Raw genomic sequence first — 107042 nt, forward strand, 5'->3', positions numbered from 1 at the left:
GCCAAAATTTGGGTTCTAATGCGTTGTGGGAAATTTTTAAGCAGAAGCTCTATCTGCTCATCGATAAATATGTCCCTTTCAAATATATATCAGCTAAACGGCGCAAGGACAAGCCGTGGATAACTTGGGAAGCAAAATACTGATTAAGAAAATGCGTCGCCTGTTAAGCAGGTACTCGGAATCCGATTGTATTTGAGCAATTGCGACGTATTGGAGCAGGTATAAAAATAAAAACAAAGCTTCGAAAGAGAGGTATCTGAATGTGTTGAGCCTTAAACTTCAGAGGAATCAAAAAGAACTGTGGAGATTTTTTAAAATCAACGGTCGTGAATCTGTCGGCATTCCGGCATTGATTACTGACGCTGCACATATATTACTGACGATTATAAAAAGGCCTAGTCTCTTTGTTTCAATCAGTATTTTAGGTCGGTTTTCGCGGAGAATGTGTGTCATGGACTCAGACAAGGGTGCTTTTGTACAGGAATCGATGCCAGAAATAAATATTACATACAACGGTGTGTTAAACTTGCTCAGTAACATTAAGGCCTCTTCGCCCAGCGGGCTCGACTAGTTCCTTGTCATCTGTTGAAAGTCAGTACTGAAATGATTGCCCATTACTTGGCTATTCTCAACTCGATGTCGTTAGCAGAGGTGGGCAACCTCATGAGGTTTTCGACCTCATGAGGTCAACCTCAACCTCAAAATGACCTCAACCTCACGGAGTGAGTTGAGGTTGAGGTGAGGTCGGCAACACCTGAAATATTTTTGAGTGAGGTCAGCAAATGAGACCTCAACCTCATGCGTGAGTTTGAGGTTGAGTGAGGTCGTAACTTAGTGAGGTCGGCTTGTGAGGTCGAAATTATTGTTTCCCACAGCGATAAAATAGCCGAAAAAACACCTTTCATAATGCCTGTCGTGTACACTCTTTTGGCAGAACAGTTTGCGTCTGTGCGTTTGCGTTTGACACGAAAAAAAAGGAGGGGGGAAGGGGGGGGGGGGGGCGTAAAGCGCAGCGCGGCAAACAAGTGGGGTTGGACGACGGCTGCAGACTCGAGAGAAGGTGAAACAAGATCCCGCCACCATTCCGAGCGAGTTTGGGAAGTGAAGAAAGTCTGCGCAAACTCGAAGGATTTCCAGACCTACGTGGGTTTGTCGACTTCTCGGAAAAAAAAAAGCTAGAATAGTAGAAAAGAGGGAAGCGCAAGATCCAGCAACCAAGGAATTGCTTGGGGAGGATGGCACGAGAGAGGAGGTTTCAGAGAGGCATATGAAAAGAACAAGGATGCAGAAGAGACGAGAGATAAATGGCTTGACGAGAAGTCACCCCACGAAGACTGTATTTTAGTAAATAAAATCTGCTTTTGCTATTGTATATGGTACGAGTTAAAACGAAAGAAAGCAATAGGACGGTAGATCGTAGTTGTATCAGTGCAATCCACTCTTTCATTATTATTATTATTATTATTATTATTGTTATTATTATTATTATTATTATTATTATTATTATTATTATTATTATTATTATTAGTCACTAGACATTAAATTAACCCTTACATAAAAATATAAATTTCATGTGCCCTTCTCGAAGAATCATTGAAGAACAGACAGGTGACTGACGACTGCTTGCAGTCATTCTCATACCCTACGTGAGCTTGCGCCTTTTTCATTTACAAGTTTGTTTATCGAGGGCCTCCCCTCCGTTTTACAGCTTGCAGCCAAAGTGGCGGGCGCGCCTTTTGTTCGTAAGCTGGCTTCGGCTCTTTCGGCTCCGCAGCCGGTGTCCGATCTCAACTAGCGGACAAAGCGCGGACCCGGGAACCCCTCGGCATTTCTTGGAAAGTAAGCCACTGCACATACGCGCGCCTCTGGGAGTTTGTGAGTTTTAGGTATTTTTAAGTGCGTTTCTGTCAACGGGGCCGAGAGTTACAAGGACAGTGGCAGTGTGGGCGAGAGAGCGAGTTGTGTGTGCGGTGCTCGAGCGTGTGAATGCGCGAGTGAAGATCTGCGTCTCCTCTTCTCTAGTTTTTCAGTACACTTGCACCACCCCTATTTTTCCTCACTTTTTGTTTTCGTTTTGTGTGGTCACTTACCAGTGCCCCCTGTCGCGTTTGTGCACCCGCGTTTACTCACAACCGGCCGCTTTTCTGCGGTACGGCCAGTCGTCACCCTTCCCCCCTCCCTCCTCCTAAGAAAAAAAAAACAAAAAAATCAGAAAAGACAATTCTCAGATTCTTCCTCTCGCAACATTCTTTTCTTTTTTTTTTTGCTTCTTTAGCTTTTGGTTGTGCGCTATACCTCCGACTGGCGTATTCCTGTTAGTCTAAAGAAATATAAAGACAGGCCCTTCTCGCTTCTCGGAACGCCGCGGCGGCTGCGCGGACTTCTGTCGCTTGTCGACCATACAGGCATCTCATCGTTTCGCAGGAGGGAAACGCTAGTCAGTGTTCAAACCCTGCTCTTCCTCCCTGTAGACGCGTTGCCACCCTGCTCACCACCCGCTAGTCTTCTTCTCTTGACGGATATTGTGCAGTCGAAGAAAAACGAAACAACTCCCGTAGCATGGGTTAAGTGTTCGCGCTTCCTTCTCCCAGTGGGCGTGGTTCTCTCGTCCCGACTAGAAGCTGGTGTCTCAGCCCCACGTTCTCATCGACAGCAATCGTTCCTGGAACGTCTGCTTGGAAGTCGCCCCCAAACGGCGTCGGTGAGCCGCCCGAAATCGGCAAAAAAAAAAAAAAAGGCAGCATCTAAACGACATGCTGTGTTCTTCGCCATTTACCGTGGCCGTCTTTTTCAAGCGAAGACACGCAGCCATGCCGTGGTCGGCGACTTGCTGTAATTTATGACGGAAGTTTCCGCCCTTTCCAGCTGAGGTCTGCCCTTCTTCTTCGAGGTCTATCGCATTGTTGCGTTCGGCGTCGAGGGTGCATGACATGGTTGCGGTTATGGCAGGTGTGGTTATGGCAAATATAGCGAAAAAATCTAAATATACCGACGATGATGTGTGCGCGCGCAGTTGTCGAATTGACGAAGACATCGAAGGCTATTTCCGTTACAATAGCCACGCAAAAGAAACGAAAAGCACTGTAAACTTGGAATGCATTCACTGCGACAAGAAACTGTGTGGACAAGGAAACCAGCTTTTGAGCTTCTCTCGGCATCTCAAGGTAATGTGCGAATTATCCCTAATCCAACGTATTATTTCTTTAACTTACATCAATGATAAAAGGAATGTTTTGGGGCTGCAAATTCACCGTTAGTTATTATAAGTAGAAAAGAGGGTAAACTTTCCAATAATTTGCTATACAGCACAACCCACTCGTCAGGATTATCGAAAGTAGCGCAATGTCAAAAGTCAAGCACGCTTTACCTTTTCGTAACTAAGCGTCTCTGCATATGGCAACATTTTGTTCTGTCTGCCTCTTGTGATAAGTCCCACGTCAGAAGTCAGCTTGATAAAGAATGTTATGGTACTACAACTTCCATATATACGCAAGTGGTCGATCTACTTTTTTTTTGTAACAGAGACGTTACACTGAAGAAACATTAGATTGTTTGTGATTTTGTCATCCGATTCGATTTCAAATCGCAGGAAAATGTCTTCACCAAGAAATTGACTTGATTGTCATGAGGAAACACTATTTGACGGTCAGAGATATGTGCGACGTTTCACTGCAGACCTTCGGGAGTTCGCATCCAGCAGCACCAAGGACACATAAGCATTACAACGGGAATTAGGTCGAAAGGCACCATATCAAAACAAATAAAAATAAAATTTGAAGAGTTGAAACTGACCAATTATACTGCCGTTATTAGGTCAGCCTGCTATGAATCAGTAGCCCCGCTGGCAAATGTTCATTTAAATTTTTTTACTTTACAAGTAAGCCTCATCATATTCAATGTTGTTTAAAATTTATGTCGTCATTCTGGCGTGTCACCGCACAGGACTTGTGCCATGACGTTTTATAGTTAGTGTTCTCAAGTGAAAAACCATTTTTTTTTTTAAATTTTTTTGAGGTCGAGCGACCGACCTCAAACTCACAGTTTGAGTTTGAGGTGAGGTTGAGTGAGGTCGGTGGTGGCATCAGAAAAATTGAGGTGAGGTCACCTGGTCAAACCTCAACCTCAAAGCGTGAGGTTGAGGTTGAGTGAGGTCAGGAAACTTTTATTGAGGTTGAGGTGAGGTCGCACTTTTTGAGGTCAAATGCCCACCTCTGGTCGTTAGATACAGGAATGATACCCCAGAAATGAAAAAATGCTAGCATAATGCCCACTCATAGGAGGGGTTCAAAAAACATAGTGGCTAATTACAGGCAATTTCCCTTATAAGTTTCAGTTGCAAAACTCTCGAGCGCATAATCTACAGCGCAATGATGAAACATTTAGAACGTAATCAATTCTTCACTGAAGCCCAGCATGGGGTTAGATCAGGTTACTCGTGCATTAAACAACTTCTAGAATTTAGTCATGAAATTGTTTCATCATGTGACCTTGGTGTAAAAACGGGTTGTATGTTTTTAGAAAAGCATTTGATTTGGTTCCTCATGTCTTGCTACTGTAGAAATTGTATTTGCTTAACATACCTAACTCTCTCCTTAACTGGCTTCAATGTTATCTACGGAGTTGCGAACAACGTGTACTAATTGATAGATTGCAGTCTGATTATCTTGCTTTAACTGCGGGGGTTCCGCGGGGGTCTATTTAAGGCATCTTCTGTTTTTATTGTATATTGATGATATTGAGAATGATATAACATCTAAAATGCGTTTATATGCAGACGAATGTGTCATCTACCACCATGCGAACAATTCTTCAGATTCATGTCATTTGCATAGTAACTTGGAACTTATACAGAAATGGTGTTCGAAGTGCAAAATGTCATTAAACGCAATAAAGTGTCAGTTTATTTCCTTTACACACAAGCGTCGTCCTTTTTTGGCTGAATATAAATTATATTCAGTTGTTCTATCCAGAATATCTGACTATGAATACCTTGACGTTTACTTCTCTTCCAACCTTACATGGAATAAGCACGTTGAGAGCGTTTCTTGCAAAGCTTGCAGAATGTTAGATTTCGTATAATGATATTTTAAACGGCACCTTTAGTATAATTATTTTTTATACGGCACCTTTAAACGTTTGAGAGCTTCTACATTTCACTTATGTTCGGCCAGTATTGGAGTATGCCTGTGTCATTTGGAACATTAAATTTCACCGACATGCTGGAACGTGTGCAGAACTGTGCTGCTCGATTTGTTTTCCAGAACAATGACCATAACAGTAGTGTTACGAGCATTAACCTAACGCTGGGATGGGTGAATTTATCTACACGAAGCGAAAACTTTTAATTAAAGATGCTAAATAAAATTTACTACGAATAAATAAAAATAAACAAAAACGTTAATTTGCTTGAACCGCATTTTCAATGAAGTAGACTTGATCGCGGTTGGAAAATTGCAGAAATTCAATGCAAAACTAACGCTTTTCAAAACGCATTTTTTTTCCACAAACAAATCACGAATGGAATCGGATCCAGTGTAGGTCTGAGTCAATGTTCCGTACCCTTTAGAAGCGCGCATTGGTCCTCATTCTGTACTCGTCTGTCACGACCTGTTATATTAATTTTGTTGCGTGTGTGTGTGCATTCTTTTCTTGTGTTTTCTGGCCTACAGATTTGTTTATTCTTCATCCTCCCCCTGCAATAATGCCTACTGGCGCTACAGGTAATTTCAATAAATAAATGAACAATTTCTTGCTACAAGAATGTTTGAGGTGCATTTGTAATCATCAGACAATGAAAGATGTCCAGTTTGCATGATTCATAAAATGCTTCTTCGAAACCTCGCAGCTGTGATGTACTCCGTAGCCAGGAGGAAAGGTAACATAAAGCCATTGAAGGACGTTTTTGCCAAGCTATCAGCAAGTTCATTTAAAGTCACACTGCTGTGACCTGGTGCTCTTAGCTTGTGTTCAAGTCTCAAATGTCGAGGGAGCAGTAAGAATTGCCAGTCTCTCGCTCTGTGCTCTGAGTGTCATCGTATTCATCAACTTTCATTCATGCGCAGTAAACCGCTATTGCACTGCCCTCTTGACGTACTTGTTAAGCGGCCTCAAAATTTGAGTGCACTACTTCTAAGGCCACCACTCACCGATCTCCCAGACATTTTTCTGAAGCCTCCTTTGTTTTAAACACAAATCGCCGAACAGAAACCCGAGTAAAAGTAAATTGTTCTCTGTGTTACACATTGGCCTTGTCTGTAAATAAACGCCATTATTTAGGCTTTGGCGTACTTAACAAGAAGGCATGCGCTCAAATACCTTCCACGGAGCCGTCTGCGCAGTCACAATCACAATCGAGTCTCAAATGCTGTAGCGAGTGCACATTTCATAACGCTAGGGTTAGTTCTTGTGTGTATTCCTTAGAGTTATAAGTTCCTGCGCAATTCTAGCCCCTGAACGCGGTTACACACGTCAGCAAAGTTTTGTACGGGGCTAGTTGGTCGTGGATTTTAACTTAGTAGTTCGGTAACGTAACCGGGACGACACAGGAGACAAGCGCGTCTTGGGACGTCCCTGATCTATGTTATTAGTGCACTTATGCGTTCTGTTATAAAGAGATAGTTTTCAACCAGTTATAACGGATATATCTCTCAATGCCCGACATGTTAAGGTCATGAGATCACTTGCAATATATTGTATTATTTGAATATGCTCTATCTGGCTCCACGCTAGCTCAGCTAAATGACCGTTTGAATATCTCGCAATGGTAACGTCTCAGCAAAACAGTTCAGAGACAGCTGAGCGTCATTCCGTGATAACCAGGGTGTCTTATTAATCTTGGCAAGGTACCTTTTAGATGTTCAGAAGACAAATGTAGGTTCTTTGCGCGGTATCCTTTCCAGAGGCGAATACTCTAGCGTTCAAAAACACACCAAGATTATGCGTATGCGAAAGATACCTACCCACGTATTTTTACAGCAGAAATTGTAGAACAAAATAATCTAGCTCGGCAGCATTAAAATGAAATGCCGTGCTGAGAAAATTCAAGCCCTTTCTTGGTAATATCATTCCCAAATATTTGCGTTTCAGCTTAGAACGACGTTAAGGTGCGTGCACAAATATGGTAGTCCTTAGTTCAGAGACGATGCGAACTTGAAGAAACGTTCCAATTCTTCGGAACCATCGCCCTTCGAGGGGAACGACCGGGTCGACCCACTTTCCAGTGCGGCCCCTGGCGGCCGTCTGTGCACCTCGCGACATTGAAGTTCAGCGCAGCACCGCCAGGGGAGGCTGTCCCTTCTAAAGGCGCGAAGCTAATGCCGCCCATTTCTCAGCCACCGGTCTGTGAGTGTCGTCGGCTATATCCCAGTGCGGCGACGCGCGTGGATTATCGGCGCGTGCCGGTTGCCCGGCGACAACGTCGACGACGGCCCGTTCGCCTCGTGGCGGTGAGTGAAGCGCTTCTGCCGCCGACGCCCTTGCGTGGCCTGGTGCGCGCGCCGAACCACTCGCGCGGTACGTCGCACGAGACATGATCGCTCGCGATGCGCTGAGAGAGTTATGCAAATTCCTCAGAGAGGCGGGCCCATTCATGAACTAATGCTGAGCATTGCTCTCAAATTCAGGCAGTTAAGGCACGTCGGTGATCATAACAACGCGAATATTCGCTACTGCAGCGCTCTTCGCTCCACTTTATTACGGATCGCGAAGCATGGACCAGTTTCAGTTGTTTCAATCGGTAATAATATGTTATTACTACTATTTCTTCTTAGTTTAGGCTGCAACGGTGAATGGAAACGCGGAGCTCTGGATTGGTGGCCCATTAGCTTCGACTACCACACCAGATCGTTAATTACGCATGGCGTGCACGCGAGGGGATGCTCGTCGAAGCTTGTGCCATGCTGAGTGCTTTGACATCGACATCTTGTCACGCATAACTTTGCTGCATAATGACACGGGAAGTCGTCAGCTCCCTTTTTTGCCACCTTTTAAAAAAGCAATTCTGTCGGATTGTAGCTGTGCCAGGCTAATCAGTGCGCAGTTGAAATCCCTGCAGATACGTATAGCGATATGCCCGCCGCCGTGCAAGACGGGTCATGAGTAGCAAGGGAGGTAAAATTAATGGAATATAAAACTGCAAGTGAGTATTCTGCACTTTTATTTTCTTGTATCCACGAATATCGAAGAGCACGAATTTTGTGCGGCATGCCAGTCTCAGTTCGACAACATTTATAGGTGTCCTGTGCGGCAAGGCAACTTTTTTTTTTTTTTTTTTGTTCCAAGTGGTCATCTGCCGATCATGTAGTTGTCGTTGCACATGTTCAACTTGAATGCAGAAATCTCAATCGGCGTAGTTTCGGTGCCCTTGCACACGGAATGTCCCCGAGTAAAGGGCAGACAACAGTGGATGCGCTGCATGTAGTGATAATATTATAAAGCAACCAGCTCTAACGAGTACTTCGTAGAGTGTAGTGCAGCCGTCATTTCATTTTTTCCGTGGCAATGCATTGTGAAGTTCTGGCTGTAAGGAAGCAGTTTGGGAGAGTTGGAGACATAATCTCACCATAGGCGATAAACCAGGGCGACGATGACGTGCATTGAAATAGCGAAGCGAGCAATACAAGGCACAAAACATCAAGTGCATAACGCGCGATTTTGTACCCAAGTGATGACGCTGACTGCAAGGTACCAAATTTTTGTTCTAAAAAAAAAAAGCCGTTTTTGTCGCTCTATTTGGTCATATTAGTGTTTCTGCAATTCAGAGCCTCGTGTACTGGCGGGGAAAGTATAGTCGTTACTTCGCCCGCCGCGGTGTCGCAATAGTTTATGAATTGTACCTAAGAATGCGGGATCGAATACCAGACGCGGTGGCCACTTTTCTGTTCTGCCGAAAAGCAGCACCCGTATGCTGCGCGATGTCAGTGCACGTTAAAAAACCAGGCTGGTCAAAATTTACGCCTGCAAAACGGTGTCTTTCATAGCCTGCGAGTCGCTTTGGGGTGTTAAACCCTATGAAAGCAAAGCCAAACCTATACTCTTCGCTTTATTCAAACTCGTGACCTAAACCCGACAGCGAATTGGTGATCATCGCTTCCCTGTGACTGGTAATGCAGCCTTGCCTCCAGATCAATTCCAAGACTTGCGTTGGCGTCATTGTATTTTGCTAGCCAGAACAGCCGTCGGTATAAAGAGGCCTGTATTTTTTTGTTTTTAGACTGGAAGATCACCGTTTTCGAGGAATGGATTGTCATTGTCGTTAGAACGCGACATTCTGTTCGTGCAGATCAACTTTATCTTCAGTACGTCTTCAAAAATGAAAGGGCAGATGTATATGTTTAATGATTTGCATTCCCGCCGGCTTCCTTTGCATTTACGTGCAAGGACATGCATACGCGGCATATTTTCTTCCTTGTGGCGCCGACGCGCGTGGTCAATAGAGACGCTGTATATAGTGAATGGCTGACGATAAATTTACAGCGTCGGGTATCAGTTAACGGGAATGGCATTGCAAGTAGGCACGTGCCTTATACTCTGTAATTCCGTGTTTGCCTTTTTCCTCCTTTGCTACACCCTAAATATTTCGTTCGAAATCTCATTTCTGTTTGAGAGCGGCCTTCCGTCTCGACTGGGTTCCGTGCTTACCAACGGAAATCTGAAGAGGCAATCGGGAACCTAAACATTATATCGTTGTCGGGCAGTGAAGCTGCAGGCTAACGGCGTTTATTGAGTTTGTCCATTCGCGTGTTTTCTATCTGCTATATCAGGGTTACAAATACAGTGGTAAGAGACGGCGAGGGCTTTCAGTTTTATTTAGGAGCGTTTCCGATACGCATTTAACTCTGAAAGTGATAAGGCGAAAACGTCTTACCAAGATACTTTGTTGGGCGAGTTGGTACACATCCATTGTTAATATAAACAGCTTATAATATAAACAGTTAATATAAAGGCTTCGTTTTAGTCCTGTCTTGTGTCTTCCTGTTCGCGCTGTTTATATTAACAATGAAAGACGAAAACGGATGCCGACAAAGTTGAAAACTGCCACCGCGGACGCCCTGCAGTGTAGCGGTAAACATCGTAGTAAATAAACAGTTGTTAGTAAAAAAGAGGATTTTTTTTTCTACTAAAAAAACTTATTTCCTCGAAGCTCAGTTTCATTGATGTCGCCGTGGAGTCACTGTGCTCGAGCGCAGCTCTCGTGTTCGTGTTTCGAAGGCATTTGAAAATCATGAGCGTTACGCCAGTGCTCCGTCTACTCGAACGACATTTGAACCCAGTGCATTTGAAGCGAGCTCACAAATGCAATTTGATTTAATGCAATTTTAAATGCTTTTGTCGTTCAGTTAACATATTTTGTGTTCGGACCTATATTAAGGTCCTCACCGCCACGGGGGCTCAGTAGTTGGGGCGCTGTATTATTGTGCCAGGACAACCCAGCCCCACTTCTGTTGAGAAGCTCCTTTATATTGTGCCAAGTCATTACACGTTAAAGCCCAGGTGATCGAAATTATCCAGTTCCCTTCGCGCGGGAGGTGATCTCGGAAGCCATGGTCCAGCTTAGCCTGGGGCTCTCTAGGATGTCAAGCCCCATAAACTATGCTTAACCAACCAGACCTAAAAGAACTTAGACTAACTTTACAAAATATTCCCCACTCGTTTATGCTGAACTTGATATTAGGTAGGAGCGCTTTATTTTTCGGGTTAGTTGTATATACTGTTTTCTTTAAGTCAGTTAAGTTTATATTGCTATGAACAAGAATGAATTGACGAGGGCACGTGCACTCGCGTTAGGCCCACAGCCATTATTAAAAACATGTCATCGCCATATCGGTCATGCTCTCTGTTTACTGTCGTTTCGCCACACTGTAATGATAAGTCACATGTCAGGATTGTTAAACCACAGGTTTAAATTGCGCTTTATAGAATAAATGCCTAAACCTGAAAAGAAAACGTTCACTTCATTGCCGTATATATATGAGTAGCAGCAGTTAAAGCAATGTCGGAGATATCAATGTTCAAAGAAAAATGAAAAAGGACTGAATATAGATTCCAAATTTCTTTTATCCAAGATTAGATTGGATGCCTTGCAGCTGCGTATACAGTAATCTAACAGCAATTTGAATTAAGCAATAAATTTTACAAATTATTTAAGCGCTGCCCCACGTAGGACATAGTTCCTTAATTCTTAGCGTAAAATTGTCTGCCTAACTGAATCAAATGATTTCCTAAAATATAGGAAAATTCCCACGCTTAAGAGTTGTTTCCCAAAGTTGCAAAGGTGTTTTCTTTTATTATTTCCAAGCCAAACTTAGCCGATATTCATAATGGGAGTTCGAACTGTCATTTACAGATATGTTTGAGTTGAATAAACTCCTAAAACTTCTTATGAACAACCGGCTATGCAGTTTACGAAAACGTGTGCTAGCGCCGATATTGGCCTATAATAATAATAATAATAATAATAATAATAATAATAATAATAATAATAATAATAATAATAATAATAATAATAATAATAATAATAATAATAATAATAATAATAATAATAATAGGTTCACAGGAAAGGAAAGCCGCATCACACTTGTTCCGTGGACACCTTGACCGCGCCGTAAGGGAAGGGAGGAAAGTGGGAGTGAAAGTGAAAGGGGAGAAAGAGGAGCCGTAGTGGAGAGCTACGTTCGACCACCTGGAGATTTTTAACGTTCACTTAAATTCATTTTCAGTATCCCTTAAATTTAATATTAACACGAGTCATTTTCATTAGGTGAGGCAACATGGCAGTAGCAAGCATTCTGTTACAGGTATGGGTAAGTGCACCAGCACTGTAGGAAATAGCGGCCTCGAAGAAAAGGGCGCTTATATCATCGTTCCCGGGAGAACGCGTGCCTTTTCACTTCCGGCTGTATTTTCGCGCGAAGACAAAGGAGAACGGATGAAGCATTCCGTCTGCATGCTTCCTCTGCGTCGTCTCGCGGAGGTGAACAGACTCATCGGAAACGAACTTGCTCATTCGTCCTCACTCAACACTTCGCGGCTGACGCATTACACTATAGGAAGGGAGCTGTAAACTAAATGTGGCAGCACAGCAGTTCATGCGTAACCCACTCTATGGCCTCATTCTCCCTGGCAATGATGTACTACTTGTGTACGAGAAGCTAACACTTTGGGACCACGCACGCTAGGGGCAAACATGGAGCTTCTCACTGCCCGCGTAGACGGTGCGACTCCTCATGAGCTTTTGTCATGATGTCGTGAATTTGCGAACGCCCAAAAATTTTCAATGGCCCCGCCGGGGTGGCGCAGTGGTTTCGGCGCTAAAGTACTGTGCCCAAGGATGCGGGATCGAACACCTACCTGCCCACCCACCCACCCTACCTACCTACCTACCCTACGTACCTACTCTACCCGCATCCTTGGGCACAGTACTTTATCGCCGTAACCACTGCGCCACCCCGGCGGGGCCATTGACAATTTTAATTCCTTCGAAGTCATAAAATGCCCTAATGGCATCGGAATTTGCCGCAATAAAAATGAGAGCAAAGACAGTTCAGAAATTTTCAAAGCGGAACGCCAACTCAAAGGTATTTTAAATGCTTCTTTTCTTATTCAACGTTTCCAACTATATATACTGTCCAATTAGGAAACTTAAAAGCTGCAGGCTCGCCTTCGATGTAAGTGGCCTTTCATCTCGATTTGCTGTGCAGCCACTACAGACATCTTCCTTTGCTTTCACATACGGCTCAGCTACACCTTGATTTCGCAATCTCTGCATGCCTACCGATGTTTCGTATTATTAAAATTTTCAATGGCCCCGCCGGGGTGGCGCAGTGGTTACGGCGCTAAAGTACTGCTCCCAAGGATGCGGGATCGAATCCCCGCAGCGGCGGCCGCTTTTCTATGGAGGCGAAAAGCAAGGCGCCCGTGTACTGTGCGATGTCAGTGCACGTGACCACCCCAAGTGGTCGAAATTGCCGCAGCTCTCACCTGCGGCGTTAAACCCCATAAACCAAACCAGTTTTTTCGCCACTTTTCTCGGATTGCATAAGTGGAATCTTCCGAATGCTGCGTGATTCTGGCAAATAATATCTTCAATGTAGTTAGAGTATGTTACAGCACTCATCAGGCCCGTATAACCCAATAATGGGTTTAGGACTCGGCATGCGAAGGAACACAGCGGAAAAGAATATTCTTTATTTCAGAATACAGTACATAAATGCGAATCAACATCAAAAAGACCGCCTCTTCCTGGCAGCGGAAGTAAATGAACGACACAAACGCGACTTAAATATCTAATATTTCTTTAAACAAAACTAAGTATATTTTTACCAAAGTAGCAGAAAATATTTATCCGGCAAGTCGTTAAAGCTATTGGGCGAGTACGTACATGCACCGTCTTGCTACGCCGTATCTAGGCAACACCACCTAGACTATAGGCGGTGTTGATCTAGGGTTTGATCGAGAGATCTTCTTCTCTACAGATAACCAAGCGTGCGCTAAATTGTTTAGTGATTTATGGGATTTACTGTCCCAAAGCGATTCAGGCTACTAGAGATGCTGTAGTGGAAGACGCCGGAAATTTCGACCACATCCGGTTCTTTAATCCGAACTGGCATAACACAGCTTGCGGCGGGGGCTAGCCAGCCATCGATTTTTATATGTTGTAGGCTGTCATTGCACCCGCCACTGCTTTGGTTGTGGATGACGGCTGTTGTTGCGGCGCGCGTCTTTCGACTCTCCCTCTTCCTTTTCTTTCTTCTCTATATTCTCTTCTATCTGCACGAGGCAGCGGAGGTGGCTCTGTAGCCGAGCCACCTCCGCTGCCTCGTGCGGACGGAAGAGAAAATAAAGAGAAAGAAAAAAAATAGAGGCGTGCAGATAGAAGAGATATGCTTTAGTAAAACAAGCTTTTGGGCGAGTTGGTAGCTTACATTCGACATAGCCGCAGCGAAAAACACACAATCACAGAAGGAAGACACGTACACAAGGACCAACGCTGCACTCACAACTGGTTTATTTCCGAGAAGAACGCGAAATATATTGCTTAGTACGCGCATGCGCGCAACAGGTATAACGAGAGAGATAGATAAAAAAAAAAAAAAACACATGTGCCAATGCCAAACGAAAACGAAGCTTGCACAGGAGAATACATTTCATCTGGCGCAGAAAAGCTCGTATTCGGACTTGCACAAAACGATAGAAGCCACACTTATACAGTTGCCCCCCTTTTTTCTTATATAATACGACTCTAGCAGCTCACGTGCTGTTTGATTACTGCTTTTGCCTAGAATCTTTGCACTATCGAAAAGCGGCTTACAATGCATGCATGCCCTACAGTGCTCAACCAGGTGCACATTCTCATTATTCTTTAAATTTAGGGCATGCTCCCTTAGCCGGTCGTTGACACAACGCCCAGTTTGGCCGACATAGGCTTTTCCACACGAGAGCGGGATCTCGTAAACCACTCCAGAATTACAGTGCACGTATGGCCTGGCATGCTTTTTCTCGCAGCCATTTCTTCTGGTTTCAGTGCCCGAGATACGAGGGCATAAGCGGGCCAGCTTCACCGGAGCTGAGAATACCAGAGGCACCCCGAACCTGCTCGCAACTTTCTTCAGATTGTGCGACACTTTATGCAAGTAGGGGGCAACTTCCGGTCGCATAGCCCTTTTGTCCTCTCTTGGCTTCAGGTTCGTAGTGCGGGTGTTGATCTTCTTGAGGAGGGTTTCGGAAACAGCTGCCACGACCGACGAAGGGTAGCCTGACGCCACAAATCTTGCCAATTGGTTATCAAAGCTGGTCTGCATCTCATGTTCGCACGATTTCTCTAGCGCTGATTCTAGGCACAAATTCACAATACTTCTTTTTATCATCTTTGAATGGGCCGAATCATAGGGTAGGAGTTGCTTCATCACACGGGGGGCGTATGCCCAGCACAGATGGTCACCGCGAAACTTAATCCGGACATCTAAAAACTGCAGTTCATTCTTAACAGGTGTTTCATATGTGAACGTCAGTCCCTTCCCATGCTTTTTAAAAGCATCTAAAATTCTATTAACTATAGCGCTAAAGTGTAAAGGGCTCCGCTTGTCCAAAAGGACTAAAAATCATCAACGTATCTGTACACTTTCGTGACTTCGTCCGGGTTAAAACAGAGGCTAAAATCTGGTCAATGCTAGCTAAAAAAATATCGCTTAAAATGGGCGCTACACATGACCCAATGCATATTCCATTAGTTTGCAAGAAGTGCTGGTTGTTAAAAGTGATAAAAGTACCTTTAAGGTAAAACTCTAAAAGGGTTAAAAAATTATCAACAGACATGCCAGCGCAATTCTGAAGAGGGACGACACCACTCTTAATGCACTGCTTCAGTGATGTGAACAGTTCCTGGTGTGGAATCGAATAAAACAAATCTTCTACGTCAACAGAAAATGCGAAGCCAGTGTTACAGTTAGTCTTTAAAAAATCAATCACCTCCTTAGAATTCTTGATAAGGAATGGGTCACTAACGTTCAGTTGTTTCAAAGTTGTGAGTGCAGCGTTGGTCCTCCTTGTGTACGTGTCTTCCTTCTGTGATTGTGTTTTTTTCGCTGCGGCTATGTCGAAAGATAGAAGAGAATATAGAGAAGAAAGAAAAGGAAGAGGGAGATAAACACGCGCGCCGCAACAACAGCCGTCGTCCACCACCGAAACGGTGTCGTGTGCAATGACGGCCTACAACAGATAAATATTCTGTGGCAGGCTAGCCCCCGCCGCAAGCGGCGGTGACCTACCTGCCCAAGCAGCCACAACAACAACAGGCTCATCTTCAGTTGCAAATATGAACGTGCAGCAAAAATTCGGACGAGGTATAGCGATTGTTGCTTGTGATTTATGCGTTCGCTCATGGGAAAGAACGATCTGCATAAAGCTTAGGAAGAGATGGATAACGAAAAGTATGCATTAAATAATGATCACGTCATATAAATTTTGAAAACGCTCGATTGCTTAACTCTTGATTCATTTTAGCGGAGAAACCATACGAGTGAATGAAAATATGCCTTTGCAACCTTGCACAAACAGATCCTCGTGATATGAGTATAACGAACTCGTATATTATTGTAGATTGGACCTTTATGTCCTGCCATGGGAAGATGCAGGACCTATTAGCACCTCTCACATCTCCTAAAATTTATCCTATATGCGATCTGCAGCAGTTACAGGGGCCTGTTAAGGAAACCACGGAACCTATATCGTATCCTGGGTACCCTTCTACTAGTCCTGAATACTTCTTTATGAGTCCTTTAAGCCAAAAATCGGCACCTGCATACTCTTGCTTTATTTCACCTAGGGCCTATAAAATCGCATGTAGGTTTTTTTAATAGGGATCATTAACTATCATCATGTATCAGTAACTAAACTACCGGTCACTGTAGACCAGAACCGCACCGATATCCAGAGCAATATCGCGGGCACATCTTGTGTACACTTTCCGCGGACGCCACTCATTAGCTGTTAAATGATTTCGCCTTAAAACAGTAAATTAGCTTATAGCAAAGAAAAGGCGCCGTATCTGTCACATTTTCTCCATGAACACCTGACCCGCGCCCTGCCAACACCACCTCGTCTTGATGGTGTTGCCTAAAGGAAGGTGAGGAATTAAATCTTAAGGAGGAGGAGGAGGAAAAAACTTTATTAAACGAGCGAGTTTGGACCCTTCAAGGGCTCAGGGCCACCGCACGGCCCTCACATTACGCGCATGTGTCCAGGTCACATAGGGCCATGGCACTGGCACCCCGGTCCACACAGCGAAGTTGTATGTCCAGGTCCTGCGACGTAAGGAGGGCTTCCCATTCCTCCCATGATCCGATGGCGAGCTGTCCCTGCGGGGGAGGATCGGCAGGGCAGCCGAAATGAATGTGGTCCAAGGTGGCGTGCAACTCTCCACAGAGAGTGCACTCAGGGGAAACTGGTCGGTAGTGGGATAGGCGTTGAAGGATGAGTAGCGTTCGTGTTTGAAGACGCCTCCAGAGGATTTGTTGGGAGTGAGACAGCTGGAAGTGGGGAGGGGGGTAGAGTCGACGGGCAAGGCGTGCTTGCTGTGTGAGCTCAGAAAATGTATGTGCCCGCTCCCTCGAGAAATCCCGGCATGGGTCGCCATTTGCCCGGCTAATAAGTCCTCGGGCTATGTTATCGGCGGCCTCATTTCCGGGATTGCCAGAGTGAGCCGGCACTCATATAAGCTCAATACGCCTCTCAGAATTCAGGATGCACATTCTCAATATTTGCCACGCGGGAGGATGGACGCGTCCGCTGTTTTGGAGTCGCTAAGTATGTAAGCCGCATCTGTTTGGGCGATTGCTAAGGCTATAGCCACTTCCTCTGCTTCTTCTGAGTTACAGGGAGGGTCTATGAAGTGAGTGGGTGGGGGGGTTGCTGGATTGTAGGCCACAGCTACCGAACGGTCTGAACCACATGCGGCGTCCACCCAGCGGACATCCTCTGCAGTCCCATAGTGTTTATGGAGAGCTTTGGCTCGTGCGACGCAGCGGGATTGATGGTGTTTTGGGTGGACGTTCTTAGGAAGAGGTTTGAGGATAAGCGCTGAATGCACGGCCTGAGGGAGAGGGTTTAACTCTTCAGCATGTGCGGGTATGCTAATGCCGAGAGTGTCCAGTATATGTCGTCCTGTTTGCGTGCGAGCCAACCGAAGGTACTGTGTGTACCGATGTGCCTCTATAAGTTCTTGTATATTGTTGTGCATTCCTAGTTTTAAGAGCCTGTGCGTGCTAGTGGTCTTCGGTAGGTTGAGCGCTGCTTTGGTAGCCATGCGGATTAAGGCGTTGATTTTATCTTTGTCTGCACAGGAGAGGTTCAGGTAAGGAGAGGTGTAAAGAATGAAGTGATGTCATAGTGGAGGGCTACGGTGCTATTTGGGCCACCTAGGCATCTTTAACGGGCCTCGCCGTGGCGGGCCAGTGGTAAGGCGCCCGAAAACTAGCGGTTTACCCGTATTCGAACCGGTCGGCCACCGGCAACGCTTCAATGGAGGTGAAATGGAGACGTCTGTGTGCTGTGCGATGTCAGTGCACGTTGTTCTTGTTGCAGCTGTTGAAGAAGGAAAAGAAAATGTACTGGCCTGCTACTGAATCTGTACCTGAGCCACCTCCGCTGCCTCATGCGGACAAGAAAATAGAGGAGAAAGAGAAGAAGGAAAGAGAAAGACGCGCGTTGCAACAGCCGTCGTCCGCAACGGAAGCGGTGGCGGGTTGTTGTTGTTGTGGCTGTAGGAAGAAGGAAAAGAAAATGCACGGGCCTGCTACTGGCTCTGTAGTTGAGCCACTTCCGCTGTCTCGTGCAGACAGAAGAGAAAATAGAGGAGAGAAAAGGAGAAGGGAAAGAAAGACGCATGCCGCAACAACAGCCGTCGTCCACCACCTAAGCGGTGGCGGGTGCAATGACGGTCTACAACAGATAATACTCGACGACAGGCTAGCCCTCGCTGCAAGCGGCGATGACCAACCTGTCCTGGCCCCATCAGGGGAGAGATACCTACGGTGGCGGGTGCAATGCCATCCTACAACCAGTCAAACTGCCGGATGGCAGGCTGTTGTTGTGGCTGTAGGAAAAAAAGAAAAGAGGAAGGTGGGAATGAAAGTGGAAAGAGAAAGAGGAGCCGTAATGGAGGGCTACGGAGTAATTTCGACCACCTGGGGATCTTTAACGTGCGCTGACATCGCACAGCACACGGACGAAGTGGCGTCCGTGGGCTGTGCGATGTCAGCGCACGTTAAAGATCCCCATGTGGTCGAAATTACTCCGTAGCCCTCCATTACGGCTCCTCTTTCTCTTTCCACTTTCATTCCCACCTTCCTCCCTTCCCTTACGGCGCGGTTAGGGTGTCCACAGAGCAAGTGTGACAGTTACTGTGCCTTTCCCTTCCTGTGAACCAAATTAAATGCACGGCGTAAGAGAAAATAGACAAAAAAATAGAAATGCGCGCGCCGCAACAACAGCCGTCGTCCACCACCACCGAAGCGGAGGCGGGTGCAATGACGGCCTGCAACAGATAAATATCAGTGACAGGCTAGCCCCCGCTGCAATCGGCGGTGACCTATCTGTTGGCCCAGCCCCATCAGGTCAAGAATCAGCCACCCTTCACCACCTCCTCTGGCAGGCTGAAGCCTATCATTCCCAGCCCTGTAAGGCCAGCAACACACACCTCCTCCCCACGTTAAACATCACCAGGTACCAGTGGCGTCACTAGGGTCACCCGCACCCGGTGCGGAGGCACAGCGCTGCACCTCCCCCCCCCCCCCCTCTGCCCCCCTCTGTCCCCGCGATTTAGGCACCGGATCGCAACTACCTCCTCTGTCCTCATGGTTTGCGTTGAAGTTCGCGTTGCACCCAATCATGCTGTGCGAGCGGCATTTTTTTTTTTTTTGTCTTTAACATACTCGTGCCCCACGACTGATAATTCAGTAAAACATCACATTAAAAGCACATATATCCGAAAAAGGCGGAATCATTTGCACATTTAAGTTGCAAGTACCAGACCATAAGAACAAAGTGGCCCCTGAACTACGCAATGTGTAAGCATTAAGCGTGGAATCACTGTAGCCGTATGCGCACCATTATTATGAGGATGTGAAGTGGTAAATGCTACAATGACTATGACGGAGTAGCAGTGCAACTTTGCATACATATTAAGAGACTATCAAAAAGAATCAGCGAAAAAACGTGATAACCCGTATAAAAGCGCCTTCCTGTGTCCTCCTTGGGTTAGGGCTTATTACACTGGTTACACGAATTCAGCGCAGGAATAAATTTCCAACGTACAATAAACAACTGCACTTATGCCGGTAATAATGGCTCAGTGGAAAGGAATGGTGAACACAAACAATGCCAGACTGTGCACGTTATCACGCGCGCAGGAATATGCATAGGAATGACAAGTGAAAACTAGAGAGGCAAATCTATAACTCAAGGACAACTGGAACGCACAGCAAATAACTAGTCATGAAACAGACAAGCCGTTAATCAGCACATTTAATGGACATGCCAGAAAACATGACACTTGCAAAAGTCACAAGGAGCAAATAATTATGTCTGCCGCATACACAAAATTTAAAAAGCTTACATGTATCCCTCGAATGCATTCGTTAAACAATCAAGAACCGACCGATATAAAAAAAAAGTTGAACACTTAAGGCCAGTTTTCTTCATGTAAATTATAACAAAATTATCACTGTGTTTTTAAAAGCTGACATTCACGCAAAGTGTGCAAGGCAAAAGTTCAATCACGAACTGACCTATATAAGTAAAATTTTGGTAATGCGAATCCGGTTGATACGAATTTTGGGATGATACAAATTAGCAAAATTCCCGGTCGGTACGCACTGTGTACAATGTGCAAAATTCCGGATGTTCCGGTCACTCTCCAGCGCCACTACGAACACGAACGCTTGAACTGTGACCGCAACCTTGAGCACTACGCAGTCGCCAGCCGCGCTTTATGTACGCATCAGGAGTAGTTTGCGGTGATGCGTGGTCCGCACATCGCAGACTTCGCGAGTAGTCTGCGGCGCCGCTCGACCGGCCCGTCGCCATATTTTGTCGTGCTAAGCCTATATAGTGACTCTAGTCGTGCTGTACGCACCACGAGAAGTCCGCGGAGGCACGTGGCGCGCACGACGCCGACGTCGCTATTGCCTGTGACGCTGTGCGCGCCGCGAGTGGCGGGCTGTGACCGCGCGACCGTAATAACCCTTCTCGGACGTACACAGCTCTGCGAAACTGGCCTTCCCATGATTCTGCAAACTTATTCTCTTTCGTTTTGATAATACCAATGTTCGGGTTATAGGATTTCTTTCGCGACCCCTGTGGGATTCGTATAACCGAGATTCTACTGTTACAAAATGTTTGAGCACTTAAAACCACTTTTATTCATGGAAGTTGTAACAAAAAAAAATCATGGTTATATTAAAAGCAGATATTCGCTGAGTGTAAAGAAAAATCGAAACTCAAATCAAAATTTTGCTTTCCTGGCTTCCGGGACTGCGAAGCTGCTGATCACTTGATTAAAATCGGTGCTTTTTGCCAGGTGACTTTCAATCGATAATAATGCCAGACCTGATAGCCTAAACTGACCCATTGTAGATCTCCAATGGTTTTTTTATTAGTTCCAGCTTAGAAAACTTTTCTCACACGATGCCACAGGCACACATACCGTGAGCCACATAATCTACAGCCCTAATGACAGGTTGTCTACAAAATCCCACTCCATCGTGAATGTCAAGAAGTCCAATGCTGCCCAACTGTTGGCGACTTCGAGGGCAATTCCGCCTGCTTTGAGATATCTCATCCTAGGAATTTCGATGAGGCGGTGGTGGTGGAAACGTTCATTGGAGAGCGGTGTCAGACAGTCCGTCATAGAATTCGGTAAGTTTCGGAATAGAAACTTTGAGCTTTTCCTCACCTGAATAAAGGTTTGCTTCAACAGGTCGAAACAGAGTTGCCACATCTCGAATCGCTTTTGGATCTTGTGCAGAGCTCGACGTAAAATCTATCAATGCACTCCAGTATCGTCCTCTTATTTTCTTCCTGCAAAGAAAGTCCCGAATCTCTGGCTTGTTCACCTGCCATTCTCTTCCTTAACCTGACACGCCTCTCAAGTGCAATTTCAAGTTCATTGCATTTCATGAGCTCCTGCTCAACAGCATTTTCCACTAGGCGACCATGTTCCTTTTGGAGAAAAAGCTTTAGAGCCTCCAACTTTTCTACTACTTTGTCAAGGGATAGTTCTTTTGTCTGCAATACAGTTGCACAGCATTGACTTCGCCAAGAGCTGAACACCATAGGTGCATATAACGTAGGTGCCCTCCTTGTCATTTTTTTTTTTTTTTTGTTCTAGTCAGCGTGTAATGATCAGGTTTGCCATCCCCTGGGCAACATGTATTCGGTGCCTTTCGGCGTTTTGAAAGCGTGAGGCGGATGCGTGACTGGGCCCAGGAGCGAGAAAGGTGCAGGAGATAAATGAATAAGACAAAATACAAAAGACTACTGGAGAGATGCTGCCAGTGGTCCTAGCCTGGGAAAGGAGAGTGAGGTGCACATAAACAAGACGAGGCGATGCGGCGGCGCAGCCGCCGTCGGGTGTCGTCTAATACGCTCCGGCGCAGGGTACACGCACGTACATATGCCCGGTCCAACGTTAAAATGGCGTGCAGTCTCTAGCATAAAATAAGGAATGTGTGTTCAAGCGCTCCTCACAAGAGAATAATTCGTTCTACGAGGAGATCACACTTGTCATTCAGCGTCTCCACCAATGCGCGCCTTTTCGTGTCTTTACAAAAAATTTATTTCGCCCCCCCCCCCCCCCCCCCATCGCTTCCCCCAGCTAACTGCTGCACCACCTTGAGCGTTGCACCCGGTGCGGACCGCACCCCCCGCACCCACCTCGCGACGCCACTACCAGGTAGTCGAAATAACTCCCTTGCACTACACCTTTTCCTCTTTCCGCTTAGTCTTCCACCTTCTTCCCTTCCCGTAGACGTAGTTCAGGTGAAGATATAGCGCCTTTCCTTTCCTGTGAACCAGTTGTTATTTATTATCATTTTAACGTCCACTCACATCGCGCAGAACACGGAAGCTTCCCTGTTTCGCCTCTATCGGAGCGTAGACGCCGGCGGTAACACGAGGAGGAGGAGGAAACTTTATTGAGGAGAAATTGGACTATTGTCTCTTCATGAGAGGACACTTCTCCTCGAGCCGCCCCAGGGGTGGTCGCATTCGAACCCGGGTACTCCGATTCGAACCCGACCGCCAGCGGTTAAGCCAGGTGGTCGATATTCCTGAGCAATAGTAATAATTGGTTCACAGGAAGGGAAAGGCGCAGTATCTGTCACACTTGCTCTATGGACACTTGAACCGCGCCGTAAAGAAAGGGAGGAAGATGGGAGTGAAAGGGGGGAAAGAGAGAAAGAGGAGTCGTAGTGGAGGGCTACGGAGTAATTTCGACCACCTGGGGATCTTTAACGTGCGCTGACATCGCACAGCACATGGACGCCTCTTCATTTCGCCTCCATCCGGTGCAAAAATATTGTATTCTTACACCGTGTTCCTGAGCCCTTTAATATCGCAGCACTCTCTGTCCTCTTTCCCTCTCACCTTCCTCCCTTTCCTTAGGGCGCGGTCAGGTGTTCACCCAGAAGTGTTACAGATACTGCGTCTTTCCAGAAACTGGCAGTTTCGTACATAATGCTTTGTTTGTGAGCCCCCGCCGGGGTGGCACAGTGGTAAGACGCCCGACTACTGTCCGGAGTACCCGGGTTCGAACCCGACCTCGGCGGCTGCGTTTCGATGGAGGCGAAACGAAGAGGCGTCCGTGTGCTGTGCGATGTCAGCGCACGTTAAAGATTTCCAGGTGGCCGAAATTACGCCGTAGCCCTCCACTACCGGCTCCTCTTTCTCTCTTTCCACCTTCACTCCCACCTTCCTCCCTTCCCTTACGGCGAGGTTCGGTGTCCACAGAAAACAAGTGAGACAGTTACAGCGCCTTTCCCTTCCAGTGAGCCAATTAATTAATTAATGCTTTGTTTGTGATCGTTACTGCATAAAAGAAATCACTTGGAGTTCACTGTACAAACGGCATTGGGAACACCCGAAAGGTGGTAGAAATTCGAGGAGCACTCCACTTCAGCATCTCTCATATCCTGAGTTGCTTTCAGACGTTAATTCTTATAAGCCAAATCGAACCAGACATACTTTTAGAGACAGATTTTCCAGCTACAACATAGCCTATTAGTGTTATCGCATTAATAAAATGAACATTGAAACCAGCTTTGTGGCAACAGAGCTATCGCTCAACATTCGGTGTAGTAGCATTGACCCCTCCCTCCAGGTTTTTTTTTTTTCCTTATTTTGTGCTTGAACTGGCCTAAATACTTGGGGTGCTTCAAGGTGCACTGAGATCACATACCACACGGGCGCCTTGTTTTTCGCCTTCATCGAAAAGAGGGGCAGCTAGTGGGCACATTCCTGTGCTTATTGCTATACTAACAATGTTTGTGATAAGAGTTTTGAGAGTTTTAATAAACTGAAGAAGAAACAGCTTTTACAGTCCGTGTAATAAGAGGGCAGTTTTAAAGGTGCTATTGCGTCTACTTTTAACGCCATGCTTAAACGTCGTTCTAATTTTAATGCCTGCGTTGCCAACCTTTATGCAACGGGTTGTCATAATCGGTCTGATAAGAAAGTGTGATGGTGTAACACATCTCCATAGCCTGAACAAGATGGAGTTACCATCACGGACTGACGGTTGATAGTGACAGGCGTCCCTGCGTGTTTCACGTTAGGAGCGTCCCGTGGTTTTGTCACCATGGCGCCTTCAACGCCGTGGAATCCTTCGAAGACTTTGGTCTTCGACATAGTCGTCCCTGCGGGGCCCAGTCCCGAGACCGTCGTCGACGCGGCGGCCTCGATAGTGGGTTTACCCGAATTTTACTGCGTCCAGCATATGGGCGCCCAGTCTTTTCAAGTTACAGTGAGGAGCATGGCATATCCATGTCACTAATCGTTGACGCCGGCTGCCTCGTCATCGGCAGCGAGCGTGTACCAATCGTCCCTGTTGGGCCTCAAGTTACCACCGTGGCCGGCCTTTTCCTGCCGTCTTACGTTTCAAATGAAACGCTCGTCCAGGTCCCGAGCCAGCATTGTAAAGTCCTGTCCGTCACTGTGGGCCAGATAAGCTCCCTCAAGGGTGTTCTCACTGGGACACGGTATGTGCGGATGGACATGTCTGCGTCGTCACCAGTACCCAACTATCTACGCGTTGCTGGGCATCGCGTAACCTTTGACTATAAAGGTATGCAGCGTGTTTGCCGGCGATGTGGCTCCTCGGATCACTTTCGGGCGCAGTCTTCAGCGCCTTTTTGTGGACGCTGTGGTATCCACAGTCATCAAGGCGAAGGCTGCACTCTGCCCTACCGACGCTGCAGTGATGACCACCCGATGGTGACGTGCCCGTTGCGCCGTTCCTACTCGGACGCAGCGGCAAGTGCGTTTCCTCCGCTTACACCCATGAAGCCTACAGTGCCAGCCCCATCTGCCAAGCCAGTTGAGTCGGCTAAAGGCAAGGAGGAAGTGCAAATGGACTCTGTAGAGGGTACGACACCAAAAACGTTCACGAATTCGTCTTCTGGTACAATGCCGGAAGGAACGGCCAGCAGTGATGACATGCTGTTGGACAAGCATACGACTGGTCCATCCCAGCCTGAGATTGCTTGCGCGACGGCGGCTGACGTCGTGGTGGCCCCTAGATCGTCGTGTGAGCCTACTGCTATCGAGGCAGCTCCTGCCGCATTGTCACCGGAGCCTCCGTGCAAGGCTAAAGATCGCGGCGTCCAGTCCAAGCATGGAGTTCGCGGAAAGAAGGTGCAGTCGGCATCTAAGGCTTTGACTCCACCAAAAACCCGCGCTGCACTCGGAACACAGGCTAGTCGTATTATGAAGCTGGCGGCGACGCCGGCCACTGCTGGCGTTTCTAAGATTCGTGGAGCCTTGCAAAAGCAAACGGGACGCGAGAAGAAGCTGCCGGCATTACGAAAGGATTTAAAGGAGTCATCTGAGGTTGTGAGCCAAAAACAGTATGTGGACGATTCCAGCCGCTCTTTCAGCCTTGGTGTCGGTCGGACACTCCCCGTCGCTTTCACCGCTCAGTGAATGTGATATGGACATCGAGCTCCAGCGAGAAAGGAATAAGCGCTGTGTTTCATCACCGACCTTAGGGTCGGATGCGGCACAAGAAGGTCGCCCGGAGGAACACCCTCTTAAGATGTCCCGTCCTTCTTCAGGAGGGCCGGGAAACTCCGCCTAATGTGAGTGCAAAGCAGTTTCGTGGAGCCACCTCAGGGCGCGCATCTGCCTTAATGGCGTTCAAAATTGACACCCAATATGGCATTAGGACTGAAAATTATTTCTTTAAACTCTCAGGGGTTTTGTAATATGCGAAAACAGACAGAAATAGTAGATTTCGCTTTCAGAACGAACTCTGATATCTAGTGCTCTTCAGGAAACAAATTTTACTACTCGTTCTGATGTGTTGGCCTTTAAGCGCGATTTTCATTTGGAGTGCTTCTTTTCTTTCGCCACTTCGCGCTCGTGTGGCGTAGGAATTGTGGTGCTAAATAGATCCCTTTTGCGCGATCATCACTTGACTTATAACGGGTTTACTGTGAGGTTGCGCATCTTGTGCATTTATGCTCCGGCGGACTCCAGCCTTAGTAATAACTTCTTTAAAGGGTTGGATGTTTACTTTTTAGACGGCCGCCATGTAATAACAGTGGGCGATTTTAATTGTATCATAGACACATGTTGATGTTCAAGGCCCTGGTCGAGGGCGACCGACTTGGAACGCACGTGAGCTGCAGCGCCTGGTTCAGCATTTTGCGCTTCTTGATGCCCACTAACTTATGCATGGGTCGCGTTTCTGCTGGACATGGCGTCGTGGTTCATCTGCGAGCAGGCTAGACCGCGCATATGTGCCACAGTCCCTTTCAAAGTATGTGTCGGCTATGGATGTTGTGACCTTGCCTCAGACGCCCATTCATATTTCTTACCACGGGCCAGTCATGTTCAGCCTTTCCTTTCCTAGCGCTGGCTCATTTCGTCCGTGGCGTTTTGATGCGCGCGTACTACACGATTGGCGTTCGCGTGAGAGCTTGTCGCGAGATTTACGCGTCTCGCTTTCTGACAGTGCTGAAAATGAATGGGACACGCTCAAATCAATTTGGCGCATGCACAGTTCGGTAGAGGGTCGTGCACTACGTCGTCGAGTGTCTCAGGAGCTGGTAGACACGGCTGCAAAGATCCGCATCGCACACAGAGTGGGTTGGCATACCCCTCTGAGGCGCGCCTGGTGCGAGGAGTTACATAGCCGATATCAGTGCCTTATTGGAGCCTCGTCCCTTTCGGCGGCGGCCTGGCGTGGAAGGCGTAGTCCATCTGCACATCCTGAGGTGCTTCGATTTGCGCGAAGAACTTACATCCATAGCTTAGCATTGAGCGGAGCGCCCCACTCTGCGTCCTATCAAACTAGGGATTGTATGGGTTTCTTGACGCACTTCAAACTAATGGCGTGTTCAGATGCTACGATTGATGTAGGAGCTGTAGTGACGCATCAAATGTTAGCTGGGTTGCCGCTGGTGATCCCGGAGATGCATGATGTGCTTTGTGCTCTTCCTTCTTTAGAAGAGGTAAAGACAGCTTTAGAGTCAATGAAACGCGGGTCAGCGCCTGGGCCTGATGGGCTTCCTATGAAATTTTATTTGGGTTTCTGGGACGTTGTCGACCCAGCACTGACCAATGTCCTTCGACAGTGCTTTGAGCATTTAGATTTTCCGGCCAGTTTTCGAAAAGGGAGAATAATTTTGATCCCAAAACGTGATCCTGGGTCATCTCGTCCAGAAGAGTGAAGGCCGATCACCCTTCTAAACGTAGACTACAAAGCTCTCGCAGCCATCGTGGTTCGGGGCTTGAGGGGTGTGATGGCCTCCCTTATTGGTTGTCATCAGGTGTGCTCAGTTCCTGGCAGGGAAATAATAGGTTGTCGTATGCCACTCGAGACATTATTGATTACACACAAAGACGCCTAGCTAGTGGTATCTTTAGATCATGAAAAAGCTTTTGGCCAGCTAGAACATGGCTACATATTCGGCGTTCTGGATGCTTTTCAGTTTCCGCAAAATTTAATATATTTAATTAAAAGCATGTATGATGGCATTCAAAGCACACTGGCGATGGATAGGTGGGAAAGTGCCCCTTTCCCTGTGACCCGCGGTGTCAGGCAAGGTTGTCCCCTCTCGCCTCTTTTGTTTGCTCTCAGCTTAGAGCCTTATTTGAGGGAAATAATTACAGACCAAAGTATCCGTGGCCTCTCTCTCCCAGGCTGTCAGACGCTGCGTGCAACTGCTTACGCGGATGATATTACGTTGTATCTACGTGATGAAGCGAGCCTGCTGCGCTGCCTTCATTTTTTTTTTACAGATACGGCAAGGTGTCTGGGGCTGCTCTCAATTTTGAAAAAAAGTAAATATCTTTTAATTGGCAGGCCAGAAGCGCGCCTTAATGGTGCCCTACCAATTACGCACAGTGACACCATCCGCATACTTGGCATTGATTATGAGGCACGTGGGATAGCAGCTTCGGTGTGGACTACCGTCTTAAACGAGGTGCGCAGCCAGTGCCTTTGAACTACCCATGTTGGAGAAACGCTACCCTGTCCACACTGTTTTCTGCGGGCGAATATGGTACCTCGCACATGTAGCGCATCCACCTCTCAGAATTTTACGTTCTCTTCAGTCTCTTGTAAGTTCATTTTTTGGGCAGGTCGCACAGAACTAGTATGCCGTGCGGCACTCGGCCAGCCACGTTCGAAGGGTGGGTATGCCTTCCCTTCTTTGTCTGTCTGCTATCGGCTGCTGGCTCTACGCTACCTTCTTCGTTTGCTGCAGGGTGATGAGAGCCCAGCACGGGTGCTTGCTTTCTATTTTTTGGCACACGTGTGAGGGAGCTTGTCCCAGACATGCCACTCAACAGGGGCTCTCAGGCTTTCCGGATGCCTGTTATTTTATTCGTGTATATATACACGAAATGCCACTATAGTGGCATTTCGTCGCCTTGCCCGCCCTGTGAGCCCTGACTTAGACGTCTCAGCGAACAGAGTAGTGGAGTCAATGGGAACGTTACTACTTCCGCTGGTGCCTGCGGAACGTAGGCGAAGGGCGGACTCCACTTGTTGGTTACCACTCACAGCGTCGTTTCTGCCAGGGCATTCACGTGACTTTATGTGGCTTTTGGAGTGGAGGGTTTTGCCTGCACGATATCGGCTGCAACAATGGGGCATTGTGCGGACAGCGAAGTGCCCCAACTACCCACTTTAGGAATCCAATCGTCACATGGCCCAGCAATGCGTCGTTGCTCGTGTATTTTGGAGGGCAGTTCATGCCGGTTTCAGAAGTCCAGGTATTAACTGATTTCAGATAAATGGTAGATGTCCTCGCGGTCGCTTTGCACGATTGCTGATTGTAGCTGGCGCTTTCGCGTTATGGCGCAATCGTTGTGAGGCTGTCGCATCGAGCCGGCGCCGACGTGCGCTTTTCCCTATCCTGGCGCGTCAGCGAAAGGAGATCGTAAGCGTTCTGGCTGAGGAACTTTTCTACCTTGGGGAGCGAGAGTTCCTTCGTCAGTGGTCTTGCCCTTTTGTTTCCCTGTCGGATGGACTTGTCCGGGTGGTTTTTAACCCACCTTGGTGCCTGTAATATAATGTAAATATTTATGTTCACATCGCAACCCACAAGTGCAATACATACTGTACATGCGATTGCTGTATATGCTTATATCCATTTTATCTGGCAAATTATCCTACACTGTTTATACCTTCATGTATATTGCCATTCATTGTTGTATATGTCATCATGACGAACTGCCAAATTTTATTCTGAATGTAAATACTGATTTGTGATGTATTTGTTCCTTAGGATGTATCTTATGTGCACTTTCATTTGTTGTTAATCATGTGTATTTCCTGTTTTGGTCATTTGTCGCCGCTCATGTGAATGTCTAATGTGAACATCTAATGTTAAATTCTCTTTGCACAACAAAACGCATTTTGGCGTTGAAACTGGTGAACCATAAAGAATGAGTAAGAGAGGAGGCTCCCATAGACCTCAGCGGCCCAATCAACTCTAGCGCGCCTAGCGCTGAGTGAGAACAACTGGCCCGTACTTTCGGATGCTCCCGGTTTCACTGGCGCGAGTTTCAAATTACTTGCCGCCCAGTGGACTTTAGTGCACCCAAGGTGCGTGGAAACAACTGGCACACACTTGTTTGGGTTTCACTGGCCAGAATTTCGAATTGCCTACGCTTTACCCACGTTTGTCTGTGGCCTGAGGTAGATAGAATGTCTCATTTATCCCTTCTGCGAACTTCGTCGTCCAGAAATTATTTTTGAATGTAAGGTGTGCAGAAACGTGTACTTATAATAGGCAGACATGGATTCATAAATCAACAAAGGTTCTTTTGGCGCGATTGTCGCCTCTTTTGAGTAATTAGTCGTTCAGCATGCAATATTTAATAAAGAGACGGAGTGTCGAGGAACCTTTTTATTTTAGGGCAAGATAAAAAATGGGAACAAAATTTGGGCACTAACCAAGACCAGCATGGTGGAGAAAGGCTCGATAGAAAGGCAAACACCTCATTAGAAATAACAGAGAACACAAGACAAAAAGTTAACACATCGCTAGTGCTTGCAGAAAAAAAAAAAGTAAGACAAGTTGAGCATGCTCAAAAGTACAGGTAATGCGTTGCAGTTGGTCCAGATATTAAAACATAGACGGGGCTCCAAAGTCGCCAGCCTGTTTCCCTCTTTTATGCAAAATTTCGTCACAAGGCTGAATATTTTGTGACCTGCTAATCGTGAGCAGTCCAAATATTATGAAGAGAAAGGAACTGTATTCCTCACTGCCCTGCTGTTCGATTCTTGTGCGTTCTGCCGTTGTTCCGGCACCACGACACAGGGCAGCAGCTGCTGCAGGAAGGGCCGCCTGACGGCATGGCAGAATGGTCTTAAAAATGTCTATACACGCACGTGTTATTATAAATTACCAAACCACATTCACAAGTCATAACTATGTTAAAAATTGTTTTGAATGCAGTAGAAAGTGCTCCGCCATACAGAAACGCTGGCACAACGACACACGTATTCGGATTTGACTGATTTGACTGTAAATACGAGTTGACAACAGGCGCAGATAATGTACCTGAAATATACCAATATGACCCCTTTCGGGATTTTAAATAAGCGCTCATTCAGCGCCGGCGCAAGAAAAAGGCTTGCGGTGTGTTATACCACGAGCAAAACAATCTGCCCGCAATTGTCAGAGTAACAAACGGACTCAGGGTTTCATAAATGCGCATGACTTTGCCCTTAAGCTGCACCGCGAAATAAGCGCATGCTTATACATTTGTGCTCTAGGCCCTCATGCCCTCTCATTCCATCCTCGTACTTTTGTAACGAAACTTGCATGGACGCCGGGCTTTAAATTCCGTACTGCGCCTTATGGAAACAACCTGCTGCCATGTAGACTCGGTGTTTTCAAGCAGAAAAACGTGACTCACCTGTTGAACACCAAGCGAAAAGTCGTTTGGTGCACCACATCCATGCCGAGCTGATAGAGCAGACCACTTGCAGTCTTGCACGTTTCTTCAATAAATTACATCTTTATATTTATGTTAAAATAGTGGCCTTAAAACATAGCGTAATTATTTGACAACAAGAAAGTTGTACACTTGAATTTAAAAACATTTCTCCCCGTTGTGCCCTGTGGCGTTGGGTGAGAATACTAGATACCTGCGTAGTTGTGATATACTACCCAAACTACAATAAATGCGGCGAAAGAGCGGCGTACGACCGCATTCTCTGGAACTGCTCAAATGATCCGCCTGCGGCGGAATCAATACAGCTCCCTTCGCCCGAATGTTTGGAAGCCGTGCTGTTCAGCTCGGACCTGAAGATCCGACAACAGGCCATCGAGCGGGCTAATGAGGTCGCCGCCAGCCATGGACTAACGGCCATCTAGTACGTCCCCCTTGTAGCTGCTTGAGCGACGAAATAAAGTTTAGCAATCCAGTCCAGTCCTGAGGCCAGTTTCACCCGAGTGTTCTCTCTATATTTTAAGGCGAAAGCCTTTAATGGCTTATACTGTCGTCGACGAAAGCTGTCCGCACGAGCGTGACACCTGATTGGTCGACAGAGAAGTGACGTCACCAGCCGCCAAATTCGATGCGACCAAACAAAAGTCTCACCTTGTCTAGCGTTCCTGCCATCTGCATTCCCACACAACGCGTGCCAAGAAACGCTACGCGACAGGAGCGACGGTGTACCGTCCAAACGCATACTTGTCGGAGAAAGTGTGACAGATACTGCGTCTTCCCTTTCCTGTAAACCAATTATAATTATATGTAACACTGCAACGGACGCCGATAAAAGACAAAAAAATGAGAGGCAAATGATAGGAGAGGAAGGGTAGGCTTTCGTCATTCTCCTCTTAAGACACATCTGAGAAGAGACCCTCTAATCAGCGCCATCTAAAAACTCTAGATAGCGCTGCTCTAACATTTTTTTCTCTATGCGCCCTGTGTGGAACACAACCAGCGTTCCGTTGAAAGCATCAAGGTTCACCGGCGTTCTAAAATTGGTTTACAGGAAAGGAAAGGAACAGTATCTGTCACTCGCGAAATCCCGCTAACACATCTCGCAGACAACAGAGCAACGCTCGACTTGCGCATTTCTCCAGTGCAGGCTGTGCAGTGATATCAGAAAATTTTTATTGTCATATGCGCACCTTCTCGTTTTGCGCGCCTTTACGTCTTTTTTTCTTAAGCGAATGTTGTTCACTGTTAGCCACGTTTGTTTATTTCCTATTCATCACCTCTTCAGTAGCCCCTTCTGCATTGTTTGTCCTGAGTTAGGCATTTGAAATTGTTAGAATTGTCGGGTTCTTGCCTCCATATGACCTTTCCTTGTGTTGCGAGACGTACCTCTTTCTTCGATGTAAATTGTCTATGTCACTTCAAAGCCAAGTTATTATGCCACTTTACTGTCAAATACGTTGTGTATGTCTACGTGCCGGAAATATCCCCTTGCAAACTCTATTTAAATGTATGGGAGTGGTTTTGTCGTTTGCCAAACTTCATTTTAGAGGAGCATTCGATATATGAAACTGCGAACCTTGCCCGTCTCAGGGTCGCGCTTCTCCTAATGACGCCCCCACGTTCACTTTTCACGCACGGAATCGGAAAGGCTGAGCAAACCTGCTGGCATCGCTAGCACTGTGAAACCGCTTGACAATGCCCATTTAAAGCAGCCTTCGGCCTCGCGTGCTTGTTTTCATCGCCAGACTAACGTCATGCTGGGAGGCCGGAGTCCAGACCACCGACTGTCGTGCGATATAGCCTGCACTGCTTCCCAAAGCTTGCGTGACTTTCGTGTGGCCTGTTTCTATGCTCACAATCAGCTCTCACGTGATCAGCGGTGGCTTCTTCCAAAACACCGTCCGCGGCAGCCCCAATGGCACTTGGGGCATGTGGAGCGAGATACGAGTAGCGCGGACTGCGACGTTCCAATCTGTCTCTACGAAATATTTGTAGCGCGCCCGCATCAACGGAACAGCACGTCGAAATGCGCCGCTGTTTCTAAAAGCCTTGCGCGAGGTGGCGCTCGACGCACGATAAAAAAAAGTGAAAAAATATCCCTAAAAACACATCCTCCCGGCAACAGCGTACATAAAAGGAGCACGATTTCGGAGGCGTGCCTTATTAAGCACGCAGTCTGGATCTGTTTTATCATCGGATAACTACCTGCATCTCAAGTATTCCTGGAATAGGAAATCATGTCAATCAAGGCTGACTGAGGTCTCTCTAACCAGGCTACGCTGTCGTATTCTGCCCCTAAATTTCTATATGCACAGGTCTGGTTTGGCGCTTTCTCCCGTCTGCGCATTCTGCGGAGAACTGGAAACAATGGATCATTTCTTGATATTTTGCCGCCGTTTTACCATGATGAGAATACGGTATTTAAAGAAGCCGTTACAACAGCTGGGTCTTAATTTGAGCAGCCAGATTTTATTATCGTTCGGTGCCATCATGCTTGGGTACAACCACAGGCCTGTTTTTAACGCCATTCAAAACTTCTTAATAGAAACAAAACGTCTACCTTGCTAATATGCTTTGAATTTTTAATCTGTACATATAAATCTTAGTATTCTCCTACTACGTGCGTTAGCATTTACTTTTTTTTATATTGGTTTTTCATATTTACATTTCCTTCTCTATTCCCTAGCATTTATTTCTATTTATTTTTGCGATGTAGTTACACATCTCAAAATCTAATATCTCTGCACCCCAATTCTTGGCCTATCCCCCTGTGTGGGTATGTGCCATCAAATTTGAGGAGAACGACAACTACAGGGATAGATGGAATTCCGATCAAGCTGATTAATTTAACTTGGTCCAAGAAGTAAGGAAACGTTGTTAAAAGCTTTGGAAACAGTCATAACAAATAAACAAATTCCGGACAGCTGGCGGCAGAGTAAAATGAATTTGATTCATAGAGAGAAAGGATAAAGGATGCACATGAAATCCCACAGGCCGATTACCATAACATCTGTTATGTACAGGTTGGCCATGCAGGCGGTGAAATTAAAGGTGCAAGCATGGGTAGAAAGTAACAAGATACTCGGAGAACTTCAGAACGGCTTTAGAAATGGTAGGCGCTTAGATGATAGCCTGTTCGTGCTTACCCAATGCATCGAAATATCTAGAGTGGAGAACTGACCTTTGTATTTGGCCTTCCTAGACATAAACGGGCGTACGACAACGTCAACAGGGAACTGCTGTGGAACATATTAAAAGAAGAGGGTATCGGTTATGAGATAACAGAGTTCCTACAGGAAATATACCGGTTTAACAAAGTAGAAATTACATGGGAAGGGATAAGAAGTGCGCAAGCTGTCAAGGTATGCAAAGGATTAAGACAAGGTTGTCCGCTATCACCGCTGCTGTTCATGCTTTATATGATAAATATTGAACGGGGCATACAAGAACGTAACCTAGGTTTTAACCTTTCATATAGATATAGGCGAAACGGCGGTAGAGAAGCGCCTCCCCGGTTTGATGTATGCAGACGATATTGTGCTGCTAGCAGAACGTCAGGAAGAATTGCAAACTCTGGTTAAGTATTGCGGAGACGAAGGGGACGCTCTGGGCTTCAGTTTTAGCGCACTTAAGTCAGGTCTGTTGTTTTTCAACGGCCCAACTGATCAGGGTCTAAAATGCAAGGCCATGAAATAGCCAGAGTAGCAGAATATAAATATCTCGGGGTATGGGTAAACGAAGGATTGACATACATTGAAAAGCATGAACAATCACTTAAGGCAAATGGGCGAAAAAATGCCGGGATAATGAAGCATAGGGCATGGTGGGATACAACAGGTATGAGGTTTTGAGGGGTACTTGGAAAGGCATTATGGTGCCCGGGCTTACTTCGGAAATGCAGTTTGGTTCCTAAAATCAGAGGTACTGTCGACATTAGAAATAAATCAGAGAGCTATTGGACGATTAGCACTGGGTGCCCACGGCAAAACCACAAATGAGGCGGTACAGGGAGATATGGGCTGGGCATCTTTCAAAGTACGGGAAGCTCAGAGTAAAATATTATATGAGGAGCGCATGAGGAAATAGCACAGTAACAGATGGGCAGCTAAAGTATTTAAATACCTGTACTTAAAAAGCGTTGACTCACAGTGGAGGAAAAGAACTAGGAAATTAACCAGTAAGTATGCTAGTCACAAGGACTGAGAAATAAAGAGCATTAAGCAACAGGTGAAAACCACAGAAGGTGAAAATTGGATAAATTCGATGGGAAAAGAAACAGTGTGTGGAATTATACCGAAAGTGGAAAATTCAGATCAGGAAGGAAGCTTTCTTTGATAACCCAAGAGGCAATGCCCTACTTTTTGAAGCTAGATCAGGGTGCCTTAGAACACGCAGCTACAAAAAGAAATTTAACAATGAAGATGACGCATGTGCTGTATGTGGTAACTCCAGTGAAACAATTGACCATATTATACTCGAATGTATTAGTGTTCATCCGGAAGTCGATGCATGCGCAGTCACTGTTTCTGAAGCTCTTTCAGAGATAGCAGTGGCCGGGTGAATGAACCTGCGGTGGAAGCTAGCAAAAGGCGATTGGAAGATTGATGGCCTAAAAGCAGAAAAGTGGCGTAATGTTAGTTATGTAGAAAGAAAAATTCAATAAATAGAATGATGGTATAGTTAACCAATCTAAAATAATAATTAAGATATAGGGGGGAGAGAATGAGCATGATAGCAACTGCTACCACCCCGTTTTAAAGGAGACGCTCCTATATTCCATCCATCCATCGATACACCCACGGCTAGCAGTCGAGTGCCATAATGCCGGTGGGCAGTATACATAACTGCCGGAAGCGTGGGCACACTTCTTCTGGATTGCAGGGGCACTTATTTATAATTGTGAAGCAATTTAGTTGTTGTGAAATAATAATGTAATCATGATAACTGATTAGAAACGCTGCGGCGCCCGTATACGTCACCTGTACACACTGTCGCGCAGACAACAGCTGTGGCCGCTGCGTTCCCTCGTCACCGGCGTCACTCCTAAATGAACCGGGTTCCTAAATAAAGATCTTTTCGAACCGGGCCGTCAGCGTTGAGCGTGTGTCACTCCCGTAACGCCGGCCGGCAAGGCAGCAGTACAAAGTCCGGGAGTCTCTATCAAGCTCACGCAGATTGATGCGCTACTAGCCACTAAGCTTAGTTCTACCAACATTTTTACAATATTTATACCCGACCTTGAGTTGATATATTGACAGTGCGCGGCTGGCTGGGATTGGAAGCGCTGCAGCCGCTGTTTCAGTACTAGTGTATTGATGAACACATAGCCTGCACGCACATTGCATCGACGGTTAAGCTATAGCTGCATGCGTAGCTTCCCGAAATTGCATGTTTCCGTAAGGCTCAGTGGCAACTATACGGAGAATCTGTGGGTAATACGGATGACACACACACGGAAGAATATACAGTTAAATTGACTGCATTTAACAATACTCACATCATACGAAAACATTTGAAATCTTTGCGCGATGACTATGGAACCCATACTCAAAACAAATTGGGCGTACTTGATTGCAATACAGACTTTCTTGTTCACGTAAATCTATGTAAATTGCAATGGAGACCTCGTGGCCTCCTCGCATTCGAGAGGGGCTAGATTCGATCTGCAGTGTCGCTGGTACTTGTTCGCTTTCTAATAGGTACAAGACTTGCCCTGCCCTCGTACCCTGCCCTGCGTTCATATGCCAGAGAAAAGGGTATCAAACAAGACCTTTTTGCAGACGTACGGGCCAATGATTCGTTCTGCCGTCAGACAATAATAATAATAATTGGTTCAAAGGAAGGGAAAGGAGTGGTATCTGTCACACTTGTCTCTATGAGCACCTGAACCGCGCCGTGAAAGTGGAAAGAGAAAGTGGAGCCGTAGTGGAGGTTGAGTGGAGGGCTACGGCCTGGGGATCTTTGACGAGCGCTGACATCGCACAGCACACGGACGCCTCTTCGTTTCGCCTCCATCAAAACGCAGCCGCCGCAGTCGGGAACTTCCAATCCACCTTTTGTGGTACAGGCCATCTGGGACTCTTTTTGTTCCTTCGCAGGGCCTGTTCAATGTGACGAAATTTGTGGATGCAGGCTCCATTAAGCCTTGCACAGTGTGAATCCGGGCACACGGCCGGCGATAGCATGTATACCCATTCCAGAAAACCAGTTAGTAAGCGCTCAGCAGTGGGAGTCGAACCTACCACCTCCTAAAGCGTTTCCCAAGTGGGAACTTGGTTTTGGGGGTTTAACGTCCCAAAGCAACTCAGGCTATGAGAGACGCCGTATTGGAGGACTCCGGAAATTTCGACTACCTGGGGTTCTTAAACGTGCACTGACATCGCACTGCACACGGGCGCCTTGCTTTTCGCCTCCATCGAAAAGCGGCCGCCGAAAGTTATTATTATTATTATTATTATTATTATTATTATTATTAATATTATTATTATTATTATTATTATTATTATTATTATTATTATTATTATTATTATTATTATTATTATTATTATTATTATTATTATTATTATTATTATTATTATTATTATTATTATTATTATTATTATTATTATTATTATTATAACGGTATGGCACCCGCATCTACTTCATGACGTGACGAGTTCGACTCCCGCTACCGACCTTTTACGCACCGTTTTCTCAAATTTGTTCAAACTCATTTTTGGTCATACTGAGAGGGTTGTGTGTCGCTTTGTTTCCTCTGAATCAACGCACCAACAAGGCACCCTTCCTTATTCTGCAGCGCGGCGATGGAGATGGCGTGGCCGCTGCTGCTCCTTCCGCCGCTCCTGCAGTTAGCGGCCGGTGGCGAGCCGTGCGGCGGCATCCGCGACAAAGCCGACAAGGGCATCCTTCGGCCCCCGCGTCCGCTGTCCAGCTCCCCGTCGTCGTCGGTGAACTGCACGTGGACGCTGCGTGCGCCGCCTGGGCAGCGTCTCCTGGTTCGGCTGGACAGCGTCCAGCTGCCGCCATTACGGCGCGCCGCACTGCGGCTAAGCGTGGACGGTCGTGTGAGCGATATCACTCGTGACTGCGTGCACTGCCTAGACACCGCCCCAGCGCTGGCAGGAGAGACGGTGCAGGTGCATTTTGTCTCCAGGTGAGCGGCTCTCCACCTCCACTAACGTATTGAGTAACAGTACGCGCTCCCTTCAAAGATATTCCGAAAAAGTCGGAGTCATTATGACGCGCGCTATTAATAATATCAGGGTTTGAATACAAAGCGTTGAGCAGGTTTGTAATGAGCGAATTATTACTCTCTTATTGCAGATCCATATCAATTTCATGTGCGTAGTCCAGTGCTTTCCATAAAAAAAAAATTTCAGGCCGGTCCCCACAAGGTTTTCAGTTGTTCATAACACCGTTCGTACTACGCTCAATTCTTCCGGAGGGCGGACCTTGCGCATGCTAGGTATACAGGTGCGGAAATAAACGGAGCATGCTATTTTGCTATAATTAGATTCACACCTTCTCAGTCGGACACAACAGAACTTCATGTCTCCTTGAGAAAACTCAGTTACGTCTTATATGAGCCTGCACATACCACAGTTGCCAGTTTCAGTTAGGCAACCCGCGAAAAATATTAGAAGGCAATGGGATGCTGCTTTATTTTTCTCCGCACCTATACATAATTAGGTCATACGAAAGACATGTGCATTTGTGGGAATCAATATATGGATCGTTGAGCTTGTAGGAAACCGTTTATAGATCGTGTGGGTAGGGCACACGATGTACAGAAAAGTGCCTTTCCTTTCATTAAAACAATTTCTCTCTCTCTCTCTCTCTCTCGCCATCAGCATATGGGGCCGACTCGTCGTTGCGGGCTCGTTTGCACTCATAGCAAGCAAACATTCCTCTTTTCTTCGCTTTCTTTGGTCCTCTATTTCTTTGCAAACCATTGTAAATAGAAAAATCTCTTATGCATAACTTAGACATAACCGCTCCCCGTCAGAATGAGCTGGCATGCATTTTTCTGAAAACTGATCGTTTCTGCAGGTTTGCGCAATGCTAAACCGTGTATTATAGCAACGCTAAGGCTTTCGTAGTTCTCGAATGCATGTAGTGCAGTGTTCTCGCTATATTTGGTTTTGGGGTTTAGTGTCTCAAATTAACTGAGGCTATGAGAGTACACGTGGGATTTTAAACCTGTGCTGACATCGATCAAATTAGCGAGGTTTGAGGTTCGAAACCCAATGCCGCCGGGAATCTCCGCTTTTCCCTATCTTAGTGTTGTAACCCAGAGAAGGGTAATGTAAAAAAATAAAACGTATGTTCGCTCCATTTCTGACAGGAGTCTTTGAGACACTGAAACACATTAGCAATGGCGCTCTTTGTCGAAGCTGCCCTTGCATAATTAAAGTGAGATAATCACCGTAAACCACCCAAAAAGGGTAATCGATAGTGATCGCAATAACTTATGAATCATAAATCCGTTCTTCAGAAAACGGAAGAACCGGAAGGGGACAATGAAAGGCTCTAAGGGGGAAACTAAAATTAAATTGACTTCACACTGTATTCTAACCTTGGCATTGTGTAGGATGTAGAGGTAATCGAAAAGGCATGATGCAGGGACCCTAAAATGGTAAGGTCTCAACTTAATCGAGGTTTAAGGAGCGAACGGAACAGTTTAGTAGGGAAGAATTTAATCAGCGAATTAGCAGTGAGATGGAATGTAGAAGAATACAGGATCTCTCTGCAAAACAGATATTCAGCTTAACCGAGGAAGATGACCTCAATATAGAATGGAAGAAAGTTAATTTCAGGAGAAGTAGGCAGAAGTAGGTGGCAGGTTAGTTAGGAAGGACACTGAAAAAAATGGAGGATTAAGTCTTCTAAACCTAGATACAGAGTAATAGCTCTATTTGGCTTGGTGTTAAGCTCTCATATGTCAGATGTCACTGGGGTCAGCGCACCCTTAAGCCACTTCAGTGTAAACCAGACTGAAAATATCTGGCTTCAAGGTCAAATCGTTCCACCCGATGCCTTCGGTGCAACCTGGCATAATAGAGATTAACTATGTGAGGAGACAAATATATCATTAAAAAAACGCAAAAGCAGGAAAATCTCCAGTTCAACAGACAAAACAGAACCGGCAGAGCTATTGAAGCATAAACTATTCGACATAAGGAAGCATATATAATAGGAAAGGAATGGAGCAGGCTTTACAGAACTGCAGGAGCCTAAAACAGGTCAAGGGGGAACTAGACATAGGCAAAAATCAGGTGTATGCTGAAAGAGACAAGACGACCAATGTCATTGCTTATATGGATGAGAAAGTCAGACTCATTAGTGTCTTTCTCGTATTGCACTAGTATCCTCGTCATGCATGAATGTTCACTGGTGGCTAATAGGCGAAGAGCAACCGACACAGCAAGAAATTCGGGGGTCACTTCAGCTCCAATTTGACTGTATGGCGCGGTAACTTTAAAGGGTTCCATAAGAGACCTGTGGTCCCCTTTGCATGTCATTTCGAAGACACAGCCTCTTTTTTTTATATTTTCACTTTTAGTGGTCACAAGAAAAGCACCTTCATATAAACAACACGCACGAATGTGTCTCCAATGTTTACTCAGTGTAATAAATCCCATGCTTAAAAAAAGGGCGTCGATTGCCGTGAGGTAGCGCGCCACACTCGCAACCGAAAGGTCCCGGGTTCGACTCCTAGCCCATCTGAAATTGATTCCCTACGCGATTAATTTATTCTACATTTATCTTACATGTCATTATGATGTTTGAGTCATGTACAATCACAGCAGTACAACTATCTGAAGGCATAAAACTAAGCAGGAGACAGGAAGCAGGAGGAGGAGTTTGTCTTCAGAATGCCTTACCAACTAGCCTCTCATCAAACACTTCTATAATACAAACAACTACAAATTACTTCCGCCGATCACTCGTGACATCCTAGGCACGCGGTTGTACTGCGCCGGCTTTCCTGGGGAACGCGGTCTTTGACCCTGCGACGTTAAAATGGCACGCAGCCCAACGGCGGTGCTGGGTGGGGCGTTCATCCGGCTACCGCACGCGCAACCGAGGTGTCTTTAGGAGGCGCTTGCGTATGACACGCGATACTCGTGTGCTGCGCCCTCTTGGGTCTCGTGCCACAAAAACGCGGTCTTTGCGTGCGTCACAGCTCACGCGAGCCGGACGTGCGTAACTCCTTTCACCTTGTCGCTCACGGCTACAGGGTTCTACCTTCTAGAACACAGTACTCACGGTGAATGACGCAGCGACGGCACGTGTGCCAGCACCGCCAGCGAAATTAACAGGATCACTCCGAACCGCAGGGACGCCTAGAAGCTGAAACTCGATGCTCTCGCATATTTGAAGCGTCACGTTCTGATCAGCTGATAATTTCTTAAGCATAGAAATAGCGTTATTGTTGCGCCACTTGAGAACGTGCAGGTTGCCCGCTCACACTGTTTTATAGGTCACAGAGTACAAAAGCCAAAGTGTGCCTGGGGAACGACTGCACGCATTGCAAAATACGCTAGGTCAATGAGATGTCATCTGAAACAATTCATTAAAACTCCGATGGATCAATAAAGGCTTGCCCAAGACTAATCACCAAATTTTACTGAAAACTTGAGTTACAAATTTCATATTATTTAATTGACACTTTGTTCCCATGACTCATGAGGGTATATTTCGTGAACGGAACACTGTTTTACTTCGAATACAATAATTTTGTAAAAATACTTACCTCATGCACAAAACTTCACAAGAGAATAAGAATTTGAAGGAGTATTACATCCAACGAATCTCCTTCTGTTCTATGCAGCCTGGTCTTGCTAGAAAATCTTGCGGAAGGTACTGGATCTGTAGACAGGTTCCTATTCAAATGAAAACTTTTGAGTCCGAAAGCTTTACTGGTCCGGTTAGGCAGTTTTCTGTCGGGGACCGTTGTTGTTGTCTCTCTTAGTCCCAAGAAAATTATATATCACGGCGTCTTCCAGAGACGCAAGCATTGCGCAAGTAGATAGTTAGTCAAGTCGAGCATTATTTTTTTATTTTTATTGTTATTATTTACGAATACCTCAAAAGCCCCATTCAAGGGGTATTACATGAGGGAGTGGTGCCAAAAAGGAAGCCAAAAAAGGTGGTAGCTTGATTCCCCGTGTGTCTGAGCCTAAGCAGAGGTCCCGGGGGCTGGGCTACCCGGCCGGGAACGATGGCGTTGGTAAGTCACAGCCTCCATGCACATGTCCGTTCCCACTTCTGCGTAGAGTTTTGTGGGAAACGGACACGGGAGAAGAAAGAGCGAGGCGTGCTGAGAGGTGTCATCTTGCAGATTCCCTTGAGTCTGGAGTGAGCCGCGGCAACGAGGATTTAAGACCAAGCGCGCAGCATAGATCAGATGCCGCGACGACTGCCGCCGCCAAGGAAATCAAGAGGCGACCAAAGCGGGTGTAAAAAGAGAGGATAAACGTCTGGCACACAGTAATTTGCTTCCTCTCATCGCTGCACAGTTAGAGGTTACGAAAGTGGGCTGGCGTACGTGCACACATAACCACGCACAGGAACAATCTCTCAAAAAGAGCTGTAATGAAATAACCTCGGCCTCGCAAAAATGTAACGCTTTCGCATTCTCACACGTAAGCGTCACAAAATATTGTACGCGCATCACCTTTCCACGCATTGCTCTTGGCGTTCAGGCCTCGCGTTAAATCCACCGCTTCGGGAGTGGATGCATACCTCACGAGAAAATTCTTCTGGTTTTGACTGCAGCCACTTGTAGGGTCGCGGGACTGCACAGCACTATAAGGAATATTGCCACATGCCCTGCTGGAGATGACGAAAATCTTAACAAATATCCCGCATTTTACACTAACAGCGCCTTCCTTATCTTATCTCACATCTGTTCACATCAGACCAGCCTCTATGAAGTTGTGTCAGCTGCAAAATAGACCAAACTTCTGAAAAGGTCGGTCAGTCGTGCTGAGCATCCTAGTGGCTAATACTTTCACGAAGAAACTTTTTTCGGCCATAATGGGAACTTGGAACAGTAAACTAAGCCGATGGGGAGTAGTCCTGATCAAGGCCGAAATGTCGCTGTAGGCAAACTATTGGCAAACCTACCAGGAGTCCTACGATTTCGCTATCAGGCCGAGCCATTTTAGAGGCGCTTCGATCTGACTAGAAATATGACTTCAAGAAGTTAAAACAAGCAGTGTCAAGTACATCCCAGGCTCCTAATCAGTAACGTATGGAAACCGGAACTAAGCTGTGGCTGTTTTGTGGGGGACTTTTATTTAGTTGCTGAATTTTTATTTGATATTTTTTCCCATCGTTGCATATAACAGTGATGCGTAAAATAGTTTCATTTATAGAGACGTATATTTGAACAGTTATTTATGCCCTTCTTTTTTCCCGCGCACCATAACCGAATGGATTAAGCTACAGTTATCACCACTTCTTGAAACTGATACTTTAGAAAAGGTCGTTTATTGACTTGCTGTTTTCCTGCATCTTGCTTTGTACCTGTTTAAGGTTTATGTTCATGTTTTGTACTTTATGTTCTTGCCCTTTGTTTTGCAATTGTTGCCCCACCAACCAGGGCCCTTCACTTGGCCTGCGTATGCTCAAATAAACTAACCAACTAGAATATATTTACTTATTTATTCATTCAATACTGCAGGGCCTTACGGCCCAAGCAGGAGGGATATACAAATAACATCAGTATACATTATGAAGATAGCAAATAATTTCGAAAAGTTGAACTCCAACTTGTAACTCTTACTCGATATTCCTTTTTCAGATATGGCAAAATAGTGCGAGAGAAAATTTATCGCCTAAAGTTTTACAATGCATTATCGCGGTCTGGCAATGCCCCATCCCGCCCCCCCCCCCCTCCACACACACCTTTCTATCAGCGTGTCCCTTATTTTGGTCGTAGGGAACTGTTAACGCTACATAGCCACTTTTCCACCGCCGTTTTCACCTCTTCGTCGCTCCTGAAATGCTTGACACCTGTCGCTGCCTCGAGCCAGCCGAGCTTGGGAAGACACTGGAGCGAGGCCAGGGAAATAAGGCATGCAAATTTCACGTGCTACATGATTGTAACCGTTGAGCGAGCACTATGAAGGCTGGCGTCGTCCTGCTATAGGAAGACACCTGTAGTCAGTGACTTGTTCGTTTGCACCTCATTGGAGGACACGCAACTGAATATGCTGAATTGGTCAGTGTCACTAGCTTTTACATTTGATGTTCCATAATTCCTCGGTCTCCATCCCAAAAATGAATAAGCCTGACTTTTGGGCTACGGGGATGTTTTGGTCCGACACTGTGCGATGTATGTGGTCTCGCGCAGGGTGTCCTTCCAGAAACGTCGTGACACCCTTAAGCTATTTAGTCCACTCGTTCACTTGCTACAGCAACACACAGGAATCGCCACACTGCGATCTCAGTCTCTGATGAAGTTAACTGGGTTACCACCTTCACTGCTAAAAAAATGCATCACAGATTGCTGCTCTGGCGTGGTGTATGTTGCCAATGGGGTCGATATCTTTGCATTCACTCTGCTTTCATCTTTTGCCTCCGAACATTTCACTGCCATGTATTGGGCATTATTTAACCACAGAAATGACTAATGTTAACTACCGACTCAGCTATACAAAGCTTCTGAATTTTATGCCACGTAAGGTTCTCATCTGAAGCACTCTTGTATATTAAAAATAGTTTTAGTCTGAAAACATTAGCATCACAAAACCCATTCTATATCTGTGACTGCTGCAAGATGTCGCTAATTTTTCAGGTACTGGCGACGCATGAAGCAGGTCAATTGCTGCCTGGCCTCCAATGCACCTTCTATACAGCTTATGAAGGGGCAAAAGACTCGATAACAGACACACGCGAGATACGCCCGCCAGACGTGAGGTGTCAACTCTTGCATATACGTTTCGTCTGTTGGTCAGTTCGGTTCTTGTCCGTCATATGAGCTGTAAAGAAAATGCACTTCTAGCTTACGCGTCATAAGACACCCCAGCTTTCAAAGCTTAGTTAGATGAAGGAGAGCGGTATATGGTTCCCGCAGTGCCCTGTCGGGCATCGAGGAGTCCGAGGCCGGCAGCTTCCAGCTTCGCTACCGCGCCTTCGACCCCGACCGGTGCGAGCGGCCGCGGCCTCCGAGCCAGGGCTCCGTGGTTGGCCGAGATTGGCGAGTGGGGCAGGAGGTGCGCTACGCCTGCAACCCTCCGCTGGACCCCGTCGGAGGGGGCGGCAGCATCGCCCGCTGCGAGCGAGGCGACGACGGCGTGCCGCGCTGGAGCCGCCTGGCGCCCCGCTGTGCGCTCAGCGACTGCCGCCGGGGAAGCGTGCGCCGCGAGGCTGGAGCCGGAGCCATCGCCAGTCCCGGGTACGCCGAGCGCCGGCTGCCGGCCAACCGGAGATGTCAATGGGACATCCGAGCACGGCCGGGCTATCAGGTGATTACACTTGACCAATCAATCGTTCAGTCGATCAACAGTTCGGTCAGTTATACAATGAAACAAATCAGTAATTCAATAATGAACTAACTAGTCAATAAATTTATCATCCATTCAGCTATTGAAATGGTTGAGCAATGTATCATTGCATCTACCATTGTCCGGTAGGCATGCGGAGTGGAAACATAGGCTTGCGAAATCATGTTTGGCTAGCCATAATACTCCGTTCCTTGAAAACGTTACTGGGTTGAGAGTGGCGAGCAGACTATGGACATTTTTGGGACTTGTTCTGTCGGAATGGCATGATTTAGGTCGGGGGAAAAAAGAGATGGTTAGCCTTGAAATCACTTCGGAGGACACCACTGCTCTCGGCCGCAGGTATGGGCGGCATTCACGCAGCTACGGCTTCCGCTGCCCGCCGAGCTGTACCTCTTCGACGGCGACGAAAGCAAGCCGTTGGCCAGCAGCGCCGACGGACCACGTGAGGCGCCGGTCAACGTCACCACCGCCTCCAACCGGCTGCTGGTGGTGCTAGTAACGGCCACACAGCATCTCGACGACGCTCTACTGTACATGGAGTACGCAGCGCGGCCAGTCGCCTCATGCCCGGAGCCCATTGCGCCCGAGGGAGGCCGAGTGCTGCACCTGCAAGACCCACCAGCGGCGGTGGGTTCGCGCGTGGCTTTCCAGTGCCACCGCGGCCACGACATGTTCGGGGAAGCCGGGGCCGAGTGTCTGCCGTCGGGCCGGTGGAGCGCGTCACCGCCTGTGTGCGTGGCCGACAGCAAGCAGGTGGGTGGGCAGCGGCTGAAATGTAAATGCCACCGTTAGCAGCGTTAACGGCGACTTGCAGCCTGCTTAGCCATCGCGTATCGTCTTCTCATGACTGCAAGCCCCATGACGGCCCCAAACGCTTGCATAAACCCAACGTGCGAAACTGTAACCACGTCAGAGAAATTATTGTCCTACATAGTACTCGACTTTCCTATACTTTTACATAGTAGTTTAGGGAATAATCTGCTGCTCGAGGTATCAATACCAAAGTTCGATGCATCTCACCGTCTGGTATCATAGCCATACCGGTGGCAGCGGATGCCGGGGTATCATTCAGAACGGCGGGCAAATTGGCGTTTTCAGCGCTGTGGAGACCCGACGCTTGCTGTAGCAGTCCTGCACTGGCATGACTCATTGTCACGGGTCTTGTGCGTATGTATGTGTCAATTCTTGTCAATGCGCGACGAGTTCCCGCCCCCGGCAAATGAGAGGAGGTCTTGTCAACGCAGGCATAACTATACCTCAGCGACTGCACGCCCGTACCACGGCTGGTCAGTGGAATTAGTGATGTGCCCGTACATTTTCGGTGGGCCTTCACGCTTCTCTCTTTTGATCCCTTTCCCCCTAACAGCAGGGGTATAGCAGCGACGGTTCCTCCCCGCCTGAAAAGATAAACCGCCGAGAGAGACCTGCTTTGTTAATGTGTCTCCTTTTTCACGGACCTAGTTTACTGGCCGCTCTTACGTGATGCAAGATTAATCATCATCAGCAGCAGCAGCAGCAGCCTGATTATACCCACTGCAGGGCGAAGGCCTCTCCCATATTTCTCCACTTAACCCGGTTCTGTGCTAGCTGCATCCACTTGACCCCTGCGAACTTCTTAATCTCATCCGCCCACCTAACTTCCTGCCGCCCCCTGCTACGCTTTCCTTCCCTTGGAATCCAGTTTGTTACCCTCAGCGACCATCGGTTATCCTCTCTTCGCACTACATGTCCTGCCCATGTCCATTTCTGCCCATGTCCAAGATTAAAAACTTTGTTAAAGGACGCTTCGTCTCTTGCCGAAACCTTCGAATGCTTTCAACGCTACTCTTGGAGCTTGCGAGCACCTTGCAACACTGGGATCGATTGCGCATGCACTATATGCCTCTTTCTCTCTTCCCCTTTCGCCCCTTCCTTGCGCTTTCCTCTGTAAGGTTTGGTTTGGTTTATGGGATTTAACGTCCCAAAGTGACTCAGGCTATGATAGAGGCCGTAGGTGAGGACAGCAGAAATTTCTACCGCCTGGGGTTCTTAACGTGCACTGACAACGCGCAGCACACGGGCGCCTTAATTTATTTTCGCCTCCATAGAAAAGCGGCCGTCGCGGCCGGGATTCTATCTCGCATGCTTGGGCACAGAGTCGAGGGCCTTAACCACTGCACCACAGCGGCGAGGCCCTCACGAAGGTGTCCGCTGGGAATTAAAACATTTACTACGCATTTATTTTACCCGTAACTAGTTATTTAGCGGCAAGGCTCCATATTTGCATTGGGTGGCAAACTGTGTCGCAGGACGGGGACAGCTCAGGGGAGAACGTCCTTGGTGGTCCGCGCGGGTTCGTGGTAACTGACGAGACCACGGCCACCGTAGCCACGGATGTTGCTATGACTGATCTCGCCATCACTGATGGCACAACCACGGAGCCCTGGACGGCTCCGCCCACGACGGCTCCGCCCACCACAGAGGAGACGATTGCCAGTGCACCACAGCCGACAACGTCTGAAGAGGCTCTGGACCCGTTGCCTCAGAGCAGCACGATGGATCGGGTGAGTGGCGCTGCGCGTTTCAAAATGAGTGGCCAACACTGCTCGCAACTTGGAAGCTACGCTTGACAGCTACTCCGTTGTTTTTGAGGAGATCAGTTGCGGCATTAATCGTATGCATGCTCGCGGTTACTTCATCCTTTCAGTCCTGCAGTTACTCTAGTGCGGTGGGCAAAGAAGGAACGTGGACGAAACAAGAGCGCCAACAGTGACAACGTAGCAGCATTTTCCTGCAGTGGCGATCGTAAAAATGTCGCTCTTCCGCTTATTCACGCTTCCGCACGCAGCGATGTCCAAGGGTTTGCGATTTCCGAAACTTTCGATGCTGTCGAAAGCGGCCCAAATCAAGACAGAGGCTACGGGATTAAACAACGTCGCAAGCGTACTGTTGAGTGGCTTCCGAGCTGACAAAAATATGGCGCCAAAAGTAGAAAAAAAACATTGCGTGATGCTTCCGTATATTTGACGTGAAAAAGAATATGTTTGCTTCCGGGTATACTTATGTTAATGCGCCGTCTCGGTAGAATATGGCGCCCGATACTGCTCCTTGAAATCCGTATGCTGCTATAATAGCCCATGAGCAAAAAGAGAGAGAAAAATATAAGACGGCGCTAGTGAATGCATTGAAAATGAATTCATTCCCGTCCTATAGTTGTGGTTTGCTGGATAAAGTAAGGGCGGAAACTTTTTGCGGACTTCACGACATAAAAGAAAGGAAAATTGAAAAAATTCTTCAGTACATTTTAAGGCATATGGTATCGTACGCGCATAATAACTATTGCTACAAAGCAAAATCATACAATGGAAAAAATACATTTTGCATAAGTAGGTGCAAAACAAGGCAAAAAAAAAAGTAGTAACCTCAACACTAGATAAAAGTAGGGTAATCACACACACTACAAATATCAAAGAATAAAAATGTGAAACACTACTAAAACAAAGTGGCAGAAATAAAGAACACGATTGCATTCGCACCTTTGACGTGAAACACCGCGAATTTACACAGTTTACATTTGAAAAGAAAGCCTCAGCTTGAGCAGTACAGTCGTGAGCTTTACGAAAGGGATCGCGCAAGATAGCCTCGTGGCAGATAGCCTCGTCCAGAACTAGTGAAGCGCGTTGGCAGTGTTGACGATAAAGTGGAGAGCGGTGCGTTTACTACGTCCAACCTTTGCATGGACTGCTAAAAATCATAGCAGTGTCGTGCTGCTGTCAGTTGATGTCGCCACTCGCTTCGCATAAGGCCAGGACAACGACTGGCAGCGAGAAAGAAGTCACGTTGATTTGACGCTTGCCAATAAAAACAGAAACACAAATGAACACGAAAGGCAACGAATACGACGAAGCGTTCAGTGGTTTTATCTGTTTTAACTTATGTGGCCTGCTGATCTTAGTGAGTTAGCACACTTTTGAGTGTATTCGGTGTGCCTTATAATGAATGTATCCGTATTGTAGAGCTATTTTGAGGGGCTACAGCTAAAAGCTAATCGCCGCTTTTTTTTTTTTTTTTTATCGCCGAGCATGAAAATAACATCCCTCCTTTCATCGCAATCAGCCGTCGTCACGATTTATGTCAAGCGAACGGTGATATCAAATGACAGCAGCACAACGCTGCACAGATGCAAACGTTGCTCGAACTGCTGGGGGTACGGCCAGCAGATGGAACAGCACTGCTCTCTCCACTTCAGTTTCAACGTCGCCGTGACGCTTCGCAACTAGTTCTGAACGAGGCTATCTGCCAGGCGCTTGCGTGTTCCCTTTCATAAAGCTTGCGACTGTACAAGGTCATGGCAAAAATTTAAAAGGCTATATGAAGAGCCTTTTTGCCTCTTATTGCTTGCATGTTGTGCGCTCATTTTCGAGGTCACTTTGTTTAAGTTTCATTGGTTATTCTCCCGATGAGCATGAGTTTTCTGCGTAAGCACAGCTGCTATGGAGCACACGCTGCCACGTTAAAGTGTTCTGGGTACGAGAGTAAGCACTTCCTTCTTTGCGTTTGTGCTTGCGGCAGTACAACTGCTTTATGGATCCAGGCAGCAGTTGATCTAAGACGCGGGCCTCCAAATCGGAGCCAGCGAGGTGCGCTTCCGGCGTCGAGCTGAGCAGGCATCTGTAAGCGGATGCCTTACTTCCGGCACTGCGTCTGCCCGCCGGCAGGAGTGCGGAAGGAGCGGTTCAGCTGGGCGTCTCAGCTGAGAGACAGCCGGACGCTGGCGAAATGGCATTCCCTTGTGTGAGGCATCTCGGAGAGGGCGCCTTTTGAATTTCCTGGAAACTACTTTTGTGTTCGTGACCGCACTGTCGCAGGAACAATCCCGCTTTCGACAAAAATTCTCGCGATGCTCCGCGTACGTGCGTAGAAAGTGTCCTGCCAGCATATCCTGTGCCCTTCCTAGCGACTCGGGAGAAATGTATTACTAATTACCGCTATCCCAGCTACTTTGGGCTCAGTTACAGCCCTGTAAACGGCTACAACTCTCGTTCTAAAGTGATAAATTCGCATTTCCTGCGAGCCTCGTTTCCTGTGTTCGCCTTCTGTGTTCGGGAAATTCGGGAAATTTATACAGGTCTCCCCTACAATAAAAGGAACAAGGTTCAATTGGGGAGTTACTCCATAATTATGTGAAAAAAAAACTTTTTTGTTTTCTAGCTTTTGGCGTAAACTGTACTCAAATCAACTCAAACAACCAAAACAAAAAGTCATCTTTCTTTGAAAACTGGTTGCCCCCATTCATACGGGAGATGTGTGCATTTAATGAAACCTGCAATTTCATCGCATGTGTCTGTGCTAGAGGAGTTCAGAATTATGAAAATTCGAGCAAGTTGACTAGAATTCATGTTGTTTTAGCACCAAAGGAACAAGCAGAAGAGGACGCACTTTGCCCTGTCATTTCTCTTCTGCATCTTCCGTTCCTTTGGTGCCACAGCAACTATAGTTAAGAGGCGCGTTCCAGACTGTTCCTGTTCTCCAGGCATTGCGCTGCCATGAGAGCAGAGAGGAAAAGAACGCTACTTCGGTCTCTGCCTCACTGAGAGGTTGCAGTGGCATCCATGATGGGCGGGAAAGAAACTGCAAGGTGTGGCCAGGGTGGCTAGGACTAGCGTTTCCTTATCCCAACTGCATTGCTGACATGAGGGGAGGCTGCAACAGATGCGCTGCACAGTCCTCAGTTTACTGTTTCGTGCACTTTCTCGCATTTATTGTTGCGGCGGTGGCTGCTCCAGTTTCACTTTTTGTGCTCGGCTATAAAAAGATTAGAGGTTCTCTTAGGTGTCTCTTAAGAGGAGAATGGCGAAAGGCTACCCTTCCTCTCCTATCATTTGCCTCTCATCGTTCGCCTTTTATAGGCGTTCGCTGGAGTGCTACATATAATTATAATTGATTTACAGGAAAGCAAGGGCGGAGTATCTGTCTATTTCTCCGGTAAGTGTGTTTGGACGGCACACCATCGCTCCTGTCGCGTGGCATTCTTTTGCTCGCGTTCAAGTGTGGGATTGCATATGGCAGGAACACTAGACAAAAACACGTCTCGTGGAATCTTGCGGAATATGACAGATACCGCGCAAAGATCTCGCGCACAAGATTTCTTTCTATGAGCTCTTTCGCCATTCGGAATGCCTCATCACTGGCACTTGCCTTGTCTCTCAACGAAGTGGTTGTCTTCCGCAATTATGCTTTCAACGATTCTCTGTCCCACCTGTCATTTTCGTAATAGGCGGGATGGTCGCAAATAGGGAGGATGATCCTAGTTTGGAAAGCTCGAAACGTGAACGCGTTTTAATACTGCAGACAAAACCCCCGACAGTCTGCCATTTATTTATCCACATTGTAACTCTCCGATAACATTTCCTCAAAGAACTCTTGTTCGCCTCGTTCGTGGAGCTTCTAACAGGTGCGATTACAGTATCAACTCCTTAAATTCCAAATCGGCGCAGCAAAGAGCCCGCCCGTAGCCTTCCAACTTACCGTTCACCCTGTTTCCTTGCCTGTCACTGAGGGAAAATGCCAATAGGCCTCTGTAGATATATTTTGGCGCTGTAACAGCAAAAGGGGCTTCTCTTATAAGCTAGAAAATAGTCTTCGCCAGAGTCTGTTTGCTTAAGTACGCAAGGCAGATTTTCCTTCACAACTTTGTAAGGCTAAATTGCACCGCCGTTCACTTCCAGCGGGTATCTTGAGGCTGCGATAGCGTCATTAACTTCACAGACTGCTTTTCGCTATTGATATGAAGAGCTAATGCGCCATGGCGCTAATATCTTCAAGAAAGTTTAACTGTAAGAAACTGTTCAGCTGCCACACAAAAGGTCAACGGTGCCTACGTAGCCACCCAATCTATTTTTAGTGCGTGTTAGTATTTGACGAAGTTTATATTCCACGCTGTTCGCTCAGCAGTCTTGTTTTAATCGAGATGGCGAATATTTTTCACAAATGTTCAATTTCCGTGCATGAGCCAACTGCTTCAACACATATTATGTTGACCGTAGTGGAAAATATTATTGCAAACACTAATAGCGCGCGGCTGTGAAGGGGTGATATGTGACGGTAAGGACTTTTCACGTGGTAATGATAATGCCGAATACAACGAAAAAAGAGACTAGGTGTACACTCAAATGAACTCTTTATAGGGGAAACGTGCGCCCTCAACGAACTCAACTCAATGGCGGCGATAGCAGCAACAGTGATCGCTGATCACAGAACTATATGAATTCACGTTGCACTCATCATCGATTAGTTTAAAGTTGGCGAAGAAACATTTAAATTTTAGATAAAGCCGCCAAAAGTGCTTAAAACAATCGTGAACAATGTTGAAGCCGATATAAGTGGCTGCAATCATTCGAGATAAACCTTCAGGCATCTTGTGCTTAAAGAGGAAGGGCTAGATGTATGTATCGGCGATACTGAACGTGAATTAAGCAAGAAACAAAGAGTACTAAGTGACATCTCCGTGCTACAAGCAAGGTAATAAGGACGCATGGCAGCATTTGTTAGTAGCAGCAAATAACGGTTATGGTTATTTGGGGAACTATGGCTTTCAAGGAATCACGTATAGACCGTTTCCACGTGGGCGCCGCCATATTGCCGTTCAGCTGCCGCACCAGCCAACGAAACGAGGAAAGAGCACGCCGCCGATTTCCTCCTTGTCCGTGAACACGTTCTATGCACGGGTTTTATTATTTTGTTTTATATTGTTTTATTGTTTTATTGCGAAAGCAATACTACGCCAGGTTTCGGCCCGTCGCGTAGCCTGTGGCCGCAGTCGCGAATGACCTTGAACAGCCGCGAAGATGACGAAGAAGAAAAAGAAGAACGCTCGGACACCCGCAGCTCTAGTGTTAGAACACTATACCCGCAGCTAATGCTCTCGCTCCATATTCGGTTCAGCAGCGTTGAACCATTTTCATTTTTTTTTTTTTTGCTTATTTCATCCAGTGATTCAAATCCAGACAAACGTGGACTACTAGCCCTAATCTCTTCTCAAAGAGGCGATTGTCGAGCTTTTCTGCGTGCGCACTGTGAAATCGGCGGCTCACAGAGCGAGTACCTCGGTTCTATGGAAAGACTGAATGGCGGCGAGTTTATACGGACAGCGCGCAGGTGACACGCAACATAGGAAAGCAGCTGCGGCGCAACAATAAACCGGTGGTAGGTTGCGCGAAAGCCGCGGCAGCCAGGGGTAAGGGGAATAAAACGGCAGCAAATCCCCCAAAGTAAAAATTTTAATGATATACGAAAAGTTATGAGGATAAATGAAAACCTCTTAAGCCTAACACCATACGTTGACAGCTACAAATTATGACAGATAATCGCTGCAGCTCTACCGACCATAATGCGTAGCACGTGTGTAAAGTGTGGGGAATGTGTTACGAGGAAATTAAAGATAAAAGCAAATGACCTCTGATCATGTAAAACATAAAGAAGGGCCAACTGATTTCATTTTGTTTCGGAGATCACCAAACTCTGAAATTATTTGCTTTAATTATTTGGCTTTCGGGGTGCTTTATCGAGAAGCAGCGTTCCCTGTGTTCTTTCGAAACGAAAAGCGGTTTTCGCTCATGTGGACAGAGAAGTAGCCCACTGTGAAAAAAAAAAAAAAAAAAAAAAAAACAGAGTTGGAGTGCATGATTTTTTTTTTTTATTTCTGGTTGCTAAATAAATAACGTATGAAGTAGCTCTGATTTGAGACAAGCGGTCTAGGGCGCATTAACACCGAGTGCGTGGTTTAACTTGACGCGAAGGTTAGTCGCAAAGGGGCTATGTCAGACAATGATTTTTCCTGCGTAAGACACCGCATGGGCATTATTATACTCAACACTGGATTTTTTAAAGCGAGTACAGTCGCCTTCAGAGCGGGCGCTATCCATTCGAAATGCATCTTAAGAGTAGAGGTCAGAGCGGCCACATATTATTTCAGGAGCCTGGTCCGCTCTGAAATCTAGTAACTTCGTATAAACCGTATCTTAACATTTTTTTTTTTTTTTTTTTAAGTAGAAAAGCTGTGCGCATGTGTGGAAGTTGTCACGGAAGCAGACTAACAACAAGGAGAGTGTGAACGTCATAATTAGTTTTATTGACATTCCCGCTGCAAATTTCTACCTTGCAATAAAACAAAATCTCTTTTTGACAGCTCGCCACGTTGGTGCATTGGCTAGGGCACTTCTGTGCAGCTATTAGGCCTCAGCGTAATTACGAAAGGTCCGTTTACTGTTTCTTGGTCGGCGTGCGCCTTGTGCACACGTTCCTTTTACTACCGTCTGTCTACAGACTGCACTGACTCCCATTGTTTCGGCAAAAGAAGTCCAACCGTCACTCTCCTTCATGAGCACCGTTGTATTCAGTGCCCTTCGTGTTAAGCGCTTCCCGACACGCAGCGAAGAAGAGATTAACTCCTTCTAATCTAGAAAGAAGGAAAAAAATGATGCAACAAAGTGAAAATGGCCAGCGAGGGCCTGATTGGCTAATCGCGAGGGGTCATGCGGGCATCGCGTGAGATTTTTTCTATGGACGCAGAAGCGGACGCCACGGTGCCCGTCGTCGCTTGGCGCCTTCACGCCAGTTGTCGCGTACTTACACGAAACTCAGCTTAATGTTTAATCAGTTCACGCCTGATTTCGTGTTTGTAGTGGGTCAGCATTGAGGATAGGCGAAGTTTAAGATACAAACGTTATAAAATTACATTTCTGCAAAAAAAAAAAAAAAAATGCTCGCATGCATTGGTGCAGTGAGAGTCTTTTCGCGTCACTAAAAAATCCGTGCGTTCTGTCCGGGTTAAAAAATTACGAGGGACTTTAGCGACTAAAGTAGTGAAAGGCGAAAGCCTGAGTGCCGCACTCTGCTACGCAATTGGCACTAATCAGTAAGTAATTGATTAATTAGTCAGTAAATAATCAATTGATTGATTAGTTAGGCATTAGGCATGTAATTAATAATTCCTTGATTATTATTAATTCGTAATTGATCATTGATTGGCATATGGCCATATAAGGCACTCATTCGCGGCATACTGTCGTGGTGCTCTGTGATTGGTCGAGACCTCTATGATGCCTCGGCCAGTCAGAGCCGCCGCAAAATCGGGACACATTTTGTCCACAACAGCATGAGTCATTAAAGGCTTTTTTCCTAAAAATAATAGAGCTTTTGACAGGTCAAGGGTGTACGTAATTTGGAAGTAAGCTAACCTTTCTTTTAAGTGTGAACTCAAAGCTCGCCGGGGAGAAGCGGCGGATGGCTTTCGTTTCCGTCTTGACGCGAGTGCGGAAGAAGAGTGTACGGGACGCGGGAGCTGTCAACAGCTTCGCGGTACTCGAAAACGGTCAGCGTCTTCCTCTCCTCCAGAGATGGGTGACACACAGCGGGGAGCTAGCATCGGCTTGTGTTTTCCTCTTATTTTCTTCGTCGCTCCGTTCCGTCGCATAAACTGCGGGACCCCGCCTGATTTCTGACGTGCTGGTCGACGTATGTGCCAAGCAGTCCCGCAGTCGGTCGACGGAGCACACACAAAGGGGCCGCTGCCTCGCTCTGCGGCTTTCCGGAGCTACGTCGCACCCCAAGCGTCGCCACGGCGTGGAGAGGAGGTTACCGGAGATAACGCTCGGCTCCGTGTCAACGCTGGGGCTTTAAGTTACGGGAGCGCGGTTGCGAGACGTTGAGAGTGGAAGGGCAGCTACAGAGACCCCACCTTTTTTCCTGAGCCACGCGAAAGCAACCGGCCCTTTCAAGTCAGGGGAAATCTGCGGAGATATAAGCGCTGTAGTGCGGCGGCCAACGCAGACACCGAGAAAAACATGCAAACTTGCACACACAGGGTCACAACCACCCTTCATTTTCACTTTTAACCTGCGGGCCGTTCACTTGGTCAGCACCAGGAGACCCAAAATGAGTTCTGCTATCAAAACCAGTTAAGGAACAATGGCAGCCTAGTTCGCATAAGCCTCACTTGCTTGAGAGACCGGAGCCGGTGGAGGGGTGACATATAATTCTTGCCGTGCACTTTGAAGGCAGACTAAGTGTCCCTCGCTTTATTCGTCGCATTATTCTGCCCTCCTCCACTATTGCTTTCGGGTGGCAGGACGCTGTGTGTGGCTGTATGGCAGGCCAGACTGCGTTAACGGCAGGAGACGCTAGCCCACCAGTCATGTCAAAAGTTGGAACTGCGGTTTTTCGGCGTGAGACTCACTGCACTAACTGCCGCACCTGTCACGCTTTTAAATCAGTTTCATGCCATTATATAACATCGGGCTTAATAATACGACGAATCACTGAAGCTGAGAAAATAGCAAACTTGGAAATAGATGCATCATTTCACTCTCCATGTCATGATAAAAAATTTCAGTTTTCCTTTCTATGAATAAGTTCTGCTAGCTTTCTGCGTAATCTTCTAATGCATGCTCTTTTGCCTTCCTCATGCTGTTGCACTTGCATATTCCCGAACTGTAACCTTTAAAGAGCGCCCACGACCACGGATATATCAAGGCGTTTTAAGCGGTTATTTGTCTTTAAACCATCGCAACAGACTACCTAACACGTAAGAAACCACCAAAAAAATTTAAAATTATAAAAAATCTTCCTTTTTTATGCCAAAAGAGCAGCTTTCGCTAAAAGCTTCTGCACATACTACCTAAAAGGCAAGTTTTATGGCAGTCGCAGATTTCAAAGACAATTAAACCAGCATCCTCCTCGGTCGCCGTGACTGTGGTGAGGCCAGATGCCTGCACAGATGCCAGAAGCAAAAGTGCATGACTCAGGGCTGTCAATATTTCAATCAATCAACACACTCGAATTTGTTTATTGACCAAAGTGTCATAGGTGTTTCTGAAAACGATTTAAAATGGAAGAGTAGTAGCTTTCGTACTTCGATCGCACGCGTTCGAAAGTGCAGCACAGCTGATTGCGCCACGTATATCCTTTTTTTTTTTTTTTTGCTAGACTTCCAGAAACCATTTTTACAAAATAGTGCACTGAAATAGCGCAAATGATCAAAGTGGCACCTCTTACTGGTCTGGAACTCGGGGTTAGTTTGTAGCCGGGTCTAACGCCCCGACGACACTCCGGCTATATGAAAGACGCCGTAAGGGCGGGCTCCTGATAATTTCGACCACTGAGGTCGCACGGCACACGAGCACTTTGCTACTAAAACTCTTTACGACATGTCGAAGATTTCGTCTTAGTTAGCCAGTCCAGAAAACACAATCTCAACAAACACCGCAAAGCACAAGACAAGAAAGACAACAGAACCATGTAACACACACTAGTAATTTCTGCTTTTCAACAAAACAAGCTCTGCTGTCTCCCTGAAATACAGCCGTGCCGGCATGTCGTCGGCGACTCGGCATCAAACTCTGAAAAGCCTCAATATTCAGGACTGCTTATCCTGCTCCTACTGTTCTGAGAAATGTTTGTTTTCCGCTAGATGGGGCTACTCACATCGTACAATGCAGCAGAGGATACAAGACAGTAACCTAGGTTTTAACCTGTCATATAGATTAGGTGGAAAGGCGGTAGAGCAGCGCCTCCCCGGTTTGATGTATGCAGACGATATTATGCTGCTAGCTGAGAGTCTGGAAGAATTGCAAACTCTAGTTAAGTATTGCGGAGACGAAGGGGACGCTCTAGGCTCCAGTTTCAGCGCAGTTAAGTCGGGTCTGATGATTTTCAACGGCTCAACTGATCAGGGTCTTAAAATACAAGGCCTTGAAATAACTAGAGTAGCAGAATATAAATATCTGGGGTTATGGGTAAACGAAGGATTGGCATACATTGGAAAGCATGAGCAATCATTTAAGGCCAAAGGGCGAAGGAATGCCGGGATAATGAAACATAGGGCATTGTGGGGATACAATAGGTATGAGGTTTTGAGGGGTATTTGGAAAGGAATTATGGTGCCCGGGCTTACTTTCGGAAATGCGGTCTTCTGCCTAAGTTCAGGTACAGTCGACATTAGCACTAGATGCCCACGGCAAAGCCACGAATGAGGTGGTACAGGCAGACATGGGCTTCTTTCGAAGTACGGGAAGCTCAGAGTAAAATATTATATGAGGAACGCCTGAGAAAATTGGACAGTAACAGATGGGCACCTAAAGTATTTAAATACCTATACCTAAAAAGCGTTGACAGAAATTAAAAATTGGATAAATTCGATGAAAAAGAAACCGAGTGTGGAACTATACCAAAAGTGGAAAAGGCAGATCAGGAAGGAAGCTTTCTTTGATAACTCAAGAGGCAGTGCCCTACTTTTTGAAGCTAGATCAGGGTATCCTAGAACACGCAGCTACAAAAAGAGATTTAACAAGGAAGATGACACATGTGCAGTATGTGGTAAATCCACTGAAACAATTAACCGTATTATACTCGAATGTAATGGTACCCATCCGGAAGTCGATGCAGGCGCAGTCACTCTTCCTGAAGCTCTGGAGTTTAGAGATGCCAGTGGCCCGGTGAATGAACCTGCGGTGGAAGCTAGCAAAAAGCGATTGGAAGATTGCTGGCTTAAAAGCAGAAAAGTGACATAATGTTAGTAATGTAGAAACAATTCAATAAATAGAATAATGGTATAGTTAAGCAATCTAAAATAATAATTAAGATAGAGGGTGGGAAATGAGCATGATAGCAACTGCTATCACCCCATTTCAAAGGGGACGCTCCTATATTCCATCCATCCATCCAGTGCCTACCGTTTGCAGTTCGGAAATAACATTCTGCTTCCGTTCCTGTGTACTTTAGTGGACGCTCATGAAAGTCATGTTGGTTCCATTGGATGAATTAGTTGGAATTAGCACTCGTCCCTGTCGCTGTCTGCATGTCCGCCACGGACTCCATTAGCGCTTCCTGAATGACGCTTGAGCGCCGATTAACCCGACCCATCACCTTTACGGGATCATATCTCTGTATTCGATCGAGTTCAGATCAAACATTCAGTTTTTAGGCAGCGTTTTGGCAGTTCCCATGTTTAACGCAGACCTTACTTTTAAACAGGACCAATATGCAGTAAAGGCCTGTTCACAGTTGCGACTAGGAAAAGTTGTGCGACCGTTTTGACCATAAAGCGACAGTCGCAAATGGCCGTATTGGTCGGAAAGCGACACTCGTGGGCTGCAATCATATGTGCTGCTCGGATTTTCAGCTTTGCGACTGCTGGTCGCAATCCGGTAACCAATCGGTAGCGCAGCTCAAGTGAATGCAAGTTAGTTTTACATCCGGCTTCTCGTTTCTGATGAACAGTCAAGATCTACAGGTGCAGTGCAATGGAAACAAGGACGACAATGCACATGGGAAACTTGACTAGTGCAGACTACCAACTCATTTTTTTTTTAACAAGCCGTATTTTATACTACAAAATCACACATGACCTGTGATCGCGAAACACGAAGCACAATCATTTCCAATTCGACCATCATCTCCAAACCAGGAAGGCCAGAAGCTATATTTTCTCCGGTTTTCCTCCATTTTCTTTTTTTTTTTTCCTTGCACATGTAAGCCTCTAGATTGCCTATGACCTTCCTGGTTTGATAAGATGACTGTCATGTTGTCAATGTTAGTGCTTCCTTTTCCCCGACTACTTGTCTTGTGGGATTCAGAAGTATCAAATTTGGTCTATATTTCGATAAAGATACAGTCGGTATTCTGCGCTAGTCCGGTTTCCCTAGTGTCTTATCGTCCTTGTTTCGTTCGCGCTGCACATCTTCATAATCGGGGTAGAGCTGCAGCAGCTCCCTAATCGGATGCGACAGCCAGTCGCGCGCCCATCACGCCACGCAGGTTTGAATGGACCAAGCTGCATAAAAATGACAGGCATGCGTCTTAAAGCTACGGTCCTTATTTCTGCAGTTTTTCTTACTTCATTCCACATTTGGGCAAGAGAAAGTGCGTCGTGTAGAGACCGCGTCTACAAATACTGTTCATTTCTATTACTTATACCAACTGCCGACATGGGGTTATGCTGCCCCAATCTGAGTCACCGCATTTTCATTCACTCCTTTCTTCGCGAGCACGCTTGCTGAGGCGCTGGCAAAGGGATCGACGCAGAATTCCACGGCGACCCAGCTGTCTCTTTTGCCACTTCGGGCTCATTGCGTGATACTTCTGCCACCGGTACACCCCACTCGCCCATCTATGGCGGTTGCGTCGTCTTCTGACTTAAACCGTGCATCGCGCCATCTGCCCTCACCTGAGGCTTAAGTTACATGCAGCTTTGGGCAGTCCAGAAGGCGAACCGTCGAGCTATGCTTACCACCGTACTGAGGCCGACTCACATGTACTGCAGAGTGAAGACGTCTCTTCCGCCATTCGGCACGCCGTGGTACTTCAACACACGCCTCGAACCCGATCAATTGTCGCGATGACATTAAAGGCTACGTTCTCTAAATAATTTGGCGTCGGCTTTGTGATCGAATAACGACGTGTATGCCTCTGCCAAGTGATAGTTAGCAGGTGACGTGGCCCTCCACTTATTGGTCAGAGCTGTGCGTGACGTCACGAGACTACGTGACGCGGCCGAGTGGGCAGGACAAACCCAGGCAGCTAATTCGAGGTGGGAATCGAACCCGGGACCCTTGGATCCCGAGTCAGACAGGCTACCCCTATAGGCCTTGCAGCCGTCGTCGTACGGCTTGACATCAGTTTCAAATAACGTGGTATAGGTTGCGACATAGTATGTCTGAGATAAGAGGCACACATTGTGGGATAAGAAAATAAGCGAGTGGTAAAGTGTATGTCAGTGAAAAAAGGCGCGTAACATAAGGGGAGCGGCAGACGATAGCCATTCACGCTTTCGCGTGGTTCCCTTAAAGGCGAAGCTTAAGTAACCCTTAATATTGAAGGAGACCAAACCAGACCAGACGAGAATGATTAAGACGCTTAAATATATACTAAAGAGAATTTCTATAGCCAGTGATACAGTGGCTCAATGGAAGGCAACGATAGCAGTGTCCAGTAAGCAGCAAGGTGGTGGAAAGGAAACGGCAGTGCATAAACCTCTATAGAGAAATCTGAGTCCGCTGATGTGGACCACCGAAGACAAGCTCCGTTTGCTCAATAAGAGTTGGTGGCGTACACTTGTCAGGAAATGAAGTAAAGAATTACGTCTCACCTGTACCCCTCCAGAGAAACAATATTATAGATATATCTTGCCAGTTGTCACCTATTGGACAAAAAGAAAGGCTAAGAAAAGCTTCCGAATTAAGCCGATGGAGGCGCAACCATCTGTGGAAAGGATAATGTAGGTACAGCATCATGAGACGATGGTAGTGAGGCTGGCAAGCAGAAGCCAACATGATTCTAAACGAGATCAAGAACAGCAAATGGGAGCGGACATGGGCAGGCCATGTTAGCGAAGGGGCGCAATGATGAACACAAAGTGCGCGGCACAGATGTTGCTGTGCTGGTAACCTTATGCCTGACAGAAGGTAATACCATGGTCGAAGGCAGCCGTTCTTGAGCGATCCTACACAAGACAGTTGAAAATACCTGTATCCTGTAGCATCATGCATTCTTTCCAGCACATTGAAAAAAAAGTATTTGAAGCTAACGCCACCCTGATTAAACATTTTAGCTGTGTGTAGTACGGTGCTCCGCGTACTTTAGTCCGCCCACGTAGTCTTACTTTAGCGCTTTCTCTCTTCTGCTGTGCCACCTCCTTCCCTATTCCCCATCCAAATCATACGCAACTTCCACTTTATGCACTCCTGATAGCGAGGTGTCTTATTATTGATGATTTATGATATGATGACCTTGCTAGTGCCTATATTCGATAATTCTGAGCCTATGGTTGAATACTAAAGTTTTCGATACAAAATTCGACCTGAATGCTCGGTATTCGAAATCTCAAAGGCATTTATCTAGAAACAGTATTCTGGCCTCGACGGCTGCTTTTCGATGGAGGCGAAAAGCAAGGCACCGTGTGCTGTGCGATGTCAGTGCACGTTAAAGAACCCCAGGTGGTCGAAATTTCTGGAGTCCTCCACTACGGCGTCTCTCATAGCCTGAGTCGCTTTGGGACGTTAAACCCCACAAACCAAACCTAAGGTTTTTGCAGTCGTTCGTTCGTATGGTTTCTTTTCAACGTACCTGCTTCGGTATCACATCTTGGTGCGTGCTAAAGCCCTCACTTCTGTCAGACATCCGTGCCGTGCACGCGTGCACACCCACCCGCATTCCGGAACCGGTATGGCGCAAGCCTCGGGCGTGGCATCCAAACCTGCGCCTGTGGCCCGACACCTAGAACTACCCGCGCCGGCTCAAGAGGAGGAGAGGGCCTGCGCCAGGAAGATGGGGACGCGCGCCGCTAGCTCGATGCCGGCCGTGGTGAACCCCCCCCCCCCCCCCCCCCCTCCAACCTCTTCAATACCTCGCGTACACCGCACTTATCCGGGGAGTCGGCAGCGCCTCTCCTTATGTAATAAATGTTTTCCACCACCAGGAGTGTCGACTGGTGGGCTGCGTGCCGTCGCATTGCTACAGTAGTGGTTTATCACAGACACAAAAGCAGGCAGAGAAGTACACGCCCCTTCTAGCGCGAAATTAATTAAATAATTAATTTGTGTTCAAGATAACTTCGCCCTATCGTACTGTTTCAAAAGGTAGTTGCTAAACATCGTTGTTGGCCGTAGGGATGGCAGTGGCGACCATCTTTCGAGTTAACCAGCCGGCTTTTTCAAGGGCAGAAACGAATATTTTTGCACAACAGATTCACAGTTGGCCGTGTGTAGGCGCCGTTGCAAGCGTAGAAAATGAGGTGTCGCTGTGGCACTGTAATTGGCCAGCATCCGTACCAAGTCTCTGTTCGGCTGCCGGTCCCGCCCGCCTGCTCCAGCCGCCCCTCACCGAAATCCTTTCGAGCTCTCCCGCTCGCATTCCGTTGCGTTTCCCACCAAATTCAGCTTGGGGCTGGTTGTCGATTTTCCCGCCTGTGCGTAAAATCATTAAAAAAATTTGAGGGTCTCTTGGATGTCTCTTAACAGGAGAATCATTTACCTCTCATTGTTTGCCGTTTATCGGCGTTCGTTGTAGTGCTACATATAATTGTAATTGGTTTACAGGAAAAGAAAGGCGCTGTATCTGTCACACTTTCTCCGACAAATGTGCGTTCGGCCGGTACTCCATCGCTCCATTTGCGTGGCGTTCCTTGGCGCGCAGATGGCAGGAACGCTAGACATGATGAGACTTCTGATTGGTCGCTTCGAATTTGGCGGCTGGTGACGTCACTTCTATGTCGACCAATCAGGTGTCACGCTCGCGCGGACAGCTTTTGTCGACGACAGTATGAGCCATTAAAGGCTTTCGCCTTAAAATAGGCCGAGTGAAATGTAACGCATGCCATATGGCTCGAATTTCGACGGCAAAGGCAACGGCAAAAACCAGCATCACTTCAACACAGCACTAGACACACACACAAATCCAGATTGAGTGAAACCACGCCATCGTTGTCTGTGAACTTTCCGACAAGCGAGTTCCTTTACGGCCGGCCAAAGAAGCGAGACGCAACTGAGCGGTTCCCCCGCTGCGCTTGAGCCAAGTCTGGAAACCCGACACCGTTTGCGGCAGATGTGCCAGACGCGTTTCTGGCCTGCTCTGCACTCTTGCGACCGAGGTCGGGGCCTTGGTGCTAGCCCCATTTTAATACATAAAGACTGCTCACTTATACCAAGGTTCCGGCGTGCTCTGGACCACTTTCGATTTCCCTTATGTTTATTTCTCCACCAGGAGCCCTGAGAAGTGGGATGCCTTTTCAAACACAGCGAGAGTGTAAGCGCGGCGTGTTTTGAAGCGTCATTTCCGTTGATATTCTAAGAGAGAGGAAATAAAAAAGAAAACTCTTCGAGCTTACATTTTTACCAGCTTCAACAGCGGAGATGTTCAACTTGTATTGCAAAACGCCCACCAAAACGCCCATCACAGGACGGAGATGAACTTGTAGGACCGCAGTGTGGAGTCACCGAACGCAAAAGTAGCGTACCCCTTAGTGGTCAGAGATCATGCGGATGTGTCGATTATAGACACTTCACCTGCATTTTTGAAGCAGTCAAAAAATTTTCAGCAATAAGTGAAATCGTGCAAACTTGCTGGTATAATTTCGCACTTAGTATTTTTAATAAGCAACAAAGGAAAAGTAGAGATCGCCGCTGGCTTAGATGTCCAAAGCGGGCGTTCATCATGCATTCTCTAAAATATGCTGAGAAATCTGCTCTAAAAAAAAAAAGAAAAGAAAAATCCTTTTCGGAGAAGCACAGCTTCCACTTTAAGGAATTCCAGGGAGCAGTATTGCTTTATTTTGGGCGGTACTGTTATGTATTGAATTGCATTTTACTTTCATGTGCTAAAAACGGTGTAAGATGAGGTAAAAGTGGCAGTGAGCAACATGAAAACCCCAGTGACAGCTGTGCGGAACATGCATGCACTAATCTGTTCGTATTGCACATATCGTGGCACGAAATAAACACATTAGCTAGTAAAATGTCACGGTAAAATGCGCACACTGGGTGCGCATTTTAATATATCGCCTTTAGTTAACTGCGATTAACCACAGAAATAAACTCTACAGCGCGTCGTCATATATCGCTGAATAGCGTATGTTAAGTATAACTACACTAACTAATTTCATGCCCCAAATAATTGCCGTCATCTAGTAATTGTGGTTGTAAATTGGTCTTTTGCGCTGTAGCATCAAGTCATGTACTAATCGTTAGCTTATATCGAATACGATGACACTACACTAATTGCCGGTCCTAGTTAATCGTTAATTGATTGACTGTGACTAATAATTGAACTGTAGGCTGCAACATCAGGTTTGGCCGGAGCTGCAAACTCGGGCAGCACTTTTCCGACGGGAATCGAACCGACAGATGGAAAAGAAGCAAGAAACTTCCTCGTTGCCTGTGGATTTCGAACTTAGCAGACCAAAGCAAAGCTACACAATATCAGCCGGTGCTACTGCACATTATTTCGTTTTTAGCTATGCTAATCCTTCGGTCACTTCTTTTTTTTTGCGGGCGCTGAAATGCTAGAGAAAATATGCATTACTTCACCCTCAAGTAAACAGAATTTTGCAGATGTAATCACTGAAATTAACTAATTGCGCAAAATTAAAAGTATCTCTGAATATCCCCACATGATTGGAAACAATATGGTGTTCGTTTGTCCTAGAAGTGCACCACCTTTTCCTAAATCCTGGTAAAATTTCGTTCAACAAACACCCTGTATAAACCTCCCCCCTCCATTCCGCTCTTCTAATCTATCACTTTTGTTCATCTATATTCGGCTCTGAACCACTGAGCATGAAAATTTTATCCACCATGTCTGTACGTGTCATGAATAGGTGGCTCGAGCCTAATATATACCGTTGTAGACACTGACCAAAAATAATAAATAAGGTTCGGTAGTGAGCAACATTATCAGCATTTTTAAAAGCCGTCTGCGTTAAATCCTTCTTTCGTGGTAAGGTTATCTTTAGCTACTCTCTTTGAAAAAATAAAACCAGTCTCGTGCGAACAGAAGTGAACACCAGCGCCCCGCAGCACGCAAACACCGAGCTGCGCGTGAGAAGAGTGCTGGCAGAGCTATCAGAGCGCACAAGCGCGGACCTGCGGCTTCTGGGTGCTCCAGTGGGTGAATGCCGCCGCGACCGTCATTTTACTTTTCAGAAGACAGCCGTCGATAGGCTCGATACCCTCCTGCAGCCACATGCCAGCACAGTGCATTTGTCAAAAGATGTAAATTAATTCACCCCTTCTACTTTTCACTTCTCGCTCATTTGCAAGATATTGGGGGGGAACTTCCGATTTGGTTGGGGGGGTTCGCCGTGACATCCAGTTCAGTATTCGTCAGTCTGCAGCCGACACCACTGCTGGCTGCATGAAAGCCCGTTGTGGCAACAGGCTGGCAGCCAGGGCCCCGTCGTTATTATTCTTTTTTTTTTTCGCACCCTCGTAACACGTACTGTAAGCTCGAGCGGGCCCGTCGGCCGACGACGTGCGTTTCAGCCGAGCGTTGCCCTTCGGGACGGCGGTCTGCCGCGCGTGATGCGCACTCGCGGCGGCGCACTCCTCGCCTGGACAGCGTCAAGCCGGGCCGCCGCTTATCCGGTGTCGCCTTTCGACGCGTCTGGTCCGCGAACGCATTATCGCCTGTCTGGCTGCCTTCTCCCTCGGGGAGCGATGCGCCATCTCCCTGCACGAAAGCAAACGACGCCCTTGTACGTCGTTACCGGAAACTGAGGAGGTCGCACATGCACCCCGCCTTCACTCGCGCGCTGTTGCTCTGCGTGTGTTAAATTGTTCGAACATAGTGCAAGTACAGAACATGATAAAAAGAACAAAAGCGAGGGAGAGAACTTCGATCTTCTCTAACAGTTCGGGGCGTGCAAATTTCATCGAGGCTCCCCCCCCCCCCCCCCCCTATCCGCCCTCCCGCTCGTTTTCGCGCTTAGGTTGAGGAGTTTGAAGAGAACACATTTATTTCCTTTACAATGGGCAAGCTATTTGCAGTCTAATACGCCTGCAATGAAGAACAACAAGATGACAGTGCAACTAATCACCCATAAAACTACTTTTTAAAAAGAAAAAAGAAAGCGGATAGAAGAGTACATATAACCTCTAATGACACCAAATTGTTGAATTATGCTCGAAATATTCATTCTTTTGGCCGCATAGACTTCAACGGCATGCCAAGGCTGACACAAGACTCGGAAGCGCCCGGGCATGTCTGACAACGTAAAACTCTAGCGCATCCTCGGAAATTTCATGCGGGGCAAGCTGATGCTATAGCACGGCACACTAGCAAGTATATTCTAGGCACTATACTGATGAAGAAAACGAGGCTGCGTATGCAGCGAGGCGGCGCTTCATGGTCGGTAGGTGTGACTGTGAAGGGTTAAGAAACCTCTTGTGGGTGTTGGGATAGCGTAGGTGAGTGCAGTGCTGTAAACGTTGCGTCACTGACCTCTCTATTACCTCCGATCTCGTAACTTTTTTAACAAAATGGTATTTTTTTTTTTCATTTCAGTTCTCACACAAACTGCTTTCAACTCTGATTCTCGGCAATCGTCGCGTTGAAATACTCAAGACGTAAATTGAGGCGGGATAAGTTGACTTATGGAGGAGGAGTCCTTCATCACGGCTAATTCCAACCAGTATCAGTGATTCGAATCGCTCTCTGTGTCAGCCAAGGAGAAAGTTGTCGCAAGGCACCCAGTTGTCGCGTTCCTTTCAGAACTAAGGATCTAAATCTAAATCGACAATTTAAAAAGCTCTCCCGCTTCGTGGAGAAAGAAGACCTCTTCCGGATCGCCGAGAGGTATTGCAAGAGTAAGAGCTCAGGCATGTCTGCAGGCTGAGCAGGAAAAGAAAGCCACATGAGGTACCCCGTTATATTCATGTGTATGCTTACGGTTCCACTCTACAAAATTCATCAGCGTCTGCATTTGTGATTACGCACCTGAATTAGCGACGGTCATGTAATCCAGCGCACGAGACAGAATCAATGACTGCTGTGATTTACGCTGTTTATTTGACTCTCCAGTTCATCTGATCGGTGCACGACCCGCGTATGTGGGTAATCTTTAGCGGCTCTCAATGTGCACTGAAATCTCTTGACAGCGCTAGTTCCATACCATGAAAGGCTAGACTGGAATACGAAGGTCTTGAAAGATTTTTCAAGGCCGCTAAAAAGAAGCATATTAGAGTTTTCTAATGGGACACCCTTATTCCTTATTCCTGGAAACAGAACGGAGGATGCTACGGCTAGGCGCGCACTACAATGCTTTCACTTCTGACCTCCTTTTCTCGAAAAGCGCATTGCGCCGCTTTTTGATGTCCATGCGTAGTGAAATGAATGAAAGTATGTGGTTTGAACCAAACCATACAAATATTCAGATCTATGCAGTTATTACGGCGCTCGACTACTGTTCCCAAGGACGTGGGATCGAATCCCGGCCTCGGCGGCTGGTTTTCGATGGCGGTGAAAAGCAAGCCGCCCGTGTGCTGTACGGTGTCAGTGCACGTTAAAGAACCCCAGGCGGTAGAAATTTCCGGAGTCCTCCTATACGGCGTCCCTCATAGCCTAAGTCGCTTTGGAACTTTAAACTCCACAAACAAACAATTTCATCGATCCTTTGTTGCGGTTCAAAAAATTACGAGGGACCTTAGCGACTAAAGTAGAAAAAGGCGAAAGCTTGAGTGCCGCATTCTACTACGCAACTGCAACTTATTAGTAAATAAGTATGATTAATTAGGCATTAGTCAATTAGTTCATTAAGTAAGGCATTAATTAACTAGGCATTTACTAGCTAATTTATTTATTTGACTAATTAATATTTAATTTATACAAATAATTAGTCATTGATTAGTGACTGCTCATTGATTGGCATATGGTCTTATAAGGCATGCATTCGCGCATACGGTGTTGGTGCTCTGTGATTGGTCGAGACCTCTATGTAGTCATATGTCCCGCCGCAAAAGCGGGACACATTTTGTCCACGACTGCATAAGCTATTAAAGTCTTTTGCCTTAATTTGCCGATTTCTATCAGCAGAAGTTTAGAAACGCTCCTTCACCGCTTACGTTTGAGAACGGCTTCAACACTTCATTGATAGAATTGGCCACGCAGACAGCTCGCGGTGTGTGTGTGTGGGGGGGGGGGGGGGGGGGGGGGGGGGGGCATGAAATCCAGGATATGGATCATCTGTTATTGGATTGCCGTGTGCATGATAACTTCAGGTCGCGATTAAAAAGAGACTTGAACACTCTTGATCAAGAACACTCTTGATCAAATACCTTTAAGTCTAAAAAACCTATTAGGCCCGTGGCCGAAGCGTGCAGCGTAGAAGCGCGCACTTAGGGCAATCATAACTTTCCTGGAGGACAGGGGCATCGTTGGGAGCTACTGATTTTTAGTACATGTGGCCCAGTCAACATTAGACTTCACAATTTGTGTGAGTGAATGTATTAACGTCATTGTTATTTGCTTATTCTTTGTTTGCGCCTGCAAGATTCCTGTGGCTTTTTGTTTTACTGTGAGTGTTTCAATAGAGTTGTTATTCACTTCGTTTATTTATATCTGTTATGTATATTATAGTACGTACTACTCTAGTAGTTACACATTTACACACATCTACACACACTTAAAGAGTTTATATCGCCCATTAATGTTACTTCTCCTGACGCTTGTAGTTTGTTTTCTACGCTGTGTGCTGTTTGTGTTTGTATAATGTTATTTATTAGTGTATTATGTAAATCTGTATATCGTCAGACCAGGTGGTTCTTTCTTCTATATTTGGTGAAAAGGAATAGCCGGAACCGCTCTGTGGCGCCAACCACTATATTGTTTATGTAAATAAAAAAAAAAAAGGAAAAGAAAACGGGGGCAGCGACACAATGTCAAGACGCATATCGCTTGGTCACACCCGAACCGGTCGCTGCAGCGTTCCGCCTACAAGGGAAAACTCCGTTAACTGAAGATAGTCTGCAGCGGTTTGGAGTCGTGGGGTTAGGGCCCCACCTATACTGGGAGAATTCCTTTTTTAACGGTGATAAAGTTGTCACTCAGTCATTCTCGTCTCTCTTCTCTTTCGGTGGTAGATGATACGCCCAACCGCAGCAGCGCCGCAGTCACGCGCTTCCGCCACCAGAGCGCTCGCGTTCTGTTTATGGTGTATCCGGTTACCGTCTGTCCGTCTACGGCGCGTAGACCAGCCGAAGTCGTGCAAAACAACTTCTAGGTGCGCGGCAGCAAGGCGCCATCGAATCGCATTGCCAACCGTCCTTCGGTTAACGTTATCGAGAATGAAACGCAGCTGCGTTTGTTATTTTAGTGAATGAAATTCAAAATACGAATATGAAGGAAAAACAAGACAACGCCGCGGGTAATTTTCAATACAGCGCCCCACTGGTGGGCACAGTTTGTCGCAATACAGCGAACACACTGAGGAGCATATTAGCGAGTTTGACGATTTAATTACAGCGATCCCATCACGCGTAGAAACCAACCTCGAACAGCCAGACTCAGACGAGGAAAACAACACATGCTCTCATTTACAATTTCACTCTCATAATTGGTGTCGACCGCAGATCGCGAGCATGAAGTGAATTCAGAGTACCCCACGAGGCGAAGACAGAATCGGGGGTAGGAGGAAGGGGTTCAAACATCGTCCCGCGCCCTGCAAACGGAGGCGAGGGCAATAGGGCGCTATAGCTGTTGCGGCGCCGCTCATCAACGATTTAGGAACCTATAAATTTCAATGATCTATTGACGTCATCATGGCCCAAATCTTTATATAAGTGGATCAACGAAGTAAATAAAACCCATGTAGAAGCATTATTAACCACGTTCTAAGCGGTACTTTGAATTCAGAAGGGGTTGATTTCGACGCCCGCTCTCTTCACTGCGTGTTCGATGCTGTGTCTACACTGCAGGGTGCCTAAAATGGTAAGGGTGCGGGAGGGGGCGGAAGGGGGAATTGTGCCTTCGGAGAGGCTGTGCCGGATTTTTCGCTCCGTTCGCCGCCTTTGCGCCGCGCCTGCTGGCCGCTTTCCGCGTCCTTGCGCGCCCGCCGCCAGCCGAAAAGCGACCGACGCAGCGCTTCGGGCTCCCGTTCCAGCCCAGCGCTCGTCAAGCTGCCTGGCTGACATAGCTTCTTCCACGGTTCCATCTCTCCCTGCAACGTACTCTTCGGATTGTCGCCTTGTCTACACGGCTCCAGAAGGGAGAGGGCTAGTGCGATGTGCCATTACTGCGGTCCAGAGAAGCCGGTTGGGTTGCATACATGATCAAATCTGCCCTTTCATCAAGAGCCACGCATGTCACAGGACCGTAGCGCACGTCTGGTTCGTAGTCGAACAGAGGTAAAACAAGAAACGGCGTAGCATCCTAAGCTTTATAAAGGAGATGCGCATCGAGAGAGCAGTGGGCACATTCGCATAGCACTACGCTTGTCGCCCCCGATAGGGATGTCTGGCTGCGCTCGTAAAGCGCGTTGTACGAAGGCCCGTCGGGTCGAAAGACGCCTGAACGCAATCATCTCAGCGACAGCTCCTTGTCACCCCGCCGGGGTGGCGCAGTGGTTACGGCGCTCGACTACTGTTCCCAAGGACGCGGGATCGAATCCCGGCCTCGGCGGCAGCTTTTCGATGGAGGCGAAAAGCAAGGCGCCCGTGTGCTGTGCGATGTCAGTGCACGTTAAAGAACCCCAGGTGGTCGAAATTTCCGGAGTCCTCCACTACGGCGTCTCTCATAGCCTGAGTCGCTTTGGGACGTTAAACCCCACAAACCAAACCAAACCAAACAGCTCCTTGTCGCCAAGCCGCCTGCTGCGTTACTTACGCTTCGTGCGGTGCGCCTTATTGGTGCGATCGATAGTTCTCGCCGATCTAAAAAATTTCGCCGTTGCCTTCCGAGGGTTTTCACTGCGCTATAGTCGCGACGAAGAATTTACGACGTCCTTGGTGAAAATAGGAGCAGTTCTCTTGCTAATTCTGATATAATTTAGGTCCGTGGCGGTCTAAAATATGTTTTGTCTCTTCTTGCACCTTCGGGACATACTAGAAAAAAAAAAAAAAGGTCGAGTCACTACTGCGTGAAAGACGTTGAGTTTAAAATTCGAAAATCAATGAAATAGTGCCTATTCCAGTTTTATAAATGTGGAACTACGTAAAATTCGTATGAGGCTGCTATATTTCTAGGTGCAGCATATATTCGAATTTTCATAAAAATTCCTTCATGTGGATACAAAGAACATTTTATTTATTTATTTATTTATTTATTTATTTATTTATTTATTTATTTATTTATTTATTTATTTATTTATTTATTTATTTATTTATTTATTTATTCATTTATTTATTTATTTTCGCTCCTTCATGTGGTTTGCTGCCAACTTCGACCTTCAGATGGCCACGACTCGCGAAACTGGTTTCGTCGCAAATCAGCTACAGGCAAACGTTCACTGCAGCTAAAAGAGAAACTGTTTTTTCAACGGAAACTTAGATGGTCTAGTGCCAGTCGGGGTCATCTGGCAAGGAATGACCCAAGATGAATGGCAGTCAACTTTCAGGTGCCGCTGTTTCTTCGTTCAGGAATGACGTAACTGCTTGGCTTGGTATTGTTTTCTTCATCCTAATCAACCGGACTATACCAACTGCAGGGCGAAAGCCTCTCCCAATTTCCTCCAATTACCCGGGTCCTGCGCTAGCTGCATCCACTTGATCCCTGTGAGCTTCTTAGCCTCGTCCACCCACCTAACTTTCTGCCGCCCGCTGCTGCGCTTTTCTTCCCTCGGAATCCAATTTGGTACCCTAACCGACCATCGGTTATCCTCTCTTCGCACTACATGTCCTGCCCATGCCCATTTCTTCTTAATTTCCACTAGAATGTCGGTAACTTGAGTTATTTCTCTGACCCACTCTGCGCGCTTTCTATCTCTTAATGTTACACCTACCATTTTTCGCTCCATAGCCCTCTGAGTTGTCCTCAACTTAAGCAGAACCCTCTTGGTTAGCCTCCACGTTTCAGCCCCATAGGTGAGTACAGGCAAGATGCAACTGTTGTATACTTTCCTCTTGAGCGATACCGGTAAGCTGCTAGTCATAATCTGCGAGTGCTTGCCAAATGCACTCCATCCCAATCTTATTTTCCTAGTTATCTCACTTTCTTGGTCGGGATCTGCGGTTGCTACCTGTCCTAAGTAGACATATTCGCCGACTACTTCCAGACAAGCTTCTTTTGAGTGAGAGCAGGACAGCTACAGTCTTTTACGTAGGGAATGGGCATTCATTTTTGTCTGCTCAACTTGCTACTTTCTCTATTGTTCGTTGTATATGTCTCTCACATGTTCATTAACTATAAAATGTGCATGCGATCTGAAGGTTCTAGACTGAGTGCACAATTGACTTTGGAATGACTTAAGTGTGGAATTCACTTTTACTGCGAAGAGTGTTGTACTTAAAATAAACCCTTGAGGTATTTCATTCTATTGCTCAAATTCTCTCAAAAGAGTTCAACCTAGGTATACTCGAAACGATCGGTCGAAAAAAAAAAACATCTTTCAAGCAATTCAACATTCTGCCTCGGATGCCTAGGTCCACTACGTCGCGGAGAATCCCAATTCAATTCTCCGGGAGGTTGTCATCACTATTAAAAAATATATATATATATCCAGACAGTCTTTGTGCCTGAAAGCTTCTCGATCAATGTTTTCAAGGCGGACGAGATGGTCCGCACTTGAGCAGGTCTTTTTAAAATCACACTGGTGAAGATTAAGAAGCTCATAGTATCCCATAATACACCACGACCTGTTATTCCGGACACGTTAGTGTGATCTGGCCAGAGAGCTGACGAGGCAAATAGGCCTATATATAGTTACCTGAGGATGTTGATCGTTTTCCAGGTTTTAGTAATAAGACATGTATGGCTCTTATTGCACACTTATTAAGCGCTACCACTCATTTGAAGTTTTTGCCTCTCAGCTGTTTTGTATTTAAGAAAGGTGTTTTGGTAATGTCAGCAAATACAAACTGGAGAAATAGTCACCTACTATATCAGCCCACTCCTTTATACTTGTTTGGACATCCTGAGTTGTTAAGAGAGGAACTAAGAAAGCGGAGTAGGTACTATTTTGTTTATGTACCTACTCTCACATTATTTTGGAAGAGACAGCTGCTTATAGACTATAGATCTTGTCGGTATTCATCGTCGGGATAGAAGCATAAAAAGTAAATAAAGGGCCCGAGCTTACGTTGAGGACACCACAATGGGCTTTGTAAACAAAATGGATAGGTATGGCGGTTCAGGGGCGAGACTTGTGCTTATCACTACTTGTATGCTCGGTAGACCGAGGGTAAGAAGATGACTGTATAGTATGATATAGAAGCAGCCAAGGGTTGAGGTTGTAGTTGAGGGGGAACCTCAGTTCGCAAGTCGAGCCAACGTTTTAGTAAGGAGACCTCCTCTTCTGAGATTCCCCTCAATCCTTGTCCGCTCCTTTCGTGCTTGCATACTGGTTACATGTGCTGTCAGGTCCACGTAGAGCAGAGCCTAGTAATATTGTTTCAGCTTGTATGTCCGAGAGGCATAGCAGAAGAATTTCGAGAGAGAGAGAGAGAGAGAGAGAGAGAGAGAGGGGGGGAGAGGGAGGGAGGGAGGGAGGGAGGGAGGGAGGGAGGGAGGGAGGGAGGGAGGGAGGGAGACACGAAGCATGCTTGAAAAGAGTGCTAGCGGTGGGGTGGTCGCGCGACGGTCAGAGATTGCGTCCTTGTCGACGGTGCCCTAGGACTTGGCTTTCGCTATCTAGCCTATGCTTCGTTAGTAGGACAGAAACGACAGGCGTGTATGCGTGAAGGAGGCATGGCCGCTGGAGCGGCCGTTCGTCGGCTAGCGTACACAACATAATAATGGGCCGTACCCAGTCGATGATCACCACCGAAGTTGCTCCCCCCCCCCCCCCCCCGTACTAAGCAAACTTTAACCTCTAACCCACCGAAATACACTGAGTGGACCGTGCTTTCGCACTAGTTACCGATGTATTGATTTTAGGCGTTCATTCTAATTTTACATGTAGCCTAGTCTTTTTTTCTCTCTCATTCCGATTTGAATCTGTGTCTATGTTTGTTTGTTTATTTTTTGCCTATCCTATTGCTATTATATGAGCGCACATTCCTAGAAAGAATGTATATGTCGCAGTCATCAGGTTATTTCCTTTTATTTACTCTTTATTTTTCGTGCTTTCTTTAGATGTTTTTTTAGATCGTAGCTCTACTCGGTGAACGAGTTTAATTATTTGTCCAGTTCGTGAATTTAGCCTTCAGTTTGACCCCCAAGGTCAACACCTCTGCCAACCCTTAGCATCTGCCGAGCGTTACTTCGACAGTCTTGGAGGATGAAGCAGGGCCGTCACCAGACCGTGCGATTTACAGTGCTGCATAATGGCACTATCGCAAACGAAGAACGTAGTCGTATCCTCCAGCTGCTTGTCGGAGTCAAGAAACGACAACAAAAGCAAGTGAAACGAGATGCAGAAACGGCGGAAGACCGAGGGGTTATGCTCGCCGCGAACTGGAAACGAGACCGTGAATGAGCGATAACTCAGTGCAGTTCGTGCGCTGCTTTGAGCTATCGCTTGTCAAACTTGGTTGAGCACAGTTAAAGCGCGATGATTTTTTTTTTTTTTTCCTGACTGCTTTGCTGCCTAGGAGCATTTACAACATGCTTCTCCTCGTGGTGTGCACGCCATCGTCGCCCTTTTCACAAGTTTAAACGAGGACGTGTTGGCCCCGTGCTTGAGCGTGACTCTGGTGGGGCGATGGTCTCGCAGGAATGTTCTGCAGACCTCACTCCACGCTTTGTAAAGAGGAGGGCTCGGTGCTCCTTGGTCGAGCATATGTGCTTTGGTATGCCCTAAATGCTCGTCTGGAGGCGCTTCGTGACTGCGGTGTGTAGGTCCCAGTCACTTCTACCCGCTCGGTCAGCTCTGCTCGGGCACCGTGCATACTTTCTGGAGTTCGCTCTTTTCATGACTCCTCTGTTGTGCAGCTTGGTTGATCGAGGATTGAGCCCCCGACTAGTGAAGTATCGGTGCAATGGGCTGCCCTTTATGAAAGATCGGTTTCCTCTTTCGCGCCTTATTTCCATGGCTGCAGTTTTATGCATTTTTGAATATTTAGCAGACATAGACTCTTACAGAGTTTTAGAGCGTCATCTCTACTGCGCCGATTTGCGAGTTTCGTGTTTTTCCTGGTCCATTTGTTTTTGTTCGAAGACTTGCCGTGTTGCATATTTGCAGAAGATGAAGGTCGGGAGTTGGCTGGTCCTCGTTTACAGTTGTAGTGATGGTGTGCTCCTTAAGAACAGCTTGCAATACTGCCACCAACCTATCTAGGGTGACAGCGTTGATCCTAGTATAGTGTTGTACACAATCCCAGTGCGTTAAGGATACATTCCTTCTCATTTTCTTCATTTTTACCAGATTAGAAGATATGGTTACTCGTGTGTGGTCACTGCGCAATGTAATTATTTCGGCTTCTCATTCCAAGGCCCTTCCACAATGTCAAATCGGGAGAATGTCTTCCGGTTGCTGGCAGCGTTGCGACACCTGTGTAATTGAGCAGAGTGAACTGCATTTCTATCGAAACTGTGTGAATTTGATCCCCTGATTTTGAATCATGGTCGTATCCTCACGCCGTGTGTGGAGCGTTGAAAACCTCGCCTACGGTACGATAGTGACGGTATCCCTGGGTACGATAAACGAATGCTTTTAGCCATCCAAAAGTGATTAATTTGTTTCCTGGTCGTGCGTGTACTGAAACTAATATTACTGATATTTTAATTGGAACGCGTGGGTACAGCAACGATTTGTAAGAATGCTGACTGTTGCACCCCTTTGCTAGATCAATCGCCGTTTCGGGAATATTGGTCTTTACATATATAGCAGCTTTTCCTCGTGTCTCGTCGGTTCTTACTCGTTTATCAGGAATGGAAGGGCTTTGGTAGCCTATATATCCCGTTATGGTACACAACCGATTATGTTCTTGTAGCAAGAAAGCCGAGGAATGCAACTTGCGATATAAAGTTTTGTTCTAATTTCCCTTAGTTTATTCGAGAGCCCTTGACAATTCTATTGTGCTCTACCCTGGCGTTGTTTACAGCCGTGTCTAGCCATTGTCGATTCTGCTTTGAATAAGTTGTGTTAGACTAGCAAGAGTTTGTAGTACCACCTTTCACGCTGGAGTATTAGCGGCAACATTGCCATTTGCCATATTCGTCAACCCTATTGGTGTGCGGCATATAGACATTTCTATCTGGCTAACTGATATTTACCTGCGGCCGCTCTGCTATCCGCGTTTTCCTTTGGCACAGTTTTTCAATTTGTGCTGCCAGCATTGCAATTTGTTCGTCTATGTCATCTTGTATGCATGCGCTGTCCTTAAGCTCGGCGAATTCATCAGCCGAGCACACCGACACTCGTTTTTTTAATTCTTTCAAGTTTTAGCTGTGCTGAGTCTTTTGTTGTTTTTTCGGTCACTTTGAAGAAGTGATATGTTGTGATTATCTGACTTGCATAGTCCGCGTCTGTATTTCGGACACCCAGATTCTGTTGTGCACTCCGGGTTTGGTCCATTCGGACAAAATAATAGGAGATGTCCCCTCTCTCTACAGCACTAAACTGGCCTGTGCTTATACTGCTTTGGACGTACCATGCTGCCGTACCTCATGCGTTACTCAGATGGCGTCACGTGCTTGTGCGCCGCATGTTGTTTCATCACGCGCTGCGCAGCAAGCATCATCGTCTTCATGAAGTTCCATCTACGCCACTCCTTAACTTAACCTAGGGTTTAATACGATCTACACATACGCCATCTCGCTAAAGACAGAGGCTGCAGCCTTTCAAGGCAGGCTGTCGAGACCATCGAACGACGAGAAGCCAGTCTAGGCCGTTGCCGAGACGCTTACCAAGTGCAGAAGCGAGCCAAGACCGAAGCGGCAGCAGCGACTGCGACTGCAGCCGATGGATAACGCTCGTAAAACTTGCTTCAATGATAATTAAACCTCTATCATTTTTTAATGTTTCTCCTTTCATACTTGGTATTCTTGCTGATACTGTCATTGTTGTGCGTACATGTACGCGCTTTTTTTTTGCTTTTTTTTCTGTCATTGTTTATTATTTACAAGTACGTTGATTTTTTTTTTCTTTCGCAAGCGGTCCCTATTAGGTGCAGTGCTGCTTCTGTCACATTTCTAACATATTTCTCATTTTGGTCTACTCACTGCGTCCATTCGTGTATGCGTTCTCTCTTTACTTTTGTCTACTAATTTTATGTTGTCAGATTTGTTTGTCCTTTCTGTCCTTTTCTTTTTCTTTCTCCAAATTCTTATCCTGTTTGCAGTACTTCGTGGTTTCTTTGTGGTCGTACTTCCGCAATGTCTTAATGTGACTTGCATGCTCGATTTTCCACCCCTCAGGTTTGTCCTGCCCCATCCCTATTGCATAAGAACATTTTGTGCTTGATTTTAACCATCTGTTTCTCAAATGCAATTGTGTTCTTCTGTTTTCCTCTGTTGATAACTTTTTTTTTTTTTTCTGTGGGTGCGTTCTTCTTACGTGGTTTATTTTTTTTTTTCTCATTGCTTGTTTCTCTACCATTTGTCTACCGGTTGTCTTCATTATTTTATGGCATTGTTTATCATACGTCTTTCTTCACTTCCGCATTTTTTCCCCCTACTCATTTTGCCTATTTTTGGTGCTGCTGCTCTTCGCTTCTCCTGTTCGTTTTCGGCATTTCTCTTTTGCAGTTCTTGCTCCTGCCTCCCGGAAGCTTTCGTTCACCTCTTTGGGACTCGATAATTGGGCCCTTTCAGGAAATCGAACTGTTTTAAGATTTGTTGTTTTTTTTTGTGTTTTTAATTAATTAATAATTTTTAATTAATATTGTAATTAATTAATTAAAATAATTCTTTTGAATTATTTTTCTTTTATTTTGAACTCTTATTAGTTTTGTTTGTTTGTTAGTTTGTTTTTCAGTTGACTTTAAATAGGGTAAAGATCTTTGCTCATCCGGGCTCTCTCTGTATTGTTGTTTTCCTTTAATGATAGAAAGCTTCCTTAAACTCGGCAAATAGCGTGCCTATGATAAGCGCGCTTTCCTGTGAATTTCCGAGAAGTACTCGTGTATTCATCTTTTCCACGAAGGGGAGATACTGCGCTAAAAAACACACGGACATAAGAGGGGGTGGATAGGACGTGCTCAGACCGAACAAAAAGACGATATCATGCCCCGATGTCATACAAATGCATATTAGCGCTGCCATCACATTTTTGCGTCGAAATACTTCACCTCGCTATCTGCAAGTGCAACCGAAGGATCGTTAATACAACCACGTGCTCTCTTCTTGATAATATACGCCTCGAAAAGCTCTCTTGTGCAGCGGTACAAAACCCTTGTCTTCTCTAGAAGCGGAAGGCACACCTTATTTGTCTCTTTTCTGCAAGCTCTACAATATTTTGCCACGTTACAATGCTGATCGGATAACAGATTTTTAGAATGTTCCTGTAAGCTGATATTAGCGACATATGTACATATGTACTCCCACTTGAAAAAGAAATTTCGTACACCACAGCGCACACGCAGGGAACTATACCGTGACTTGTGGTTTACATGACAGACAAATGGACTAAGAAATAGACGTCTTTTCAATTTTTTTTTTTTTTTTTGCGGCACACGTGCACATAAACGGCCCATTTTCAAGGGCACAGAAAACACAACTTTGACCTCATAACGTTGCGCAACATTTTTTTAATTGTGAGGCACCTTGTGCTGGTAAGGTATCACAGCCAATTTCTTACGGTCTCTGTTAGTCTTTTGCACTGCATTTAGCCTTTTTAATCAATTTCTCACAGGCTGCCGCAATCGCAGAGCTCGGGTAACCAGCACATGGTTATTTGATGTCCAACGCTCTTCATCCACCACTGCGTTGTGGCAAGATTTTTGTAGGGCAGCACCTTTGCTGGAAAGAACAATTCCATTTTTTACTGTTTTTGAAAATTGAAAAGACACCTATTCTTAGTCCATGTGTCTGCCATGTAAACCACAAGTCACGGTATGTTCCCTGCGTGTTCCCTGTGGTGTACGAAATTGCTTTTTCTTGTGGGCGTGTATATGTCGGGCAGACGGGAAGTTGTAATAATATTTGTTTACAGGAATATTCTAACAATCTGTCATCTGGTGAGTATTTCAACTTGGCAAAACAATGTGGCAAAACAGAGAAGACAAAGGTTTTGTACCGCTGCACAAGAGAGCTTTACGAGGCGTATATATATACCACGGCCGCTCGATGGGAGCGCGTAGTGCGCTCCCATCGAGCGGCCGTGCGTATACTATCAAGAGAGCACGTGGTTGTATTAGCGATCCTTCGGTTGTACTTGCAGATTGTGAGATGAAGTTTTCTTTTTCTTTTTTTTTTCTACGCATGCTTGCCATAAGGCATATTATATAAACTCATGTAAATGGTTTTCCGTGAGGAACCGGAGCAGGCTCCCGCTCTTAGCGTTGTCGGTGAGCCATTTAGAAAAGTCCTCTTCCCTTGTTGTGGTTAGTCCCACTTCGCGCAGAACCTGTGTCCTTGATGCCCTTGTCCCTGCACAAGTCCATAGCAGGTGTCGAACATCCACCTCTGCAGCTGGTGTAGAACACTTCGGGCATGTCGTTAGTCCGATGTCTGCTTGCGATTCCCATCGGCATTTTACCGACGGGGTAAGGGCCGCCCCAGCTCTTATCCTTCTAAGGGAAACCTCCTCCAATCTCGTTAAGTTACGAGGGAGAGGGAATGTACACGGGGGAATGAGGGCACGTGTACTTTTCCTTAAAGAGGATGCTAAAATGGAAACAGCGGAGCGGGCATCGAAAGGGAGCCTGGTGGGGGGCGCATTAGTGTTTGGAACTTCGTGTGTGAGGAGGTCAACTTTTCTCTGCTCAGCGTTCTCAACATTTTCTTGTGTCCAATGTATCTGGATGCTTATCTTTGTTTTTTTATTGAGTGCGTGGATTTCCTGGGTAACACATAGCGTCTTCGTCTCTTTCTTCAGTTGTTTTATGGCGGCTAAGGAGTCTTTATAGATGTGGGCTTCTGTTATGGAATCTATTTTATTTATGGCCTCTATAGCATCGCGGATTGCATAGAGTTCCATCACAAGCGGGTCCGGGTATTCTGAAACATATTCTTTATATACCTTTAGTTCGCTGTGTGTTGGACTAGTAGCTGCTGTTCTACCGCCATTTTCTATAATTGATGCGTCCGTATATGCAATACAGGTACCTGGAAGTGCATCAACCAGAAATCGAGATGTCAGCTTTTCTTTGCGACGAAGCCGAGTGGTCTTGTTTGTCGTAATAGTCGTGAATTCCCACGGAGGGGGGTCAGCCATTGGTGGTGTTCGAACTGCCACCTCGTTGTACAAGGATGCTATGGGCATAACGTACTTTCGCTTCATATACCTTGTTGTCTCTCGTTGTTCAATTAATTCTGTCAACGTATTTATCGGTGCAAACTCTTGGAGAATAGGGATAGGGGTAAGTTTTGGTAAGGCCGTGATAGTGCACATTGCGTTTCTATTTATTGTTTCCAATTTCGCCCATTGCCGCCTCGTGAGTTTTTGGAATTGGGCCTGGTATAGTATCCTCGGCTGTAACACTGATTGTACCAGACGTCTTGCCATGTCCGCTCGAGCTCCTCCTCCCCTAGATGAAATGCGTTTTATCAAGTTTAAGGAAGTCGCAGCTACTTTCTTCACCTTATGAAGCCATTGTGTTCCTTTGCCGGATTTGTGAATTTCTAAGCCGAGAACTCTCAACTCGTCCACCTCTTCCAATGCCTGATTTCCAATCTTTAGGGTGACTCTTTGCGTTGCCAATTGTTTTCTTCCATTCTCGTTGGCAACATGAATGTAACTGGACTTTTGAGGTGATAATTCCAGACCTGCATCTTGCACGTACTCATCTATGGTATTTAAAGCCTCTTGCAGATACCGATTCTGTCTCTCAAGGTGTTTATGAACAGACCAAATCGTGACATCATCTGCGTATATCATGAACCGCACTTCTGGTATTTTAGCTAATTTCCACGCCAATGGGATCAGTGCGATATTAAATAATAAAGGTGCTAACACTGACCCTTGTGGCACGCCTCTGTTCGAGGTGTAATTGCCAATTTGTTTTCCGTTTATCCGGATAGAAAACGTCCTGTCCTTAAGCAGATTATGTACTGCTTTTATGACCTGCAAGGAAATGCCCATACATTCTTTGTTTCTAAGAATCTTGGCATGTAACACGTTGTCGTATGCCTTCGCCATGTCGGTAGCGCACTACAGTGCGCACTAGGTGGCTATAAGGCGACACGTGTATGACCTCTTCAGCGAGCACAGCCAGTCCATTTTCTGTCCCAAGGTTTGTTCGGAACCCAATTTGTCGAGCATGGTACTTTTTATTACTGTCCAACCACCATGACAGGCGGGTGGCTATCATCTTTTCATAGATCTTGCAAATTGTGGGTGTTAGCGAGATAGGCCGCAAAGATTCTAGACTTGTGGGAGGTTTCCCAGCCTTTAGTATTGTTACCACCACCGAGTGTTTCCAGCCGAGTGGAATGTCGCCACCTTGTCATACCTCATTTACCACATCCAACAAGCCGTCAACTGCAACTCCTTCTAAATTCTTGAATACTTCATAAGGAATATCGTCATGTAGGCGCAGTTTTACCATTCGCTTCTTCTATAGCAGCCAATAACTCCAATTTGGTAAATGGTAATGTTATTCCTGTTTTATCAACGGCATCCACTGTCGGCGAAGGCGCCGGATAATGTGCGCGGTTCGGGAAGAAAAGGGCAGCAGCCTGATCTGCAAATTCCTCTGGTGTAAGCTGTAATGCGAGTCTAATACTTTCTGCATGATCTTTAACCTGCCGCCTCTTTTCCATGCCATGGAAAGTCCTCCAGAGGTCCTTGTTAGTCGTTCCTGAGCCCAAACGACTGCACCACTCATCCCATCTCCTATGAGCCAGCTGTTTTTCATATCTGCGTGCTGTTGCCGTCACTTTGTTTACCTCAATTTTTCTTTGCACGTCTTCAGGATGGCGACCAGCCTGTATCTCGGCCTGTTTTCGGCGTACCCAAAGTTTTAGTAGGTGCAGGTCGGGAGTTGGCTGATCTTCGTTCACTGTAGTTATAATGGTGTGATTCTTGAGTACCGTTTGAAGGGTGGTAACGAGAGTATTCGGGCTAACTGAATGCGTTCGAGTATCCTGCCGTACACCATCTCAATGTGTAACAGAAGCTTTCTTTCGAATTTTCTTCATTTGTCCCAAATTAAGACCAGTACTAATGCGGACATGGTCACTACCCCACGCATCTAATTCCGCCTGCCATTGTGGTGCAGCAGGCCCCTTCCACCACGTCAAGTCTGGTGAGTGTGTTTGTGTTGCAGGTAGTGTTGCGACTCCTGGATGATTTAGCAGCGTAAATTCCATTTCTGTGAAGGCAGTATGAACTTGATCACCCCTTTTAAAATCATAATCATATTCCCATACGGTGTGCGGAGCGTTGAAATCTCCACCGATTAGTATCGCAATTCCAGGGTATGAATGGCGAATATGCTTAACCCATCCAAGATTAAGTACTGTGTTCCTTGGCCGAGCGTACACGGACACTAATATAAGGGGCGTTTTGTTCGGACGCGTGAGTACAGCAACTACTTCCTGCTGAGTGTTAAGTCAAGTGGCGTTTGGGGAATGTTGGCCCTAATATAGACGGCAGCTTTTCCTGGTGTTTCGGCCTCTGCTCTTGCTCGTTTATCAGGGATAGAATGACGCTGGTACCCTATATATCCTGTTATTGAATGTAACCTATTGTGTTTGGACGCAAAATGTGACGGAAGCGCTAATATGTATTAGAATGGCCTCGGGGAATGATGTCTATTTGTTCACTGTATCTACGTCATCTTTCAGCCGTTAAAATTCAGTTGTGAGTATGGGCACGTCCTGTCCATCACTTCATATTTTGTCCGTGTATTTTAGCGAAGTAGCCCCCCTTCGTAGAAAAGATTAACGTTCAACTAGCCCAGCTTACCGCTCTACTCGTGTATTCCTGTTCGGACGACCGTCGACATATGTATACGCTTGGTTCGCCCTCTTGCTTTCAATAATTCAGCAAACATTCAGCGGTCACTTCGGGGAAAAAATTCGAGGACACTTTGGCGACTAAAGTGATGAAAGGCGAAGCCTAAGTGCTGCATTCTGCTACTCGACTGTTGCGCATGTAGAGATGAATGATTCTACGAGTAAAGCGAGCGACTACTCTTTCACATTCTGCGAGTGCATTTATTCAGTGAATTCTTCTTTGCAGCGACGAGATCCCGCTCCTTGTAACTTCGCAGTTGTTCTAAGTTTAGTGTTGTGTAGTTGATTTTACCGGGTGCGCGACATTAATTAGAAATAATTAACGGGATGGTTACTAATTAGTAGTTATAATTAATTAGTCGGCAATACGTAATTAGTAATCATTCCGTAATTAGTAAATATTAATTGTCATTGGTTGGCATATGGCCATATAAGGCGCACATTCGTGCATACTGTGGTAGTGCTCTGTGATTGGTCGCGCCCTCTATGACGTCATCCCGGCTCGACCAATCAGAGCCGCCGCAAAAGCGTGACACTTTTGCTGAAGATAACGATGAGGCAATAAAGGCTTTCGCCTTAAAAAACGAGTCGGAATACCCGATGCGGGATATCGCCGTTCCTCTATAGGGCGCGAAACACCGAGTGAGCATTGAAGTAATACGAAAAAAAAAGGGGGAAGGGGGCAGTGGGTACCGGGGTTTCTCTGACCACAGGTCGATAAAAGTGAGCAGAAGTTACCAAAAGTAGGTAGCTACAAGGGACGCGCTACTTATGCAGCCCGTGTATGTGTTGTTCCATGCTGCCCTGTCTCTTAAAGCAATGGAGGTCTGAAATTATTAGAGGGGAAAGCATCGCTGTCCAGAACTTTCTTGGGCGCAAGCACAATCTGATCTCTAAGGTCTTAAATTCAGAACTTGTGAGGAAACATTTACCGAAGGCATTCTATACTGTGTCAGCTCCTCGAACCCTGCAGTCAATAGTTGCGTCATTCGATATGGTTGTTGTGGTAAACGTTATCAGATTAATTTTTCAAAAGGGGACCCCACTGTGGTCTTCCATTTCTATCAACTGCTGCCAGCTGCTCTCGACGCAATCAAATTTCTGCACTGCCTTTGAGTTCTGAGCACAGGGAGATAAGTGGCAAATGTGTGCTGAAGGTTGTGAAAGAATGCGGCAAGCGAGTTTATACTTTAAGGAAGGCATTGTAAGATATTGTGAAGTTTCATCAAACTTGTGGATCCGCCCCACCGGGGTGGTGCAGTGGTAAGACGCCCGACTACTGTGCCGGAGTACCCGGGTTCGAACCCGACCTCGGCGGCTGCGTTTCGATGGAGGCGAAACGAAGAGGCGTCCGTGTGCTGTGCGATGTCAGCGCACGTTAATGGATGGATGGATGGAAAAACTTTATTTTCGTCAGAGAGCATGTATGGATGGTTCCGTGTTAGATGGCCATCAACCCATGGCTGACGGCGACCTGGGTGGCCCACTCCACGGCCCTGGTCTGGACGACCGGGTCTGAGCTGGCCAACACGGCCTCCCACTGCTCGAGGGAAGGATCACGCATAATATCCGCCGGTGGCGGTGCTATGCTACAGCTCCATAATATGTGGTCATAGGTTGCCAATTCCTGACACCATTTGCACTCCGGCTGAATGTCCGGGTAGATTTTGCTCAACACGTATGGGTTTAAGAAACATCTAGTCTGCAATCGTCGCCAGACGCATTCCTGCGCCTTCACCAATTGCTTGTCCGGGGGTGGGTAAATCCTCCGCTCAAGTTTGAAATGATTAGTAATGTCATGAAAGGATACCAGCCCATCTCTCGTGGACCTTCCCGGAACGTCCGGCTCACCTACTCGGCTGACGAAACCTCGAGCATTCATGTGAGCCGTCTCGTTCCCAGGATTCCCAGAGTGTGCTGGTACCCAGACAATTTCCGCCTCCGTAGTCCCTCGCCCCGTGGCCCGATTCAGCAATCGCGCCGCTGTGACAGATATTCTGCCCCTCGCCAAATTTCGGATGGCTGTTTTGGAATCGCTGAAGATCAAGTCAGCATTACTACTAGTAATAGCTAGTGCTATCGCCGCTTCCTCTGCAGTTTCTGGGGAGCGGGTTTTGACTGATCCGGAGGCGATCAAGCGTCCCCGCCCGTCCACCACCGCAATTGCAAATGCGTCCTTGTCCCTATACTCGGCGACATCTACATAGACTGCCCCGTTGTACTTCCCGTACTTAACATGTAAAGCTTTGGCTCTTGCCTTCCTGCGGTCCTCGTGATGTATTGGATGCATGTTCTTGGGCAAAGGTTTTATGTACAAGCCCTTGTGCATTTCCCGCCCAATCTGAATTTTAGTGTCACCAGCTGGAGCATCAACTCCAATGCCGATCCTTTTCAATATGTCCCTTCCTGCTTTTGTTTTTGAAAGCCTACCGAGCTGCATCACCAAGTGCGCTTCCCGTAGTTCTTCTAGGGTGTTGTGCACCCCTAATCCCAGCAGCCTTTCGGTAGACGCATTGTGAGGCAACCCAAGGGCCGCTTTATATGCCTGCCTAATCATAGCCTCCACCTTGCCTTTTTCCGTCGCGTCCAACTTCAAATAAGGCGTCGCATACACTATTCTACTGAGCACAAACGCCTGCACCAGCTTACACAAGTCCTTTTCCTTAACACCTCTCTTACGATTAGCGATTCTCCTGATTAACCTCACGGTAGCATTGACCGTATTTTTAAGCCTTTTCAAGGACTCGCTATTTTTCCTGTTAGTCTGCAGATACATACCCAGGATCCTGATCGTTTGAACCTCAGCGACCGGTACGCCCCCCACTTTGACCTCTAAAGGCGGTGGCGGCACATAGTGTCTCGCATGTATCCCTCTTGGCTTGTCCCTCAGCACAAAAAGCTCGGACTTGGGCTGAGAGCACGAGAGTCCTGCTTCCCCTGCTAGCTCCTCAACAATATCCACCGCGTGCTGTAGAGTTTCTTGCAAATGTGCGTCACTGCCTCCTGTTACCCAAAGAGTAATGTCATCCGCATAAAATGTATGTTTAAGTCCCGATATCCCTTGCAGCCTGGGTGGTATCTTGATCAATGCGAGATTAAATAGGAACGGCGATAATACCGACCCTTGCGGTGTCCCTCTGCCCCCCAATGGGAAGGGATCCGATTTCATTTCTCCGACTATAATCTCCGCAGTCCTACCCTCCAGAAACGATCTGATGTACCGGAAGGTTCTACCCCCCGGTCTTATGTCCGATAGGTTCCTCAATATTGCCTCATGGGTAACATTGTCAAAGGCCTTAGTTAGGTCGAGCCCCAAGATAGCCTTGGTGCCCGTGCCGTACCCAGGATCAACAACGTCTTTTTTTAGTTGTATCATGACGTCCTGCGTTGATAAATTAGCCCTGAAACCAATCATTGTTTCAGGTATCAACTCCTTGTCCTCTACATAACCCTGAAGCCTGTTCAGGACCACATGCTCCATCAATTTGGCTAAACACGACGTTAGCGAGATGGGACGCAGATTCTCAATGCAGAGCTTCTTCCCTGCTTTAGGAATAAATGTAATCCTAGCATGCTTCCACTCTGGCGGAATCTCCCCGGCCACCCAAAATTTATTCATCAAATTCGTGAGTGCCCCTACTGACTTGAAATCCAGGTTCCTCAGCATCTTATTAGTAACCCCGTCCGGACCCGCTGCTGACGTGGTACGAAGCTGACCCATTGCAAACTCCACCTCCGCCACCGTAAAGTCTGCATCTAATTCAAGGTTTTCCTCTCCCGAGTAATCCGGCAAGCAACCGCCCGCCTCTGTGTTTATGTAACGTCTTCGGAGTTCATGTATAAACTTCGTGCATAAAGTTCATGTATAAAGTCGTGCCTTGATACCGATGCACTAACCTAGCCATTTGCCCCTTCTGCGCAGATTTGGTTGCCGTCGGGTCTAAAAGGTGCCTCAACAACTGCCATGTTTTTTTGCATCCGAATTGCCCATTCATCCGGTCACAAATCTGCCCCCACTGTTTGCACTGCAACTCCAATGTGTACGTTTCGATTTCTCGTTCTAACTTGGCCATCTTTCTACGGAGCACACCATTATGCCTTTGTTTCTTCCACCTCCGAAGGAGACTCGCATGTGCTTCCCACATGTGTAACAATCTGGAATCAGCCGTAGAGCCCTCCTCCTGTGAACCACTATTATTATATTATTAACTTGTGGATCCAACACCTAACTGGCTCCCGCACACTAAAACCTTACAATCTTTAAAATAATTTCAGCCATGTTACGTCAGTGAAATACGTATCACGGTTCCTGTGTGAGTATTGCGCATTTTTAATGCAGTAAAAAATGCCTACAGAAGGTTCTAGCCAAGTACTCCGCTTGTGACGGGACAGCACATCATCCCAGTCTACTCAGTCATCGTTTCTATTATGATTGGGCCGTCACCTCACTACCTCTCGCAGTCGTTTGACCGAATCATGCCTGGTTTCACTTCGATTCAACCTGGACACCTCCGACACATTTGATGGACCTTTGGCCGTCATTCTACAATAGGTGTTTTGAAAAACAGAATTAAGCTGCCGTACCAAAGAACCAGCGACACATGTATTTACTGTGAAAGCGCGGCACAAAAGTGTTGCTATGAGATCGGCCATATAATTGAGGTAGTTTCATCGGAAAGCCTTCCCACACTTTGTCCAGGCAATCTCTATGCTCAGAGGGAAAAACAGAGCCACTTGTGGCTGAGCCAGAAGCGAATACGCTCAAAATTAATCCAATGAAACACTTCATACCTCACAGAGCGATGATCCCGATATGTACATTGCTCCGCTAGATAACTGCCGTGTAATCAAATTCCTCGCGCCAGATCCCAGTCTGTACGCCTTCTTTGTAGCCAACTTTGCCATCAGATCGCCTCTTGCGATTTGGGGCTTTCTATCCGGCGCTGAGTGGATCCGTTTTTCTCGCGTGCTGGTTTGCGCGGACGGGCGTGGTGCGCTCTCGGGTGTCAGCGGCGACAGAGCAGCTCCCTGTGTGTCGGGTGGTGACGATGAGCAGGCCGACAGAGGAGGCTCTCGTTCCTGAGAACTCGCTTCTTCTGCGCCTGCTCTCTTCTCCCCATCCGAATACGCTGTCAGTCAACAGGCGCGTCTCTGTCTGAGTGGTGCTTTTGCCTTTCCCTTTCTGCAGTGGAAAGGTTACATTGACTCACAATTTTGTTGAATAAGTGGCCGAGATCGAAAAAGTTTTTCATCTCGTAATGTACCGTCTAACTCCGCGGTTCCCGCAAAAAGAAAACAAAAGCTAGTCTCGTACAGTTACTTGCCGTATTAACAGTGTTTCAACCTAACAAAAATCGTCATTATATGCTCGGCTGAAAACGTAATTTTTCTCAAAGCCCCGCCGGGGTGGTACAGTGGTAGGACGCCCGACTACTGTCCGGAGTTCCCGGGTTCGAACCCGACCTCGGCGGCTGCGTTTCGATGGAGGCGAAACGAAGAGGCGTCCGTGTGCTGTGCGATGTCAGCGCACGTTAAAGATCCCCAGGTGGTCGAAATTACTCCGTAGCCCTCCACTACGGCTCCTCCTTCTCTCTTTCCACTTTCACTCCCACCTTCATCCCTTCCCTTACGGCGCGGTTCAGGTGTCCACATAGCAAGTGTGACAGATACTGCGCCTTTCCCTTCCTGTGAACACCTATTATTATTATTATTATTATTATTATTATTATTATTATTATTATTATTATTATTATTATTATTATTATTATTATTATTATTATTATTATTATTATTAAATTTCTCAAAGCACATGGCACACCTTCACAGAGAACAGTTTGCACGTAAGGTACAAGGCGTCGCCCTAAAATCGCGTCACTGCAGCTCTCTCTGGTGGTGGAATTTGAATTTCTGCCGGGTGCGATTGCCCAAAACATTGTCGTTAAATATTATTGCGGTACAAAATTTTTTGAAATACAGTGCATGGTGTAAAAGAGACAACTCGTCAAGGTTGGCGACGATTCAGCCCGATCAGCTTCAACAGCGAAAGCAATGGAAAGCCTTAAAAGTAGTTGCAATTACACGCTATATCGAACGTTTGATCGTATGACGCGTGGAACCGCCTATCATGCCCCTGGACGGGGCCCTTCTCCTAATGGCGCCCCTATGGTCACTGAATTTTCACGCGCGCAAAGGACTGCGCACCCTTGGGCAACTACTGGCAGCTCTAACACTGTAAAACCGCTGGACGAGGTGGACGCCGAGTCTGAGCAAAGGTAACCGTCACTCTAGCGCGCTTGTGTTCAACGCGGCGCTAATGGAATGGGGGGAAGCCGGACTTCGGAGGATCGTTTGTGGTGCGGTGAAGCTAGCTTTGCTGGCAGAAGACTGGCGGCGGTTGTCGCACGTGGAGTGCTCCGCATATTTCTTCAGATCAGTCCCTACCAAATATTTGGAGCACGAGCTCGCGCCCATGAAGCGGCACGGGGAGGTATACGCACAGTGTATGCTCCTCTCTTTTCGACGCTTGGCGCTCTGGTCGCCGGCTGGCAGCGCTTCGCTGAAACGCGCTGTTGGCGTGGGTACATCGATTCACTCTTCTGGGTTACAGGGGAGCGTGTTGCATGCTTTTTATATCGAATTTTTGGATGTGTCGGACTATTTCTGTTCCTTTTAAGTACTGTACATCCGGAATCGGCTTAGATAATGCACGATAGTTGCTGAAGTTATTTCTCTTGTAACTGCATAGTCTGTTCGAAAACACGTGTCCAGGGGGCAAAATAAACGTCAACCTAAATAAATTTAATATATGTAAAGATATAAAATACTAATTAAATTCTAACATAGCAGCGCTTTCTTTTTACTCTGTCTCGCAGAAAACTTTTTTTTTTTCTTATAATGTAGGTCTAAGCGACGTGAGTAATTTTTCATCAGATTTGCAGACAAGCCCGTGCGGAAGTGGTCTGCTCTAAAGCGTTTGGAAATTCGCTATTTCAGGAGTTAATTGCAGTGAAAAAAAAAAAAACGAATATATTTACGCCAAAGTAATTTTTTTTTCGCCCGGCTCTGGAGTGTACAACCTTCATTGGGAGCCCTCACCAAGTTGAAAAAAACTGGACAAATTTGGAGAACCACACATTTTTGTTTGTTTCGCATTATCTCAGAGCTGATTCTGTATATTATATGCGACATTTTTAAATCAGAAAATAGGGGGGTGTGTTCAATAGGGTGCTTTGAAACTAATTTATATGATAGTGAGAAGTTTAGGAGAATGCCGGGACAATGTCGAGCTGGCCTATATAGCACACCAATTAGTGTCAATATTGAGGTACGACACGCTCAGTCACTTGTATACCACATCTTGCAGGAGCGTTGGAGGCAGCCTCACATTGACCGTGCCGCACCAGAAGCCACACCTTCGGCGCACAGGGATCCCTTGGAGGAAGATAGCAGCCTGGTGCCGCGCGAGGAACTGGAGCCGCACGGCACCGACTACGGTGACGTGGCCGTGCCGAGCGGGACCGACGACGACGCCGTGCTGACAGGCGGTCTAACGGTCACTGCTGTGACCGTCATTGTGGCCGTGACGACTCCGCTGGCAGTAGCCCTTCTGCTGCTCGTTATACTGGTGGCCTACCGGCGCCACTACCCGGTGCGCATGAACTTCGGCCGAAAGTTCCCCACTTTTGAGAACCCCGCGTACGTGCGCAAAGACGCTCGTGACCCGCGAGAACTGACCCGCCTGTCGGTAGTCGACCGCTTCTAAGCGGCGAGTCGACTGTGTGCCGAAGCCCGAACTGCCTTGTGACCATCCTAGACCCATGTGCCCCAGAGACTACGTGATCGGGTGACTGCAGAGAACATTTTGGAAAGTGGCCGGCAGCCCCGGAAGAGAACATGACGCTAGAAAGATGACGGGGGATGCGCCTGTCACACATAGAGAGGCGCATCGGCCTGTCATCTTCTTTGTGTTGGTTTATTCTCTCGCCTTTAATGCCAGGTGGACTGTAAGACAGCTCGGAGGAGTGCAGTGCCGATCGCCTGCAGTACTCACGGATGTGGTCTCATCTGTTTCATGCTGACATGTGGGCGTTCATGCGCCCGTCCACTCACTTGAACGGCGCCCTGTATGAGCCTCCATGACAGTTATGACATTTACGTATCATGTGACACAAAAGAGCCATCCTTCAACGCAGGGTCTGTTTTTTTTTCTTTTTTTTTTTTAAGTGCTATAGCTGTTTCCTCTGCATTTGGAAAGAAGAACCCTGCGTTGTCCTTGAACTGTCTCTGTGCACGTCAAGCCTTCAACAGCCGCCAGACCCCAGTTTGATATACTCAACAACCGCCCGTTCATTTTCGCACGAAAAAGAACGACACCTGGTTTCATTTTAACCACCCATCTGATAAGGTCGCAGCAGAGACCCTTTTTCACTAAAATGTCTCTTCTTTTTCTTGTTTTTAGATGAATAGCTGGAACTAAAACAGGCTATTTTCAGTGCCGTCGTGGTACTTTTAAATCGTTTGCCCCTTCTTTCAGGCTATATTTATCGTTTTTGTTATTACAGTATTATGCGACCTCAGCGTCCTTATTTTCATGTTGGCCAAGCCTCAAGAATGCTTGCAGCCTATCACTCGTACTGCATTTATACAGTACACTAATGTACTTACGAGCCTTTTCAGCGTGTATTGCATCGCCGTCCGGATGCTTCAGAGGCACGGACTATCGTAGATAGCTTTGATGTTTCCTATTGAAACTGCAGCTAAGTGCACTACAGAGGTTGGCTGTTCAGATGACTACAGAACAAATAATCATTCGGGCACCATGCCTCTCTTTAAACTGCGGCATTTATCAATGCACAACAAAGAAATGAGACCATCTTTTATTGAGCTTTAACTGGTACACAAACCTTTTAAGTCCATCTTAATCTCTGGTCGGTTGTGCTAAGAACTAATCGAATCATTTTCGTGCCGAATTGGCAACATACAAAATAGAATAGCGCGTTTTTTACTCGTTAAGTAACGTGAAATTACACAGCCTTATTTATCCACGTAGAGCTAATGTTAGAATGGATATAAAACATGTTTCATTTATTTTTTGAAGAAAGGTACTGAGCACATGAAGGTGTTGAGAAAAGATGGAAAATAATCTTGTAGACACAGCCAAAACGAAGCGAAAACCAAAGGTAAGAAATAGTCATGTTCTTATGAAGACAAGCGTATTTTTCTTGTTTGGCAGTTTTTATTCTTCTTTTCGGTTGGCAAACGATATCCACTCAGCTGTCACAGGAATCGCTGCACAATGCGTGCCGCCGCTGTTGTGTTTTGCGACAGTCTATTGAAGCTGATGTCTTAATGTCCGTTCCTGTTTTCATCGAGTCATATTTTTTATTCACATGTGCCTTAAATGCATTTGTAAAATAAAGCGCGTGAACGCAGCTTAATAAAATGATTTGCGCATTTACTGTACACTGTGCCTCTCGTTTTTCTTCTTGTCAGGACACTTGTTCAGTCTTGTTCTTGTTCATTGTATCGCCTCTCTTTCCTAGTAAGAACACGTTTCTATGTATTGTAAAGCGATAGGATGAAATACGCTCACGCATTCACTTTCCGAATATCAGGCATAATTTCGCTGTATTTATTCCCTTCGTGCTGTAGAAAACATCATGAAACCAACGTAGCGGCATTATTAAGTATGGTGCACGTATAGAGTAAACAGAAAGAAATACTTTTTTTTTTCCTGTTTAATTTAACTTTCTCCTGCACTTAAACTTCGGCGTGAATGAGAGAAGACTAGAATGCCAGAGTTTTCTTACGCAATAGCAGCCATTATCTATCAATATATTGAGCCAAAATTTCTTCTTGCGGAAAAAGTTAATGGCTCCGGTCTTCTTGCTACTTCAGTTCATATGCGCGTATACGCTTAATCATTAATACCTGTACTTCTGCGTCTGTTATCTAAACATAGGAATATCGCCGTAAAATATCACTTATATAAAAGGCCAACCGACGCAGATGTAAAGTCCCGCTTAAACAACCCGTACGAATGTAGCCTCCAAAGTTTGCGAGATCTGCTTTCCGTGGCGAAGCGTAGGGAGGCTAATCTCCCTAAGCCTTAATCTCCCTAGGTAGTATAGTGAACTAGAATACTAAGGAGCCTACATCCCTACATATTGCGCCGTAGGGTGCCTCGGCGAAAGGCATCGAGGCTGACTTCCTGAAAGGAGGGGGATGTGTAGGTGGGGTCCCTACTCCGGGACTCCAGCGGCTGCCGCTGCCATCCACACGCATGTCACGAGAGCCCGTTGGGCCTCTAGTCCAGAGCTGATAAGACAGCCTCCATTTGAGTCATCAGGCGGATTGTGTGGGCAGGTCCACACCATGTGGTGCAAGCCTTCCTTCTCCCCCCAATATTTACACCGCGCCGTAGGGTGCCTCGATGTCTTTCGCCTAGGCAACGAGGCACCCTACCGCGTTGACCGCTGCGCGGCGCGCGGCGCCGTGTAAATATTATCGCGGTGGTGGTGGTGGTGAAAAACATTTATTAGATAATATTTACACGGCGCCACGCGCCATGGCGCGGTCAACGCGATAGAGTGCCACCGAGCGCTGTTTCGGGGCTCACGCATGACTCCGAGAGAAAGGCGCCGCGAAGGGGGGGGGGGGGGGGGGGGGGGGGATCTTTGGGGCCATGCTCACGGAAGTTGCCTGCCAGGCACCCTTCGCGCATGCCTGTCCTAGGGAGCCTAGCCTGTCCTTTCTTCGCTATCAGACGTGTCTCGTCGCAAGCTCGTTCACCCGTGACGCGCCTTTGACACTCGCCACAGCGTCAGAGGCGGCGCGTGACTATCACTGCGCGTCTCCATCGACTGGTGTGATGAGCGACAGAGCTCGTGGCAGTCTCTTGTCATTCCCAACGTTGTCGGAATACGTTATCTTCCGTTAGACGTGCCAGTTGATCACGAAATTTGTTCGCATTTCTTTTTAGATGAGCTCAATTGCTTGCCGTCATTCAAAATGAGTGCCCCTTCCCGTCCAGACGGGAAAAACCTAATACGAATTGAGAGCATGTTTACATGAACGTAACAATTCAAAAGGTGGGGGGGGTGGGGGGGTCAGAGAGTGGTTCAGTTTTAGAAGCAGCCACATGGAAGTGGTCCGCAGTGATCTGAGACATTATTAGATTGTCATTTTGTATAGTCACGTGGTACAAGCGTTTTTCACGTTCCGGCGTCACGACAACGCCACCGCCGCCGCTGTAATTTATCGCGTCATCATACTTAGCTCTGCAGTGAAATTTGCCCAGCCTCTATGGCGACACCAGACGTGAAATGTTTGACATTACGCGCTCGGGTAGGATTTCGAAAATGAAAATTCGCCAAGGGTGCGAGATCGAATCCCGGCTCAAGGCGCCAGTGTGCTGTGCGATGTCAGTGCGCGCCAAAAACCCCGGGTGGTCAAATTTTCGGAGCCCTGCACTGCAGGTCTCTCATATCCTGAGTCGCTTTGCGACGTTAATTCCCATATACCGAACCAAAGGTGATGTAATCATGCTTGACCACCAAAGACCCCCCCCCCCCCCCTTTTAAGATTAAATTTATCTATAAAACATTTGTGCGGCGCAAAAGACACTCGGAAGCACCGGCTCCCATCACAGCAGCCCAAGCAGACGTCCAGCGATGCTCACGGGGTACTTCAGCGGCTGCCCCGGGTGTCACAAGCGCATCGGTGAACGCGGCTCATAAGATATGCCTGATAGCCAATCAAGCACGCGCATGCGCGAAGGTGCTGTCAGCCTTGACACACGTAAGCCGTGTCATGGTAGATGGCGCAGAATTGCAGTTTTGCATCGCTCCGCCACGCATCGCAGATCCCGCAGGCTTTGTGGTTGTCCGTATATCTACAGGGCCTAGGGGTAACATGCCTCACTCAGTACCCTAGGGTCCCTATAGAGTTCGGTTCACATTTCACCTTCCCACCTCAAAGGAGCTGCCCCAATTCACAGCTCCTGCCTACTCGGCCATGTCATGTTTTTAAATGACATTACACAACCCAACGGTCATGTCCCCGAAATATCACCTACCAGATGTACGCCTGCGATGTGTGTGTTTGTTTTTGTTTTTTTTTTTTTGCGCACAATGCCGACTACGGACTTCCCAGGAAACGGGGTGTTCAAGAATGCAAGTTAAAAATGAGTTCGTCACTACCTAATGGAATATGTCGTTTGCACCCTAGCCTTGTCCATCGATGACTGTTTGACATCGCCGCCGCTTGGAGTCCAGGAATTAAGCTGCTGGTGAACGTCTTGTCTATTATACGGATTCTTACTTGGCCGTCGAGCCTCCTCTTAGGTCTAGGCTGCGAACTCCGAGCTCCAGTCGTTATCCTAATTATGACACTACACAGAAAATAACCTTACGTTAACTAGATGCATGGCAAACTCTTCTTGTGGCGATCTAGAGGAAGTCCCTAACCCATCTGTCTGGGATATGACGAGTGACAGGTCAAGATGGCGAGGAAAGCAGGAAGTATTTATCCCATGCTCTCTCGGCGTGGTTCGCAGTCCTCCCTCCCCTCCCGTAGCCGGTTCCCGCCGTTCCCGGCGCTTCTTACCCGTTGTCCTCGTTCTGCCAATCTGCGTCGCTTTTGCGCTGCCTATAGCAGTGTGCTCTTGCGCCCCGCGAGGGAAGGGGGGGGGGGGGGGGTCAAGCGGTATATAGCGTAACCAGGACAGTTGTACGCACTAGTATACGTATACGTCGCCATAATATAGCATATCATTGTGGCCTGCGTGGTTTTCTCTCTCTAATTAAAGGCTGCGTAAAGATTCAAAGTGGAATTTTGAGACCCCCGGTACTTAGCATACCCATACTCAAGTGCGAAACCACTGAGTCTTACACCACCACCACTGCACAAGAATCTTGTCCGAGCTTATTTTTGCCGTCGCTCTGGTTGGCTAAGCTGTTTCGCGAGATTCCAAACAAGTGGTCTCGCACGGGTAACTCAAACTGAGTCTGATAAAGCAGCTCCAACGCTCGAGTCTCCCAGAAAGGTATTTCATGTTCACCAGCAGCAAACAAAGTGATTAAGAACTGATCATGGCATCTTATACATTCACAGTAAAAAAATTCGAAGCGGATTTGAAGCTGGATACTCAGATTTAGTTGCCCAGTGTCTTAACCGATGGGCAACTGCAGCGAGTGCTTCCGCTCTTCATAACCTGGTTTCAGTAGGATTAAAGTTCCGCCGCTTGATATTAGGGCTACACGTAGGGTTAAACGCGTGGCCAGCGCGGTCACGCGTTTCGTTGCACCGGAGCTGATCGCAGGGGCCACGGTTAAACCTCCGCGATATAACACGGCAGCTCCCAGATGACGTCACATGTACAGCTGAAAGTTCTTATACATCTTATAGTCGAATGTGATGGTATCCATCCGGATGCCGATGCCGGCGCCGTCACTTCTCCTGAGGCTTTGGGGTTTAGAGATACCATGGTATCTCTAGATTCATTCCGCAGATTCAGACCGCAGATTCATTCACTCGACCACTGCAGTGGTCGAGTGAATGAATCTGCGGTGGATCTAGCAAAAAGCGATTGGAAGATTAGTGGCTTAAAAGCACAAAAGTGACAGAACGTCAGTAATATAGAAATAAAATTTAATGATGGTATATAGTTAACTGATTAAATCAATATTCAGGATATAGAGAAAAAAATTGGTCTGGCTTAGCTTATGGTTAAGCCTAGGATGCGAAGCATACTAGCCTAAAGAATTAAACATTACCTGGCTATACCTGGTTAGCCATTCATAGACAAGACATTACCTGGCTATACCTGGTTAGCCATTTCATAGACAAGAACGCTGCTCAACTGACTCAACGAGTGCGTCGCCTTTTATACAATTGCGTGACGTCAGTATCTCCTAGCGGTAGGAGCGGGAGTTAGGCCGCCGGCGGAGGCTGCGCGTCCGCAAGCGAGCGCACGAGTTGAGCCCCAGCTTTCACAGCTGTAGTGACGTCATATCACGTGGTGCGCCGATGTAGGTCAAGTGGTAGCTACGCGGCCGCGCGCGGCGCAGCAAGGAAGAGCTCGGTTGTGCGGCTAGTATGCTTCGCATAAAAACGAGCATGATAGCAATTGCTACCACCCCGTTTCAAAGGGGACGCTCTTTATTCTATCCATACATCCAAACTGCAGTGCTCCAGGCCCATGGAGGAAGGAAATAACTTATACCGGTTTCTATTGGGCGAACAGGAGCGCTTTTAACTGCACTAAAAGTGCTCTCGCGAGTTTCGGCGCCTACCAGTGGTCGAACAGGAGCAGTAGCGTTGTGTTCTATTGGCAGAGGAGGCGCACTTTTGTGGTCCTGAGAGCAGCCGAGACTCCGCGAGCAGTCCCCGGTGCTCCGTCGCCAGCGGCGGAGTACAGGGAGAACGGACGACGGCACGTGACCTTTTATGCGAAGCATACTAGCCGCACAACCGAGCTCTTCCTTGCTGCGCCGCGCGCGGCCACGTAGCTACCACTTGACCTACATCGGCGCACCACGTGATATGACGTCACTACAGCTGTGAAAGCTGGGGCTCAACTCGTGCGCTCGCTTGCGGACGCGCAGCCTCCGCCGGCGGCCTAACTCCCGCTCCTACCGCTAGGAGATACTGACGTCACGCAATTGTATAAAAGGCGACGCACTCGTTGAGTCAGTTGAGCTATATTCTAGGCACTATAGTTGAGCAGAGAGATGTCGGCCAGGGAGAGGGGTAATGTCTTGTCTATGAATGGCTAACCAGGTATAGTCAGGTAATGTTTAATTTTTTAGGCTAGTATGCTTCGCATCTTAGGCTTAACCATAAGCTAAACCAGATCAATTTTTGACGTCACTTCTGCTTATTTGCCCGGAGTCCGGGCAGGACGGTCGGGAAAACTGCCGGAAGACGGCAGCGTTGGCGTTCGGCCGGCGGATACGGGCAACGCGAGCGCGAGAAACGTTTGATCACATGACACGACGTCACGCGCTCCCCCTCGCTACGCTGCTCTCCGAGCAGCATGAATGTTCCGTTGGGAAGACGAGAACGCGCGTCCCCAGTGCTCTCGTGCGCTGCTCTGGCTGCTCGTTGCTCTTGCTCCTGCTCGCCCAATGGAAACCGGTATTAGAGAGGCCCTGACGTCATTTTTTTTTAAGCCGGCGCGGCCGGCTCTCCTCCTCCTTTACCCTCCGCATTCTCTTTCTCCGTGACGCTCTCGTACCTAGGGCCCTTAGCAACGCTGTTGCTAGTGGCCCGAGTTTTCATAGCAACAGCGTCGCCGTTGCTAATGGCCCGACTTGGCTAACCCTAAATTTTAACGTCACTTCCGCCACACCTTCTCCATTGCAATGGCAAGGGCCTCTCCTAAGTTGTTTCCTTCCTCCATGTCCAGGCCCATAGCCATAAAATGGTTGTATGAGGTAATCATCGCGTAAAAAAAATACATCGCTTGCATCGAGTTGAAACAATGGCCCTCTCTCACCGTTGTCTCCTTCCCCCTTATGTAATGTCCCTGATAGGGAGCTTTAAGGGGATAATAAATGATGATGATGATGATGATGATGATGGTGATGATGATGATGAAAAAAGATCATGCTTCCGCACTATAATAGATTTAGCAGAGATAACCACTGCCGATTTTTTAAACGTTTCAAAGCATAGACGTTGATTGTGACATTACGAGTTGCTGTAGGACAACTGTAAACCATGTTCGCGAGCAAACGCTCTTTGATTTCCGGTTTCAAGTTTCAGTTTTCGACTCGCTTCGGCTTGCTACTGCAAGTTCAGTTCTTTTACCGATTTTTGCCCTGGTCTCTAGTTCAACAGATGACGCTTAACCTTTGACTGCCTATATCCACAGTAGAGCTTGCAACCAAGGTACAAGTTTTGGAAGTGCCGATAACGGCGAATCAGCTGCTTTAGTGGCTCGAAACGACAATGCCATTCGCGACAACTTTGTCAACCTAGCGTGTTCCCGCGAAGATAGAAAGACCAAACAGTCTCTAAATCTATATTCTTGAATACTTGCGAAATCGCTGAATGCGCTTTTTTTAAATGTATTGAAAGCTGATGGTCTTTCATCCCGCAATGGTGGCGATGGACGATCGCCATTTGGGCAGTCCCGGTGACACTATACATCTGTCTTGCACTCGATCCGCCCATTGCCTGAACAAAAGGTGGTGTGTTATATTTAAACTTTCAACATGTGACCTGATAATGATAGAAAAATGATAATTCATTATGTAATAAAATGAAAACAGCTAGAAGCGCCTATGAAAGGACAAAGATGAAGACCGAACTGATGAGGATGACGTTGGTGTTGATGATGGCTGTGCCATAGACCAGGCAGTTACGCCTAAAACAAATCCAGGCTGAAAATGATGATATTAACTGCACCCCATCAATTGAGCAGTAGCCTGCAAGTATTTAATTTCCAGGCTATTTTGAATGTAGAGAAGACTGGAAATATGCTGCCACGATGTGATGACGGCAGTCCGGCTAGCAGGACAGCGAAAAACTTAGATAAGAAATTTTGAACTTGGGCTAATCCACTTGAGGCCCCAAAGAAATAAAATTACAAGGGACTTTACGACTAAAGTAGTGAAAGGCGAAAGCCTGAATGCCACATTCTGCTACGCAACTGGCACTAATTAGTAATTAGTTAGTCATTTAATTAGTTAGGCATCAATTATACATTCAGCCAGTTATTAGGCAGGAGATTAATTACAGAATTATTTATTAATTAATTATTAGTTAGTAAGTGAGTACCTAATAAGTCATCAATTATTATTTCATTGATTAGTCATTTGTTAGTAATTGGTCATTGACTGGCATACGGCCAAGTAAGGTACGCATTCGCGCATACTGTGGTAGGACTCTGTGATTGGCCGAGACCTCTATGACGTCATCCCGCCTCGGCCAATCAGAGCCGCCGCAAAAACGGGACACATTTTGTCCATGACAGCATGAGCCATTAAAGGCTGTCGCCTTGAAATATAGACGAAACAGCGACGACGACGATAGCGAGCGTACTCGGTGGCCTTTTCAAGTCTCCAGTAATTTAAAGAATACACTTCCGCACATAGTCGCAAGTCACAATGTTGTGTAAAAGGCTCCTCGACATAGATATAATATCCCGCTTAACCAAGCCGTACCGACGTGCCTGCGTGGTCTAGGGTTACCATGTCTGACTCGGAATACAAAGCTTTTTGATTTGAGGTTACCGCTCTGCCTATCCTCCGTATGAATTGAGAAGGCCGAATTGGCAGCTCCTGCCAAGTTGGTCGTACCGTGTGGTAACACATGACCACACAATCCTAAGGCCAATCAGTGAACGGTCATGTCAGTGTCCAGCTTCCACGTCCCTGAGCCAAGCCCCGTGATTTTCCGCTCACGATGCCGACGCCGGGGATTTCGAATAATTAGGCTTGTACTTACAATAACTTTATTTTATTTATTTATTTACACACTACTGCTAGCCTCTAGGTGCGGCTGTAAACAGGAGCGGGAGATTAAAAAAAAACGTGACATGCGTAAGAAAAATCAAGGCACAACGAGCTGCTTTTAAAATCAACGGGATGCACTCACGAGCGAGAATATCAGTTGCAAGGATGCATACAAAACCACATGAAGCAATGGTAAGAACACTTCGTAGTCGACAGTCACAACTGGAGAGCTTTCATATATGTTTCAATAGAAGGGCATTCTACAATGCTGGCTAGAAGCCAGTTCCACTCAGGGACTGTTTTTGGAAAGGAGTTAAATTCTTTTCTGTTCTTTAATCTGAATGTGGGTTTTAACTAAGGTTTCAGTCTGAGAGGAATAATCTTTAAGTTTTTTGCTATGAAGTTATCGAGTGGTTCGTCGGTGTAGAGGCTCTATGTACTCATGTTTGTGGATACCTAATTTATGATGAAACAGCAAGTGCATGTATTTCAATCGGTCATGCTGACGCCATTTTTGTAAACTGTATAAACCTGGCTTTTTTTACTTGAGCATTCACGGAGTTACGCCAACTATATGATCGGCATACAAACCAAGCTGCTTTCTTTTGCACAGATTCCAACTTGTCTATGTTGCCACGAGTGTGTGGGTCCCAAACAATTGCTCCATGTTCGATTACTGGTGGAACTAAGGTTTTGGACGCTTTTAGTTTCACTTCGTTTGCACATTGTCGCAGAGGTCTTCCTAAATAACCTAGTTTCCGCATGACCCTTTTCACAATTTCTGATAAATATTCATTCCACCTTAGATCCGATGTTATAACTATACCTATAGGTATTTATAGTTGTTTACCATTGCGAGAACGCTGCCGCCCAAATAATATAAGAAATTTAACGGTTGCCTCTTGCGTGTTACGGTCATCACAACAGATGTTTTTGTTTTTACTGACATCTGCCAATCTGAGCACTAAGTTGCAATCCTTGCTAAGGCACCATTAAGTATAGCCTGATCGCTGGAATTGTGAATTTCATGGTGGATTATGCAGTCATCCGCATATAGCTTGATTTTGATCGGTAGGTTGATGTCGTTTGAAACTTCTCTTTAACCTAACTGAAACCGTAATAACATGGCTGCTTAGCTCATAGCAGTAGCGTTCCTGGCTCAGGATCAAAGGGACCCGGAGGGTTCTGTTGTGACGCGTCAGAAAGAAACTGCACCATCATGACCACGTGACTACTACGTTACCGGCGCACTATGAAAAGTGCTGCTCTAATAAATCGTTTGTTCCTGTTGTGTTGCTCCTGCATGCCTGATGATTGCATGATGTCGCTGCGCGAGTGCGACTTATTGAGTTAGCATATCACGCTCTCATCTCGAAAGACCTGCCCCTCTCACATATGCCGTTCGATCTGATGACGTCACGCTGCCCTCCGACGTATCAGCGCCACGATATCCCGGAACCATAGAGCCTGAATGAGACGCTGCCCCAAGGCCACGCTGATACATTTGTACGCCTTGGTTAAGCCTGGCGTTATATCTATATAAGTCGGGTGGTCGCATTCCAGATACATCGACATCGCGCAGGTACCCAAGGCAGAAGTAGGGCAAACCATGTAGATAGGGAAAGCGGAAAAATAGCCTTCAGACCTACTAAATGTCGAAGTAGACCGAACAAAGGTCTCTATCGACAAGTGGACATGTCTCAAAGCAGGCCTGTCGAAATTTTGGCTAGCGAACTGGTGCTGCCCCTCAACCCTTGCTCGGTTCCCTTTGACTTTGTGCATCCACCTTTTACACCTTGCTTATACCTCTTAGACCTGTTTAAAAATAAGTAACATATTACGCTAAAAATCTTCCTGCTCCTCCGAAAAATGATAATATACTGCCAAAATTGTTAAGAACGTGGATGAAATCACATGAGCGTAAAAAATTTCGGACCAATTTCCTTACAATTCACTTGCTTACAAGATGCTTGGAGGTGCAATCGTAAACATTTACGGCGAAGAGTGAAGCAAGAAATAACGTTTGTTTGTGAAAAGACCTCCTTGGTGGCCCAAATTCACGGCTTCCTTGTAGTTATAGAAATAAGCGCAGTATTAGTAATGATCGCATCCATAAGCGTTTGCAGAGCACAAGGAAACTTTTCACTCAAGCACAATCAGTTTTCTATGCAGCGGAGAAAATAAGTAACGAATAGCACTTACAATTGCTACATATTGAATGCAACTGGTATTTAGAACTGAGGGTAACTGAACTATTGCAGAAAAGTAATCGATTCCAATTTTGTTTCTTTCCTTACAATTTATAGGTCGGTGGCAGAAATTTTTCCGGAATAAAATCAACTAGTTTTGTTTGCTTTCTATATTTTTTACTCGTTAATAAGTTTTAAAAGTTGTTAGAAACTGCCGCTATGTTTATCACGTTTTCTTAACACTTAAGCCGGCAGTAGTAATGCTCAATTCTGCAGAATCCTTGCATTGTGCGTCTGCTGGATTAAATGTGCGCTTCCAAGACACAAATTTTGAAGAAAAAAAAAGAACACACACACTTTTTCTTTTTCTTGTTTTTTTTTTTTTTTCTGCAGAGGAAACGTGAAAGGAAAGAAAAAATGATTAATGAGATTTCGAGCTTTTTGTTTAGTGATTGCTCCCAGTTTCGTTTTTTTTTTTTTTTTTTTTTTTTTTGCAATGAAAAACACTACAGCGCCATTCGATGAGTAACTGGAGGCTAGCTATCATCGCCGGTTCTTATAGTTTTTTGCGGCACTTAACGTCCCAAAGACGCTCGTGCTATGGCGGCGCCGTAGTGAAGTGCTGACAATAATTTCGGCCATATAACATTCTTTAAAATGCACTGAAATTGAGAGTACGCGGGCGCCTCGCGTCTCGCCTGCAACGAAATGCCGCCTGTGCGGCCGGGTTCGATCCCATATTTCCTGCCACCTTGAGCACTTAACCACTGAGCTCCCACCGCAGAGTTGCAATGCCCGTGTAAGATTGCGCCTCGGAGACGCTCGTGCTCCGAGAATGTGGGCAGCACAGGCCACGCGGGTGTGCCAGGACGAACATATCAAGCGAGTATATTATTCAATACTTTTCGTGACGGCTGAAGTTGAACTTGATCGGTGAGCTGGTCACCTCTCTTCCGGTGTGGTCAACTGTGGTGGCTACCGCCGCATTTCTCCCCAGATATGGACTGGCGTCTACACAGAGTATGTCGCTATTGTTTCTGACGACGTTGTTTTGTGTGTGTGTGTGGCGACTTCTCGCTTTTCGTCTTTCGCTGTTGTGTAGGGGGTCCATGTTTTGGGGAATTGGAAGGACCTGGTATTCAGCTCTGCTTTCGGGAGTGAGTGTTTTTCTTAGGGGGTTAGTTTTCTCGTCGATGGGTCGTCCCATGATGTTCAGTAGGTGTCTACCAGTCCGACTTTGTTCGAGTCTGCGTTCTTGGCAGACCAGGATTGCTTCTTTGTGTTCCTCGTAGGTGGCCGAGATGCCCATTGCCATAACAGCCTCAGTGGATGCATGACTTGGTAATCCGAGCGCTAGTTTATAAGCTTTCCGAAACTCAATTTTCTGTGATTCCGTACTGGTGAAGTTGTGGTACGGGAGGCTATAGGCCCAGCGGGAGACTACCATCGCCGTTACTATTCTGATCGCGTCCTTTTCCTTCAACCCTCCGTTCCTGTTTGCTATTCTTCGAATCATGCCGCAGACCTGACTGGTAGCCCGAGTTAGTAGCTTGATTGTGTGCGTTCTTTCCCCGTGGCTCTGTAGCCACATAGCTAGTATCCTCAAGGTTTTTACTTCTCTGATTTCTTGCTTTTGCAGCCGGATCAAGACCAATATCTACATAGAAGGCGCAGAGGAAGTTGCAATCGCCCTTGCAGTTAAAGGGCAACTCCGGAGGTTTTCTGACATTCGAATATTCTAGTAAAAATTTTACCACAGGTTCTCCTCTCCGTCCTGACACATTCTACAAAATTTGGGCGCCGTACGATAATGCGTTCACGCCCAACACGCTTCTAACACGGCTTTAAAATATGCCGTTTTCATGGCTTAAGTTGAAAGTATTTCTGCTGGCAACACTGAGATTCTGACGTCACAAACAGTATACCGGCGTTACTGTCCACTTCCCTCCTGATTATGAAATTGTGAAGCTTATATTGAACTACCTAAGACATTTTATGCATTGTGTCATGATTTCCATGCTTTATTTTCGCCATCCAACGCACGTACGAGTGTTTTTGTAATACTGAGTATGACGTCACGGTTTCATCAACTGGGACGTCATTTCTGGCCGTGAAAGCAGTTTCGGTTTCGATTCGCTGTTTTTCTTTTTTAAACAAACTTCTAATTGGAATTTCGAAAAACGGTTTTTTGTGTTGGAGTCAGGACATGCCGAGGAATATAATTCAACTAAAAACACAAAATGATGCAAAACCCACCGGAGTTGCCTTTTAAACACGCCAGTAGCCAAGGTAGAAAACACATAATACTGAGCGATTCCCAAAAGGCCTGTCGTGCTTTCCTCCTGGGGCGCGTATGCAAACAGACACACCGAATAATGGAGCAGGAAAAAAAAAAAAAAGGCGGGCAACATGAAGCACACAATCATGTGGATACCGGCACACGAGGGAATCGACGGCAACGAGGCTGCCAACAGGATAGCCCGAGGGCATACTTTCCGGACACCTGCGTTAGCTGCCCCAGAGCCTTCAACCCCTCTCACATACGCGGAACTAACACAGTACTTCAAATTAGAAAGAAAATGATACGCAGAACCGCACAAAGATATCAGCAGACCTGGAGGAACATACAGGCTAGGGCATTCCCAAACCTAGCAAAGTACCACAAAATCTGGCCCGAAAAATTTAAAAATAACACATGCACGGCATGCGGTGAAGTCTCGGACGTCCTTCACATGATATGGAACTGCAAATGGTAACTAGAGAAATATAAAGCTCGAGCGCTCAGCCAAGCGGAGTGGGAGGCAGAGCTGGCCCACACGGGTCTCTCTGTGCAGTGCAGCCTGCTCACCAGGGCCCGGGAGACAGCCCAGGCCAATGGTATCCTGGACTGAGGAAACCACTCACGCTATTCCGTTAAACAATTAAAGTTTACTCTCTCTGAAGTTGAATGAGAATGGTTGCCGCAAAGGTTCCTTTTTAGAAGGCTGTAATGTCATTTTATTTCAGACAGACAT

The 107042-nt window shown here is 46.6% G+C and overlaps 1 protein-coding gene across 1 annotated transcript; it reads left to right on the top strand.

The window, feature by feature from the left end:
* The first annotated feature begins 7321 nt into the window (after positions 1 to 7321).
* On the top strand, positions 7322 to 93834 carry LOC146208725 (seizure 6-like protein). The gene is made up of 6 exons (XM_084595954.1): positions 7322 to 7445; positions 37979 to 38335; positions 45269 to 45659; positions 46038 to 46451; positions 47987 to 48241; positions 91741 to 93834. Exons 2-6 carry the CDS (start codon positions 37986 to 37988, stop codon positions 92137 to 92139), a joined length of 1809 nt encoding a protein of 602 aa, XP_084452080.1. The 5' UTR covers positions 7322 to 7445; positions 37979 to 37985; the 3' UTR covers positions 92140 to 93834.
* Positions 93835 to 107042: the final 13208 nt, after the last annotated feature.

Source organism: Amblyomma maculatum, chromosome 1, assembly GCF_055883805.1.
Source record: "Amblyomma maculatum isolate TAMU_Amacu chromosome 1, ASM5588380v1, whole genome shotgun sequence".
In the NCBI taxonomy this organism is placed as follows: domain Eukaryota; kingdom Metazoa; phylum Arthropoda; class Arachnida; order Ixodida; family Ixodidae; genus Amblyomma; species Amblyomma maculatum.

Coding starts and splice junctions, on each gene's coding strand:
- LOC146208725 (XM_084595954.1), top strand. CDS start 37,986: ATGGAGATGGCGTGGCCGCTGCTGCTCCTTCCGCCGCTCCTGCAGTTA. Junction 38,336..45,268: donor CAGGTGCATTTTGTCTCCAG/GTGAGCGGCTCT, acceptor TGGTTCCCGCAG/TGCCCTGTCGGGCATCGAGG. Junction 48,242..91,740: donor AGAGCAGCACGATGGATCGG/GTGAGTGGCGCT, acceptor CACATCTTGCAG/GAGCGTTGGAGGCAGCCTCA.